Below are 143,603 nucleotides of genomic sequence, written 5' to 3' on the forward strand. Positions count from 1 at the left end.
GATTCCTAGGACCTCCGCACCCTCAACAGCTGTTAGTGTTACCACTGTCTTGTATTTAGACCATGACAATAGATGTGTAGTGTCATCTCATGGAGATCTAATTCGCATTTCCAATGGCTGATGGTGTTGAATATCTTCTCACAAACTTTTGCAAGGAAACTAACCTTGGTATCACATTCTCACCTAATAGGTGGAGGGTTAAAAATTAGGACAATAATTTTTCATTATAATATAATAATATTTACTGTATTGAAGTATTTGGGTGAGTTCTAGAGATGAACCCACTGGATGATTCTCCAAGAAACACTAGGAGCTGGGGAGGTGCTCAGCGGGTAAAGTGCTGGCTATGCAAGCGCAAGGATCTACGTTTAAATCCTCAGAACCCTCAGAAGAGCCAGGTGCAGCTGCGCATGCTGATAATTGCAGGGCTGGGGATCAGGGACACAAGGATCCTCGGGGCTCATGAACAAGCCAGCCAATCAGAAACTGAGCTTCAGGTTCAGAGAGAGTCAAAGGACCTGAGTAAGGAAAGACATGCTGACGTCACCCTTGGCCTCCACATGCACCTACACAGACAGGCAGAGGGGGCTGAAGAGGTATAAGTTGTAACTAGTTTGGGGATGGTGGACACACCTATTATCCCAGCCTTAACAAGAGGATCGTGAGTAACCTGGGGGGGGGGTGGTCCTATAAGAAACATTAACCATTTTTATTCTGTAGAGAAAGGTAAGAAAAAAATCTAACAGAATCCCACCCCACTACTGTTGAGAATCCTCTCCCTATACCTCACTGTGTTCTCACTACAATATAGAGAGACTATCATGCTTAATATTACAGGGTGGCCACAAAGACGAGACAGGTGAGACTTGGAAGGAATTAACACTGGTGGGTGCTCAGTTCTCTATTCCCTGGCATTTAGCCTATCAGAGGCTCCGAGTAATCCTTAGCCTCTGTATTAGTTACTTTTCAAAAGACCTGACAGGAGCAGCTAATGCAAGGAAGCACTTACTTTGGCTCATGCTTCAGGGGACAAGGGCCATCTTGGCAGAAAGGGTGTGGCACTGGGTGGCTGAGTTTGCGTGACAGGTGAGTGTGTAGCAAACCAAGAAATGGTGAACTCGGACCAGAAGCGGGTCAGGCTATCAGCACACCTCTCATCCCAAAGGTTCCATCCACAACCTCCCAGGACACCACCAGCTGGGGAGCAAGTGTTCAAACACACAAGCCATTTTCACACCCGAACTATAACTTTGTCCGGCTGACATTTTCTGCCTCTCCAGCCATCCCCCTCCAGTCACCAGAACCTCCGCTGGGACAGAGCGTGGGACCTCGGGGAGGACTGTTCCTTCAAGAATGGCTGTTCCATCGGGGTGGCCCACTGTTCCCGGAGAAGAAACAAAGGGCTTGCCTGTGAAGCAGCGTGAGATCACATTTATCCGAGAAGCTTCCAAATGAAAACTAGCATTTGTACTTATTGCATTTCACCTCCAAATTTGATTACTTTTCTCTCCTGCTGCAAATCTGCCTTCCTTTCTGCCAGCTTATTATTAAAGCCAGGACGGAATTGGTAGAGTGATACGTAAAATTTCCATCTTGGCTTTGACATCCCAGGAAGTTACGAACCAATTACAGCTGCTGAGCCGAGGGCTCTGATGGATCACAGAGCACAGCAAGGGACGTAAGAGGCCAGGACCTGGAGGGAGGGAGACAGTGAGTTAAGAAACAAAGACCAATTAAATAAGACCATCCATTTTAATCTGCATGTTCTGCTTTATACTCACTGTAAACAGAAATGTGACTGGGTCCTGTTCATTGGCGTGAGTGTGGTGTGGGAGTCTTGAAGGCAATGCCGACCTTTAAAATGGTTTCAGAAGCTGAAAATTCTGAAATTTGAAATGTCCCAGGAAAGAAACAAACAAGATGATGACCTGATCTAGTGTCAGAAGTTCTCTTGTAGATGTCAACAAAAAGCCACCGACACATACTTGGGGGTTGTGGATCTAGTAATACCAGTTCCAGCTCTGGGAGCACGCACGTCTATGGTTGAGGCCTCATGTCACCCGTCAGGAGGGACCTGAGCTTGACCAAGTGTGAGGAACTTCGTCATGCCTTCACCTCCTCATCAGGCAACAAGCATAACAGCCTGCCTGTGCTAACTAAAGACAGAAGAAATACATAATGTCAAGATGCCAAGCTTGGGACCCAGCCAGGAGTTCAGTGGTGTTTGGACAGGGACCCCCCCAGTTGTATAGATGACCCAAGATACCTAGTTCAAATAGACTCAAATTAATCATGCCTGCCTTCCCGGAGAGGGCTTAGCTTCCAAAACAGTTGGATTTTACTTTCCCTGGTGGGCTTGCTGGTGTTCCTCTCCTATAGGCAAATGAGCGATGGAATTCAATACCATGGACAGCAAGGGTCCTGCCTGCGGGATTACTGACTGACGCATATGGGTGCCTTCCCTGACCACTGCCGCACCTGGTTCAAAGACACCCTACAAGCTGTAAATGTGATTTACTGCCAGGTCACAGTCCTATAGCTCTCACTCCCATCATAGAGACCCTTTAATTCCTAGTTCTTATCTCATTTCTTTGGTTTGGGGCAGGACTTCCTCATCTTCTCCTTTGAGGTCTGCTCGGTCTGTAGGTGAGATGGGGAAGGAGTGAGGCCATGAATGGAGAACTAACACAATTTCTGAGAGCAGCCGTGTTGGATGAGGCAAAGAGACACGGAGAATGCCTAGCACATTCAACGGCCAGGAAAGTCAGGACCAGAAAGAAGCAACTTGCAGCGAGGGATCAGTGTGGTTCAAGAATAAATAAGAGCGTGAGCAGGGAGGGGACACAGCACATCCTCCTCCTCCTCCCTGGGACAAGAGGCATGCAGGAGGAGGTAGGTCACTTCAAAAGATCTGAGCCAAACCACCAGCATGCTCATCTAGGAAATAGGAGTAAGAAATAGAGCAAGGCTCAGATTAGTGGGTGAGGAGGAGTGTGTCCAAAAAGGTAAATATTTGTTTACCTCCCTCCTACTCCCCTACATCAATATCGCCTGGGATCTGGGGAGTGGAATTCTAGCGAAGGTAGCTGTGATGAGCACCAGGGGTTTCCCAGGAGAGAGGAAAGCCTCTGGGCGTTCTCTGCTCCATTCTTCCCTTTCTCTACAACAATGGCTGGGAAACTGTATATGCCTAGGAGAGATCTCTAAGGAGACACAGGATGTACCTGGGAGAGTCTCAAAAGATGTGTTAGCTGGGGTGGGGGGGCGGGAGGTCGGGTCTTGGCCTTCAGTCCAAAATAAAGCAGAAGGTCCTGATGAGGAGCAGAAGGAGAGAGAACATGAGAAAGAAAGTCAGGACCATGAGGGAACCTCCAGCTGGCAACAGATGGGGAAGGTGACTGAGCCCCACATTGGAGCACTGGACTGAGCTCCCAAGGTCCTGATGAGGAGCAGAAGGAGCGAGAACATGAGGGAGAAAGTCAGGAACGAGAGGGGTGCGTTCACTCATGGAGACGGTGGGACAGAACTCATGGGAGATCACCAACTCCAGTTGGAATGGGACTGATGGATCATGCGACCAAACCCGTCTCTCTGAATGTGGCCAACAGCGGGGGCTGACTGAGAAGCAAAGGACAATGGCTCTGGGCTCTGATTCTTCTGCATGGACGGGCTCTGTGGGAGCCTTCTCAGCTTGGTCGATCACCTTCCTGGACCAGGGGGGAGTTGGGAGGACCCTGGTCTTAGCATAGAGTGGGGAACCCTGATGGCTCCTTGGCCTTGAGAGGGAGGGAGGGGAGGTATGGGTGGAGGGGAGGGGAGGGAAGGGGGAGAAGGAGGGGAGGGAAGGGGAGGAGGAGGGGAGGGAGGGGGAGGAGGAGGGAAGGAGATGGAAATTTTTAAATATAAAAAAAAATAAACCATGAGGAAAAAAAATAAAGCAGAAAGCAATAGGCAATAGCTAGGCAGAGCATACCTCTGCTTGGTAGCGATCAACACCTGCTAATTCGTTTGCCACGTTTGACTCCTAGGAACACCTGCTCCTCTGGTCCCTGTGCATCTGATGTTGTCCTTGAAACCAGAATACCAGCTTCCCAGGGAGGAGGCGGCAACAAAAGCAGCTGGCAGAAGTCCCAACTGACCCTCCCTCCCCCTCCCAGCTTGATACCTTTGCTGGAGAAGGCCAGTGCATAGGCTGCTTCCTCCTTCCCTCCACACCTGATGTTCTATGTGGCTTGTGTTCTGAGCGATCAGACTGGGGCTTCAGACCAGAGGAAGGAATTGCTGCTTAATTCTCTGATTCTTTACACTGCTGCTTCTAAATCTAGACTAAGTCATACTGCAAAAGGTTTCCTAATTGTCCCTCTATTTCTGTTTCTCAAAGTGTGGCCTGGGACAAGCAGCCTCTGAGATCTTCCTTGAAATGCCAGCTGTTAGACTCCACCCCCACCCTACTGAAACTGAACTGGTTTTAGGGCCAGTCTCTGAGCAAACCATTGTGAACTGAAGATTCATGAAAAAAGCCATATCTGTGTGAAAGAGTCTCCAGACTGATCGACTGATCAGAACATAATGAGTTTAAAGACTGGGGAGCTGGCTCAGCAAAGTACTTACCATGCAAGCGTGAGGACCTGAGATCACTACCCAGAACCAACATTAAAAGTCAGATGTGATGGCATGCACTTGTAATCCAGGGACTGGGAAGTCATACCAGCCTAGTCCAATTGATGAGCCCCAATGTCTAATAAGAGCCTATCTCAAAAAATTAAATAAATAAAATAAAGTGGTCAACTCCTGAAGACTGACACCAAGGCTTACCTTTGACACCCACACCCACACCCCACAATAACACCCACGCCCACAACTCACAGTAACAGGCTTGTCCTAACTTAGTAATTATGGAAAGTCTGGATGCTGGATGCTATAAATCAAGAAACAAAATTATCTTGGGCTATCTTTGATTTTCTGAAATGCCACTTATCACTTATTCACATTTTCTCAGAAAGTTCTGAGAATTTCAGACAATGTGTTTTGATCATAGTTACCCTCCCCTAACTCCTCCAAAATCCACTCATCCCCTCCTTTAACAGCCCAACTCTATGTCCTCTTTTTCTTATTTTTTAAGACTCATCAAGTCCAATTTGTGCTGCCCACATATTGCCAGGCCACTGGGATGTGGTTGACCTATTAAAGAAAACTGACCATTAAAGAACTGACCATTAAGAACTGACATTTAAAAACTGGCCATTAAAGAAAACTGACTCTCACCCTCCCAACAAATATCAAAACCCAACAGATCCTCAGGTGGGACTCTATGCTGGATCCTGTTTATGTTTTGCATATGTAACCACAACCACCGTGAGTTCATATGTGCAGCTGCCCTGTTGTGTCTGGAAAAAGTGTTTCTCTCCGTATAGTCATTCACAGGTTCCGGCTCTTATGTTCTTCAGAAATGATCCCTAAACATTGGTGGAAGGGGGTGGTGGTGCTACAAGTGTCCCATTTAGAGCTGGACACTCAACAGTCTCTTATTTGCAGTACCTTTTGCCAGCTGTGACTCTGTGTTACTCACTCTACGGTAAAACGATGATTTCCTGATGAGGGTCTAGAAATGGGCAGAAGGCTGAGTAGTCGGGATTTGGTTTAGCACTATGTCCATATTAGTCAGGGTTCTCTAAAGGAACAGAACTGATAGAATAGATGGATAAGTAGGTAGATAGATAGATAGATAGATAGATAGATAGATAGATAGATAGATAGATAGATAGATAGATAGATAGGGATTTTTTTATATTGGCTTACAGGATGTGGTTCAACAATAGCCATCTCACATTAGAAAAGCCAAGAATCCAGTTGCTGTTCAGCCTATGAGACTGAATGTCTCAGCAGTTCCCATCTGATGCTGGAGGCCTTGAGGATTCTTAAAGAGCTGCTGCTGGTCTTCAGTCTATGCTGGAATCCTGAGGAAGCTGGTGAAGAAAAATGCAGAAATAGGGTAGATGAACTTGCCAGCAAGAGTAAGGACAAGTGGGCATGAAGGAAACAGTCCTTCTTCCACGTCCTCTTATCTAGGCTGCACCAGAAGGTGTGGTTCAAACTGAGGGTAGGCCTTCCTGCTTCAAATGATCTAATCAAGAAAATCCCTCCCAGGAATTTCCAGTAGCTTGGATGAGTTGAGTCCAGCTGCAGTCAAGTTTGCCACCAAGATTATCCATCATAGTCCATTTAGTAGAACAGTCATGGTAGGAGCTTCCCTAGGACTTAGGAGATGTCTAGCCACATGGTTTTGGCCCTGATAACAGCTCTAAGCATGAATTCCATCGTGGAAGTCTTAAACCCAACCGGAAAGTGGTTGATCAATCCCATAACATAAGTGCCATTATTGCACCAGTGGACAAGTCTTTGCAGACCAGTCATTGCTGTTGCTCATGGGTTCACAGTTGAGCATGGTTAATGATTAATTTCTCCACGAGTAGCATGCATAGCCCCTTCCAGCACTATGAAAGCTGATGAGCAGGAATAAAGCTTCCAGGCCAACTTGATTTCTCCATGTTCCATCATTCAAGTATGTGATACCTTAAGGATGGGTCTTCTACACACACACACACACACACACACACACACACACACACACACACACACTATAGGATGATTCCACTTTAAATATAGATATTGATATGGAAGCTTCTTGTAATGGCTACTCTTGGCTATCAAATTAACTACATCTGGAATTAACTAAAACCCAAGGCACTGGGCACACCTGTGAGGGATTTTTCTTGATCAAATAATTTGAGACAGAAGATTCATCTTAAATTGGTGTGACACCTTTTGGTAGCAGCTTATATAAAGGACATGAAGAAGAAAGTACTTTCTCTTTTTCTGTTTGCCCTCACTCTCATGAGCAAGTTTTCTTCACTGTTATTATTAGATCCTACTTCTTTAGGATTCCAGCATATACTGGACACCAGCAGATACATCTAGTTTTGTTGCTGTTAGAATAGTTGGACTATGACTTATACATCACTCTAATAAATCCTGTTTCTATATATAAAGTGATTCATCCTATAAGTTCTGTTTCTCTAGAGAACCCTGGCTAATACACTTCTATAGTAGTAGATTTCCATAAGATTTTTTAAAGATTTATTTATTTATTATGTATACAACATTCTGCCTTGATGTATGCCTGCATGCCAGAGGAGGGCACCAGATCTTAGTACAGATGGTTGTGAGCCACCATGTGGTTGCTGGGAATTGAACTCAGGACCTCTGGAAGAGCAGCCAGTGCTCTTAACCTCTGAGCCATCTCTCCAGCCCTCCATAAGATTTTTTGAAAGATCTTTTTGTAAGGTTTTTCTTTGGGCCACCATCTCACATACACACACACACAAAAAAAAAAATAATAATAATGTGGAGACTTATTATTGATTATGAAAACTTGGCCACAGCTTAGGCTTGTTCCTAGCTAGTTCTTATAACTTAAATTAACCCATATTTTTAATCTACATTTTTTTATTTGACTCAGTTATCTTTACTCTGAAGTCCCCATTCTGCTTCCTCTGCATGTGGCTGGCAACAACCTTTTCTTCTTTCCATAACTCTCTGTCCCCAGAAGTTCCACCTAACCTCTTCCTGCCTAGCTAATGGCCATCTAGCTCCTTATTAAATCAATCACAATGACACATCTTCACATAATGTAAAGGAATATTCCATAACATTTTCCCCTTTTTGTCGAAATAAAAAGGAAAGGTTTTAATACATAATAAAACTATAAATAATAAGAATATTTTTTAGGTAAGGATTAAATTTACAATGTCCAGTCCATTTGCATTTGGCAAATTTAAAGAAATACTTTTTATCTATACTATGGCAAATTTAGAGAAAACTTATTATCTATTCTACCTCAGTCCAAAGTTCTGTATCTAAACCATTTTCATCATAACATGTATTACCATCCTAAAAATATCTTTTGAGATCTTAAAACATCTTTTCAGATAAACTTAAGCTTTTATGTTCTCCAACCTTATAAACTTTACATCACTTACATAAGTTTATTTTCTGAATGTGGTAACAAGGGAAACTAGCTCAGTCAGTGGAGTATGAAACTCTTAATCTCAGGGTTGTGGGTTCAAGTCCCACTCTGGATGCCATTTGCAGGCAGATTTTTCTTTTGGGCAGCCAGATCACAAAAAACAACAAGGAGATTTATTATTAATTATGAAAGCCCGGCCTTAGCTTAGGTTTGTCTCTACTAGCTCCTATAACTTAAATTAACCCGTATTTTTAGATCTATGTTCTTCCACATGCTCATTACCTCATCTCCATTTTTTCCATTCTGCTTCTTCTGCATCTGGTTGGCAACTCCACCTTTCTTCTTCCCAGAGCTCTCTCTGTCCAGAAGTCTCCCTATATCCCTGCCTAGCTATTGGCCATTCAGCTTTTTATCAAACCAATCACAGTGGCATATCTTTATAGAGTATAATCAAATATTTCATATTTATTATTAGTTATTCCTCCCTTTATTCCTTCCTCTGTCCTGCCCTCCAACCTTCCACCTCAAGCCTTTCTCTTCCATTTTTACCCTTTACCTCTTTTTTATTCATATAACTTTATTGATTCTTTGAGAATTTCATATCATGAACCCCAATCCCACTCATTTCCCTGTCCCTCTATATCTGCTCTTCACCCATGTAGTGTCTCCCACAAAGGAAAACTGCAAAACAAATGATAAAAAATAAAAAATTAATTAATTAATTAAAACCACAAATAAGAATATTAATATAAAAGCAAACAAAAAACCCTCATTTTGTTCCTCTGTCTTTTCCGCCTCTCCATCACTTCTTCATTCATCTTGGTGGCACTGGAAGCTGCTGTGTATCCTGCAGTTGACCCTCTGTCCCCGTAGCTTTACTTGCAAATGTTCATTGTTTACTGTGTCTGGTAGGTTCAAGGTCTCTGGCTTCTGGTTCACCATCAAATACTGGATCCTCATGGAAACTCCCTCAGATAACTATATCTATATCAGATATAGTTTCCCCTAGTTGTAGAGAAGATCCTGTGGCTATAGTTCTGCAGGCCAGTTCCTTCACACATTCAAGTAGGTCACAAATGGGGTAGATGTTGGGAAGTTCCCACTCAAGTTCTGGATATGTGTCTAGGTGGTAGCTGGGTTGTTTTGACTGGGCCACTGGGACCACCGCTGTTAGGTGAGGGGTAGAACTAGCTCTCTCACATCTTTAGTAGAAGGTGAAACCAACTTTCCCAAGGGAGGGGGGCTCTCCTATTAAGGCCAGCTTTCCCCTGCCCCATCATTGGGTCCATTATCCCAGGACCATAAGGAGTTAGGTCAGCTTTTTGATGAGGAGGGGGCAGCTCTTCCAGGCCAGTGAGACAGGGCAGTTCTGTGAGGCCCTCATACTATAACACATGGTTTAACACATGGTTCACATGGGCCCCTGTAGTAACACAGACAATGAACATCAACTCAGACCCCAGCTGTGGCAGGACCACAGACCCAGACATGGTCATTGGCAACAGCCCAGGGCCTGATGTCATCATGATTCCGGGTGGCAGCCCAGACCCCGAGCATCCACATCGCTTTGGTGGTAACAAGAGCCATGGACATTAACACAGACCTTGGTTGCAGTAGGGCCAGGAACCCTTAGACACGGCTCTTGGTTGTAACTCAAGCCCTGATGTCTCCATGACCCTGGGTGTAGCAGCTCAGGCCACTCAGATTGGGATGGCCCTTGCAGTGGCATGGCCCTTGGGCTCTAATGTGACCTCATGCAGTGGCCCAGTCCCTGGCATCCTTACTGCCTTTGGTGGTAACAGGAGCCACGGACATCAACACAGACCATGATGGCAGCAGGGTCATGGACCCAGACATGGCCCTTGGCAGAAGCCTAGGACCAGACATCAGCCCCAGGTGGTAAACAGGCCTTCCACATCAGCCCGTTCCTGCCATCTTCAGATCTGCCCCTCTCCACAGGACACCAACCTCTCTGCCTCTCTCTCCTATGCCCACCATGCATTTGCTCACCATAATGGCACCTGACTGCCCATCATCCCTGCCTAGGGCAAATGGCTCTGGGTGTGTCTGCATTTTCACCTGCTTGGTTCTTACCTTACTGAGCAGGCTCATGGTTTCTTCTCCCCACCCAGCGCAAAACCCTCATTTTACCTCTTTCTACCACTGCGTTCTATCTCCTCTTTCTTGAAAGCCCTGGCTCCTCTGTCCCCTGACTAATTTCCTGAGCTCCATAGGAATCCCAAACAAAACACAGGTATCTAAAGATTCAAAATTAGCATCTCCAAATGAGGAGAACATGTGATGTTTGTCTTTCTGGGTTTGGGTAACCTTACTCAGAATAATCGTTTCCAGCTCCATCCACTTACATGTGAATTGCCTAATTTCACTTTCTAAACAGCTGAATGATGCTCCATTGTGTAAATGTACCACGTTGTCATTACCCATTCATCAGTTGGTTGACTTATTTGCATTTCCTGGCTGTTGTGAACACAGCAGCAATGAGCATGGATGAGTCATATCTCTGTTGTAGGATACAGAGTCCTTTGGGTGTGGCCCAAGAGTGCTGTAACTAGACCACGTGGTGGTCTTTCTGGTGTTCTGAGGAACCTGCACACTGATGTCCATAGTGGCCTCACCGGTCTACATTCCCACTAAGAGCTAATAAGTCTTCCACTTTTGCCACCATGGGAGAACAAGCATTTGCTGTCTTTTGGGTTTGTTTTTGTTTATCTTAGCCATTTGAGTGGAGTGAGATGAAATCCCAAAACAATTTTAATTTGCATTTCCCTGATGGCCAAGGATGTTGATCATTTTAACAGTGTTGCTCGTCATTTGTATTACACTTTTGGAGAACTCCCTGTTTAGTTCCATGCCCCAGTTTTTAAATATGTTTTTTTTTTTTTGTTTTCTTGATGCTTACTTTTCCTTTTGGCTATCAGATAAAAAAAAGAAAAAACCCTTTCAGTGTATTCATTTAGCAAACCTCTAGCTTCCACCATCGCCAAAGTAAGAATGTCTTCAGATGGTATCTAAGACCCATGGAGAAATCTCTCTGCTTGGCTGTGACTTACCTGTCTGATACCCCAACCAAGGGCTTCTGGTAAATGCATTGATGTATAACTTTATTTTCTTCTGTGACTAGGGAAACTGCATGTAATCTCCCATAGCAGAATAGGTCAGTAGGGCAAAGTGAATCCATTTCCTGGGCCATAGTCACTCACATGTGGCTCAAAATAAACCCTCGTCTTCCCTTCAGAGCAAGCACTGTGCTTGCAAGGACATCCTCTGCAGGTGATCTGGAAGCACACTACAACATGAGAACATCTTTCTACAGGGGTGACAGAAGGAGAAGAGCTAGGCCACTATTCCAATTGGTCACCCTGGCTGGTAGTCTCCACTCTAAAGCAGTGTTCCCAACCTTCCTAATGCTGTGACCCTTTAACACAGTTCCTCATGTTGTGGTAATCCCCAAACATAAAATTATTTTCATTGCTACTTCATAACTGCAATTTTGCTACTGTTGTTAATTGTAATGTAAATATCTTATATGCAGATGGTCTTAGGCAGGCCCTGTAAAAGAGTTGTTCTACCCCCTCCAAGAGCCGCAACCCGTTGGTTGAGAACCACTGCCCAGGAAACTTGCCCAATTTGGTCACTCTATCTGGCAGGGTCCTAGATGACGACCATATTTTTCCTACAACAGAAAATGTATATCTGAACAATCTTTCACGTGCATCTTCATCCACGCACACAAGGATTTCTCCAAGCACGCTCTTAGAAATAGAATCACTAGAGTGGATAACCTACGCAGTGAGATGTTAATACACAGGCAGAATGGACTTGCTGAAGGGCGCATTCCCAGCCTAGATGAGAGCCGTGCCCCACCCCGCCAGCTTCTCTAGCACAAACCAAGTCTTCTCAGTGTTCTCATTTGCTCTTCCAATCTGAAAGATGGAGATGATGCTGTGTGTTGATTTGCATTGTTTTCAGCGGGGCACCGAGCACCTTTTCTTATGGATATCAGCTATTTTGGCGCTACTGCTTTCTGGTTATCTCAGCTTGCAACAATCAAGGTGCCTGACTCGGAAATTCTGAAAAGAGAGAAAGGGGGGCAGAAAACACTGGGCCCTTTCCCTCCTGTGAAATGCAATCTATCTAGGGGCACAGAGGTTTGAGTGTCACATGTAGGGTGAGAGGTTTGCACGGGGTAACGGCATTACAGAACAGGGGACATAGACTGCTACAACTGTGGAAGTCCAGACAATGCCTAGTGAGGTGTCACTGCACTGAATGATTTGCTCATGCTGGGGCTCCCAAACCACTGACTCCCAGCCCAGCCTTCGCTCTTCGTATCAGGCACCTGTCCTGTGAGGACAGAGATGCTGAGTTTGGGTAGTCGCTGCCTCAGTCTCTCCCAGCTAGAGAAGAAGCTCCCGTGCTTGTGGCCTTCTGCACACAGCCTTGTCATTGATCCTGGAAGAGGTGGCACCTAGATTTGGACCAAATGTGTTATCACAAGGTTGAGGAGGGAGCAGAGCCAACACTGCGGCAGCCACAGGTTCCTAATTCACAGGAAATGGAAATTTATCTAATAATAAACCTCCACACACAAACCTGACTCACCCACACATCCACACACCTCAGACTAAATGCTTTAGTGTCCACTCATCCCATGACAATGGCTTTTCCAGGGCAATCTACTTTCAACTACCATGGATTTTGGAGCGGGCAGACTAAACTCTGTCTCATTACCTTTGAGTCTTATTAGCTTGGAAAATAGATCTTTTTGACCAGTATTCTTCCGCCCCCCCCCACCCCGTGTGTGTGTGTGTGTGTGTGTGTGTGTGTGTGTGTGTAAATGCATATGAGTGTGAGTGTACAGATACACACACCATGTTGAAGCCAGAGGAGGGTGATGGATATCTTATATCACTCTTATTCCCTCCAGACAGGGTTTCCCACTGAACTGGAAGCTGCCTGGTTTGCCTAGACCAGCTGGCCAGCAAGCATCCAGGTTCTGTCTCTACCGCAGACTGCTGGGGTTATAGTCATTTTCAGCCACACCTGGTTTCTTTACAGAAATTCTGGGATTTAGGCTCAGTGCTCATGGGTACAGTGCACAGTGCACAGTGGGTACTCTTGCCCACTGAACCGCCTCCCAGTCCCATTCTTATAAATGGAGCCAGTACCACCGCAGATCAGTCAGGACATGTCAAGAACATAACAAAGGACAGCAAAGAAGGCTGATTACTTTTCCTCTCATGAGGGGAAGAGTCAGAACCTAGACAGAATGGCACAATTACTACGAGAAACAGAATTCCATCCACTTCCAGGCTGTGGACTATCACCACGGCATCCAGTGGAAGCCAAAGCATACTACATGCTCCTTCCCACCAGCCCCTGGCCCTAGCCCAAGGCTGAATGTACTGAGGCAGAATCCCATGTTCTGTGTGATAGTGGCCGTGTCTACCTACAGTGTGAAAATTCACACAGACTTTGTAGTGACTGGCTCTACTGGTGTTACTGTGGCCCTTCTGGTCTCTCCTGTCCCTTAGGACATAGAGACTAAGGACTTTACACAGACTTACTCCAAGAGGGCATCTGAAGAGCAGATCTTTTGCTCTATGAATCATAAGTCCCTCACAACATTAAAAGTTGCTTCCTGATGGTGTGAGGTCTCTGTGAGTCGGGATACAAAGCAGATGGACTACCAGTTAAAAGTGCTTGGCCGTCATTGTGAATTCAGGAGCCTCCAGATAGGGCTATTCACAAGCCCAGTTTTGGCCCCCAAAACTGAACACCTTTGCCCGGTTTTGGCCTCTTGCCTTTAGAGATCCCCAGGAGCTCAGCTGTGGGATGCTCAGGGAGGTTCCCAGGCCCAGTACCAATCCTCTCTCAGCCCACCTCTGCTTAACTGAGAAGAATAAAAGATGCCTGCCAAGTGCCTGCTTTACTCCCAACCCTACAAATATCCAACCCAAAGGAGAGCCTGTCTAATTTATTCTGAGATGATTTAAATTAAAAAAAAATTCTGCAGCTTTTGAGCTGCAGAGAGAAATGAGAGGTGTGAATGACTCCGTAGAAGATGATAAATCCACGGCTCAGGAGAGGGAGGATATCAAAGGGGGCTTGAATTCTGGCTACTCAGCTGGCTGGATAGCCATTAAACAGGCAAGGACCGGAAGAGAGATCTCCGAGGTCAAGTGACAAGGAAGGAATGCTCTTGTTTGCATTGCTCTTGTTTGTGCTTTTCTGTGTTGAAGTGAACGAGAATTCTGGAGGAAGAAGAGCTGCTAGCAATGAAACCACAATATGATGACACGGAGCTCCGTGATAGGCTGGTGAGCTCTCACCAATAAGCCTGATGACCCGAGTTTGATCCTTGGAAGCCACATGATGGAAGGGAGACAACTGACTGCTACGAGTTGTTTTCTGACCCAGCCCCCCCCCCACACACACACACAGAGAGAGAGAGAGAGAGAGAGAGAGAGAGAGGAGAGAGAGAGAGGAGAGAGAGAGAGAGAGACCACTACACCAGTGACTACTCGCCCAATGAGACTGTGGAGTAATTCCACAGCTTTCATGATATGGACTGATCACCTCAGGAAGGTATCAGCCCTGACAGACCTGTGTGGCCCCTTAACCTCACCCACAGTGCCACAACTATAGCTCTGCTCCATCCCACCCCACCCCAAAATGTAAAGGTCTTATGGGCTCCTGAGGCTCCAGGTTGACCATTCTGCAAGCTGGTACGTGGGATCTCTCCCAGGACAAGTGATCCAGGGATGATCCACCTGTCTTTGTCCTCTGGAAATCCCACTTGCTTTGTTCTCTGAAGCAGCAGGTCACAAATAGCCAGATTCCAGATATCTACAGGCTGTTGGTGGCAGATGAGGTTTTATTCGTTTAGTCTTGAGTTTTGTGCACAGTGATAGATATGGATCTATTGTCATTCTTCTACATGTTGATATTCAGTTATGACAGTACCATTTGTTAAATATCCTGTCTTTTTTCCATTTTATATTTTTTGTTTCTTTGTCAAAAATCAGGCGTTCATAGATGTGTGGATTAATATCTGGGTCTCTGATTTGGTTCCATTGGTCCTCCTGTTTGTTCTTATGCCAATACCAGGCTGTTTTCAGTACCATAGCCTGTAGTAGAGTTTGAAGTCAGGGATTGTGATGCCTCCAGAAGTTCTTTTATTGTACAGGATTGTTTTGGCTATCCTGGGTATTTTGCTTTTTCATATGAAGTTGAGTACCGTTCTTTCGAGGTCTGTGAAGAATTTTGCTGGGATTTTGATGGGCATTGCATTGAATCTGTAGGTTGTTTTTGGTAAGATTGCCATTTTTACTATGTTAATTCTACCTACTCAAGACCATGGGAGATCTTTCCATTTTCTGGTGTCTTCTTCAATTTCTTTCTTCAAAGATTTAAAGTTCTTGCCATACAAGTCTTTCACTTGTTTGGTTAGAGTTACTCCGAGATATTATATGCTATTTGTGGCTATTGTGAAGGGTGATATTTTTCTAATTTCTTTCTCAGTCCATTTATCATCTGTGTAAAGGAGGGATACTGATTTTTTTGAGTTAATATTGTATTCCTGCTATGTTACTGAAAGTGTTTATGAGTTGTAGAAGTTCCTTGATGGAATTTTTGGGATCACTTATGTAAACTATCATATCATCAGCAAATAGTGATAGTTTGACTTCTTCTTTTCTGATTTGTATCACCTTGATCTCCTTTTGTTGTCTTATTGCTCTAGTTAGGACCTCAAGAACTATATTGAATAGATATGGAGAGAGTGGATAATCGTGTCTTGTTCCTGATTTCAGTGGGATCACTGTGAGTTTCTCTCCATTTAGTTTGATGTTGGTTGTTGGCTTGTTGTATATTGCCTTTATTATGTTTAGGTATGTTCCTTGTATCCCTGCTCTCTCCAAGACCTTTATCATGAAGGATGTTGTATTTTGTTGAAAGCTTTTTCAGCATCTAATGAGATGATCACGTGGTTTTTCTTTTCAGTTTGTTTATATTGTGGATTATGTTGACAGATTTTTATATGTTGAACCATCCCTGCATCTCTGGGATGAAGCCAACTTGATCATGGTGGGTGATAGTTCTGCTATGTTCTTGGATTTGATTTGCCAGTATTTTATTTAGTATTTTTGCATCAATGCTCATGAGTGAGATTGATCTGTAATTTTCTTTCTTAGTAATGTCTTTATGTTGTTTGGGTATCAAGGGTAATTGTAGCCTCATAAAAAGAATTTGGCAATGTTCCTTCTGTTTCTATTATGTGGAACAATTTGAAGAGTATTGGTATTCATTCTTCTTCGGATTCTGAGCTGAAACCTTCTGGTCCTGGGCTTTTTTGGTTGGGAGATTTTGATGACTGTTTCTATTTCTTTAGCAGTTATAGATCTATTTAATTTGCTTATCTGGTCTTGATTTAATTTTGGTAAGTGATATTTATCCAGAAAGTTGTCCATTTCCTTTAAGTTTTCCAATTTTGTGGAGTACAGGTTTTCAAAATATGACCTGATGATCCTCTGGATTTCTTCCGTGTCTGTTATGTCCCCCTTTTCATTTCTGATTTTGTTAATTTAAATAATCCATCTTTTGGTTAGTTTGGATAAAGGTTTGTCTATTTTGCTGATTTTCTGAAACAACCAGCTCTTTGTTTCATTGATTCTTTGTATTGTTTTCTTTGGTTCTATTTTGTTGATTTCAGCTCTCACTTTGATTATTTCCTGCCGTCTAGTTCTCTTGGGTGAGTCTGCTTCTTTTTGTTCTAAAGTTTTCAAATGTTCTTTTAATTCACTAGTGTGAGATTTTTTCAGCTTCTTTATGTAGGCATTTAGTGCTATGGACTTTCCTCTTAACACTGCTTTCATTGTGTCCTATAAATTTGGGTATGTTGTGTGGTCATTTTCATTGAATTTTAGGAAGTCTTTAATTTTTCCCTTTATTTCTTCCTTGACCCATTGATGAGTCAGGTGAATATTGTTTAATTTCCATGTATTTCTGGGCTTTCTGGAATTAGTATTGCTGTTGAATTCTAATTTTATGCCATGGTGATCCAATAATATACATGGGGTTAATCCAATTTTTTGTATCTGTTGAGGTCTGTTTTGTTACATAGTATGTGGTAAATTTTTTTAAGAAGGTTCCATGAGACGCTAAGAAAAAGATATATTCTTTTATGTTTGGATGGAATATTCTATAGATGTCTGTTAAATACATTTGAGTCATAACATCTGTTAGTTTTTTTATTTCTCTGTTAATTTTTTGTCTGACTGACCTGTCCTTTGGTGAGAGTGGAGTGTTTAAGTCTCCCACTATTAGTGTGAGGGGTTTATTGTGTGATTTAAGCTTTAGAAGTATATCTTTTACACATGAGGGTCCCCTTGTATTTGGGGCATAGATGTTCAGTATTGAAATGTCCTCTTGATGAAATTTTCCTGTGATTAATATGAAATATCCTTCTTTGTCTCTTTTTATTGATTTTAGTTTGAAGTCTATTTTGGTAGATATCAGGATAGCTACACCGGCTTGTTTCTTGGGTCCATTTGATTGGAATTTTTTTTCCAGCCCTTTACTCTGAGGCGATGTCTGTCTTTGAGGTTGAAGTATGTTTCTTGTATGCAGCAGAAGGATGGATTCTGTTTTTGTATCCAATCTGTTAGTCTGTGTTTTTTATGGATGAGTTGAGTCCACTTATATTAAGGAATATTAATGACCAGTGATTACTATCTCTTGTTAATTTAGTTTTCATTGTTGGCGATGTTATTTTGTGTGTTTTTCCTTTCTTTGGGATTTACTACTATGAGATCATCAGTTTTCTGTATTTTTGTTGATGTAGCCAAGTTCCTGGGTTGGGGTTTTCCTCTTAATACTTTGTGTAGGGCTGGGTTTGTGGCTAGGTATTGGTTAAATCTGGTTTTGTCATGGAATATCTTGTTTTGTTCTTCTATGGTGATTGAAAGTTTTGCTGGGTATAGTAGTCTGGGCTGGCATCCGTGGTGTCTTAATGTCTGTATAAAGCTTGACCAGGACCTTCTGGCTTTCATTGTTTCCATTAAGAAGTCAGGTGTAATTCTGATAGGTCTGCCTTTATATGTTACTTGGCCTTTTTCCTTTGCAGCTCTTAATATTCTTTCTTTATTCTGTATGCTTTGTGTTTTGATTATTATGTGGTGAGAGGATTTTTTTGTTTGATCCAGTCAATTGGTGTTCTGTAAGCTTCTTGTATCTTCATAGGCATATCTTTCTTTAGGTTAGGAAAATTTTCTTATATGATTTTTGTTAAATATATTTTCTGTGCTTTTGAGTTGAACTCCTTCTTCTATACCTATTATTCTCAGGATTGGTCTTTTCGTGGTGTCCCATATTTACTGGATATTTTGTGCTAAACTTTTGTTAGATTTAATGTTTTCTTTGACTGATGATGTTGAAGGAGAGAGGGCTTGCTTTTCATCCCAGCTACCCAGCTATCTTACACAGGAAATAACCATGCAGAAACTGTATTAATTAAATCACTGCCTGGCCCATTATCTCTATCCTCTTATTGGCTAACTCTCACATCTTGATTTAACCCATTTCTATTAGTCTGTATATCACCACGAGGTTGTGGCTTACCGGGAAAAATTCAGCATGTCTGATTCTGGTGGTTCTATGGTGGTTCTCTGACTCTTGCTTTCTTCCTCCCAGAATTCAATTCTGTCTCCTCCGCCTACCTAAGTTCTGCCCTCTCAACTAGGCCAAGGCAGTTTCTTTATTCATTATCCAATGAAAGCAACACAAACAGAAGGACCTCCTACACCATGATGAGTCTATTTGCTCTATTGTATCTTCAGCACTTGAGATTCTTTCTTTCATCTCTTGTATTCTGCTGTTCATGCTTGCATTTGTGGTTCCTAATCATTTTCTCATGATTTCTGTTTCTATAATTCCCTCAAGCTTCTGTTTTCTTTATTATCTCTATTTCAGTTTTCAAGTCTTGAATAGTTTCTTTCATATGTATGATTGCTTTTTCTTGGTTTTCTTTAAGGGATTTGCTGATGTCTTCCAATCTTTATTTGTCTTTTCCTCCATTTCCTTGAGGGAATTTTTCATTTCCTCTTTAAGGGCCTCAAACATTCTCCAAAAGTTATTTTTTAGGTCATTTTATTCTGTTTCATCTATATTTGGCTGTTCAAGTCTTGCTCTTGTAGGGTCACTAGTTTTTACTGGTGTCATGTTGTTTTTTTTTTTCGTGGTGTTGCATGTGATCTTACCTTGTCTACCCATCTTTTCCTCTGATAGGTGTAGTTGGGGCTGTCTATGACTCTGGTGACCAATCTTCTACGTGCCAGTGGATCCAAGGCTCAGATGGCCACTCCTTGTGATGCAGCCAGAGCCACAGTTCCAATCACCCCATTGGTCACTCCGTGTTTCTGGAGGTCACTCAGCACTCCCAGGGTTTTCTCTGTTCCTGTGGAGTTTGCTGTCTCAGGCCTGCTCCGTAAATGTCCATAGTCTAGATCCACTCTTGCAGAGGTCCCTGGCTTGGTGTTGGTCCCACAAAGATCTCTGGTTGTGGTGTACTCCCTCAGAGGTCCCAGACTTATGCCCAGACCAGCAGAGTTCCTGGCTCAGGCCTAGTTCCTCGGAGGTCCCAGACTCACACCCAGACCTGCAAAGGTCCTGGCTCATGTGTGGCCACTCAGATTTTTATTAGACCAATCAGGTGCCTTAGACAGGCAAGACAACACATCTTTATATAGTTAAACAATTGCAGCTTAAACAAATGTAACACATCTTTGCCTAGTTAATATAATATTCCACAATACTAAGTAGTATTTCAAAAATGGTGAAAATTCTTTATTCTCTTAACCCAAATGATGAGTATTTAAGTAGATGGACTTACTCTAATTTGAAGATTATACAATGTACAAAAACATCACATGGCACTTATAATAAACATGCACAATCACTATAGGCCAATTAAAAAGATAACTAAATAGAACATTTTAAAACAACATGGTTGAGCGGATAATAATGGTGCACACCTGTAATCCCAGCACTTGGGAGGCAGAGGCAGGCAGATCTTTGTGAGTTCGAGGCCAACTTGATCTACAGAGCTAGTTTCAGGACAGCCAGGGCCACACGTAGAAACCCTGTCTCAAAAAAAAAAATGGTTTAAAAAAAAACCTAGTGATGTGTACTTTTAATCCCCATGCTGTAAAAGCAGAGACAGGAGGACCCCTGGGGCTCACTGCCAGCCAGTGTAGCTACTTGGTGAGCACCAAAACAATGAGGGACCCTGTGTCAAAATAACAAGCTTGGCTCTGCCCTCTACATTCATTCCCACATGCAAGAACATGTCCCCACATAGACGTGTGCATATGTGAAAGCACACATTCATACGCATGCTCCACCAGATGACAGGTTGGGAAGTTTCTAAGAAAGGCAGCTGTCCCGAGTTCAAAAGTGTTTTATAGGTTAGCGTGTCTGTGGGGAACCCCCAAGGCCTCAGTCTAGCACCCCATTGGTCAGGCTGAGATCTCACCTTTACCTAAAACAAGGACTCACTTTTCTAGAGGCAGACTCCCATGAAACTGAAGCTGGTGCTTCCGTCATGGCTCTGAACTATCCACTGACAGTGAGGAACACAATTGCTTAGTCAGTTTGTCCTTGCTATCAGGCAAGTCATGTGAGAGGCCACATGATGATACGTTTGCTGATGAAAAACAAAACAGAACAAAATGAGTTGGAGTAACTCCAAATATGGTGTCCGTGATGAGCTCCACCAATGTCAGGGCTCTGACTTTACACTCAGCTGCTGATGTTATTGAGGATTGGAGAGGAAAAGATGCTCCAGACAAAACCCACTGTCATTCTACTGAAAGAACTTCAACCTCAACTCTAAACTTCTTGGCTCATTCTAGAGACAGTCCAAAGCCCTACTCTAAAGCAAGGCACCCTCCTCCCTCTATTACGCCTTGCTCTGGTGAAGGTATGGAGGTTATAACCGTTATCTTTGTCACTGGGCAGGGCTTAGATAGCCTAAGAGACAAACATCTGGACATGTTTGTAAGATGAGAAGGTACACTTGTCCCAGGGGCTGGGTGCCTGGACTGAATCAAAAGAAGAAAGCTGAGTACCAGTACTCAAGCCTGCTCCTGACTATACTCGATGTAGCCAGCTGACTCAGGTTCCCAACAAGGTCCAAGAGCTTAACACCTGAATGATCCTAGGAGAGCCAGGAAGTGTGTCACCTGGCTCTGTCCAGGATGGTTCTACTCATGGACCACAGCCGTCATGGTGAACCAGTACCAACAAGCCTATGTGTCTGAACGCAAAGGACTTTATAAACCTTTGACCATGACCATGAAGATCAGGCAGCAAGAGTGGGGTACTGTGGCTGTCACCAAAAGCACCACGCTTTAGTCTCAGCACTTGGGCCTCCCTTGAGAGGACACTTTTCCTCTGCTCATAGTCCTGTGTTCTGTGTCGGGGTTAATCTCACCCGCGGATCAAGGATCAGCACACAATTGTGCTCTGTCGATCCAAACAGTCCATCTTGCTAGCCACCAACACTGGGAGGAGAATGTACACATTACCTTTGCTGGTCTGGCTAGAGTCACAGGGAAGAGGAGCAACTTCTTGACTACCACCATGGACAGGATGTCATAGATGCATGGTGCCTCTAAGACCCTGGGACTGCTGCAGAGGGAGAGTTCTCTTGAGAGTGAGGCCAACACAGGAAAGCGAGTCAAAGGTGAAGGAGACAAATTCCTGGGCATAGAATTTCAGCTCCTCCATCTAGCCACATCCTGCAGTAGATCCATCCAGCCTAGACTTTTCTATTACATAAACTTCATGATTCTCATCTTGCTCAAGCCAGACTGAGTTGGGTTCTCTGATCCTTGAAACTCCAAAGACCTGCTTACAGTGCAGCTCTGTCCAGACCCTCCCCCGTGACACTTCCCATTCCGTGTCTGCTTGGCTGGTTTTGTTTTTAAGGCAGGATCTTGCTATAGCCAGGCAGGTTCAAAATCACAATCTTCCTACCTCAGCCTCTTGGGGCCGAGATTACAGGTGTGCCACTCCTCATGGCTACATCACCGTCCCAGGTCGCAGAAGGGACACTCCTTAAATAGAAAAGAAGATATAAGAGGAAGTAAGGAAAAAGGAACCCGAGTTGGCACCTGCACATCCCCAGAGTCATGGGCAGGGGTCCTGGCTACAGGAACTTAGCAACAGATGATATCTTTATCCCTGAGCCCCATGTGTGACTAAGGCGCCCCAGCAGGTATTTAAGCAGTTGCAGCAAAGCAATGCCTTTCCCCCAAAGAGTCTGAAGTTATTTGCAAAGCCTCAAAGCTGTGCCAGCAGGGGGATTTTATTAGACATATTTACTCTGTAATCCAGCATCTCACAAGACATTCTGAAGTTTCATTTAAGCTTCTTTTCCCTCCCAGGCAGAATTCTCATGGTGGCTCTTAGACATAAAAAGATAAAACAGAGAATAAATAAATAACACCCCCAATTCCCTGTCACTACTGCCCTAACAAGCTTAGCAAACAGGCTCCTGTCTGAGCTCCAGCTCACCCTCTTCATCTAGCTGATGAACACACGTGCCTCCCGCCTCCTTCCTCCTGGCTGGGCTGAGCCTTCTTGGGACTGAGAGTCTCCATCCACCGCAGTCAAACCTTTAGAGCATCATGGTCCCAGGTCTTCAGTTCAGGGCAAAAGTGTACTCCTATGTTCCCATATTTTTGGACCCTTATAATTGTTCCTTACCTGACTGCAGCTTAAATGGCTCGTGGCATATCCAATCACAATAGAACCTTTCGTTGTTTGCTTTCCTAACTCTCTCAGTTCTAATTAAACACTGCTTTTCATTGAGTTGGTTACACAGTGATGCTTTGTGGCTGTCACTGAGGGTCTCCCGTAAGCAAACACAGGTACTTTGAGCTCATGAATGCTGTGGCTGGGTCCTATCCAGAAGACAGTGTTTCAGTCTGGTCCTCCCAACCTCTTGTTCCTACCATCTTCCTACTTCCCCTTCTGCAATGGTTCCTAGGCCTTGGTGCGTGTGTTAGGTGTCGCATTTGTAGTTGAGCACTCCACTGATACTCTACTCTCTGCGCTTCCATCAGTTATAAGTTTCTGCACTAGTCGTCATCCATGGCACAAAAAGACCTCTCTGATGAGGTCTGGGAGCTACACTAGTTTGTGGGTATAGATTCAGAAGGTGGTTTGACATTATGTCTGTTTAGCCTGTGAGCTCACCAATCATTTGTCTTGGCCAGATTAATAGTAGCAGGCATGCATTTCCTCCTGGGCAGTAGGTCTCAAATCCAACCAAAAAGCAGTTTGTTATCCCCTTAACACATGTGCTGCTATTGCACCTGCGGACATATCTCCCCATGCTGGTCATTACTGTAAGTCACAGGGTTCATAGCTGAGTAAGGCTGTGGATGGCTTCTCCCCCAGCGGTCCCAGGTTAAGGCCTCTACATTCCAGTGGATGGCCCTGGACAGACCCACGTCCATGAGGATATGGACGGAACAAAGTGGACTCAGTGGGTTATTTTGTTTCTTAGAGAGGACACAAAGTTGTGAAGATGTGTGGAGGGGGTGAAAGAAGAGGAGAAAAAGAAGAAGGAATAGGAGGAGGAAGAAAAGGAGAGGGAGGAGGGGGGGAAGGAGGAAGAGAACCTTTCCTTTTGGAGATGGAGTTGGTAAGGGCAAAACATAGAATGAGCCTCAGCTCTTTCCTAATGGCTGGTTCCTCTAAAAGCCAAAATCGTGAAAGAGGAGGGCATTTACACCAGCATTCTGGAAGGGCCCGGCTTTACAGCATCAGAAGAAAAAGCTGAGCCAAGTGCTATCTTTGACAGAAGCAGAGAGAGAGAGAGAGAGAGAGAGAGAGAGAGAGAGAGAGAGAGAGAGAGAGAGAGAGAGAGAGAAGAGAGAGAGGAGAGAGAGAGAAGAGAGAGAGAGGAGAGAGGGGAGAGAGAGAGAGAGAGAGGGGAGAAGAGAGAGCACAGTGAATGACCAGGGTGTCACTGCCCCCAGTCAGCTTGAAAATACTCTAAGATTCTGGGGATGCCTTTGGCTTTGTGAATTTGGCAACAATCCAGGAGATATTCTTGGGAGAAGGAGAGGGAATAGAAGGGAGAAAGGATTACAGCATCAATTGGGTTGGGCAAGGTCATGTGGTTCACCCACAGGCCAGATGAGCAGGAAGCACCCTCCGACAAGCCCCCTGCAGATCTTCCACCTTGAACCGGTTCCATCGTCTACATTTCTCACAGAAAAGTCGTTGTTTTTCCGTTAGCCTTCACATTGGAGAGCCTCGTTTGATTCTAATATTTATGTATTCACCACAGTTTCGAGGCACACATATTTTATGCCTTGAGGGTTGTGTCAAGCCACCCACTAGAAGACAATTTACCCCGCCCTGTTCTCCTGTCTTATATGGAATCTCTGTGCTCTCTCCCCCACTTCAGGGGAGTTAAACTTTCCAGAGACGCATCTATTTTACTTTATTGATTTAAAGTTCTGCTTCTTGATTTGATTAATCAATCCTGCTGGCTTTTTGCTTCATGATTAATGTGCAACTCTTATCTGCATTAATTGCCTCCTCCCTCTGTACTTTTATCCTGCTGTTCATTTTCTACTTATTCTGACTTCTTAATTCAATTATTTTCCATTTAAACAAGTAAGTATGTTTATTTTAGTAGCAACACCTTTAGAGTATAGATTTTAACTATCACACGTTTTATATAGGGTCCCATTGTCTTGAATATCTAAATTGTCTACCATAGAAGTATTGATTTCCACTTTAATAAAAAGCATATTTTATGTAATTTAATTTCCAAGCAGCTATCATCTGTTTTTAGCCATGCTCTTGCTATTTAATGTAATCCGAAGTAACATTTATACATTCTTTTTCTGGACCTTTTTTTATTTTTGAGATTATAATATAATTATAACATTTCTCCCTTTGCTTTCCTCCCTCCAAGCCCTCACACAAACCCCTCCTTGCTTTCTTTCACATTTATGACCTATTTTTCATTCATTGTCATGGTATACGTATGTATGTATCCTAAAAAGAACCTGCTCAGTCTCTGTGTTACTCATATGTATGTTTTCAGGGTCGACCATTTAGCACCAGATTAACCAACTGGTGTGCTCTTCCCTGAGGAAGACTGCCTCCTCACTCCCAGCATTTCTTAGTTTCCTGTGGTTCTTTATATTGGGTTGAGCAGGCTTCCCCGCATCCTCAGGGCACATCTATTGTCCTTGTTCAGATCATGTTTGGGCAGTTACATTGGTGACTGGGTGTAGCTTCTGACATTGTTAGGAGACACAGTCTCACAGCAAACTCCCTGATTCGCTGTCTCTTAAAATCTTCCCACCTCCTCCCTCTTCCGCATTGCTCCCTGGGCCTTAGGAGCAGGAGTTAGTTGTTTTGCAGGTGTAGCCATTGGAACTGGGCATTTGTAACAATTCTTCATGGGAGGATTGTTATGGATTTCTGTGTAAATGGTACAGACACTGAATTAGTCAGAATAGGGAAGCAAAGCTTAAACAACACCCAACTTAAAAAATGACAGTGGCTTAAATAACAAAGAATCTTTCAGCTATTTACCCTGACTTGTTGAGCTTCTAAACCAATACCAAAAGTGTCGACTCCCAGATCCTTGTAAGAAGAAAAACTAAACTCATGTTTGCACAAAGCAGTGTGACTGGGCCTCTCATTTTCATCTGAAAGCATGTCTGCCAGATAAAAGAACTCAGTGTGTAAACAAGAAATACAGTTCCCATCTTCAGTGGATAACAATGCTTTGAAGGTATGTTGTGGGTGAGTGAAAGGGATACCAAATACACACCTGTAACCACAGAGCAGACAGTCGATGCTTCCAGCTACCACTGATGTATTAAAAACAGGAAACAAGGTTCCTAAAATGTAACAGTTGTTGAACTGAGCGACTGGCAAATAATAATCCACTGCACTTTCTATTTATATGTGAAATTTTCTATAAAATACATCATTCATTCTCTTTACAAAACATAGTTTTCCAGTAAACATTTTATCAAAGCTGTATCCATACCAACACTATTTTAGCCACCTTTCTGCATTACTATTGGTTCGTTACTGCTTTTTAAAACACCTTTTAACAATTGAGGTCTATAATTTACCTACTTAAAAGTGTACAGTTTGTTACGGTTTCTGGTGCAGTCAAAAAGTCGTGAAGATGCCTCTTGTCTTAGGCATGGTTTCCATTGCTGTGATGAAGCACCATGACCAAAACAATGTAGACAGGAGAGGGTTTATTCTGCTCACACTTCCACATTGCTGTTCAGCACCAAAGGATATCAGGACAGGAACTCAAACAGGGCAGGAACCTGGAAGCAGGAGCTGATGCAGAGGCCATAGAGGAGTGTTACTTACTGGCTTGCTCCTCATGGCTTGCTCAGCTTGCTTTCTTATGGAACTCAGGACCACCATCTCAGGGATGGCACCACCCACCAAGGGCTGGACTCTTCCTCATTGATCACTAATTGAGAAAATGCCCTACGGGCTTGCCTACAGCCCTATCTTATAGAAGCATTTCCTCAGCTGAGGCTCCCTCCTCTCTGATGACTCCAGCTTGTGTCAAGTTGACATAAAACTGTTCCCTTGTCAACTTGACACACAAACACATCACTATTAAGTCACAACCCTTCCTTTCTTGTTCATCCCCAAGATGACACATCAATGTCAGTATTAGAAAACATTTTACAAACTTAAAAAGACCCACAGTCTTTACAAATTCAAACACTTTAAAATTCAGTCCTTTTAAAATTCAAAGTCTCTTTTAAAACCTAAACTCTCTTTTAAAATTCAGTCTCTCAACTGTGGGATCCTGTAAAATAAAAAATAAATAAAGTAAATACACCCTTACTTTAAGAGGGAAGAATCAGAGCACAGTCACAATCTGAACAAAGCAAAACCGAACTCCAACAGTGTAAATAACCCAATGTCCAATACCTGGGATCCACTCACCATCTTCTGGGCTCCTCCCAGGGGGCTTGGGTCACTTGTCTGGCTCCGCCCTCTGTAGCGCACACAGTTTGTCTTCTGGACTCCGCTGGCTCCACTCCATTGCTGCTGCTGTTCTTGGCGGTCATCCCACAACACTGGCATCTCCGAAACACTAGGGTCTTCTGCGGTAGCTGGGCTGCCCTTTCCCTAATAGTCTCCTATGCTCTCTTCATGGTGCCAAGCCTCAACTCCTCTACATGACCCCTGCAATCCCGGGTCGTCAACTGCCTCTGAGGCTGCACCTTCATGACTGGGCTTTCCTGGCCTCTCATAGTGCCAAGCCTCAGCTATTCTTCATGACCCCACCATGCCTTCAAAACTAATACCACCTGGGTGAGTCAGACACTACCAAGTTTGGTTGCCAACTCAAGGTTCAACCTTGGTTGCCTCTGGGACACAATTTCTGTATGCTGGCTCTCGGAAAACACTTTCCAGAAGATTTCACATCAGTGATGCTGGCTTTGTAATCTCTGATAATTCTTGGTTCCATCATCAATTGTCACAGTAACTCAAAGGCTTCATTCTCTTTCTTCATTCAGTCTCTTGTTCATCGCTACCGACTCTTCAGCCCCAGCTGGCTAGGACTGTCACTCTGTCGAATCTACACTGAAAGCAGCAAACAGCCACGATACAGTCTTGAAATTTCCCTCTGAAACCTTCACAAGCCAAGCTTCCATCTTCTGCATTGCTCATCTTCCAAGCTCCTACAGAACATCCCACTGAGCTCTCAACACGCAATGGCTTTTCTAGCCCGAAGTCCCAAAGTCCTTCCCCAACTCTAGTGCTCAGCTGGTTCAATGGTGTATTTAGAACTTAGAGCATTCTACACAGGATGTCCACACAGAACTGACGGTTTTCACAAAAATAAAGTCAAGAGAGGTCAATGCCAATCACCAAAAAAAAAGGTCTTTATTAGCAGTCCCTCACGTCAATGGACTGTGAGTCCAAAAGAGAACAGATGCCATGTGTCAGACCATGTTTGTTTAACTGACTTCAGTCCCAGAAAAATGAGGGACATATGTCCTTTGGACTACAGCCTATTCTCCCTGTCAGTCTCTGAAAAAAGCCTTTCTTGCTCTATTCATAATGCCCTGTACAGTTAGCTACCTGGAAGAACAGGTGGACATTCTCTACAGCTCTCTAGAATATCCGTCCATGCTTGAAAGTTCAGAGCACGTCCCTCTGGCTGCTCTGCCCTTCACGGGTTTAACAGGGAGTAGGTGTAGCCTTGTTGGAAGAAGTGTGTCACTGGGGGAGAGCTTTGGGGTTTCAAATGTCCAACCCAGGCTCAGTGGGTATCTCTCTTCCTGCTGCCTTTGGATCTGAATGTAGAACTCTCAGCTCCTTCTCCAGCACTACATCTGCCTGCATGCAGCCATGTTCCCCACCATGATGGTAACAGGCTAAACCTCTGAATTATAAGCCAGCAACAATTAAATGCTTTTCTTTATAAGAAAGCGATCATGCTGTGGTCATGGTGTCTCTTCACAGCAATAGAAACCCTAAGACATGTTTTGTTGGGGGACTCCTTTCACCAAACCTTTGGCCAGTATCCTCTCAAGGCTCTGTCTCAGTGGGCTGCTGGCTCCCTAACAATGAATGCTCTTCCAGTTGATGCCTAGTAAGTCTAAGTGTGGCTCTGTCTCTTGCTTAGAGCTTTCCCTTTCATTTCCGCTAGAACAGTTCAATGAGCTGCTGGAGGGGAAGTATCAGTCATGTGGACAAAAGCCATCATGTGGCCTCTGAGAACTTTCCTCCAGTTATTTCTTTGCAGTTCCATCAGGACAGAAAGTCAAAAATAAGAATCAAAATGATGTTAGAGATTTTCCCCATTACATGGAGAACAGATACTGAGAGCTGGTTCTCTCTCTCTCTCTCTCTCTCTCTCTCTCTCTCTCTCTCTCTCTCTCTCTCTCTCTCTCTCTCAAATAAACCTAAACAAGGTAGAAAAATACAACTATTTCTCTGCTAATCATGTGGGTCAAGGTGGTTACTCGATTAGTATCTTTCTCTCCACTTGACTGTAAGCTACAATCCTAGTTAGTTCTGACTGTCGACTTGACACAACCTACAGTCACCTGAGAAAGGAGTCTCAACTGAGGGATTGCCCAGATTAGTCTGACTTGTGAGTGTATCCTGATTGCTAGTTGATGTAGGGGGCCTAGCCCACCGTGGGCAGCACCATTCCCTGGGCTGGTGGTCATGGACTATAAAGAAAACTAGCTAAACAAGAAGCGAGCCACCAAGCAGCATTCCTCAGTGGTTTCTACTTCAAGTTTCTACCCGACTTCCCTCAGTGAGGCACTACGAACTGGATCAAGTTGAAGCCAAATAAACTTTGCCCTCTTCCTGCTTTTGGTCCAAGTGCTTTATCAAATCAACAGAAAGGAAACTAGAAAAGCTCCGTAAAGGCAAAGAACGCACCTGCTCTGCCATGTCCTCCTGTCCTTTACCATAGCCTTGGTGTCCAGCATACAGCGGGTAGTCCATAAATACCTGTGGAATGAACGAGAAACTCTGGGAAATACTGGTTGCCAGGTGGCATCTACAATGAAATGAAGGGTTTATTGGCACTGAAGTTCTGCGTTCTGTCCACAAGAGCTTTGCCTGGCAGGGTTGCAGATCCTTAACTCCTAACACGGAAAGCGAAGGGGCCAAGGACTCACCTTCTGTGTCTCCATCCTGGTGACACACTGAGAGCTGGAGCCAGCAGGGAAAAAAACTCACGGGTACCCTAGAGTCAACAGAATATGCAAAGCCACGGCTATAGGAAACGCCTTAAGTCAGAGGGGCCTGATACTTACGGTTCGGATCTGAAATGTCTCCACAGCCTTCATTTGAATGCTTGATCCACAGGGAACGGTGTCCGGCCTCTGTCCCCAGACCACATGCAGCCCCGGAGAGCAATGAATACAGCCCAACATGGAATTATCAATCGTAAAGATTTGTCTGTGATTTGTTTTATTTTATTTTATTTGTAATTCAATTGCATGATTCTTAAGCATGACGTTCGGAGACGACAGCATCCTATTACAACGTCCACAGGTTGAACACCCCGACTAGCAGGACCGTGTGTGGCTTTTAGGAGGTGGGGGAAATAGGTCACCATGAGAAGACTTGTCATGGTTCTATCAACCTCTGGCTCCTATTCCGCATGAGGTACCTTTCACCACATGCTCCCACACTGTGAGCTCCTCCATGCTCCCCTCGTTATGGGCAGACACCCCTCTGAAACCGTGAGCCAAAACAAACTATTCTTCCGTTCAGTCGTTTCTGTCTGGCGATTTGGTCACAGTGGAGTGAAAGTGACTAGCGCAGGACTTAAGAGATATTTGACAGTGGAGGTGAAAGGGCAGGAGGGCTGACCTGGTTACAGAATCAGCAAACACCTTAACAGAACCGAAGATCCAATGGGTAGCAACATTTCTCCTATCCATCCCTTCCTCTTCCTCCTGTCATCCCCCACCTCCTTTCCCCTCCTCTTCCTATAATTCTGGAAGGTGAGGAAATCAGTGTCGAATGAAGCATAGACAAGACAGGGCACAGGCTGTACTACAAGATAGCGGGTGACATGGTACCTTAAAGAATTAGCTTTTAGCTTTCCTCCCCTGTCCAGAGCTCACTACCCGCCCACCCCTGACAGGCACCTTCCATTGCTGCCCTAGGCAGCTTCTCCAGGTAGCAAGAACTGGGGAAGAGAGGAGGTGGAGGGTAAACTGCGTCCCTCTTAACGATGCAATTTGGAAGCTGCACAGAGAACTTCCTCTTACATCAGACTGGTGACCCTACTGACCTGAGACAAGGAACTGGGGCTTTGGCTGGGTAAAGAAGAATGAAAGGTGGAAGAGGAGGTCGTTAATCCAGAGAAATCAATGTGCTCCCTCCTGCCTCTTTCACACTTTCACAGGCCAGAGGACGAAGCAGGATGGCCCACCCTGCCCTTCTGCACAGACCCTCTGGATCCAACGTCACTGCCCTCCAGCCCACATTACTGTCCTCCACGCCCTCTGTGAGTACCTCTGACTCAATCATCACCTCCTCATGTGCTTAATGGGACTGCGTTCCAAAATTAAAGAGTGCTGCCATCAGAGAGAAGCAGGGATTTTTCAGCCTAACCTGCTCACTGGAACCACAGCATCATCCAGGCTTCACTTAAGGCCAATTTGATTAGAGTCTCCACATTAAGTTCTGTGATTTAAAATTTGTATTTATTTTTATTTGTGTGTGTGTGCACCTGCTTGTCTATATGCACACCACACACACGCAGGAGCCCTTGGAAGCCAGAAGAGGGCGCTGGATCCCCGAGGACTGGACTTACAGGACTGTGAGCCACTGACGTGGTGGCTGGGTCTTCTGCAAGCTCAGCAAGTGCTCATACCTGTGGACCTTCTTCTACAGCCCTAAGGGTCTGTCAGTTTGCATCCCCAAGAGGGAAATCTAATGTGTCAGAGGAAAGAGACCTGGGGAATTCATGTTAAAAAAAATACAACCAAATTTCCACCAAGGACATAAAAGAGTTGGTCCTTTCTACTTCATGAGGGAGTGCCTTGCTTCTCACTGGTGGAACGAGAGCTGATCATCTTATAAACTTTGTATTGTATGTACTATGTTCATCCTTGATAAGGGAGGGGTGGGAAGGCTTTGTGTTTCTGGGTATGTCTTTGGAAGAGGAGTGTGTGTGTGTGTGTGTGTGTGTGTGTGTGTGTGTGTGTAAAATCCAGATGTAAGGTGTCTTCAATCTATCTCCACCTTATTTTCCAAGACAGTACCCTCGCTGAACCTGGAACTCCTCCATTCAGCTAGACCGGCTTGCCAGTTAAGCCCCCAGTTCCCACCTGTAGTGTCTCCCAGCGCCACGATTGCAGGCACATGCCTATATTCGTACTGTGCTCCATACTGTGCTTTTGTTTTTATGTGAGTGTGGTGTCCTCATGCTCGCAGGGCAAGACTTTGCTACCTGATCCATCTTCCTAGCCAGATGCTGTAGACTTCCTCCCCAAACCTTTCCCAAGTCAACAAAACCCTAATTCTCTTCTCAAAGCTTCAGCCTTAGGACTTTTCAAAACAGCAGTAAGCTAAGTTTCTGTGCTTTATGTTCCTTCTTTGACCTTTCCTTTTAGATAAAGACCAATGGCAGTAGCTAATCCAATGAATACATTTGTCTTGGTGTTCTACATAATGAAACAGAGCCACAAACCTGATAAAAAAAATTTTTTTGCTCCAGGTCACAAAATGATATGGCTGAGGTTTGAACACAGAACGCCAGGCTTCAGGCTCCATGACTCCTGCCTCCATGCCTGAGCATTCCTAAGGCAAGAATGGGGAGATTCCTTCAAATTCTATATGAGTTTCGAAGAAGAGGAGGGTGCGAAACTGCATTATTTGGGACAATGGTTTGTGGGGACTCTAAAGACACTGACAAGTGTGGACTTGACATCCAAAGGTCTGAGCTTAGCTCCACCCAGTTCTACCTGTTTCCCCAGGTGAGTCTACTCTGGAGCCTCCAAAACATCTCTGTGCTAGGTGATGTCTGAGAAGGGGCTTCCTTACTCCTTCTTTGTACCCAGACAGCTCGGCAAACACGAGCCACCTATCTGCGACCACAAAGGTTCTGGCTCTCACCTGGCCGGCAGACAGACAGGTCTTGGTACACAGGCGGAGACTCTGCCCTCAGCCCAAAGGGCGAGGTTAGCTGCCGAGGCCCATTAACCCTGACGCAAGGGCCCAGGAAGGCCTGTTTAGGGGACGCAAGGGTAGCTGTTAAGTAGGAAGCGCTGTGGGCTTCACCCTTTTGTTGTTCCCTCTAGGCACTGCCACTCTGACAAGCTTTGTCGGACACAGGGGCATTAATTTTTTATGTTGTTCTACTACAGACACAGCGATTAGACTGGGCTATGATGAAGGAAATTCGGGTGCAATTGGAAGTCCGGAGATGCGGGGCTCCGGGTCACATCACGCTCCACCTCAGCCTCTTGTCCCCACGACAGGGCTGGCTGCTGCTTTACATGCGTTCCTGTGGCTCCAGAGAGCCAGAGGTGACTGCTGAGGAGAGGGAATACAATATTCTCCGCCGGTAACAGGAAAGTTGATTAAGAAAAATTCACTCCCTCTATCTGGTTGCTGATCTCCTGTTTATCTTCATTTGAACCATCCTGGGTAGATGTGTTTTAATTGCAAGCCACTTCCATTCTTTTTCCGGAAGCAGGCAGGGCATACATTATAAAATAAATAAATGATTAAGAAACATCTAATTATTGTTATTAGTTTCTTACTTGGAGGGACTTCCAAGCTGTTGCTTATTAAAGTCATTCATCAAGGAGCCACCGTGCCCTTTCCAGAGGCACTGCTCCCAGGACCAACATGGGACTGGCTGTCTCATGCTGCACGTGGGCCTTAATAAACATGGGCAATATTGATGGCTGTGAATTCCTCCCTCGGCCTAAGCTCCAGCATGATGGATTGATGCTTCCCAAACATGGAGACTATTTCTCCGGCCATTCATCAACCCCACCACAAATACAGGTGTCAGCCTGAGCCGACGTCAGACTCTAACCACCTCCCCCGAGCAGAGGGAAGGAAGCCTGCATTTCCCACCCAGGGACCTCATCAATTTTTCATGCACTGCAGTCCCTTGACTGGTTAAATATTTATAACAATGTCATTATTTACCAAACAAGCTACCCGGCTGTGTCAGAGCCCCCCCAGAGAAAAACTCCGGAGTATAGAGAAGGGCCCTCCTCTGAAGAAGCTGCAGGGCAAGGGTGGTTGGCAGCAGGCAGGTCTCTCTGCCTTCCTCTTTCTTAGTGTGTGTCCTGGGGAATCTTTTGACAGGTGACTGCAGAGCGGAGGTTAGCCCCACACTGGAGACCACAGCACTACGAAACTAAGGAGAGAACATTGAGTCAGGGTTGTTCCTACCAGGGACCCACCTGGCTGCTGGGGCTGCCACGCTGACCTTACTTGTCCCCTTCAGTCACTCCTTCGCATGACAGCACAGTCAAGAGAGGAGCTGTTTGAGCCTTCCTGGCCATGGAAGAAGAAAAGCCTGAAGACAGCGAAGAACCTCAGTCATTCAGCAAGGCTCTCCTGAGTCTGGAGGGGACAGGAACTGGAAGGACGTGATGTGGCTGCCTCCGAAGAAAAACACCCCCTCCAGCTGCATTTCGTGATGAATCCCGTGCCCTCAGGGGGAATGCCAGACGCTTCCTCCACCTTGCTTGCTGTTCTGTTCTAGGTGCTAGACCCAATGGCTCTGGCAATGGTCAAATAACCTTTCACAGGGGCCATCTAAGACCATCCTGCATATCAAATGTCTACATTACAATTCACAACAATATTAAAATTACAGTTATGAAATAGCAACAAAGATGGCTTTATGGTGGGGGGTCACCACAACGTGAGGAACGGTATTAAAGCGTTGCTGCATTAGGAAAGTGGAGAACCAATGAGCTAGACCCGGATCTGTTCAGTGGGAAGGGAGGGAGGGTTCTTAGGAAGCAGTTGGGGAGGGAAAGCTGTGATCAGTATATATTGTGTGAAAAAACGGGTCTTTTTATCCAAGAGAAAAAGAACCGTGAGAAGCCTGGCTGAACTACTTTTCTCACCCGGGTGTTGTCACATTTCCAGAACCATGGCAGTCACTAAGGACAGATTTGAAAACAAAGCCACTAGGAAGAGCAGAGAGGAAAATAAATCCCTCCGTCTGTGATGACACAGGTGAGGGAGGATGCTTCCTGGTACCCACCATGCCTCTGGACTTTGAATGAAGAGAGGTTTTGTTTTGTTTCTTTTATTGAAAACACATTTTTTATACACTATTTTCCCCACCGTTAACTCCTCCCAGTTCTTCCTTCCCTCCCCTCCCATCCAGGTCCACACCCTTTCTGTCTCTCCAAATAATAATAATAATAATAATAATAATAATAATAATAATATACAATAAGATAAATTTTAAAGAAGACAAATCAGAATAGGACAAAACAACCAAACAAGGGGGAAAAAAGACCCAAAGAAATAGCACAAGAAACACATAAAGATGAAGAAATACACATGCTTTGCACCAACAGGAGTCCCTTAAAAACATAAACATGAAGCCATAAAAAAATTGCAAAGGGGGGGGGCTGGAGAGATGGCTCAACGGTTAAGAGCATCGCCTGCTCTTCCAAAGGTCCTGAGTTCAATTCCCAGCAACCACATGGTGGCTCACAACCATCTGTAATGAGGTCTGGTGCCCTCTTCTGGCCTGCGGGCATACATAAAGACAGAATGTTGTATACAAAATAAATAAACAAATAAATATTTAAAAAACATTGCAAAGGAACTGTAAGGTGTGAAAAAATCCCTAGTCTAACATTATGAAACAGAGAACCTCCAAAGATGCTGCTGAGTTCACTTTGTGCTGGCCATCTACTGCTGGGCACCGAGTCTGCCCTTAAGAGAGATTTGTTTCTCCAGTGAGACCAGATTCCTTTGGAGAAAACTAATTTTTCTTTTTCTTTTCTTTCTTGTTATTTTATTTTTGTTTTTTCAAGACAAGGTTTCTCTGTGTAGTTCTGACTGTCCTAGAATTCACTCTGTAGAGTAGGCTGGCCTTGAACTCAGAGATATGCCTGACTCTGTCTCCTGAGTGCCTGGATTAAAGGTACACGCCTCCATTGCCTGGCTGGAAAAAGGAAAAAAAAACCCTAACTTTTCATTTGTGAGTGGTTATTAATTGGAGATAGTTTCCTGGTTAGGGGTGGGGACGTGTGTCCACTTCTCCTTCATCTCTAGGACCCCATCTGGTGCAGACCTGTGCACACCCATGCATGCTGCCTCAGACTGTGAGTGTGTGTGTGTGTGTGTGTGTGTGTGTGTGTGTGTGTGTGTACCAGCCCCATTGTGTCTATAGGGCCTTGATTCCTTAGTATCCTCCATTCCCTCTGGCTCTTCCCACCTCCTCTTCTGTGAAGTTCCCTGAGCCCTGAGGGAAGGGATTTGATGGAGACCTCCCTTTACTGCTAAGTGTTTGAAGAGAGGTTTTTATGCTTGCCCTTACCCTTTGGATTGCCATGGTAATATTAAAGCTTCATAGGCAAGACCCACATGATGGACGGTGGGTCCAAGATCTGAGGAGAAATGGGATGTTTGCAATGGCCAAGATATAACATGCTGATGAAGGAGTGGCTGACCATTTCATTAACGGTGAGCATTACTAAGTGGTCATGGTCACGATAAATGCCATGTTATGACTTCAGAAGCACCAAGCAAAGCATTCTGTTTCTATGGGATTCTCCCTGCAAAATGCAGAACCTTAGTCAGCTCATGAGATGATAGGAGACAAACCCTAGTTTGAAGGAGATCCTGTAAAAGTGGCTCAAACACTTCAAATGTCAAGGTCAAGAAAGGCTGAGGAACCACAAGACAACTAGATATGACATTGTATCAGAGATAGATTCCTAGATAGCAAAAACTAAGAAAAGCAAACATGCAGGTATGTTGTGGAATATTACTGTAGCTGGGCAAAGATGTGTTACATTTGTTTATGCTGCAGAATATTGCTTTAACTGTGTAAAAATGTGTTACATTTATTCCTGCTGACTTTGTTAATGGTGTAAAGATGTGTTACATTTGTTTAACAATGTAAGGGTGCGTGTTTAATTATGTGAAGATGGGTTGCTGTTTCCACCTTGTCTGCCTAAGGCACCTGATTGGTCTAATAAAAAGCCCAAATGGCCAATAGCTAGGCAGGAGAGGGATGGGTGGAGCTAGCGGGCAGAGAGAATAAGTAGGAGTTGAAATCTAGGCTCTTGAGCAAGAAGAAGACATGGAGAAAGAGAGGGACACACCAGGGTCAGAAGCCAGGCAGTCACCAGTCAGCTAGGAGAAGCAGTGAAAGTAAAATATACAGAAGGAAACACAGGGGAAAAGCCCTGAGGGAAAATGTAGACGACAGTAAATAGATTTAAAACCTCTGCAATGGTTAGGAGGGGACAGACAAACAAAAGATGCATTTTCTGTGGTTATGACATTTCACTGTTAAAGTCAGTGGTCAAATCAACAATTTCCAAGCCCACAAAGTCCTCTAAAATAAAATGCAGTGATGAGCTGAAAAACCCTGCAGATTAGTGGTTTGGTGGCCCAAGGATTTAGAGATTCCTTTTGAGATGAGGAAGAATTTGCCCTGTAAACATCAGAGAAAGAAATTTCCTAGCAGAGAAAGCATCAAGAATTGAGCCCCAGGCTCTTTTCCATCTTCCTCTCGGAGAGGCAGCTTCGCTTCTGCCTCTCTCCCCACTTCTCTGCTTCTCCCCCCTCTCTCCCTCTCTCTCCCCGCCCTCCCTCTCTCTCTCTCTCTCTCTCTCTCTCTCTCTCTCTCTCTCTCTCTCTCTCTCTCTCTCTCTCTCTCTCTCCCTCTCTCATTTAATAACTGTTTAGCTTTATGCCTATAAAAAAAAGAATTGAGCCCCAGAAGCAAAAAGCAAATTCTATCAGGACTGACAAAAGGTGATTCTAGCATCTGAATCTTGGTGCTCCTCCTATCTGCCCCACCCCCTCATAGTAAAGTCTAGTTCTACATGCAGTGGTATTAAGGGGTGGGGCCTTCAGGGGTTGACCATCCCATGACGGGAGGGTCCTTATTAATGAGATCTAGTGTTGTTAGATTATTTTGTAACTAATGCATTTAAGAAAATTGTCCTTATAAAAAGTGACTAGCTTAGCTGGCCAGTGGTGGCACATGCCTTTAATCCCAGCACTCAGGAGGTAGAGGCAGGTGGATTTCTTTGGGTCTGAGAACAGCCTGGTCTACAGAGCAAGTTTTAGTACAGAGGGCTACATGGAGAAAGCCTGTCTCAAAAAAAAAAAAATCAAAACAAGAGGGGGGGGAGTGACATAGCTTCTTTACCCTTTCCACCACAAGAGGACAGGCGACAGGTATTACATACTGGTGTGGGCAGTCCTTCTGTCTATGTGTTGTTTTTACTGGTCAATGGGTAAATCTGTTTTGGCCAGTGGCTTAGCAGAAATAGAACTAGGTGGGAAAACTAAACTAAATGCTGGCAAAAAGAAGGCCGAGTCAGGGAGACACCACGGAGCCGCCAGAAGAGAAAGATGCAAGCTGCCAGTTGGAACTTTGCCGGCAGGCCACGAACCTCATGGTAAAAATATATATTAGAAATGGGTTAACCAAAAGATAAAAGGGCTAGTTAGCAATATGCTTACGTGATTGGCCAAGCAGTGATTTAAATAATATAATTTCTGTGTGATTATTTTGTGAGTCTGTGTGGCCGGGAATGAAAAAGCTGCCTTAAACAACAACCTACAAACAGGTTCCTACCACTGCATCTGCTGATGTCTTGATCTTCCCAACATCCAGAACTAGAAGTGAGATATTTCCAGTGTTTATAAATTACTCAGCTTAAAGCATTTTGTTATAGCATCAGGGATGGACTGAGCCAGATGGGGCTGAGTGAGTGGATGGAGATAGAAGCACAGGAACATGGGCTAGAGACCACGGCAACTGGAATACAGGTTCATCGGTGGAGACAGAGGATAGACATAGCACACACCTAGGGAAGAGGAGCTGGATGGAGCCCACACAGAGCTTAGCTGTAAGGAGTAGATTTCAAGGAAGAGCAGCATCAAGGATTGTCAGGATGGGGAACGTTATTTATAGAGGCAGAAAGGTCTAGTAGTGTGTGTGGCATTTTGGTATAGACAGCCATACTTTTAAAATAACTTACGTGGACTCTCATTTCCTCAGGAAGCTGGTCCCGAGTAAAATCAACTATTAGCATTTTCTATGTCTCCTAGAGAGGTGACTAGAAGTCCACTAAGGAAAGGTTTACTTTGTGGTGAGGTTTCTGGCTTGCTTACGGACACACTTGGCAGTACTCAGTATGTTCTTGCTGAATAACCAGAGGAAGGAAAGTTCAGTCTACGGTCAACGGCTTGGAAGTAAATGGAGTCTTTTAAAAGTCAGTTTAGCTCCCATTGTCCAGCCCAGGAATGGGGTAAGTTTTCCCTGGAGGGAAATATCAACACTGGCCAGAGCCTCTGTGGTATTTTCTTACACACCGCTTAGCATCAAATTAAAAAATGTCTCAGTGAGTAAAGTTCTGGCCACCAAGCCTGAGGAACTGCAAGAACACACAGCTGAAACCTGTCCTGACCTCAAACATGTAGGATCATGTCCCTGCCGCCACAAAATAAATATGATGTAATATAAGAAAAACATTAAAGGATGCCGAGAAGTGGAACGAAGGTTGTAACAGAAGAAAATGCACATGTGACTAGATACTAGTGCCACAGACATAAGCTTTCATAACTATGGCGCCTATGAAAGCCGACAGCCGAGTGGGGAACAGCACCAGACACCTAGCCTCCATAAATAACCCATGGAAATTCTAAAACTGAAAAAAAGTAATCACCTAAATTAAATTGAAAATATAATAAGATATGTTTAACAGCAAATTGGACATAGCTAGAAGTTGACAGGTTTTGCAAATGAAATAGAGGATGCTCGGTTTAACTTTAGTTTCAGAAAAACAAGAGAAGCTGGGAATAAATATGCCCCATTCAAAACTTGAGACATCCTAAGATGTAGCCAGTATGTATGTGAAACTACTTTTTAATAGGGTGCTCCTTCTTTTACCTGGAAAAATCAAACCCAGCTGAAGAAGACTCATTTTGCTGGAAATGTCCAGAATAAAAAATGAAGATTTAAAAAGAATGAAAAAATTCCCAAGAAGAAAACAAGTCAGATTCTTGTTACGGGAATAAAAGACAAGGAACCCACAACTTTGTCCATCAGAAGGAAGCTGGTAGAAAATGAACCCTTTCAAAGAATCCAGGAAGAAGCACCCTGCCCCATATTGTCCAAGCAGTAAGACTGCTCACAGACTCACCAATGAAAGAAGCCCATGGTATGGACATCGAAGAACTTAATCTCCAACCCAGAGTTCCATTCTCAGTGACAATCCTCTTCAAAACTGAAGGATGTAGCTTAGCTGTAGAGTGTTTGTCTCACACTGGAAAAGTTGGAAGTCCCACCCCCTACACATGGGGAGGGGACTGGAACCAAACAATACACAATCCAAATTGCTGATAAACCAGGCAGAGGGAGAAAGAGGACAGTAGATAAGCATGCAGAAAAGTGGCCACATCTGGTGTGCTGGAAAGAGAGGAAGGTAAGTCGTACTCTGGAGAGGATGGGCAGGATGGGAGAGGAGAGGTGAGGCCCAGCTCAGACAGTGCCCTGTGTGGCAATAAGGAGAGGGCTGGGGTAAGCAGAGATGGTTCTGTTGAGGACAAACAGGGCTGTAGCAGAATTGGTTTACATGTTGTCTTAGTGTGCCTATTGCCGTGATAAAACATCATGACCAAAGCAACGTGGGGAGTTAAGAGTTTATTTCATTTTACAGGTCTAGGGAAATCATCGTAGAAACTCAAAGCAGGAACCTGGAAGCAAAAGCTGATGTAGAGACCATGGAGGGGTGTTGCTTACTGGCTTGCTCCCATGGCTTGCTCATCCTGCTTTCTTATAGAGCCCAAGACCATCATCAGCCCAGGGATGGCACCACCCACAATGGGCTTGACCCTAGGGAACCAATTATTAAGAAAATGCTCTGCAGACTTATACCTACAGGTCAATATGGTAAAAGTATTTTCTTTCTTTTTTTAAAGATTTATTTATTATGTATACAGTGTTCTGCCCATATGTCTACCTGCAGGTCAGAAGAGGGCACCAGATCTCATTATAGATGGTTGTGAGCCTCCATATGGTTGTTGGGAATTGAACTCAGAACCTCTGGAAGAGTAGCCAGTGCTCTTAACCGCTGAGCCATCTCTCCAGTCTCGGAAGTATTTTCTCAATCGAGATTTTCTATTCCAAAATGAAACCTGTGTTGACATAAAATTTAGCCAGAACATGTCAGTAATCAGGATATGTACCAACTAAACTTCTTCCTTCTTTTTATTTTATTTTATTGGTGCTGGGGGTAGAACCTAGGGCCTTGAGCATGTTAGTCGCACACTCTTCCATTGAGCTACATCCCTAATCTCCAGACTGAAGTATTTACTTCCCAGAATAAAAATTTTATCTGTTTCTCTTTCTTTCTTCTTCTTTTCTTAACTATAGAAGAACGTTTTCAATTAGAAAATAGAAGATTATTGGTGCTGTTTGATCCTTCGTCATGCCTAACGCAGATACTCCCTCAGTCAAAAAGGTTAGCAGTCTTTTAATGAAAAAACATACATGGATCAATAAACACAAATGATTTCTTCCTTAAAAATATAAAGACATTTCTAATCAAATAAGAACTGAGAGAATGCACCATTAACACAAACTTAAAACACTAGCAGGAATTCTTCAGGCAAAGGGAAACCAATCACAGCGTGAACTATAGAAAGGTTGGAAGAGCAATGAAAGTATCCTGGTGAATCTAAGCGAGCAGTGACTATGTAACATTAACACGGTTAGACGTACACGGAATTAGAATGCATGAGAACAGCAAAGGGTCAGGAAGGGCAAGAGGATGAAAGCGCTCTGAAGCCCTGAGCACTAACATGACGTTTCTCGGGCTCTCATAAATCCAGGCGGCAATGCTGAAAGCCAGCACACACCTGTCACCTGCGGTGATATTTCATTTGTATTTTAATAAATATAGCTTGTCTGAAGATCAGAGAGTAAAACAGCCCCACTGGTCAGCCCCACAGACCAGGCAGTGGTGACACACACCTTTAATCCCAGCAGCCACACTAGTTGTCATAGAAACCAGGCAGTAGTGGTGCATGCCTTTAAACCCAGCCCTAGAGAGGAATATAAGATGGGAGGAGACAGCTCTCACACAGTCTCATTCTGAGGATTCCTGGAGGCAGGATCGCCATTTCGGACTGAGGTAGAGATAAGAGCCAGCGGCTGGCTGTTTTACTTTTCTGACCTTCAGGCTGAACCCCAATTTCTGTCTCTGGGTTTTTATTTTTTTATTTTTTATTTTTTAAATATTTATTTATTATGTATACAATATTCTGTCTGCCTGTATGCCTGCAGGCCAGAAGAGGGCACCAGACGTCATTACAGATGGTTGTGAGCCACCATGTGGTTGCTGGGAATTGAACTCAGGACCTTTGGAAGAGCAGGCAATGCTCTTAACCGCTGAGCCATCTCTCCAGCCCCTCTGGGTTTTTATTAATCGTGCTACAGTCACCTCAGCACTCTGAGTTGCAGTGGCGAGCGGGAAGTCAGCACTACCTTTAAGAAAGAAATGGCAGCTAAAGTCAAACGAGGAGGTAGGTTTTAAGTATGAGGCCAGTTTGGGGCAGAGTAAGAACAAGGTTCAATTGAACCATCTACGGTGCAAACCAGAGGACATGTTTGTATCCACAACATGCAAGTGAAAACCCATGCGGGGTGGAGCATATCTGGAACCACAGCATTGAAAAGCCAGAAAGATCTAGGGAGAGATCCCTAGAGCTTGGTGGCCAGCTAATCTAGCCAAACCAGTAAGAGACAGTCTCAAAAATCAAAGTGGAGAGCAACTGAGAAGGAAACCCGATGTCAACCAACCTCTGGTCCCCCTCATGCAAGCACACACATCCATCCACATGCACATGTACACTGACACATGAACACACACACACACACACACACAAAGGGTTGGTGTTTGAAAAGAATAAGGAAGAGAGACAGATATAAAGCAGGGGGTATAGAAGAAGGATGGTAGGTGAGCAAGTCACATATAAAAACTAAACAGTTAAAAAAGCGGGTGACACAAATATCAAAGAAATATAAGATAATAGATAAAACCAAATACTTATATAACACCCCATTAACTAAATACCTCCCCATGTAGACACCACAATCTACATTCCACAGGGGAAGATTCCCAGGCACAGAGAAGTTGAGTAACTTGTCCTGACTGTCTAACCCTTAAGTCACAGTCACAGGGCCCAAGCCCAGCAGCCAGCGTTCCCTGTACAGAGCCTCCCTACCCTCCTGCACCTCCACCACTCTAGGTCACCCAGTTCCTGCAGCAAGCTCCTAACTTACTTCTCAGGTACCACATTGTTGTCATGGTGACTGTGCAAAGGCACAAACTGGGTCTCATATCTTCCCCCAAATTGAATTGTTCCTGATTGTCATTTACTTTGGTACAAATGTAGGTCATATGAGGGTCCTTTTAGATGGTCACTCCTCCCTTCTTTCACGGCTTCTTGTCCTACATGCCAGGAAGGGCCTCCTGGGGCTTCAAGAAAGTAGTTTCCCTTAGCTGGAATGACAGCTATCCTGCAAAGCCTCCAGGGTTAGCCCCTCCTCTCACTATGGTCACAATGGCAACCACTCACTGAATCTTTTCTCTATGTCCAGTACAGCCGGGCAGGCTTAAAGAGCACCATTCCCCTTTAACCTTCTTAACTCCACCCCTAGACAAGAAAGTTGACTCAGACAAATCAGTTAGCCCAGCAGTTCAGGGAAGCATCACCATGTGCCCTCCTTTAAGAGGAAAAAGAGAGAGCAAATGGAAAAGGCCACCTCTCTGCATCTCCTTCAAACAGGCATGGCACTAGCTGATTGAATGCATGCAGAACTTAAGGTAGGGAGGAGGTAGACTGTAGCACAGACTGCAAGCTTGGAGAGGGTGGTCCAGGAGTGCTCTGAAGCAAGGTCATATTAGAGAGATGACGTAAGGGTAAGGAAGTGGACCTTCTGCGTGCCTCAAAGCTAGTGGGCAGAATGCCTTGAGGGAGTGCTGAAATGTCACATTCACTACTTTGACCCTGTGACTATATCCTAGTGTTGGACTACAGAAACAGTGCTACAAGAGACTTGGCCTCTGCCTTGGGATGATATAAGTGTCATTGTCCTTCATGGGACCTTGTATGAACCAGAGGCTGGCAAAGCACATCTGCATTTGGTATACCACAATGTCTTGAGGTCTACTCTAGGAGGCAGTCCGAGTCCTTGGAACTGGAAACTGGATCTGAGTCTCTGGGTTCTTCATAAACAAAGGGGAGACCTAGGAAATGCCACATGCCTGGTCTTGATGTGGGATTCCCCTCTGTATGCTATAACCATTGGTTAATAAACTGTCTTGGGCCTGTGCAGGTAGCAGAGGTAGGCAGGGAAAATTAAACTAAATGTTGGAAGAAGGAAGGAAGGCAGAGTTTAAGAGAAGCCATGTAGCCCTGCTGGAGCCAGACAGAACTTTAGCCGGTAAGCCACAGCCATGTAGCAATACACAGATGAATAGAAACGGGTTAAATTAATAAGTAAGAGTTAGCCAATAAGAAGCTAGAGCTAATGGGCCAGGCAGTGATTTAACTAATAGTTTCTGTGTGATTATTTTGGGGGTCTGGGCAAATGAACATGCAGCTAAGTGGCCTGCTGTTACATGGTCTTAATTACATACTGAAGTCTTGTATTACCAGCTCAGTTGCTCTTGGAGAGGACGAGTTCAATTTCCAGTACCCACATGGTGGCTCACAACCATCTGTAACTCCAGTTCCAGGAGGAATCTTCCTATCTGAGTGGGCATCAGGCATGCACATGGTGCACAAACATACATGTAGGCAAAACATTCATACACACAAAATAATAAATTCAAATTCAAAAAAGAAAAATGGAGCTGTTTAAACCAGAAGAGCAAGCCAAATTAATGATACAGCCCTGAAAACCATAAGTAGCAGGGGGATGTCCACTGGACTACACATGCAGAATCTGTCAGAGAGGGGCTCCCTGTTCTCCCTGTGTAGTGCATGCTGACAAGGAGAGGAGAAACGTGATAGTGACCAAGACCTCAAGAGACTCCCTATCCAACAGATCAAAGTCCTGGAAACCCACATGGAGATGCCAAAAAAGGGGAGAGCCAAACCCAAAGAGGCAAAAACCAAACATCTACTGCAGTCCTGGGGCCCATCTGGGGAAGGGGCACTGGCCTGGGGTGACATGTTTTCAACCACTTTCTGCTGGCTTAGACCTCAAGTCTTTCATGGGGGCTTTAATACAAAGGAGAAATGGAACATGTCAAGGGGCTTTTGCCACACCTGTGCTTTCTTCAGGAAGACTTCAGAGCTAAAATGTTTTGCAGACATGGAGCATCAAGTATTTGAAAATAATCCTCCAAATTCACTGGCAACAAAGTGGCCTTTAAATATTTCTGTAAATATTAAATTTATGTATTTTATGATATGTGAACATGTGCATGCATAATTGAACCTCTTTAGTAAATAATGTGCTGTGCTAAGCTAAAGGAAAACTTTACCACTCCAAATTAGAGGAGGAAGTGCCGTTTCAGATGATCCAGACTGGCCTACCCAGCTCTGCCACGATGCTGTGCTTCCACGGTACTCACTTCTCTAGGAGAAATGGCTGGCTGGAATATTTACACGATGAGCAAGGCCAGCTCAGAGATGCCAGTCTCAACTTATCTCAGGCACTTCCACCCTCACACATTAAAATCTGGTAAGCTGGACTTACACTGGAAAATACTGAGCTCTGTTGCCCCCAAGTGGTCATAAGCGATACAACACCACACTAGAGCATTGTCTTTGTAGGCAAGATAGCTAGAAAATAAAACAAAAAACTCAGAAGATGGTTAAAAGCCAGGTTCTGAGAGGCTGGAGAGATGCTCAGTGATTAAGAGCACTTGCTGTTCTTCCAGAGGACGTGGGTTCAGTTCCCAGCAGCCACACAATAGATCAGTAATTAGAAACTCTAAACTCCAGGGGATCCAAGAGTCATCTCTAGCCTCCCCTGGGCACTAGGCTCAGGCACAAATGGTGCACTTACACAAATGCAAGCAAAACACTCATACACATAAAAAATAAAGCAGATACTATGTGTATAAGAGGCGAGAAAAGGCTAAGGAAAGAATACTTTTTATGTTACAATTTCCTCTTATCACCAAAGAGGGGCAATGAAGAAAATCTGTTGGAAGTGAGGCAGAACGCGAGCTCTTTCTATGTAGCTCAGGGCATCTAGTCTCTCGTACCTCTCATTGTATCACTCATGTAACTGCTGACAGGGAACAAGTATGATGTGATCTTCCACAGCTATTGCATGGGGAGTCGGCCAGTCTGTGTGGTAGTATCCTGAAACTTGACGTTTTTACCTGAAATGCTGCAACTTTAAAGCATTGTTATACAAAATCAATGCAGTACAAATACTAGTCAACATTTAAAAAAAAAACTGGTTCGGCAAGGGGGAGAAAAAAGGAGTATGTCTTGAAGAAGGCATCATGTAGTAAATTTATTAAGTTTTGTTACATTTCCAGTTTTCTCTTAATTCCAATTGTATACTATATAACCAACTGCTGTCTCGGAAATAAAATGTTTTAAACATAAAAATATAAATTCTGCTTCTTAAAAGTGCATACACCTTGAATAATAAAATATACAAATAAATAACAGAAGGCAGTGACATACCTCATGCACTTGGCCTAAAATAATTTAAAATGTAGGATACACTTTCTTCCAGCCTGCAGGAAAGATACTCTGCCATCCTTTTACTGAAGAATTTATACAGAGCTCACTACTGGCTCATGAATGACACCAAAGCATTTTGTGTACAGTGATATGACATGCAGCTTTTAAGACAACTAGAGAAATCAAACGCCGCTGTAAATACACAAGAGAATCAAGAAACCATTTTGGTAATGAGGCCCAAATTCAATTTTAACCAGTGGTGAGAGGCACAGTCGGTGAGCAGACCTACACAGAACATAAATGCCTACAGGAAAGACAGACACTACCGCAGGCACAGAAGCACAGTCCCCCAGTCTGGAATAGCACCTAGGGAAGTTCATGCTGCGTGTTCACAGCAGCAGAGAGCTCGACTCTGGGAGGCCGTGTGCCAAAGCTGTTCCAGCTCTGATTTTTTCCGATACCCTTACTCCTTAAAATATGAGCCACGTCAGATAAACGGTTTCCTTCTCCTTTTTGTAGGCAGCCTGATGTTCAATGGGATGAGGCCACACAGCACAGTATATTATTTCGAAGATGGTATAGTGCACCTGGCTCACCACAGATTAAAACCAAACTTCATGTGCCTCTGTAGGTAACATATACTGCCAAATTCCTGGATAGGTATTGGTTTAATTACATGAAAAAATAGCAATGAGAGCGTCAAAATAATTTCAACAGAATGTTTCACATTTGTTTTTAAATTTAAAAGGACTCCTAGAGCTACATTCTGAGTAGGAAAGACCTGGAGTGGAGTGCAATCAGAGCAAGGGGCCTGTGTAGCCTGTGGTTTGCAACTGTGCTGCCAAAAGCAGAGCAGGGTCTGCACGGCTAGACAGCTAGCTTTCTACCGTCTTCTGCCACATTTTCTAACATGGAGTGACTTCCCTTCCTGCATGGGTCTCAGCCCCACAGCAGAATCTGAACAGAGGCTCTGGGAATGAATTCGGACCCCTTGGAGCACTCTGCTTGCCACCAGGAAGTAAGAACAATCCCCAGACTGGCAAGTAACATACCACCCATAAAATGCCTCACAGGTCCAAATCAGGCCTTGAAGTCAGAAAGCTCTTGTCCCCTGAATTCAGGCAGGGGATTGACAGCTTCTTTTAATTTTCTTGTCCAATGCAACTGGAATTCCTCCTGAGTACTTTGTATGGCAGTGATGATTCTCGCCATAAATTGTTGGCAAAAAGATGGTGTACCACATCCTTCTCGATTCTGACTGCAATAAGGAGAGAAAGTCACCCAGCATCAAAAGCCTGGGAGAGGCCCGGGCCTTCCAAGTCCCTTGATGATCCTAGTGACCTAGGGTGAATCATCCAGAAGAGGCCTCGGGACAGTGTATGTATGAGATTCAAAGACATCTTTCACATATGCTATGAGCCTCTGCCCCATCCCTGCCCCATGGAAAACAATGGTTTTAAATGAATGTGAGACGGATCTAGACCTGAATCCATTGTTTAACACTACCATACATTCCACATCCCTAATCTTACTGAGACCAGTGGGTGGGAAGTCCCAGAGTCTTCCTAAACACCTCCGAGTCTCTACAAAAGCATTTAAAAATTGTTAGCACTATATGAAGCCATATCTCTCCTTGTGATGAAGGACACCAGAAGATATAAAAAATTAAAATCTATAGAAAATGGCAGGTTATTTCTTAGAACAAAATACTTTAGGAAAGTCTTCAGGCTAAATACAATATATACACCAGTGTATGTTCAACATATCCAATCCACTCCTGCTTGCAAAATACTATTTTACACACAATCTCACCAATGATATAAAAAAAAAAGACTGGCAGAGAAAGAGATGCAAAGCAACCTAAAATTCACACTCAGGCTCACCTACACTGATGATGAAGCCACGCTTTAAAAATTACAAATTCAAAAAATAGAGCTCCAGGATCTGAGTTGTCTTTTTCTTTTTTAAAACTCAACGTTTAGTGTAGTTTCTCTGTATGCTTTTCAATCGGTTGCTTGCATAGGTAGTGTGAGCATGCTTTCTGGGTTAGATGAGGGCATGCAAAACTGCTGTCTCTACTTGAGGGTAAAAATGATCGGTCATGCTCAAAAGGCAGCTAGGAAGAAGAATTTGGGGTCTGATCACAAGGCAGCACGGGACTCCGAGCACTGACTGAAACCAAAGCATGATGTCCCAACTGAAGGTGCAGCCAGCTGGATAGCAATGAGCTCTTTATAAAAGTCAAGCAGGAGCAGCCTGCATACTAGCAGCTAAGTTGTCTTTATGGTAGGCACTGGTTTGTCAGCAAATTTTTCCCTTCTCAACTCCAAAAATCTAAGTATCAATGCACCTCCAAACCGTGTTTTATTGAAACTGTGCTTATGATTTTCATCCTAGCTCAAAAATCCAAACCAAAACACTAATTACCTTTGTATTCAATGACAATCTACACAGGAAACTGTAACTTCAGCTATTAGTAATCTATCAAAATGAGATGTGATGCCTCGTGTCCATCCACTTAAAGAGGGTTTATTTGAAATGAGCTTTGTTCACAACTCTTTAATCCATATCCCTTAACCTGCCACTACTGCTCCCTTAACACACCACTCCTACTTACTAGTTAGAAGGGTGGCAGTGCATCCCACCCTCAACAATCTCCATAGCCATCTCATAGAAACAGGGGGTTGATTCTACTGTAAAGTGACCAGGTACTAGACTTTAACCACTATACAGTACAGACAGCTCAGTCTGATCCTGTGGCCAGAAGACCACAGTGTCTCCAGAGATAAACAAGGACACTTTTGGTTTCTAGACAAAAACTCAAGGAACCTCAGGTCTGACCCAACAATAATCTGTTTGGGTGTTTCTGATGAAGACCATCACTCCATGGCAGGCCCTGTTTGCTTTGATGTCTCCCAGGACCCCTCAACTATAGCATATTGCTGAAGCTTTCTGTTTGCCTCTGCAAAGCAGGCCCAAATGAATTAAATGTGGCACAGCACAGATATACCACATTGCTCTATTGATTGGATATGGCACTACTCACTCTCAGGCATAAGAAGAAATAAATGAGGTTGGCTAGGGTTGTAAGGGACATGAGTGAGCATCATCATGAAGGCAAGGAGGAAGGCTGGCTTAAGGGATGGTGTAGCCTCGTGCGCAAGGTGTTCTACAGGAAAAGAGCAAGGATAAGGGGGGGGGCTTATATAACATCCCCCCCAAATTACCAATGCATCACTGTTGGTTAGTGCTGTGTTCCTGCGGGGAATGACTGCCCTAACCAGGGTCAGTGGGTTGCCAAACAGAAACTCAGGTCTACCATCTGAGCAGGTGATTTTTGACCCCAAAGCACACATATGTTCACTATATCCAAATCACTGGGAAAAGACTGCAATGACTTAACCCTGCCACAGAACTGAATGAACCAAGCAGCAACGCTCTCAATAAGCTCTTTCACTTCAGACAACACTGTCAGAGCAGCCTTTTCTGGGTCTTAAACACACCCCAGCAGGAAGGAATTAGATTGCATTGTTTCCCAACCTCACTATGAAGCATCGCAGCTTCATAGCCTAGACAATAATGTTTTTTCTATTAAATATGAAATAAGGACTAAACTCCATATACAGACATCTTTTCAATTTTATTACATTATAGAAACTGTCTTTCTTGATCCCATGGAAAAGTAGAGACTTGTAGAGGATTTTTCTGTTTTGTTTGTTTAAGAAAACATGATACATGTGGGAGGGAGGATCCATTCCTACTGCATTCAAGAATAAAACTATATAGTACTGTGAAAATTAAACTAGCTTCTAGTCATCTTAATTACGGCAAAACAGCTTGTTATTAAAATCCTTTGTCTTATCACACTCTAATTCTAAGATCATTTCAGAGGCTCAAATCACACAAATGCTCAATTCCTGATACTGATGGCCTCACATTTGATGCTTTTTTAGAAAATAAAACAAGATTGGTGACTAAACACTGCTGGGGCTGACCTTGTGCCACTGAACGATGACACGAAAAGGCAGCTGTCACCTCAGTCACACAAAGGCAGGCCAGAAAGCCTGGAGGCTTTCGGAAGCCACAAGGGGCGGGGGGAGGAGGGACAGAAGCAGCCAGTACAGGACTGAGTGCAATGGGCACTGCTCACACACACTGGATTGCGTGGAGCACTGTGGTAACGGGCACAAAGCTGAACACCTAAGCCTCAAATACCACAAGGGCTGAAAATCCCAGTCACCCTGAACCTGCAAGCTACCAGCTAATGTCCATATTAGCAGCAAAATAAACTTAAGTAACTAGTGGAAAGTACTTCCCAGGAGGTATTCTTAACATAAAGAACAAAAGGACAGTGCAGAAATCAAACTGCATGCACATATGCACCACGGCCACTTCACAGAAATACTGAAAAAGGAGTTCATGTGGACCTGGGAACCATGAGCTTTAGTATGTAATTACACATAAACTCAACATGCTATATATTTAATGACAAAGTGACAAATGCTATAGAAGAAGAGGAGGAGGAGGAGGAGGAATAGGATGAGGAAGAAGAGGAGGAGGAGAAAAGAGGACACTAAAAAACTGGGCTGGAAAGTATTTCCAAGTGATTTCCACAAGGCTTGGAAAACTATGTTTTACCTGTGAGAATCCAGTGAGGTTTGAGGTCCCCCTTTTCATCTATAATAACGCAATTGGCAACTACATGCCAGAGGGAACATATGCCAGACTCTGCTTGAGTTCTGGGTCTGAGGTTAACTCTTCAGGACAGAGCAGACATAAAAGAGCTATAGAGAAGCAGTCACAAGGAAGACAGGTACGATCCAAAGTGCATGTGCAATGCTTTGTCTCACAACACATCACCACACCACCAGTGGCTCTTGGTAGGAGGCGACTTCTTTCTTTTCTGAGCAGCAAGACAAGGCAGTAAGCATGCACACAAGGGGAGTAGGAGATCCTCAAACTTCTAACAGAAAAAAGCAACATCAGGGGAGGAGAATCATAAACTCAGGCTTCCAGCTTGGAATAAATTTTTTTCTGGGAATCTTTCAAAAGCATTAACTATTCAGCTACAGTTCAAAATTCCAATGGCCTTAGTCAGCAAATTTAGAATGAAAAAATATTAGTGACTAGCTTTCTGACTATCCAAAAATTGCCAAATCTTAGAACATATCCAAGGAGTCAAGACAGGCTAGTGTATGCATATAAATGCAGATATGAAGGTAGCAATAGATTTTCTGTCTACCTCTGAAACCTCTACCTGTGGCAGTAGGAGAAAGGATAGTCATCTTCCTCCCCATGTAATCTTCCTCTTGAACCCATTTATTAGTAATGTACATCCATCCTAGACTAGCTGAGTATATATACCTGAGAAACATTAGTGTTAAGATATTGCCCTTACAAAGACTGGTAGATGGGGCCAAAGTGCAGAAAGCAAGTTTTCCCTCAGTTTATGTTGTTGTTAGCGTCACAGTTTTTGTTTTGTGTGTTTTCTAAGCTCCTGATGGCACTCAACAATCTACATGAAGATAAATTCTGCTCAGATGAAACCCAAGTCAAACAATTCATCTGTCTACACACTGATAGCTTAATTGGTTCACAGGTTTCCAAACCCTAGTGTCCAACCAAAATCATTAGTGTTCTCTAGAAAGAAATAGGTACAGTTGCTAAAGGGACTATCCAGATTATTTTCTACAGTTATTCCAGTTAGCTTGGTATCACTGCTTTGCCTATGGCTGTTATTTGGTTCAATGGCAGAATAAGGCGACGCTTTTAACAATTTGAATTCCACACACACACTCATATTCTCTCACACAGTCAGGCACATGACCCCAAAGGAAAAAAAAACCACACAAAATAAAAGCATAGAGGGCTTTGGTGGGAAGGGAGTTCTAAATAAATAAACATCTGTACAGATAAAACACCCGGATTGTAGAAGATCACTGGGGTTTTTGAGAAGGCCGTGCAGAGGTTTGCATGCTAGAAGACAGCTTTTTGGAGCCTTTCTCGGTGGCCAGCCTGCTACTGGGAGACAAGGGAACTCCGGAATCTAGCTGGGAAGACTTGGATCTTCGAGCAGATAGCAAGGAATGTTTAGCAGAAGCAGGGTCCTTTGAGACAAGCTGTTCTTTTCCAACTGCATTTGTGTTTGGCTGCTGTGAGCCTGGGGACTGATGGCCTTTCTCTGCCTTGTCATCTGTGGTGTTCTTACTGACAGACTTAACAGAGCTCCCACCAGCCTTTTTGGACAGCAAGGTTGTCTTGCCAAGATCAGTAGACCGCCGGGTTTCTTTCTGTCTCAAGGCTGACTTAAAGAAGGACAGTCCCTTGTCCTCAGACTTGCTGTCCCTCTTCAACCCAGAGCGCACACTTGTGCTAGGTGAGCGCAGGCTGGCCATGGAAGAGCTCCGAACATGTTTGCCATCAACTCTGTTGTCTCCTGATCTGGCCTGATTCACCCGAGGGGAGCTAGGTTTGGAGGTGGAGGTGGAAGTGACACTGGCTCTGTCAGAACCTAAGCTTTGTCTGGAACCCTCTCTACTCAAGCTCCGGTCAGAAGTCCTGCTCTTCCCAGAAGGTAAGGAGCCCCTGGTGGCAGGGCCTGGGGCTTTTTTGGCAGATATGGAAGAAGAAGAGTAAGTGAAGGCAGAAGCAGACTTTTGCTTCTGTGGTGAAGGAGATGACAAGGATTCCTGGGACCTGGGGGACGATTCTTTTTTGGGTTGGGTAGAGGCAGGGGATGAATGCCTTCCACTGGCCCTGGAAGAATCTGCTTTGCTCCGACAGCGGGCAGTTTTCAAGGAAACCTTCACAGGAACAGGTGAAGAAGGGGATGGACTTGAAAGAGAAGATTCCTGGCTGGCCAAGGCTGGCCTCCCCTTCCGCACGCTCTTCTCTGGCTCAGAAGTGCCTTTGGAACTAGGGGATCTCTTGGTTGTGCTCTCTGGCTTCTTTGTGAGGGAGTCTGGGTGGCTTGGAGGTTTCACCTCTTTGACTGGAGAGCTGTCAACAGAATCACTCTGATCCACATAAGCAATCTGGTTATTATTATCAAAAGGATCAGAAATGGGGGGCAAGCAATCCCCTTGTGCTAGACTTTTGCTTGGTGTGTCTGCAACACTGGAGTTCAATTTTCGAGAGTCTGACTCATCTTTGAACACACCTTCCATGACAGCCAATGGGGCCCGGCCCACAGCCTTGTGCTCTCGTCTATTGTGACTGTCACTTGGTTCCTGGTGACTACCAGAAAGGTTCCGTAGACTACCAAAGCAAGATATGGACACTTTGTCATCACCTGCCTCCCCAATTCTTTCAAGGGTGGAGGCAGACCCATGGATCGGGGAGTCCCCTGAGAAGCGGGAAGGAGAACTGGAGCGCATCTGTAGCTTGGCAGACAGGGACCAAGAAGGCCGCATGCAATTTTCATTGACGGCCAAGGGGCTGGTGACAGAAGATCTGGATGACAGGCTTTGACGCTGCACACTTCTCACAAATGGTCGAGTAGAAAAGCCTCCTGCACAGCAGAGAAAATTCTGTCAGACTAAACCATCAAAAATTCTTAGTAACACCTTAAGACACTAAAGGCAGAGCAAGGGCAAACCTGGGGGAATGACAGGACCATGACCTTTAATGCTGGCCTGTCTGCTAGAGTCAAGGATAACTGTGTGCTTTCAACCCTTCGAAGACCAGTTTCCTTATCCACAAAAGAGGGTCATGCTAACTCTCAAGTCAGCAAAATGTTCTCCATCTACTTCATCCTACATCAGGGTCAGTACGCTTTCTGGAAAGACTCCGTCAGTCTGTTTGGCTGTACAGGCAACTGCTCAGCTCTGTGACCTTACCATAAAATCAGCCACAGGTGGCACACAATCAAACATGGATGATTATGTTCCAAAAACTATGGAAAAAGCAGCCATTCACATGAGGCCTCTGGCTATAATCTGATGACTGTTGGTCTAATTAAAGAATTAAATAAAATCTAAGAAGTCTGTGTCCAGCAAGGATCCGGGCACTCCCAGATCTTCACTAAACATGAGCTTCTAACCCAGCTCCTTCATCTTTCTGAAGGATGCCTGGAAATCACAGAATGAATTCTTTGACCAAAATGACACACGAACCCCTAACCCCATTGCATGTCCTGTGGAAGTAAGTCTGTAACAGGAAGAACTAGAGCCTTGGACATTATACATACTACCTTCGATGACTGGTAGACTAATATTTCCAACAGCTTAAACCTTTCCAAGACGATACCAAGCTGAATTCTGCATGCCTCTGTTACCACAGCTATGGCCTTCGTGACTTCTAAGAGTCAGGTTCTGTTCTATGTGACCACTGAGCAAGACTAAATGATGATGATGCTTAAGAAGATAATGATTTCACCAACCAGATTGCTTACAAATAGATTAAGGTAAGGTACTTCTGGGTTTATTGTTAAAACAACAGCAAATTCTAAATTTATAGGACTATGGTGAAAATAATGTCCACCTAAATAGGAATAGGCTCACTAGTCAGCTTTTCCTAAAATACTAGGAAAGAGAAAGGGCTTAGCAATAATAGTCCAATATATTCCAGCTCACAAGGAAAAGAAGTAAAATGCCAAAGGGGGGTAGAGCCAGAGCCAGGTCACGGCTCTCCTAGTTTGATTTCTTTCCAACTACCTCCCATTTTGGCTTCATTTCATTTTCTCAGAATTACCCATAGCCCCTAGAAGCAGATTAAAGCAACTGAAATGCTGGCAGCAAGTGAGTCTCTTTGGAAGATGAGTCACTGTCTTCATTATGGATGCTGAGCTCACTCTCTCCCACTTCCAGCTCTTAGTACTTTGGCTGCCCAGTCCATCCCATACCACATGGGGTTCCTGATAGTACTAAGGGCTATCCTGTCAATACTCAAGCATAAGTGAAAGGTACCAAGAAAAAACCAAATACACAAAATGCATTTCAATATTTAATCAGATTCCCTCCAGTATTGATATTGTGACTATGTTTAGAGTAGAGGTCAAGCTGACCCAATGATGTCCTCATTAGCTAAGAACAGGAGCTCTACATGAGGCAGTCCCAGGCAAGGTAGAACATCTTTGAGACCTAATAACCATCCTGCAAATTTGAACAAAAAGTGTTTATCTGTACATTGGAATCAGAAGTAGAAAATAATGAAGGAGAAATCCCTGAGTTATAGAGAAGCCACACTCAGTTATGTACCCCTACTCTTTTGAGTTCTACAGTCTGCTTGTAAAAAGACTTTGTTCCTAAGCCTGCAGAAACTGTGCTTTCTGTGTTTATGAGTTGCCATTTTGGAAATCTGACACCAAGACCCACACCCACCATCGTCTTCACTCCTTTCCCCTGTCATCTCCACAGACTCAGAGAGTGAAGCCAAGGAGGTGCGTCTGGAGGAGGCTGCAGAGGTCACGCTGGCTTGCTTGCTCCCTGGGAGCCGGCTCACCCAGTGCTCACACAGAGAAGAACTTGTAGAACCTGCAGAAAAGAAGATGGATCCTAAGGTCAGCCAGGGTCCTGCACTGCACACATCCTGTCAAGCTGCTGTCAGAGATTTGTATCCTCATTCCAAAGTTAAGAAAAACTCCCAGAACTAAGTATCCCTAGCAAAAATGAAGAAACTCCAGGCAATTCCTACATAGGAGGGTTGTAGAAACAAACTGCAAATATAGAATGTTTTCAAAAGCAACACTTAATCCTGGCAAGGGAATAGTAAAACAGACACACACAGCACAAGCTCTGAGCACTGGCAGTGCTACTGAACCACCCAGAGAAAGGGCAGTAATACAGACATTGTTTTTCTTAGCTTCAATGTCTTTTGGACATTTTAAAGCCATTTTATAATACTAATGATACATGCATGCACCAGCATGCACCCACAAAGTAGGGGCTATGACTCTGCTGTATGTTCATCAGTACTATCAATTCCAGGGTTACCTTTAAATAGATGTTAGGGTAATAGTGATCTTATTGACTACATGAAGCAGTTCTGTCTTCAACAGACCTAAAGTGACTATCGTTTTTTAGCACATCTCAGATTTTGGAATGGCCCAAAAGTCAAGTGAGCAGCCTACCCACTGAGAAGGCCTCACCTCCTTGCTTTGAACATAACCCTTTACAGGTCTGGAAAGGGACACTGATCACCACTCCCTACCTCTCCTCCTATTGATGTATTACCACATTTCAAGCTATTTTCTTAAAGCCACAGCCTGCAGCAAGAAGCATGCACCTTCCTCTCATCTGATTATCTATGGCTGCATTCATATTGTGTGGGGGACTCATTTCTACATTTATTAACATAATAGGCTGCATCTTATCAGCAAAACCAAGCCCTCAATCAGTTAACAGCAGTCAATCCTTCCCCCTAACAGAACAGATTAATTTTATGGAAGAAAAAGAACTTTTTCTTTCTAATGGTCTTTACAGTTTATAGAATACTTTCACATACCTTCACCAATGGTAAGGAACCAGTAACCCCACTGGGCAGGTGTTAGCAGATAGGACATGTTCCAAGACAACCCAAACCTCCAGGCATTTAACCAACAAGTAGGTTATAAGTAGTTTGTCTAGGCTCTGTCCCACCTCTATGTGAACTCTGCTGGTCCATGATAGTTCAGCATCCACCCCAACTTCCTTGGTTGAAATCCTATTAGTTCCCAGATTAAGTGGAAATGTGAAAATTAATCTCATCAAGCTTTCAGTAATGAAGCCTTCTGAGACATCCTTTGGCCCAAGAATTACAAACTCCTGCTCTGGGAAAACGAAAACAACAACAACAACAACGAAAACCAGGTTACCTGCCACAGAGCTATTAGCTGACCACGATGGGATGGCTGTCCGCCTCTGGTAGAAAAGTATGTAAGCTGTCTGTGTGCACACCTCATCTTCTGACAGCTGCTGCACATCACTGTCATCGAAGCAGTACCAGAGACCGTCCACGGAGTTCTTACAGTACGCTGCCAAAAAGAGCCCACCGTCAGCACCAACAAGGCCGCACACTACCCACTCTACCCACATACTTTATATTTACATATGTCCTTTATATTTCACTTACATAATTAATTCAATAGCATTTTAAACTGCCCAAAGTAATAGAAAGAGGTTAACAAAAACATAAATCCGAATTTCATATCACACCTAGGCAGAATGTTCCAAGAAATTCTTAAGTATTCCAATTTCATAACTATTTCATCTCAGAAAACTCATTATACTTCTAAGTATAAGTAGGTCTCAACCAGGGACAATTTTCCTGCTAGAGCCACTTAGCAATGACTAGAACACTTTGATTGTCACAACTGGGTGAGTCAGGAGGTTGGGGTCAACAAGTATCTAGTGGATAGAGACTGGGCATGTCCACAATGCATAGGCAGCATTCTGCAACACAGAATATTCACTCAGTCTCACAGGGTAAAGAACTTTGATTTTTGTTGTTGTATCACTTTAGCGCTTACTAATGACATAAAGTAATATGAATAGCCATCAACTAATATTTAAGATTTATCATAATCTAAACGTCTCATTTAATTACGAGATTTATCATTACTACAAATTTACACAGGCTCAGAAAGACTACTTATGGGGCTGGGGACATAGCTCAGCTGGTAAAGCGCTTATCAGGCAAGAATAAGAGCCTGAGTTCAAGCCCCACCACCCAGTCAAGCCATATCAAGTCCTAAGCTCCGGAAACCCTGTCTTTAAAAACAAGCAAACAGAAAACAGCAACAAACAAACAAACAAATACAAAGTAGGTGCACCTACTGGTACCCCTGGCCTCTACACATACTCCACAAATACAACCATATTATCCTACACACAAAGACTGCCTAGCACATAGCTGTGCAGTCGGCAGAGGGAGAATATATGGCATTTGGGTTTATCTAATCCTTTGGCTTGTGCTCAAAGTCCTACTGTATCCTACCCTTTTCCTTCAGGGGAAGCCTAAATGATCTACAGATATTCCTTAGCAAACCTGAGAACACAGAACTCAAGAATACATACATGGAGCCTTCTCCCCAGTTTCAACTCTAAGCCTGAGATAGAAATAAAGAACATTTAAGTACCATCAAGAAAAAAAATAGGAGCCAACAAGAGCCAATAAAAACATAAGAGTCCGGGACTGGGAGTGTAGTTCAGTATTAGAGTATGTGCCTAGTGTGCCCAAGAACATGGGTTCAATCACAAGCACCAAACCTATGCCAAAATCTTGAGGTCATGAAGCCAAAGTCATACCATTAGGCTGAATCAAGGGATCTTATAAAGCTTGGTCCAAAAAAGCAAATTATTATCACATTTCTCAAAATACTAAACACGGATGAGTGCTAGAATATTCAGTAAATGCTGACACCAACTTAGGATGGCCTTCAAGGTCAGGGCATATACAATCCTGGTAGGTACCACAAGTGATTAGGCCAGTTCACTTTTGCAAGTATAGAACCACAGAGATAAAAGGGACCCAGGTGAGGAATTGTTCCTAACGAGAAAGGTCCTAAAAGAGAAACAAAGCCTCAAAGTGTGGGAGGGAGATCAGTTCCAAACCAGAGAGTGAAATGGAGACACTCACAACAAATGGAGTCATAGCAACAGCACCGGCTGGGCCAATGGTGTCAGGCCAGGCTAATTCACACATGGCCCATCTGGAGAGGAGGCTGCTATTCTGGAGAGGCGAGTGGGAGCTGAACTGCACAGGGGCCACACCCACCAAGAGAAAGAATAACCTTGCTCTAGTGCAGGCTGTTTTCGGCTGTGGCATGGAAAGGCCACATAGTAACTTACTAAAAAGCAAAGTATTTATTTATAAATCTACTTGCTTTTCTCCCTAGCACTGCCTTCCAAAGTGCTACTCAAGCTGTGGCACGGCATGGCATTTGTCCACAAAAGGAGGCACCAAAACAAAGATAAGCATTCAAAAACATCTAGCAATATGATACTGCTGTAACATTTGCATTTTTACAAAACTGACTTATGAAGGGTTGGAAATGCTAAAATAGAAAATATCAAGGCCTTTATCACAGACAGTTTGAGAGGCTCTGTTCTAGAATCCTTGCACAAGTTAGCTATATACACAACATGCAATTACAGCAAGAATCATCAAAGACATTCTAGTGAAAACTTAAAAACAGAGTATCGCCAGCTTAAAAAAAATCTGCTAGGCCCATATGATGGAAAGATAGAACCAACTCACTCACACATGTATCCTCTGACATCTGCATGCACTGCCATAGCCCAACACAAATAAGCAAATAAATGTAATTTAAAAAAATACGTAAAGCCAAGGGTTGACTGTAACTGTCAACATTTAGAGATAAAACAAGCAATGGTTTGCCTAAAGAACAGGAAAGGAAGAGAGATGACTTCTCATGGCACATGGTGGGAACCCTACTGCTAGGAAGGCAGAGTCAGGCAGATACCTGGGGATCAATGGACAGCCCAGGTCAGTAAGGGACTGTCTCAAAACAAGGTAGACAAAGACTGAGGAACAATACCCAAGGCTGTCCTCTGGCCGTCAAACACAAACCCAAATATACACATAGAACAGAAAAGAGGAAATAATATAGTGGCTCTCAACATGTGGGTCAGAATCCCCCTGCATGTCAAATGACTTTTTCACAGGGGTCACCTAAGACCATCAGAAAGTACAGATATTTACATTACAATTCGCAACAGTAGCAAAATTACAGCTATGAAGTATTACAAAAATGAGGAACTGTGTTAAAGGGTTGCAGCATTAGGAAGGTTGAGAAGCACTGATTAAAGTATGTGAGCACCTCCTAGGTGAGGGGCAATGAGCAGACAAACCCACTTCTGCTGTGCTTCATGGGCCCAGATAAAGTGATCTGGCCAAGTTCTAAGATGGGTCAACGATCTCATCCAAGCTCATTTTACTAAGTCACACTGCTTCTAAGGGTTTTCAAGTAGTTTCCAAAGTCTGTCCTAAATAAAGAACAACATAATATTCTGAAATCTAGCACTGTCCTATTTTCTCTAACAATTCCTTGCCTAGATTGTATAAAGTCCCTATTTTGCAAAATGACTTCCTACCAAAGTGTAAATATTAACCAGAAATGTGGGCAAAGAGGTTAATATAGTGAGTAGTTAGTAGATTTCAATTACTTCTATGTCCCTTTCCACCCTAAGAGTAAAGAATATTTAATCTCATGACTCAGCATCCAAGAACAAAGACATTACTAGTAATGCTAGAAAAGCAAATATGCAACTAGAAATGCAATCATCACACAGTGACCTCTATAAAAATACACAAAACAACAAACACTGCATTGCCATCTAAATAGTGTTTTTAAAAAGTGCAAGGTAAAACATACTTAAGCTACTAATGTCTTCTGTGAAGTGAGAGCACCTTGGGAGCCCCTTTTCTCCTTGCAAATACTTTCCAGACGAGCAGAAGCCAAACTGTTCTTATGAACACACCCAGAGGCTGGGTCGTTCCTCTCAAAAACAGCTGTTGTTGGCAGAGTTAAACTTAAAGGGTTTCAAGAATGAGCGATTATAGCTAGTCATCTTCCTAGCCTCCTAAGCTGAAAGAGAGCATGCAAAGTTGGGAAGGCTAAACAACACTATCACCTTGCCAGTACACAGGGAACTGGTTGCTAACTGCTATGAGAAGAATCTACAAGGAGAGTCATCAACATTAGATTAAACATTTTAAAAAGAAAATAATATATGTTTAGTAATGGAAATGGTTACTAGTCAAGTCACTTAATAGAGCTACATTCTGAGAAGCTCAATGTTGACAACTGTCATCAGACACTAATACAACTACAAAAGCTAAGATGCTACCACATCATTAAACAATATCATCTTTACAGGACTACTGTAAAGATGTGGCTCTCATCCTGAGCCCATACAGTAGTGTTGCACAAACAGGTTACCAATCTCAGACAGCTTCTCCTCCTGGGTTCATCTCCACTACCACTTACTACACACATGGCAGTATCGTTAAATTTGATTTTTATCTGCATCTCTGCCTACTTGTTTCTACTCCTAAAAGATACACAGTGGGATTTAGTCATCCGTGATGTGATAAGAGTCTATTAAAAGCTAATTACAAAGTGTTTAATATTTGTGAGTGAAACAGACCAATATATAGTCACATCAGTATAAAACAGTAAATGTATCGAGGAATTACTATTGATGAACCTTAAAGACATTATGCTCAATAAAATAAAGCAGTTAAAATAAAGAACTAACAATACTGTGTGGTCCTATGTACAAGAGGCACCTAAAGTAATAAGTTCATCAAGTCAAGAGTATGGGACTGTCAGAGGCTGGAGGAGGGAAAGCATGGGAATTATTGTTTAATGAGTTTCTGTTTGAGAAGATGAAAAAGTTCTGGAAATGGATAGTGATGTGGCTATACAACAATGTGTTCTCAATGCCACCAACCTGGACACTTAACACTGACTAAAATGCTAAGTTTAATTATGTATATTTTAACCATGATTTTTTTAAATGTTAATGTTTATCTCGCTATGCCTGACAAGCCCATTTCACAAAAGCATTCTTTCCACCTCTCTCTAGAATTTTTATGCTGAACAGAGTTGCTTTTATAATGCAAAAGTAAATTTACCCTTAAAAGAATAAAGACATCATGAAAGTGGCTCATGACCATTCTAAGTTAGGGAGATGCTAGAGCCTCAAAAGCATCACATAGCTATAATGGGGAGGCACGCTGGGTAAACAAGAGTGGCTCCTCAGCTGTCTCGTGCAAACATTCTCCCATCAGGTCTGCTCAGAGTTGGCAAAAGGCACACTGAAAGAGAAAGGGAGGTTCAAAGCTACAAGCAAACAGCCTGAAGGAAGCGTCAGCACAGACACGCAGCCTCTCGCACTGCAGACCTGTGTAGTGCCCCCCTTGCATGGTGCCATGATGATTGCACACAGCATACAGGTCATAGATGTAGTCCTCAGGGTCCCTCCCGAGTCCATAGGGCCGTCTCCATGGGGACCAATGAGATGGCAAGCTCCAGCTGCTCTGGCTTCTCTTAACCACATGAGGTGTCATGTCCAGGCCAGTCAAGGGGAACTTGACCATGTTCTGAAGTTTCATGCGCCTGTCTCCTTCCTGTTGCAAGAAGAAAGACAAGTTCTGATGACATTTTAATGCAAGCAGATAGAAGCTCAGTTTAGCATGAAATGTGAGCCCTGTCAGTTAAATCTCTTTGGATCACCTATTTGATTTCCCCAAGACACATAATAGGGAAATAGACTGCCAGTGTTAACTGTGTACGGGAACAAGCTTTAGTACCACTTAAAGTAGAACCAATGAGGATCAGCATGTTGGGGAAAATGAACCTCTGGATTTTCACTGCTTTATCTGCCAAAGCTTTTGGGGGTGGGGGAGAGGCAAGCTTAGGAGAAAAGAGACCATTTGAGGTGATTCACCCTGAAACTTCTGTCAGATCCAGAATATAAATAGAGTTTAACTACATAAAGGGCAAAACCCAAAACCTAGCAGAGAAGAAGTATTCAATAAGCAGTGATCTGTTCCTCCCTACTTCTCCAACATTTACTTGGCTGAACTTAGCTATTTAACCAACAATCTTGAAGAATCTGTATTTTCCATTAAACCCTTTGGAATATCCTTGAAACCTAAAAATCTGTTGAATGAATATCATTGCATGTTTTCTATGTCCAAGAGAACATTTAACAAACTAATCAGATATGGATGTGAACATTTCAAGGATTTATAATGGCTCTATTAAAGGAAAATATATGCTCATAGGAGAAAAGCTCCTGAATGGGGGCCAGGATGAAGCACAGGGCCTTACTGTAGTAACGAGGGGCAGCACTTAGGCTTGCCAGAAGGAAGTGATGTCACCAGAACTGAGAGTGAAGAACTGTGAGCAGTGTGTACAACACGTTAGGAAGGGCGGTTACAGAGGCTAAGAAATCAATTAAAGGACTGCAACTGCAGCCGCCTGAGCAATAATAGAAAGTCATTTAGTGGGAGGGGACAGCAAACAGGAGGAGATACGCAAGGAATCCATGGAAAAGCCAAGTCAATCTGCACAAGTGGCTACCTAGATTAGATGATAAGAAGGAACGTCAAAGACGACACTTCTGTTTTGAGTCTGGGATTCTGGAAGGAAAAGTGAAGGAAATCTGTTAGCATTAGGGGAAGAAGACAGAGAAGGCTGGACTGGAAGTTTCAATCAATTTCCCACCTACAGAGCCCAAGATGGATGTCCAAGGCAAGTGCCATGTTTCAATATCACAGAAGCCCAGCTCTGAAATTTAGAAAGTTTTGGGAATCTGGACTAGTCCCCTAAGTTCCACCCTGGTGCTTAGAAACACCCAGGCCTGGGGACTAGGTGCGTCAGCCTTGCTCCATCTTAAGTCCGCGCATTTCTTCATCCCTATTGCAAAACTCTATCCTACGTCAGCAGCAGCCTTCTTGATGCCCGCAACACTTGCAACTTTTCATCTGCTACCCACCCAACAGTGAAAGGATCACTTCAAAACACACATTTGGCAATTGCTGCTTCTGTTCAAAGCTCTTCACTAAAATCTGCCTACAAGGATATGCTTGAACAACTGCTCTCTATCTGCCTTTCTCTTCCATCTTAGCTCCCATCATCCATCTTCAGCCTCATCAGGCCCCAGGCTCAGCATAAACTGCTTATTCTGTCACATGAAGGTGCAGTCCTGCTTCTCCTTCTCATCTAGCAAACAGCTGCTCACTTTTCAGGCACAAACTCTTGAGTTCAGGCCACAAAGGCTCACTACAGTTCACATCTCATCAGATTCTCTTACAATGGGGTTGTCTAGGACATTCTTCACCTCAAAAGGTAGACAGGCTTTCTGGGAAAAGTGACTCACAAAGTAGTAGAACAAAAAGCAGATATTTGTATCTATTACCCCCCCACACACTATATAACAGCTCCATGAAGCAGGGCAATACTGTTTATTACATTAGGTAGAAATAGGAATTCTACCTCTCTCACACAGGATCTCTTCTCAATCATAAAGTAAACACACTAAAATTTCAGGACAGCAAACCCCCAAGAATAAAGTAAAACACGTACATAAACTATGTGAACAAAATATTCAGGACTTAAAGGATCACAGGATAGTCAAATTTTGCTTTAGAAAATATAACTATGGATAGGGTCAGTCAAACATGTGGAGACATTCAGACAGCAGCAGTGGGGCATCTAACAGGGCCACCAAAGAGCCCACACAAACCACCAACAGGAGTCAAGAGAAATAAGGTCATGCTAGCTTTCCCCAGAGACAGGATTTTCTCACCTGGCGGAATCTCTTGAGGTGTATAATAAGCACATCAGGCAGAGTCCACAGGCTTAATGTGATGCTCCCCTGTTGCAGCTGCTTGCAGTGTGGGCATCGCCATGCGTCATCTGGAGCAAGCTGGAAACAAGGAGCAGGACTTCCATTAGGCACCACATAATAAAGTCTTTGTCATGGAAGACAGCTGAACTACTTTCTTGCCCAGGGCCTGGTATCACTCAGCATCGCTCTGGAAGCTGCACAGGAGGACAGCCAATGGGATAACACAATCACAAGTAGCACCTGGCCAGTGTGGACAAATCCAGATGAGTGCTCAACCTCCCACTCTCAAAGAATGGCTAAATGCTCTTGTTTCAGAAGCACCACAAGTCCAGCATGCTCCCAAATGCAACTTATCATCTTTAGATCAATATGGACTTTCTTGGTCTAGAACATCATACCCGAGCATATTCTACTACTGCCAACCAAGGTGGAACATAGCGGGCTATCCCAAGCCCCAAGCACTTCCCATTTTCTTCTTCTTTTTACCCCACTGGGTGTCCCTCCATTTCTGAATTTGACTCTTCTCTACACTAACTTGCATAAACACACCACTCCAAGTTCTTACTCACTCTCACCAACACTTCATGTATCCCAACCATTCTCTCCTCCAGAAGCACTGAACTGTTCCAAACAATCCTCCCCATATACTCTCAATGAGCTTTTCCAAACATCAGTCCAATATTCTATATCCAAATACAGCATCTCTAAATGGGCGAGTAGGGACATGTCAACTTAGAAGTATCAAATACATGAAAAATCCAGCTAGAGAGGCAACATCCAGCCTAGGTCCACACATGAAATGAGGTAAGGAAAGCTCTGGGATCGGAAAATAATCCCCACCATAATGTAAGAGAAAGAGCCAAAGTTAGAAAATTGGGGAAAATGTTTTAAGAGAAATAACCAACCTCAGAAGCCACCAGGATGCAGCGCCCCCCACCCCCACAAACAACAACAACAACAAAATATGGAGCCCAGATGCATTCCCTTTAGGTAAAGCAAGAAAAAGTGGTGAGAACGTGGTCATTAGTGCCATGCACCATGAGGTGATCAAATGACGCCTGAGCAGAGGCCACTGAGAACCTCAGAGACCCAGTATTCCTAATTCAAATCAGATAAACAAGAAGAGGCTTTGGGGGGACAAGAAGGCTACCAACAGAAAATCTGGGTAGAATAGAGGAGAAACCAGTCTGGTAACTTAAAAGGGAAGTACAACTGAAAAGCTCAGTTTTCATGATTACGTTTACAGAAAAGATTGGCAGACAGAAGGCGGAAGTCTGGGTAAATAGGAATGATCAGAAAGCCAGATGAAAGGAGCCCAGGCTATCATCTAGCAAGTCTACATCTCATGCGGCATATTAATACTCCACTTATTGGCTATGTAGTCTTCACACTTCTGTCAAAAGTTAAGTTTCTGTCTGTTTAAATCCCAACACATTATAAACAGATATTTTAATGAAATATAGTATTAATGTCATAGCATCTAATCATTCTGATAGTTTCTAAAACATTTCTCTGGTTTCTGTACTGACTATGAACTACTGGAAAGCTCCCAGGTCAGGCAATTACACTCTGAGTATTCCTGCCCTATCAAGTCTTCCTGGCAATGAAGGAGTTCGCTATGCAGACATACAGATTTCCTCACGGCAGAACAAGATCACTCTCTTCAGCATTCCCAACCTTTAGATTTTGTTCTTTGCATAAAATTAAGCCCAATACCTCATTCATAGGAAGTCCAAGTGCCCCCAAATAACTATCTTGATCTACACAGCAATTTTTAGACCATCTAGGACTACATTATGAAATCTTGTCCCAAAAACAAAACATCAAACAAAGCAAAAATAAAACAAAAAAAAATTGAGAAAAGTGTTCATTACTAAGGAAAATAATTTAAGACTTCCCAACTGAAATGAACAAAAAATATATTAATCATTAAAAATAAAACAATTACAAAGGCTCATTTCTACAGCACTCCAAATACTCAAAATTTTAAGTCATTCCATATTATAGTCCTAAAATGACTAACATTAAATATGTATGCCCACTTAATGTGTAGAGCCTATGGGAATGCAAACTCCTGGGGCATAGGATATGTTTTCCTGGGCAGGACTAATCTCACTGTCATCTTGAAGACCTGAATCTTACCCGTTCTTCTTTGGTGTAGAGTTGGAAACACTGGGATAAAGTGCAGGTTTGTGGCTGATGATGATGCTCCTTCTGCAGACGGACACTCTCTGCATCAGGGATATATTCATCTTCAGTGTTTATAAACAAGCTGCAATTCAGAGGATAGGCAGCTTTCAGAGATTGTCTTAAAAACAGACACAAGAACTTTTCAAAGTAGCTATGAACTCATAACCCAAAAGATCAATGCATAAGAATATAGCAATTCAACTCTTCTACATTCCAAAATATTTTTGGAAATTACTCCATCTGCAAAGTTATTTCAAGAGTTAACTTGGAGTTAGCTTTTCTCAAACTGTCCATGATTGTGCATATTTTGTTCTTAATTATGTATATGTATGTGTATCTATGTGGGTATGCACATGTGAGTGTAGGGGTCCATGGGGGCCAGAGGTGTCACTTCTCCTGAAGTCAGAACTACAGGCTATTGTTAGCTTCCTGACACAGGTGTAAGAATTGAACTTAATTCTTCTGCAAGAGCAGTATGTGCTCTTAACCAGAGGTCACACTCTCTCTCTGTCCATGCTGCTTAAATCATTCATTCTTGTCTAAGGTATCTAAGGACATGCATTTGACACAAGCTTACTAATCTACAGCTGTACAATCCTAAACACATCTGATCCTGTCTGCTATAAGCCTACAAGAGCTAATGATCCTGTGACAACAACAAAAAAATCAGAGCAAATCAACACACACAGCAATTAATGAGCATATGGCTTTTCCCTCAGCATTAAGTAAATTTTCTACAATTTTGAGCCTTGGAAAGAAGTCAGGAAAAGAAAAAAAGCACTTTAATAAAGGGTTAAGACACACATAAAATACTCATTTGATGCTAAGACTTGCATGTTACAGTTAAACTGAAAGATCTGCGCGCTGCCAAAATGGTAATTAAAAAAAACAAACTCACAAATCTTTTGTCTCCTTGTCCCATTCTACTACCAGTTTCACATGAGCGGTACCACCTGGTCCACAGGACTTTAATGCCCTAAAGAATCAGAGTAGAGCCACATATTATTTTCTAAAAGAAAGATTTCACTTAAATGTCATTATATTCTATCTAGAATATAGTAATTATAGAAAATCTTAATAGTTCTTCATCAGAAAATGAGACCAATGTAGCCTCTGACTTTGTAACTAGTTTACAAGCAGAATGGAAAATCCTTAAATTAAAACATTCAATATAGAAATAAGAGTGGAAGAAATTTAGCATCACCCCGTAAGTTTGCTTGTACACTCTCGGGTATTATTTATTATCTTTCCAACTTTTGCCCATTGTCTCATGCACACAGAGACACCATTTTTGAGACACTCATCACTAATGGCTAATATTACTAAACTTTTATCTTTTGTATGCTGTGCAATATTTTTAGATTATTTAGCTACTTTTGGGTCAATCAAATAGTGACATTTCAAACAAGACAATGCTGTTTAAAAAAATGATGGCAGGGAAAGTGAGACACTATCTCATATACCCCATGTCTCAAATTTACCATATAGCCAAGGACAGCCTTCAAATCCTGATCTTCCTGTACTGGAATTATAGGCATGCACTACCATGACTAACTTGTGTTTTTTCTTTTTTTAAAAAAGTATGTGTTGAAAAAAATCATTACAATAAAATAATGCAGCTTTTCATATTTATGTAGCCACATGTGGAGAGTCTATATACATATATCTGCTAATACAATAGATAATATAAAGATAATAGAACATCATGTATAAAATCACGGAAGTAGAAAAGTAGAACAACTAATCCCATCAGAGGAGGAGGAACAATAAATGTTTTCACAGTAAAGGCATTATGGACAGTGTCGTATGTTCAAATAATCGTCAGTACAATGAAGACAAAGGCAGGTTTGGGGTAGCTGGGAGAGGGATAGCAAAAAAGATCCGACCAAAGAGAAGTAGAGACTTCAAACTATGGGATAAAGGCTTTACCTTCTAGATCACAAGTTACCAGGTAAGGACAATGGCCAGGGCATGACCAGAACATTAGCCTGGAACACTTCAATCTTTGTGAATGAGAGTGTAATTTATTTATCATTTACATATTTATTCATCCATGCATGCATACACGTTTGTGAGCATGTGTGCATGCATGTGTATTTTCTTTTTCTTTTTTTAATCTTCCTAACATGAGTTACTTTAATTTTAAGAAAGCTCACAGAATACTTCTGTGCTAGCTAGTTTTATGACAACTTGACACAAGTTAGAGTCATTAGAGAAAAGGAAGCCTCAACCGAGAAAATGCTTCTATAAGACTGGGTTGTGGGCAAGCCTATAGGGTATTTTCTTAAACTAGTGATTGATGTGAGAGGGCCCAGTCCATTGTGGGTAGGGCCACCCTGGGTAGGTGGTACTGGCTTCTTTAAGAAAGTATGCTGAGTAAGCTATGAAGAGCAAACAAGCAAGCAGCACTCCTCCATGGCCTCTGCATCAGCTCCTGCCTCCAGCTTCCTGCCCTGCTTGAGTTCCTGTCCTGACTTTCATCAATACTAAACAGTAATGTGGAAATGTAAGCTTCGCCAGACTTGCTTTTGGTCATGGTGTTTCATCACAGCAGTAGTAACCCTGACTAGGACAGCGTTGTACCTAGTATGCGCCAAAAGTAAAACAAGTACTTAATTTGTTTTTTTTTCTGTTTATTTGTTAGTCTTTAATTATTTGTTTGTTTGTTTTACATCCTGACCACACAGTCCCCCCTCATCTCCTCCCAATCGTTCCCTCTGCCCCCTTATCCACTCCTCTGTTTCTGTTCAGAAAGGGGCAGGCCCCCATGGGTATCAGCAATGCACGGCAAATCAAGTTGCCAAGTACTTAACTTCTAAATGGTCTTAAAGAACTTAAGACGCTTACATGGAAATTATACCAGACACCAGACATTACATCACATGTTACATGAGCACCTGTGAGATTCTTGAAAATGGTTTTGTGTTTGTCTTTTACCTTTCTACTGTCGGGTGGCACAAAGGCTGCTCTTCCTGAGGCAGCAAGTAAGTTATTCCCACAACACTGACTACACGCAAACTGAATGGACACACCTATATCAAATGACAAATGAGAATTAGGCTGGACTTAGGCAAGAGCATGTTTCACAGTGGCATTTCCAAAATACATCAGATACAGCAAACAGCTCACCTTACAAAATACTCCTCCACTTTAAGTAAGTACAAGGCACTCAAATGCAACTTATTTATCAAGTATTTAAGTATCCCACTGCTTTCAGTTAACACTAATTTAATGGTTTTTTATGGATACCTTAGCACAGTAATTTCTAAAGTTTACAGATAGAAGTTCTATACCATCTTGTGCTGACCATATGCCAGCTGTACTAGACAAGCACCATGACAGGATACACAGCAGTTCAAGAGGCCTTCTGCAATACCAACTCCTTTCAGAAACTGGCAGTAAGTCCCAACAAAACCAGTTTCACTGTACTGACTGCTGCTTCTGAATAAAAAGCATGCTCTACTGGGATAGCAAAATGCTTACAAACCTGGATGCTAACAGTAGGCCTCAAGAAATACTTCATCTTCTCCAAGATCTCCTTCTGCAGAAGGTCCCATGCTACTGTCTTCTCTAGGTGCAGGACAAAAGGCAGTCCAAATCTACCACACAAACAACAGGGTCACCTTAAAATACAGCAATCCCTTATTCTTGGTCTTTTTAAATTGGATCACAGTCTAACTGGTTTTAGGACAGTTCTCAAACAACAAAACAAAACAAAAACTAATAATGGTACTATCACAGAAGACAAGGTCAGAAGAACTGCTGAGATCTCTCTGTGGCGCACAGCTAAGCAGTGAGGGGACAGAGACAGTGAACATGACCAACCATGTACATCAAAAAAGTGTCAGGAACATACAAGGCTAGAAGGTCTAAGAAGCAGGAAGCCACATCCTGGTACTGACAAGATAGGCACTATCAAGCGACACCTGAAGTCACTTCCTAACTAGGGCAGAAGTCAGCTGGGCTCTGCCAGGTTCCTATATCATATAAAATCAGAGACAATACTATAGTTCTCGGTCTTAGCTACATCTGAAGTCACCAAAGGAGCATCAAAATCTCTGTTGCTCAAGCCAGCTCCAGAGATTCTAATGAAGTCAGTCTGGAATGTGATCTAGCACTGAGGCTTTTCTGAATATACCTCAGGTAGTTCCAATACGCAGTTGAAGTTGAGGACCACTGTTCTGGCCTCAGCTTCAATTCATGCCCTAGTTGTTCAAGTCTATGTTTTGATCCCTGAATGTCTCCTCTATACACCCAGATGCAGACCACACTCCCTCAGCACAGAATACCCTCCCCACCCTCCTATGTTCTCTGCTGCCCATCTGTATGATACCCTCATTCTCCACAAACCATAGCACTAGCCACTGGGTTATAAACACTGCCTGACTTTTCATCCTCATGCGCTGACTAGGTTTACATCAACTTGATACAAGCTAGATTCTTTTTGGAAGAAGGAATGCCAATTGAGAAAATGCCCCATCATATTGGTCTGTGAAGCATTTTCTTGATTAATGACTGATGTGGGAGGGCCCAGACCATTGTGGTCTTGACCTGGTGGTCCTAGATAAATGCCATAAGAAAGCAGGCTCAGAAAACTATGGTGAACAAGTCAGTAAGCAGCATTCCTTCACAATTTCTGTTGTAAATCCTGTCTCCAGGTTCTTGCCCTGACTTCCCTCATAGATGAAGTGTAACCTTGGAGCTATATGATAAAATAGACCCTTTCCTCACCAAGTTGTTCATGGCCATGGTGTTTTACCACAGCAATAGAAACTGCTATTAAGACACTTTACTAACAGACTGATGGCTAGAAAGAAATGTACTTACCTTAGCAGCCTAAACAACCAATGCACATAATACAGAAGCTGCTGAATGAAGCAGTCACAGCATGATGACAAATCTAACTAAAAGATGAACTCTGTGAAGACTTGGGTGGATGCCAAGTGGTAAAAATTCTAAGAAAATCATTCTTAAAGGCCATCTAGTGACTTATTCACAACAGTAACACTGAAGCTATTTGCCTGAAAGTCTCCATGGATAAAACAGCTTCCTATCATAAGACAATGATTTCACTCTAAGAGCCTGGTACCACAAAGGGGATTTTATAGGTCTCAATTCCATAAAAATACTACAAGCTCCTTTCCATTTATTATCATAAACACGTCATACTCCTAATCTGCATTGGGGCCCCCTCTACATGGGACCTCTCCCCAGATATTCCCACAGCTCACTCCTTCTCCTCAGGACACATTCCTTCCAGTGAGATGCCTCCTGTGCTCTGGTTCTAATGTAGACCCAGAGCCTCTCCTTCACACACACTATTATTCTAGCCTGTGTCAGTATCTTCACCATGGTGACAACTACCTGAGGTTAAATGTGTTTACTAGGTTTTGGTTGGCCTAACTAGGATGTCAGCTTCATGAGAAAAGGGAACCTCTACATTCCCAGGGTTTAGAACAATGCCCAAACACTGTAAGTATCAACATTTTTGTTAATATCATTAATGCGTGTGACATTTTTATGTTTATGTTACCACCCAAGGAACTTATTTCAAAGTGAAATTTTAAAAGGCTCAAATAATGGCTATCCTGACTAGTAAAAACAGACAAACAAAACAAAACAAAACACCCTTTGAGTCCTTCTGAAACATATTCATCTGCTGTTCTCATTCAGGAGACGCTTCTGTGATAAAGCTACTTTGAAGATATTCTATGGTTCCCATAAATTTTTAGAGGGCATCAGAGAAATTTGAGAGATTTTTGACTCCTGTATTTCTGACTTAGAATGCTGAATGAATAATGGTGCCATTTGCCAAAACAGGAAATTTTGGAAAAGAAAGATAATGAGTTCAATTTGGGACATAAGTCTAGGGAACATGTACCATCCAAAGAGATATGTTAAGACTTTTTTTATGTTTTAAGATACAGGTTCAGATTTCTAAGAAAAGCCTAATACACACAGGACATAAGCTCTCAAAATCTAAGCAAGCTTTTTCTTTTCTTTCTTTCCTTCCTTCCTTCCTTCCTTCCTTCCTTTCTTTATTTTCCCCAAGATAGGGTTTCTTTGTGTAGCCCTAGCTGTACTGGAGCTCGCTCGGTAGACCAGGCTGACCTCAAATTCACAGAGATCCGCCTGCCTCTGCCTCCTGAGTGCTGGGATTAAAGGCATGTGCCACCACAGCCCAGCTTAAGTAAGCTTTAAAATAAGTATCTTTCAAATATTAACACACTAATTTTATATCTTTTCCCTTCCCAACACAACAAACCAAACCAACTTATACAAAGATTCCTTCTGAATAACAGAACAGAAAATTAACTGCAGCTAGGCATAATGGCACTTGGGAGCTGCTAGAGTATCAGAAGTTCACGGGTAGCCGGGGACACACGAGTCCCTATCTCAAAACCAAAACAGAACTCCCACTAAAAGTAGATTTTTTTTTCACCCCTCCTTTCAAAAGATTTTAAAGCACGTAGCCTCAAAAAAGTCAGTATTTATTGGGAAATAATCTGGTTCTTACCTTTTCCCTTGCTGCCCAGTACAGGCCCGGTTACACACAAGCAGAACAATCTTGTCGTTTGCCACTCTGGTGGGCAAGTCCACTTTCCCTTGTTTTGCTGCTGTTGATGGTGAGGAAGATAGTCTATGATGATCCAAGCCAAATTTCAAGTGGTTTAAATTGTTATTTAAGTGAATGCCTGAAACAGAATAAAAACAGTTCAACTTATCTCTTCAAGATTCTTTTCATTTATTCATCACAAAAAATAGAAATAATAAGAAACTGTCATTTTATAATTTAAACCACAATCAAAAATAGGGACAAACACTCTACTATGACATTATTCATCTAGCCATCAGGCTAGGTATCAACATTCATCGTTTCATTTGAAGTAGGCTTCCCTACCTTTAAAATTGGAAATTGGAATTTTCCACAAGTCAAAGTCAGAAAGTTCTGAAGCGCAAGTTTATTGGAATAACCCACAAATATAACTCAAAGTTGGGTCCAGTAACCAGTCATCAAATGCATTCCAAAAGCAATGTAGACACATTTAGAATCATCTATAAGGTTTCACTAGCAGTTTCTTGTCCCTGATTATCATAACAAGAGATAAAACTGCATTTACTAATCCAGAACTGTTGTGAGAACATAACTAGAACAGATCAACCCATATTAGCAAGAACACAAATGCCTGACAGACAGCACAAATCTTCAGTGTTCTACAGCAGAGCTTCCTGTTATTCAGGGCCATCCATCCAGCTATTCAATACCTATCACAAAACTCTGCAGCTAATTAATGGCAATATCTGTTAATTCCTTTACTCTTTCAAAAGGATGTCACCTAGTGAAATGTACCCTCATAAGAGGAACAGACCTTTCTGCCAACACTACCAATAATAATAACACTAGAAGAAGAAAATAGAAAAGCTTACAGAAAAGCATTCACAGCACAGTTCTGGCACTATGCTACGTAGCCAGCAACCTAATACTTGCTGTTAAGATGCAGCAGCATTATAATAATTTAAATGACAAGTACATAGCTAATATCAAAATATACTCCAGATAATTAAATATGTAAAAAAAATCACTAGAAATTAAAAATCTGAACTTTAATCAAGCTACTAAAAGAAAGAATACATTTTAGGCATAAACACCATAAAGAAATCCCAAAGGAACAAGAGTAGATATCACTTTATAATCATTTTAAACTGTGATGTGGAAAAATAAAGATAACGGAAATCAAATCTGAAACAACAAATTACCTCATTCCTGGCAAAGGTAAATGTATGAAGTGATCAGGATTTCTAGTGAGATAAAGGGATGCTGTTCAACTGCTGCAAAGATCCGCTCTTCAAATCAAAGCCCTGTGTTTCCTAACAGATGGGCCCTGGGGCCAGTGATTTAACTTCTCTAACTCACAGCTGTCATTCCCAGAGTGAGGAACATTCTCACATGTTATTACTGAGCACTCATAATGTCTTTACATCATAGTCTAACAAATGCTTGCAAGTGGTGCACCCTTCAACAGAGGCATGTTCTAGACAGAGTATGGTATAGATATGAGATTCATTAATGTACAGGAACTCAATATGATAAGATAAACCGAAAGCAATCAAGGAACAGGGACTGAACTGGGGGATGTTCCGGTTAAAAATCACTAGCTGGACTCTTGCTGCGTATTAGAAACTGCTAGGTATACAAAGATAAACCATCACATGGCCAGCACTCCAAAGAATGCCAGTATAGTGAGAGACAGAGGAAACATAGTTTCCATATACGCATGCCTGGTGAGCAGAAGCAGTAACTGGAGCTCTGTAATCCAGAGAATTAGCCCACATGTCCTTTGCAGGCCCATCTACTTCAGGTCTTGGTGCCAGCTAAAAACGCTATAAGAAGCAGTGCAAACCCAAGGAAATAAGGCTGCATTGGAGGAAGCAGTCACTGGGGACACTCCGGCTGTTAATTGTCTGTCTATCTTGTTGGTATCTGACTCTGTACAAATGTATTTCTTATTTAGTTACAAAAGTAGGGACTATTCTTTCAGTTATACCTTTTTTTTCTTTTAAAAGATTAGTTTTGAGATTTCTCTCTTCTACTGTCTTTGTCTTAAATTTGTATTTTTATTTATCATTGAGCACAGAAACAAAAATCCCTGTTGCAATGAGATAGATACAGAAAAATAACAAAAGGGGAATAAAATACGGGAACAGTGATTTACTAGAGGTAATGGTGTAAAAAGAAAAAAATCCACCTGACTGAATGGGAGGAAGGGCATCGAAGGATCAAAGTGAAAATTCATGTCAGAAATAGAAGAACCCAAATAAAGAGTTGTTGCTAACATTTTAAAAAAAGAAAAAGAAACCAGTCTTGCTCTCTGAGTAACTTGGGGAAGGATGTCTTTATAATGTGCTTAAAAATTTTCAAGAGTTATCGCTTCTCGGCCTTTTGGCTAAGATCAAGTGTAGTATCTGTTCTTATCAGTTTAATATCTGATACGTCCTCTATAGAAAACAAGATATTCCAGGACAAAAACAGATTTAAACAATACGCAGCCACAAATCCAGCCTTGCAGAAAGTAATAGAAGGAAAATCACAAACCAAGGAGTCCAACAATGCCCACAATAACTCAGGCATCTAGCAACCCTTCACCAGCACAACTAGAAGAAGGGAAACACACAAACTCTACTACTAAAAATGACTGAAGTTAACAACCACTGGTCATTAATATCACTTAATATCAATGGACTCAATTCACCTATAAAAAGGCACAGGCTAAGAGACTGGATATGAAAACAGAATCCAACATTTTGCTGTTTACAAGAAACACACCTCAACCACAAAGACAGACACCTACTCAGAGTAAAGGGTTGGGAAAAGGTTTATCAAGCAAATGGCCCTAAGAAACAAGCGGGTGTGGCCATACTAATTTCCAACAAAGTTGACTTCAAACTAAAATCAATCAGAAGAGATGGAAAGGGACACTTTATACTCATAACAGGAAAAATCCATCAGAATGAAGTCTCAATCCTGAATATCTATGCCCCTAATATAAAAGCTCCCACTTATGTAAAAGAAACACTTCTAGAACTCAAGGCAGCCATCAAACCACACACACTAATAGTTGGAGACTTCAACACTCCTCTCTCACCAATGGACAGGTCAATCAGACAGAAACCTAACAGAGAATTGAGAGACTTAATGGAGGTAATGAACCAAATGGACTTAACAGACATCTATAGAACATTCCACCCAAATAGGAAAGAATATACCTTCTTCTCTGCGGCTCATGGAACCTTTTCGAAAATTGACCATATACTTGGTAACAAAGCAAACTTCCACAGTTACAAAAAAATATTAGTAACCACCTGTGTCTTATCGGATCACCATGGATTAAAATTAGAATTCAACAACAATGCTACCCCCAGAAAGCCCACAAACTCATGGAAACTGAACAGTCAACTACTGACCCACACCTGGGTCAAGGAAGAAATAAAGAAAGAAATTAAAGTCTTTCTTGAATTTAATGAAAACAAAGACACAACATACTCAAACCTATGGGACACAATGAAAGCAGTGCTAAGAGGAAAGTTCATAGCACTAAGTGCCCACTTAAAGAAAACGGAGAAAGCGCTCATTGGTGACTTAACAGCACACCTGAAAGCTCTGGAAAAAAAAGAAGCAGACTCACCTAGGAGAAGTAGAAGACTAGAAATAATCAAATTGAGGGCAGAAATCAACAAAATAGAAACACAGAAAACAATCCAAAGAATCAATGAAACAAGAAGCTGGTTCTTGGAGAAAATCAACAAGATTGACAAACCCTTAGCCAAACTAATCAAACGGCAAAGGGAGAACACGCAAATTAATAAGATCAGAAATGAAAAGGGGGACATAACCACAGACACAGAGGAAATTCAGAGAATCATTAGATCTTACTACAAAAGCCTGTATGCCACAAAATTGGAAAATGTAAAAGAAATGGACAGTTTTTTAGATAAATACCATATACCAAAGTTAAACCAGGACCAGGTAAATGCTCTAAATCGTCCTGTTAGTCGCAAAGAATTAGAAACTGTTATCAGAAACCTCCCTACCAAAAAGAGCCCAGGACCAGATGGTTTCAATGCGGAATTCTACCAGAACTTCCAAGAAGACCTAATACCTATACTCCTTAAGGTATTTCATAATATAGAAACACAAGAGTCACTGCCAAATTCCTTCTATGAAGCTACAGTTACCCTGATACCTAAACCACACAAAGACTCAACCAAGAAAGAGAATTACAGGCCAATCTCACTCATGAACATTGACGCAAAAATTCTCAATAAAATACTGGCAAACCGAATCCAAGAACACATTAGAAAAATTATCCATTACGATCAAGTAGGCTTCATCCCAGAGATGCAGGGCTGGTTCAACATACGAAAATCTATCAATGTAATCCATCATATAAATAAACTGAAGGAAAAAAACCATATGGTCATCTCATTAGATGCTGAAAAAGCATTTGACAAAATTCAGCACCCTTTTATGATAAAGGTCTTGGAGAGATTAGGGATACAAGGGTCATTCCTAAATATAATAAAAGCTATTTACAGCAAGCCGACAGCTAACATCAAATTAAACGGAGAGAAACTCAAGGCTATCCCACTAAATTCAGGAACACGACAAGGCTGTCCACTCTCTCCTTATCTCTTCAATATAGTGCTTGAAGTTCTAGCAATAGCAATAAGACAACATAAGGGAATCAAGGGGATTCAATTTGGAAAGGAAGAAGTTAAACTTTCATTATTTGCAGATGATATGATAGTATACATAAGCGACCCCAAAAACTCCACCAAAGAACTCCTACAGCTGATAAACTCCTTCAGTAACATGGCAGGTTACAAGATCAACTCCAAAAAATCAGTCGCCCTTTTATACACAAAGGATAAGGAAGCAGAGAGGGAAATCAGAGAAGTATCACCTTTCACAATAGCCACAAATAGCATAAGATATCTGGGAGTATCTCTAACCAAGGAAGTGAAGGATTTATTTGACAAGAACTTTAAGTCTTTGAAGAAAGAAATTGAAGAGGATACCAGAAAATGGAAGGATCTCCCCTGCTCGTGGATTGGGAGGATCAACATAGTAAAAATGGCAATTCTACCAAAAGCAATCTATAGATTCAATGCAATCCCAATCAAGGTCCCATTAAAATTCTTCACAGAGATTGAGAGGACAATAATCAACTTTATATGGAAAAACAAGAAACCCAGGATAGCCAAAAAAATCTTATACAATAAAGGTTCTTCTGGAGGCATTACCATCCCTGACTTCAAACTCTATTACAAAGCTACAGTATTGAAAACAGCTTGGTATTGGCATAAAAACAGAGAAGTTGACCAATGGAATCGTATAGAAGACCCGGATCTTAAACCACAAACCTATGAACACCTGATTTTTGATAAAGGAGCCAAAAGTACACAATGGAAGAAAGAGGGCATCTTCAACAAATGGTGCTGGCATAACTGGATGTCAACCTGTAGAAGAATGAAAGTAGATCCATATCTATCACCATGCACAAAACTCAAGTCCAAATGGATTAAAGACCTCAATATTAATTTGAACACATTGAGCTTGATAGAGGAGAAAGTGGGAAGTACTCTACAACAAATGGGCACAGGGAACCGTTTCCTACGCATAACCCCAGCTGCACAGACTTTAAGGGCAACATTGAATAAATGGGACCTCCTGAAGTTGAGCAGCTTCTGTAAAGCAAAGGACATTGTCACTAAGACACAAAGGCAGCCTACTGACTGGGAAAAGATCTTCACCAACCCTGCAACTGACAAAGGTCTGATCTCTAAAATATATAAGGAACTCAAGAGACTAGACGGTAAAATGCCAATTAACCCAATTAAAAAATGGGGCGCTGAACTGAACAGAGAATTCTCAACAGAAGAAGTTCGAATGGCCAAAAGACACTTAAGGTCATGCTCAACCTCCCTAGCTATCAGGGAAATGCAAATCAAAACAACTTTGAGATATCATCTTACACCTGTCAGATTGGCTAAAATCCAAAACACCAATAATAACCTTTGCTGGAGAGGTTGTGGGGTAAGGGGTACACTCATCCATTGCTGGTGGGAATGCAAACTTGTGCAACCACTTTGGAAAGCAGTGTGGCGGTTTCTCAGGAAATTCGGGATCAACCTACCCCAGGACCCAGCAATTCCACTATTGGGAATCTACCCAAGAGATGCCCAATCATACAACAAAAGCATATGCTAATCTATGTTCATAGCAGCATTATTTGTAATAGCCAGATCCTGGAAACAACCTAGATGCCCTTCAGTGGAAGAATGGATGAAGAAACTGTGGAATATATACATGCTAGAATACTACTCAGCGGTAAAAAACAATGACATCTTGAATTTTGCAGGCAAATGGATGGAAATAGAAAACACTATTCTGAGTGAGGTAACCCAGACCCAAAAAGATGAACATGGGATGTACTCACTCATAATCGGTTTCTAGCCATAATTAAAGAACATCGAGCCTATAAATTTGGGATCCTTGAGAAGATAATAAGAAGGTGAACTCCCAAAAAAAGATATAGTAATCCTCCTGGATATTGGAAGTAGACACGATCGCCAGGCAAAATTGGGAACTTGAGGGTTGGGCAAGACTGGGCCAAGGGAAGATCGGGAGAGAAAAGTGTGAAGGGGAGAACGGGGGGAGCTCGGAGGAATGGGGTGCTTGGGATATAGGAAGGGTGGATATGGGAGCAGGGAAACATATATCTTAATTTAAGGAGCTACCTGAGGGTTGTCAAGAGACTTGACCCTAGAGGGGTTCCCAGGTTTCCAGGGAGACGCCCCCAGTTAGTTCCTTGGGCAGCTGAGGAGAGGGAGCCTGAAAAGGCCAGTTCCTATAGCCATACTGATGAATTTCTTGCATATCACCATAGAACCTCCACCTGACGATAGATGAAGAAAATGACAGAGCCCCACATTGGAGCACCGGACTGAGCTCCCAAGGTCCTGATGAGGAGCAGAAGGAGAGAGAACATGAGAAAGAAAGTCAGGACCGTGAGGGAACCTCCATCTGGCGACAGATGGGGAAGGTGACTGAGCCCCACATTGGAGCACTGGACTGAGCTCCCAAGGTCCTGATGAGGAGCAGAAGGAGCGAGAACATGAGGGAGAAAGTCAGGAACGAGAGGGGTGCGTTCACTCATGGAGACGGTGGGACAGAACTAATGGGAGATCACCAACTCCAGTTGGAATGGGACTGATGGATCATGCGACCAAACCCGTCTCTCTGAATGTGGCCAACAGCGGGGGCTGACTGAGAAGCAAAGGACAATGGCTCTGGGCTCTGATTCTTCTGCATGGACGGGCTCTGTGGGAGCCTTCTCAGCTTGGTCGATCACCTTCCTGGACCTGGGGGGAGTTGGGAGGACCTTGGTCTTAGCATAGAGTGGGGAACCCTGATGGCTCCTTGGCCTTGAGAGGGAGGGAGGGGAGGTATGGGTGGAGGGGAGGGGAGGGAAGGGGGAGAAGGAGGGGAGGGAAGGGGGAGGAGGAGGGGAGGGAGGGGGGAGGAGGAGGGAAGGAGATGGAAATTTTTAAATATAAAAAAAATAAACCATGAGGAAAAAAAAAATTTTTCAAGAGTAAAGAAAGAGAAACAGGACAGAGGTTAAACACTCACATACACAACTAGAGAATTCAAGAAGCTTAAAGCAAATTTGTAGAAAATAGGGAGAAGAGCTGGTGAGGTGGACCTCCAGGTAATGTAAAAGCATGTAAGAAATAATAGGCACGTGAAGGGGCAGATGTTTAATACACAGGAATCACATGTGGGGTTCAAAAGGATCACTACTAGTAATAAAAGAAATAGAGATTGTATTGAAACCAAGAAAAACAAACAAAAGAAAGTAAAAATCTAAAAACACAACAGTATGTACACTTAATCACAATTTTTAAAATTGTATACTATCATACAATACTTCAATGCCCACAATGGTCAAATCTGCAAACTCAAGTGTGTTATAGAGACATGATCATTTACCTCTTTGACTGAGAATTCCTTCAGGTCTAAATATTTCTGGAGTCTCAAAGGCAAAAATGCAATCACTTTCATGAACCGTCTCCAGGTCATCTGTGTCACTGAAGGAACGATGGAACCCATCATAGTACATTTCGGTTAGCACAATCTGAAAGACAGGGAAGATGTGAACAGTTGGGTAACTAGAAATTCAATACAAAATGATCTTCCAATCCTACCCTGACCTTCATAAGACCATCAGGTTGGTAATGCTTAGTGGGGGTTACTGGATGTCTTCTAAGACCACATTATTTGCTGGCAATGAGAGACTCAGAAGTTTAATAGCCTCTACGACTGTGTAGCAATACATTCTGAATCCAGAACTCCATGGCATTAATCCAGAGGTCCTCCAAGTTTGGAGACAGATTACACTCATTCCTCTGTTTCACAGGAGGAAAAAGGAAACAGAGACCTACCTAAGGTTTTGCATTTTTTCAGTCTCATGGAGAAGACAGACTACATCTGAATCTAAGACATTCTTTCATATCATTAAATTCTCCTCTTAAATCAAATGATCATGGCTATCTATATTGAAACACATAAGATCAATTCGAATGCCCAATGATAGCAACTAGTTAAATGCAACCCTGCTGACTAAGAAATCTACTAGCAAGGATGACCTGCATATATCGCATATATCTTCATCATGAAGCCAAAGAACAGCTAAGAGTGATGTGTAATAACTATTTTAGAAAAGATTATAGAATAATCCCAGAAAAAAATCTAAAAAATACTATATAACACAGCACTAAAGCTAGTGACCTTCTTAGCACTGATACTTAAGATACTTTTAATTTCTAAGTTATATTTTAACAAAGAAATAGAAAAACAAAAGACAGGGACGAAAACAATGGCTACATTTAAAGCTTATGCTGCATGTTCAGCAGTACTGTCCAATGCAAAAGTACTAGACTGGGCAGAGCAAGAGAAGGTTCGAGGTCTAGCCTGCCATCAACAAGCTCTGTGTTCTTGAACAGGGCCTTCTTCAACAGAATGAAGAGGCACCACTGGGCACCAACTGCCAGTGCCCCTCCCCATCACCACCTCAAGAATCCCAGCATTCAACAGATCTGAGGTGAAAAGGCTGGAGGCCTGTTTTACAAATGACCCAGAAAAAAAAAAAAAAAGAAAGAAATAAGCTCTTTGCACATTTCCTTCTAAGGAATGTTACGCTCATGCCGTTTTCTCTTGGTGAGCATAGAAGTATAATCCACCGCTCCAGAAAGCTGAGGGCTAAAGCAAACTCGTAATTATATCGCCAATTTATACCACATGTGGAAAGAGTGAGACAGCACTGAGGCTCTACAGACACAGCGACATCTGCCTTAGATACCAAGACCTCTCTTCTTTCTGCCCTCCCCTCCCTGGAGAGGAAAAAGGATCAAGCAGCAATTTAAAGTAAAGAAAATGCCAACATTTCATCACTGTGCCAGTACTCAGCCTAATAAAATAGAAGAGAAATGCTACATTAAGGCAACACTGCTTTAAGTGAGTTTGCCCAAATGGGGCCAAATGAGGCTAAAGAACAAAATACCTTTATTATTATCCAAGTGATTATATAGATGCTTGCAAAAGCTATCCAGGAAAAGCTATTTCACCAGTAAGTCATCCTTCCTTATAAATCCTAAAGAATGTTTCCCCATAATGTTTTTCCAATATAAACTGTGTGTAAAATATGTTAAGTCCCCAACAAGCCAAAATAATTTTTTTTCAATTTAAACATAACTACTTATAAAAGATGTGTTCACCTTCCCCATTCCCCAAAACGGGAAACCCAACTTTTCCCTATCTAAACAAAAGACTTTGTAAGGAAACAAAACAGAGTGGCAGGTATAACTAACTCAGATATAGAGCACTTCCTAGCAGTAGTAAGGCCCTGGGTTCAAACCCCAGTGCCACAACAGGGGCTGGAAAGCAGCACAATGAACACACACTATATACAGAACATCATACTAGCAGGATGCCCATTCTCACCACCATGACAGAGGAGGATTCCTAAGGCTCTCTGTCAAATCCCACAGTACTGTGAAAGGTTAAGTAATTACACTTTACAAAGAAAGCCACAAGGTCTTGCACAAAATAGTTTTCCTTTCATATATACGATTAATTGAAGCAGGCGAAGGTTTTCTATACCCTGTATTCTTTGAGTCTGGATTTCCCCCCATCCAGCCATTCTCCCCACAATATTAAAGTTCTAACATATTTGGCAGAAAATTGAAAGTGGAAAAAAAATCCAAATAAGCAGAAACCAACAGTATAGTGTCTCATGTATAGTTGGTCTTAGCAGATTATTACCTGATCAGTGGGGATCTTTGTCTCCATAGACACAGCTTCCCGAAGTCTGGCAACAGTCCCAGACAGAGGCACAGCCACACCAATCCGCATGCAGTGGGAACATTTCCCTTGATACACTACAGTGACATAGAGAGGCCTGTACAGATCAAAGTCAGATCTTTTCATTAGTCACTTATTTTAGCTAAAATACAGAAAAAGTGAAACAAACCTAACCTGAAATCAACACAAAAACTAAAATTAGTCCTGAGACAGCTCAGGTGCCTAGCATGCACAGCCCTGCATCCCTCCAGTATGACGTAAACCAGAAAGAGGGACATATGCCCGCCACTGAGGCACTTAGATAGAACCTAAAGACAAGACAGTGGGAGTTCAAGGCCATTCTCAGCTACACAAGTTTGAGGCCAGTCTGTGATACATGAGCCTCTATCTAAAAACAAAAGAAACTGAGCTAATGCCCCCTTTATTTAGAAGCCAAATGGGAAAAGTTATTAGACCTAACTAGAAACAAGTCAAAAGACATTTGAAAAAGCAATCTTCATAAAAATATTTTTCAAGAAATATATGCATAATTGGTTCTGTCTTTTTCTTCAAAACAGTCTAATTTCTGTAAACTCTGAAAGTCTGAAATAAGTACAAGAAGGGTCTCCAGAGAATCTAGGACTAGTGGGGGGGAAAATGGGCTTGCCTGTATCATGTACCTGCTCAGCATGTACAGTCAGACAGGCACTTAGTTTCAAGAATGTTACAAGGCTTGCGTTCATGACCATTAAGCCTATTACTTAAATACATAAAAGGCCTTCACAGGAGGCTACAGAGACAAGCCCTAGCACAGCAAACTGTTAATTTTATACATACGTTCTTACCTTGTGTGGGGTAGTGGAATTGGCAAAGAAATGCACAGGAAAGGGTCAAACGTGTTGCTCTGTTTCTGACAATGAGGACATGTCAAAGAAGATCTTTGAAAACAAAAATATGTAACACTCACATAAGGCCACACAGAACTACATCAAGCAGACAAAACAAGAGGTAACAAACATATCATTTGCTCCTACCTGTACTGGGCTTGAAAAAGTTCTTGTACAAAAGTGCTACACACAGGAAAAGATGGTCCCTCAGGCATCATATCAGTCTCTGATGGTGGCTTAAAAAAAAAAAGTACAATTCACAGGTCTAAAGTACCACTTCTTGATTGAAGTTGGGCCTAAAAATTTCACAAATACTCAACTTCCTTTATAAGCTGTATATGGACCCCAGATGCTTCTGTACACAGCACACAGCCTGCAGGTCACATGGACTCATTCCCTCACACAGACAACTGCATTTCTCTAGCCTGCTGAAAGACTGGCCAGCTCTCCTCCATAAAAAGTTCCAATCTTGGGCTAGAGAGATAGCTCAGAGGTTAAGAGCACTGACTGCTCTTGCAGAAGACCTGGGTTCAGTTCCCACATGGCAGCTCACAACCGTCTGTAACTCCAAGATCTGACACCCTCACGCAGTCATACATACAGGTAAAACACAAATGTTCATAAAGTAAAAATAAATTGCTTTAAAAAAAAAAAGTTCCAATCTTTATCTTGATGCTTAATCACAGTCTGCTTCATGTTTTATTTAACCTTTCCATGTCCCTAGCTACGAAGCATCTGCTACCACATTTAGAGAACATTATACAGGATGTTAGGGCAAGTAAAACAGTGTCTGGCCTTTAGGATGTCTCAATATGGTGACAGAGTCAACCATGTAGACACAGTTATGAAAGTACAGTGTTCAGGAACAAAAGGACCTTAAGTCAGAATAATCCACTAACTTTCTAAAACTAGAAATTTTGAAATACAGAACAGACTTGTCACACACTTCAAAAGCTCCACAGAAGTATTCTTCCTACTCTATGAACCACTTTACCTATAATATTAAGGCTGTAGATGGAAAAGCTATATATGTGAACTGCAATGTTTTTCAGTAAAACCCTTCCAGACTCAGTTCCTACGCTCAAATCCAAGTCTAACAGTAGAGGTATTCATACATTTCCTTTTCGACTGTGTACTTGTTCTATTGATCTATACAGTATATGTCTTACTAGAATAGAAAGCATCTGGTCCCCTTCATCAGACTGTGAAAACCTCAGGTACAGTTGTCTTTTACCTTATACTGGCAGCACAATAAGCAGGTAAAATATCCATGAAATGCCCACTTAGTTTTACACTCACCCACAGCTAGTCACTCTACTTAATGTAACAAGCCCTTAACAGAGGTTTGCGAGAAGACTCCCCTCTCCTTAGTCCTTTTCCCACTCTTACTAGTGTACATGCACTCACCTTCAGAGGAGGCTGGCCACTCTGCTTTACAGCATGATTGAGGTCTTCATGAACTCGATCCAAAAGCCATAGCAGAAACTCCTGGGCATCATGCTGGGAATTTCCTCGATACTGCAGAGCATTCTTTGATACAATACTCTATACAAGGAAATAAATCAGCACAAGCAGTTGTGAGTTCCTAGCTCTGAAGACAAACTATCATAAAGAGGGATACAAAATCTCAAGGGTGTCTCAAAAAGACCAGAGAAAAACAAACAAAACCAGAGAAATATCCTGATGCATGAAATTCAGTCAACAGCAAGGTACTAATGTTAACTTCTTACTTATGACATTGACCTGGCATGCTAATGACAAGGAAACTAGTGTAGACTTGAAAGGACTCATGCTACTTCTGTTGTTGTTTCTATAATTCTAAAATTATCCCAAGAATTAAGTTTAGGAATATATTTTTTATTAATAGGGCAAGTGTATAAACGCGTGTCATGGGAGTAGAACACAAGACAGTGAAAGAGTTGATGGACAGCGATGACATCTCTGGAGATGCCACTTAAGCCTTGAGGGGCAGAGGCAGGGATCAAAGTGGAGGCAGCAACATGTTTAAACACACACACAAAAAAATGATAAGGAAGTATGATGCCTTAAAAAAAAGACCAAGAAATTCAATAGACCTGAAAGAGCAAGTCTGCAAGACAGAGCAAGAGGAATGAGTAAAGACAAGACTAGCTCAGGAAGGATTTTAAAAGCAAACCTAAGATGGCAGAGGAAACCAGGAAATGGTTCTAAAGTGAACTGGCTAGGACCATGTGCTAAGAAAAGAAGCTGGATACAACTATTCCAAAGTAAAAGGAAGTATAATGACCCGTTATTAGATTGTTAGAAAAGAATTCGTGCAAAACATTTTATATATAAATGAAACAAATAAGCACTCTAACTTTGGCTATGAGTATTTCATTTACACAGTGGCAAAGCAGTTATGAAACAAAATGAGAGAAGAAACAACAAAGGTCTACAGCAACACCGTGAAGACACACAAGACAGCAAATTTGCAAGAGATTTAGAAATGTGGCAGAATCAATAGAATTTGTGATCCAATTTGTAGAGAGTTAGGTAGTAAACCTCTATCTCACCCATGTCTTCTCTGAGGGTGGCTTTTGACTATATCAAGATGAAACGCGAAAAGAGAAAGAATGATGAGCTCTTTGAAATCCACTATGGCTGACTCTCCATAGAGACTCTAAGAGGAGGACAGGGCCGACAACTGAGAACATACACTCCTAGGCTCAGTACAAGAGTTTACAGTAAAGACAGAGATGCAGAAGTCAACAGATGAGTGGCTACAATCACAAACACCACTGAAGTTGCCCAGCCATGTCACAAGACATTAAGCCAGAGGTGAAAACCCAAAAGACACATTTAGGCTTGGGAAGACATCAAAGGAGATGAATTAAAAAAAAAGAGAGCTGTGGCCGACAGCATGGAGCTCAAAGAACCAAATGAGTTTCATGAAGGAAATGACCTACCAGTATTATAAAAGGTAGAGAATGACAAAGCAAACCAAACAACTACAAATGGGGCCAGAGAGACAGTTGAGCAGTCATTTGCCATGGAAGCCTCGCAACCTGAACTTGATCTCCAAACCCACGAAAAGGTTTGTAGAAACATAGCTGTCCTCTGACTTTCACACAGGTGTCAGGATGTGTGCACACCCCCACACACATCATCTGGTGCACATACACACAGAGAGAATCACAAACTGCCCGCTATAGTTCCAATTAAGAAAAATAATAATACCAAAAGAGAAAGAAAGAGATTGTAATTTGATTGTGAAGAACTGTCACAGCTTAATGACTAATTACATGTAAATAACAAGCAAAAAATTGATTTATAAAATATCTTAAGATTCGGTTTGGGATGAAGAGTCAGAGAGACATTAGAAATAATACATGTGACACCAGCAAACAAGTGAGTGGAGTCAGGCATAGTGGCCCACATCTAATATGCAAGCACTTAGGAGTCTGGGACAAGAAGATTACTGTATGAGTTCAAGGACAGCCTGGATACAGAGACTGACATGTCTCAAAAAGTAGTGGAGGGAGGACCTGATAACAAACACAGCTAGAGAAATATAATGTGGATGTCACCCAGAAACAATATGTAGGGTGGGACAGTACAGAACTGCCTTCACTACAATACCCAACTTCTCCCATCAGAGGCCAAACTTTTTCCTTGGTCTTTATTTCTACTTTTTCCCTGGTAGTGTAGTGGTTAGGATTCAGCTCTCTAAATTTTTGCTTCTTCAGTGCCTCTGGACATCTCTATTGTGAAAGGTATTGGCTTTTAGTCTGTTCTTTCACTTACATCAAAAGAAAGCTATTGGTATGTACAGTAGAAGAATGAGATAGAATAAAACACACACACACACACACACACACACAAACTAGGACATCTTTTGTAGACCAGCTGCTGACTGAGTATGGAAGAGAAATAGGTAGCTGGTGGTACAAGGTCAGTGGAGCTAAAGAAAAAATAGAAATATCATCAAGGTTTTCTATTTCTGACTTGGGTAAGGATCAGGAATAAACCTGAAAATGAGGGACCATAGAGTTCTGAACAAGCTGAGTTTAAGGCCTGAAATTTATGCCCTGGCAATACTGAAGCATGCATGAGGCAGCCTGTATATGGTGGTTCTGTTGAACTTGTCCATACTGAGTTTCACAGTCTATGTTGATGAGGATGCCTGACCGGGTCTCTTCCTCAAGAGGGTACAAGATCTCATTACAGATGGTTGTGAGCTACCATGTGGTTGCTGGGAATTGCTGAGCCATCTCTTCAGCCCAAGTTTGAGGCCTACATCACCCCAAATGAAGTTGTTCATAGTGCTGAGGAAAGATATCTAGGTGGGTGAAATAAATCAGAAAGGCATATGGCTATCAAATGAGCACAGAGAACAACCCATGGGGTATCTAGTGAGAAGAGCAGTCAACCACCAGGCCAGAATCTTGATGAACATGAGCATAAGAAAAGGAAATAAGATTGGTCAAAGAAGTTCACACAAGCTGAACCAAAACAGAAGTTCAAGGAGATACAAGCAACAACGCAAAATATTACAGAAAAGTCAAGTAACAGACACTGGAATGCTCATCCTCTGGGATGGCAAACAAAAGGGTCACTTGCCTATTTGATCTCAGTGAAGCAAATATCTATCACAGCAGAAGAAAAGTAAGCAAACTGAAGTTTCCACAGACCATCTTTCATATCCCAGAAGCAGACTTGATTTGTGTGAGCAAGGGAAGAAACTGTGACTATCCAGAAACAGCTAATGGAAAGGAGAGATCTGAAGACAATTCTTCAGTTCAAACAGGGAGAATTAAAAAGAGAGGAATTCACCTTAACCAGGTGTTGGGAGGTGGGGGAGTCAGCCAACAGAAGCAAGTAAGCAATGGAAGTCCTAGACACCGACAGGTGAACTACAGACAGGACAAGAAAACCTTTCCACCAGTTTGCTTTGCATGTTTTACTTCATGGAAGAAACAAAAAACACTGCTAACAGGTCTTACATATCTTGGGAGAAATAACAAGTCTAAAGCATGTAGCTAGGCCATAGCAACTGCCAGAAGCACAGCGAGTTTCTGTTCAGATCACATTCTTATTTTCTTCAGCTTGTGTATCCCAGAAATAAATTAACCAAAATTACAATCTTTATTATATATCAATGGAACTTTACACACGCAGTCATTGAAATTTCAGGGTCAAGCTGGGCAATAGTGGCGCATGCCTTTAATCCCAGCATTTGGGAGGCAGAGGCAGGCGGATCTCAGTGAGTTGAAAGCCAGTCTGGTCTACAAGAGCTAGTTCCAGGACAAGCACCAAAACTACACAGTGAAACCTGGTCAAAAAAAAACCAAAAAACAAAAAGAAAAAAAAAGAAAAGAAAGAAGGAAGAAATTAATTTCAGGGTTGGGTCAACTTTTAATTCTTTATTAAGAATTGCATTGCTTGCTTATGTTTTTTTATTATTAATTTTTTTATTTGTTTATCCTTCTTACCACTCAGATCTTCAACTCATCTAGACTCACCCACCAATCATTATGTACCAAGATACTGTAATATATTATTTAGCAAGATAGTTGTCAAACAAGACTAAACAGGCAACTGAACCCATACTGGATCAACCCCACCCTCAATCACCATATCACAAACTGAAGAACTGAAGGAAAAGAAAATCCCACTGAACAAACACAAAAGTTCCTCTTCCTGCCACTTTTAGCACCTCAGCATGGTGATAACTCACCAAAGACACACAGGGTCTATTTATCTTACCTCTTCCCCAGACAAAAAGAAATACAGAATAACAGTCAATTCTTTAGTGTGTGCCTCAGAAAAACACAAGTAGAAGTCAGGACTCCTAAGTGCCACCAGCCACCACAGATGTGATTCACTGGATGAGTGAGCAGGAAAGACCCGGATGGCCAAAATCTCTAACTGGCTCAAGCCCGATAGCCCTGGCCAGCAATTTCATCATGTTCTGAGTCATATCTGGTCCTACATCATTTCTCCTTTTAAGATTCTTTTTCATTATTAAACCTTAATGTATTTGATGTACTAAACTTAGTCACTATATTTTTTAAGTTTTTTTTTGGTTTTTGTTTTTTAAGACAGGGTTTTTTCTGTAGCTTTGGTGCCTGTCCTGGAACTAGTTCTTGTAGTCCAAGCTGGCCTCGAACTCACAGAGATCCATCTGCCTCTGCCTCCCGAGTGCTAGGATTCAAGGTGTGTGCCACCCCCCAGCATTTTTTAAGTTTTAAATAGTTGATTATCACTATCATCTGCTGAATAATAGCATAAATTAAAGCATTAAAATAATAAAATACATTGCTTCTGTGAAAAATAAAACATGGGCCTTCCTAAATTCAACTTTATATATTTGCGTCTGTTTTATAGAATCTGGATATTTCTGTTTGGAAAATATTATACTGAGCCATTGGCTTAGGACCTATATATCCTACCATAATTAGACCATGATGATCCTTGCACACACTTACCAAATAAAAGCCAAAAAACATGCAAGCCTCTAAGCTTCATGATAACATTTTTTTAAAGGAGCATTGTTTTCCTTTTGAAACAAAGACAGAGCCCAGAAAAGAAAAATAGTCTACACTGGAGCTATAACCTCCAGACATGAGGTTTTATGAGACAGTTTCATAGAGCCCTACGAACAAGCAATATCTCATGCCCCAGGAAAGATACCAACTGGTCATAAATATTCTTTACCTGACCCCAAGACAAAGACAACACAGTAATGATATTGATTTCCTCTCTTGGGAAACAGGTATTACAATATTGGTCTGATATGACTGCCTGATCAGAAGTTAGGCTACTATTCTAGAGACAAAGTGGTTTATAAGATTCATCAAACCAATCACTATCTACTTTCTTTGCCAGGAGAGTAGAATTTTATTTCCCAGGGGTCTGGGGGACTAGCACAGTAAGACGGCTCAGCAGGTAAAGGTACTTGACACCAAAGCCTGATAAATCTGAGTTTGATCCCTGGAATCCACGTGATGGAAGGAAAGAACTGACTCTCACTAGATGTCCTCTGACATCCACATACACACAAAACTAGTGAAAATCACAGAAGTATCAGGACAACTGTACAGGATAAGCATTCCTAGTCCAAAATATTCCAAAATCCAAAAGTATGTGTGTATATGAACACATACATGCATTTAGTGTGCACGCCTGTGCAGGTATAAAGGCCACGAGATATCAAATGTCCTGCGATGTTCTCCCCTATATTCCCCCTGGCCCGCCGCAAGACAGGGTCTCATGGTAGCCCTGCCTGGTCTCGAAATAGCTAACTATGCAGACTACTCTAGCCTCAAACTCAGAGATCTGCCTGCCTCTGGTTCTCTAGTGCTGGGAACTAAAGGCGTTTACCATCACCATCACACCTGGCATCTTCCTTGTTCTTTTTTCAGTTTTTTCACTGAGCCTAGAACTAGGCTGGGAGCCAGCAAGTCCCAGAGATCCTTCTGTGTCTACCCCACACAGCATTAAGGAAACAGACACACACAGCTATGCCCAGCTTATATACTGAGATGCCTCTGCCCCAACCTCTACCCACTCCTTTACTCTCCTTCCTCGGAAGGATGAAGTAGGGACTCCGATGAGGGCAGAGAAAAAATATGCAGATTTTTACCATGTGAGTTCTCAAAACCATGAAGAGCAGACTTATCCTGCAGTGGTACATAACCCTGTAAACAAAGAAAAGAAGACCCAAAGCACAGGTTCCTAGCCCCGGCTGCACATCAGTCATCTGGGAAACCAGACAAAGCTTAATTGTAATTTTTTAAGTGTAATGTTTTTTTTAAATGACTCTACTTCCAAAGTGAAAAGCAGACTGCAATCAAAACTGACCAACCTGGAAAAGCTCTGATTGCAACATTTGTTTATTTGTTTTGTTTTCTGTTTTCGTTTTTTGAGACAGGGTTTTGTAGCTTTGAAGCCTATCCTGGAACTAGCTCTTGTAGACCAAGCTGGCTTCGAACTCACAGAGATCCACCTGCCTCTGCCTCCCAAGTGCTGGGATTAAAGGTGTACGCCACTGCCACCGCCACCAGCCAGCTGATTTCAACTTTTTAATCACTAAAGGTTATGAGAAGTTTGAGAGACCCCTTAATAACTGCACGATGTCACTTAAGACAATATTAAATGTCAAGATTTACTGAGTGCCTATACTGAATCTGGCTCAGGGTAATTATCTATAGGTGTTATTTCCTACAGAATTAATCCTGAGGAAAATTCCATGCTACAATATTAGTAGTCACAAATGAAAACCTTTGGTGTGATGGTGCACACTTTTAATACCACCACTTGGGAGGCAGAGGCAGATGGAAGATCTCTGGTCTACATTGTGATTTCCAAGACATCCAGGGCTATGTAGAGAGATCCTGTCTCAACAGCAAAAGTAAACTTTGAAAGAACTATGAAGTAGCTTGTCTAAGGCTAACATTACTCTTCAAGCTTATCCTAAATGAAAAGCCTTAAGACATTTCTCTCTATGACCTTGCCTTGGTAAACAAAGTACCTTGCAACAAATTGTAACCCAGTGTTTTCAATTAAGGTTCACACAGGGCTTAAGTTTTCTCACACTGAACATCAACTGTCCAGGCAGACAAAAACAGGTTTAGATATTGAATAACAGCTGTTTTCATCCAAAGGCTTCTGGAAGTTTAGTTGTTAATTTTAAATAAATCTTTGCTCATCTGTTTCCATTTTATTCTCAGGTGCATTTTTTTTCTATAGTAAGTACAGTCTTGAGGGTCAATGAGAAGGCTCAGCAGGTAAAGACACCTGTGGAAGATTGACAACCTGAGTTCAATCCCTGGAACCCACTGAAGGTGGAAGGCAAGAACTGTACCACTAAATGGACACTTAGGCACATAGGAATATATACATACATATAAAATAAAAAGGCAAAATATAACCCAAAACAAACAAATAATAATCTGGAACACAAATGCAGCTTATCTAACTGGGGAGTTATCTAAAAGGTATTCGGAATACTTAGGAAGACCAAGTGGCAGCAAGAAGACTTCTCTGCCTTAGCAGCCTAGGATGCTAGAGAGTGCAAACAAGAAACCCCTGTCTCTCACCAGCACAAGCTCTGCACCTCACACTGCTAAAGCTGCTCTGTGGATTCATCCTCACTGTCCTCTGCATACATATGGCGAAGGGAGATGACTCCCCAGGGTTAGTCAGCTCAGTTCACCACAGAACGTTTATGTATCCAATAAAGCAAAAAGTAATTCAAAAGTATCTTCTTTTCACCTTCTTGGTATTTCCAAATATACAATTCTTCCCAACTACAGAAAAGCAAAGCCTTTTTTCCTTTTCTCTTTTTAAAAAAAGGTGGGAAATTTTGGCTTAGAATTTAAAAACAAACACCCAAACCTGACACAATAAAAAGGTCATAAGGGAAGTATAACAGTCATAAACAAGTGTCAAAGAAAACTGGAAAAGTCATCTGAATATCTAAGGAACTAATATATATTGCTACCACAGAAAATTAAAAATGCTTCATTTTAAAAGCATCAAAATGTACAACTTAAGTTTACACAATTTAAAAGAACTGGTATCTCAAAAAAGTATTTAATAAAAAACAGATTTGCAAAGCCTTAAATTAAAATTTTCTGTCACAGGTTTACAAGCTATCAACTTCCCGACCTTATAACTGGGGGGCAAGATGATACTGCCATTATAAAACAACTAAAAGAGGGAAAGAAAAAATGAACTATGCCATCTATTCACTGGTTTACAGAGGGTAGAAATAAAGTTAAGTGTCTTTAGCACAGAAGGGTCAGCTTCCCAATCTGGTAGAGGGAAACCAGAAGAGAAGCCAGTCAGTATTTCTTGAAGCAGAAGCAACCTATTCTTCTTGGGAGGTTGAATAAGTGAGAAAGGCAAGGAGTGAAAGACGGCAAGGTCAAGCTTACTTAACTATCCATAAGGCCAAACATGCATGTACAACTGTCCCTCTGGAGACTGGTTCCACAACATCTGTGGATACTTAAACTACAGATGTTCAAGTAACTTATAAAATAAATGGCCTAGTACTTGCATTTAGCCAATGGACATCATCATATAAAAATTAATTTCTAGATTACTATGAGATATAATGTAGTGTAAGGGCTATATAAATAGTTGGTATACTACTGTATTGTCTGGGGAACGATTAACAGGGGAAGCTTACACGCACTGAATACAGATGCATTTTTCTTCTCCCTGGAAAACCCACAGGCTACCAGAAAATAGACTAAATTTCTTCAACAAATAAGAGGAAGAAAATATAAGCGAGAAGGAAAACTACAGACACACACACACACACACACACACACACACACACACACCACATATCCTCCTGATTTTGGAGATGCTGTTATTTGATACCTGACCTGTATTTCTAGCTAACCTTTTTAAAATAAGGAATCCAAATTATTGTAAAGATACTCTTGCTCTGAATCCTTTCTCTTCTACTACATCTTTAGAACTAAAACATCTATTAAGAGTCACAAAGAGCCGGGCGGTGGTGGCGCACGCCTTTAATCCCAGCACTCGGGAGGCAGAGGCAGATGGATCTCTGTGAGTTCGAGACCAGCCTGGTCTACAAGAGCTAGTTCCAGGACAGGCTCCAAAGCCACAGAGAAACTCTGTCTCGAAAAAAAAAAAAAAAAAGAGTCACAAAGAGATGTTATTCCTAAGCAGATCTATAAAGTTTCAATACACATCATACATTTATAATGCCATAAACCCAGGATAAACCCAATAAATCTTACGTAGCTAAGAATGCTTTTAAGTCACAGGTCACGCATCTCTCTCCACACCCGAAACCAGACCAACTTCCTCAGGCTCAGGGAGACAAAGTCTCCAAACCAGTCACAGGCTCTCTGCTCTGCTCGTTCAGTCTCACAATGTGATCTCATTAAACCAACCCAGTTTTTTCCTATCAAAGAATACTTTAGAATCTTCTCACAACCTATGTCCAGTCTGGTCCAATTTTAACCAATTCTATTTTGATTAAGTCTTGGTCATCTCCCTAAAGTATGAGGACACTAAACGGAAGAGTATATGGTTATTTGAACACCAAAGGGAAGACTGTGGAGTAAGAATAGAGTAATACCCTAATGTCAAAATACTACTATCACAAAGATACACTTACTTCTACTTTCTAGACCTGGTTGATGGCAGGACACCTGCCTACCATGAGTGATGTCCTAGCATTGACACTCGCTCTGCCAGATGGAACTCTCCTACCTCAAAACTAACCCGAGAAACTCAAATTTTCCACTTAGCAACATAAAAGAATCCTTTTTAAATTTCAGCAGAGACATTCTTTCCAACTGCTAGTAAACAGTCAATCCCATAAAACCGGGTAACAATATGACTTAAGGTAACTCCTGGCAGGAATGCCATCACTACTTAGTCTAAAGAAATAAATAAAAGATGTATGTAAAAAGGTTCATCATAACCCTAAGTCATTTAAATGTCACCAATCAGCGATTACTATGTTCATGAGTTAAAGAATGTTAGCCAGGCGGTGGTGGCGCACGCCTTTGAGTTCAAGGCCAGCCTGGTCTACAGAGCTAGTTCCAGGACAGGCTCTAGAAACTACAGGGAAACCCTGTCTCGGAAAAAAAAAAAAAAAAAAAAGAATGTTTATGACAAAACTACTCAAAATACAATATGAAACAGAAATTGCATAATGCAAAATTATATGTATAAACACAAATACATACATAAATGATTAATATCAATTATGATATAGACATGTTAGAAAGGAATTTGACACTTCTTGGCCAGTTATACAAAGTTACCATACAACCTAGCAATTCTAGTCCTAGTATATACCCGGGAGAAATAAAAACACACATCCACTCAAAAACCCGTAAACAATATGTTCCTAGCAGCACTATTTGTAAGACCCAAACTGGAAATGACCCCCAATGTCTTTCAAAGGACCAAAAGGAAAAAACAACATAAATACAGGTGAGAAGAAAAAGTGCACACCTGAAATACCAGCATTTGGGAGGCTGAGGCAGGAATGCAAGTTCTGGGCTAGGTATCCTGATTCCAGGCCAGATTAGGTTACATAAACTATCACAAAAAAAAGAAAGAAAAAAAAAGGTGGACTCTTCATATATAACTATCTTTGTTGTGCAAAGGAATAAGATACATGGCACAAAACAGTAACCTTTTAAAGCAACATGCTAAATGAAAGACAGAAAAAGGGCCACATATCACAAGTTTATGTGAAATATCCAGAACAAGTACAGCTACGGAGACAGAAAGCAGACAAGGGATTCCCAAGGGCTGCAAAGTGGGGAAGCAGAGTGACTGCGAGTTTTCAAGGTTCTAAGGGAATGCAGAATTCTGGAACTGTGGTGGTTGCAAACACCCTGAAAAATCCCAAAACCTGCTTATGTGTCTGTGTTCCTAAAATTCATAATTTAGTATGTGTACTGTACCTCAGTAAAATTACTTTTTAAACCAATATATATACTTTGTATCTAATTCAAAATAAAGGTGAAGAAGAAACAAAACTAGTCAAGGAGAGAAGCCACCTTTGTGGAGGAAAAAGCCACTAAGGGAGAGCAGGAGCTTCTAGAGCACTGGTAACTTCTTTATTTTGTACCTGAGCAAACCATCAAGCTGGACTCTAATGACCTGTGCACTTTTTGTATGTATATAATGATCTATACAAGTTTAAAAGTTACCTTGAAAAATTAAAAAAAAAACACTAAAATGTCTTCAACTATACTTTTGGGCTCTAGCTCTATGCATTTCCTATAGATTCTCTTTACCCAGATACTTAGCTAGAAGCAGATTAGAAACTGTCAAATTAAGGTGTGAAGCAGCAAGCCATGGTGTCTCCCAGGAAGAGGACACAGCAAGAGAATGCTGAGAATGAAGGGTGCTGGTGCAGAGCAGTGGGAGCAAGTACCAAAAAACAGAAATGAGACTCCAAACAAAACAGCAACCTAGAACCCTTCACCTGTATGGCCCCAAGGAATGCCCCATGTCACCGAAGAGGGACTCAACAGCTAATGTTTGTATTAAAGGACCCTAGTCAAAGACAGCACAAAGTGTCTGAAAAAGTATGTATAGCATGTGATACTTTTTTTTACAAAAAAGTTAAAAATCTTCAGGACAGTTGGTATTTAAATAATACTTGAGTCTTTATAGTTTTGCTAATATATATACATATATATAACATATATTGATAATTCAATGGCACAGGATATATCACACTGAGAATTACACACAGTGAGTTATCCAAGACCCACAATCTATGAGTCTAGTTATATAATGGTAACAAAAGAAAAACTAAGGAAACTGGGGCTCAATAGCCTGCCAAGATCTCAGCTGCTCCAGAATCTGGCAGTCAAACACATAGGTTCACAGATTTTCCAAAGGAAAGGAGTAGCTCCCAACCATAGCCTCCCTTACTCTCAACCCAGCATGGTGTCTGATGATGACTACATAACCAGGAGTATCCAGGAAAGAAACAAGCTACAACACCCCAACCAGCTTCCCAACATCAAACAGAGGAAGGGCACCTGACCCCTCCTCTTGCATGAAGATAAAAAGTACTCTCTATCATCAGGAAATGAGGCCTCTTTCCATTCTTTCTCCTACTGTTAAAATCCCCAAATTATTTATTCATAGATATTTTCCAGAAGCAATTGCTTTTAAAGGAGTTTGTCTTTTAATTACTGAGGTTTATTGTAACTTACAGGAAATAAAGACTAACACAGGGATATTTACCAAGGTATCATTGAACTGTTAAAAGGGGGCTCTTACTTTAGGGCAGATTGAAGGATAGTCTAAACTTAACGTGTCTTTATAACTACTGAGAACAAATGTACACAGGAAAGATAGACTTAGCATTAACTTCTCCCACTAGCGTGATAGCCCTCAAAAAAAGGATGAACGTCCTTCCCTTCAGATTAAAAACGGTCTTTCTCTGTCTCAGTGGTGCTCAAAGGGAAAGGACAAGACTAGTTATTATGTGGCAGGAGACTCGTGGAATGAGAAGTCTGTACAGAAAATGCTCTTTGCATAATTTATAAAGCAATTATCACTGTGCATATCTCTCTTACAATACTGTAAGAACCCCCTGTGCAAGCCAGGCGGTGGTGGCGCACGCCTTTAATCCCAGCTCTCGGGAGGCAGAGGCAGGCGGATCTCTGTGAGTTCGAGGCCAGCCTGGTCTACAAGAGCTAGTTCCAGGACAGGCTCTAAAAAAGCTGCAGAGAAACCCTGTCTCGAAAAACCAAAAAAAGAAAAAAAAAAAAAAAAAAAAGAACCCCCTGTGCAGGGCATACAGCAGGCATTTATGTGACAAACACACAGACACACAGATGTGCAACTACCCAAGTTGAAGAGACAAAATCAATACAAACCATCCACATACATCTGCTTGTACTTGAACAATGGAAGAATAAATCATAAAATTTAGAGAGAAAGGACAGAATGTAAGGATTGAAGAAAAAGTTAAAACTTTTAAACAGATCACACTTTGTGGAGCTGACTTCAAGTCATAAATTCTACTTTTCACATAATGCAACAAAAGTAAACTTTAGACAAAAGTCCCTCAAAATCAAACGCAAAACAAAACATGGTTTTAACTTTATATCCAGTCGACAACAAACTCCAAGTGATTTTCAAACACAGTGACAGAGCCAGCCCTCAAAGCATCTACGGTGTAGACATTGCAAAGTGTTTCAAATGTTCTTTGATAGCAGCAGCACTGGATTATTACTGAGATGGGTGCACAGTGTAATGAAGCAACAAGAATTCACAAGCTAGGAAGTCAATGTGGCGTAGTCTTAGAAAACTGGGAATCAATCTACGAGACTCAGCTATACCACTCTTGGACATAGATCCAAAATATACTCAATCATACCACAAGAACACCTGCTCAACTATGTTCATAGCAGCTTTATTTGTAATAGCCAGAACCTGGAAACAGCCTAGACATCATTCAACCGAAGAATGGATAAAGAAAAAGTGGTACATTTACACATGGAGTATTATTCAGCTGTTAAAAACAAGAACACCAGGAAATCTGAAGTCAAATGATGGAACTAGAAAAAAATCATTCTGAGGTAACCCAGGCCAAGAAAGAGAAGCATATTATATACTCACTCACAAGTGATATTAGCCATAAAATAAAGGATAACTAGGCTACAATCCACTAACCCAGAGAAACTGGGTAATAAGAAGAGTTCAAGGGAGAATGCCCTGATCTCCCTAGGAAGGGGAAATAGATTTCGAGAGTGAACTGTGAGCGAACGGTGATGGGAACAGGAATGATGAGGTTGCATGGAGGATGATGGAGGGGACAGTACTGAAAGACACTACTGGAAGTGGGGACATTTCCAGGTCAGGTAAAAACCTGATGCAAGGGAATCTCCCAGGAATCTACAAGGGTGACCCCAGCTAAGACTCCTAGCAATAGCAAATACATATCCTGAACTGGCCATCTCCTGTGACCAGACAAGACTTCCGGTGGAGGGGTTGGTTGGGACACCAACCCAGCCACATAACCTTCAACCCACAGTCTGTCCTGCCTATGAGATATGCTGGGGGGAGGGAGGTTAATAGTGGCCTAGAAATTGAGGGTGTAGCCAAACAATGACTGGTTTAAAACCCGTGTCAGGAGAGTAAGCCCACCCTGACAACTGCCTGAAGCACCTGTACCCATAGGCTGAATGACAGAGACCCAGAATAAAACCAAACATGACTGGAGGGGAAAATATCAATGTACCAATGTCTAATGATGTTCTGCTATACACACAGATTGGCACCTCACCCAGCTGTCATCAGAGGGGTTTCATCTAGCAACTAACAAGAACAGATACAGACCCACAACCAAGGTGGAGCTTGGGGAATCCTGAAGAAGAGGGGGAGAAAGTGTAGGAGCCAAAGGACTCAAGGACACCATAAGAAAACTCACAGAATTATCTAACCTGGGCTCACAGGGGCTCAATGAGCCTGAACCAACAGCCAGGAAGCCTGAATCGGACTGACTTAGCCCCTCTGCATATATGTTACAGTTCTGTAGCTTGTTCCTCTTGTGGGATTTCTAACGGTGGGAGCAGGAGCTGTCTCTTACTCTTATGGCTTTTTGGACTCGACTCCCCATACTGGGTCACCTAGCCCAGCCTTAATACATGGGGAGGTGCTTAGTTTTACTGCAACTTGCTATGCCATGTTTTGTTGATAATTGCAGGAAACCTGCCCTTTCCTGAACAGAAATGGTGGACTATATTGGGTGGGGGAGGGGAGATGGGGGAATGGGAGAGAGGAACTGGAAAGAAAGGAGGGAAGAGGAAAAGAGGAAATGATGAACTGAATGTAAAATTTAAAAATATCATTCTGTTGTCCAGGCTGGCCTCAAACTTAATGATCTTCCTATCCCAACCTCTCAAAGGCTGGAATTACAGGAGTAAGCCACCATGCCAAGCAAGAAAGTATTGTAATTATGTCAGTGTCATAAAATAAAACTGAACTAAGAGGGGGAAAGTCCCTTGCCACAGATCTCAGGATCTGAACCAAATTTTCATACACTTCATTCAGCCCTTTAATTGCACTCCACTGCTTTCCAACATAGAGAAGAAGGGACTGCGTCATGAAGAAACTTAGAATGCTAAGAATGCACACTGCATTCTGTATGTAACAGTAAAGGCAGTATCAATTTCTGAGATGTAATTACAAGCAAACTCTAAGAAGTCTAATCTGGCAGCATTACCAACTTGAAATTGGAAGTTAAGAAATGAGGAAGGTAGACTGACTCCTGCAGTTATATAACTAAGACATAAGGTGTCCAGAACTAAGAGCTGGAATTGTGTGCAGAAGAGCTACCAAATGCCTTTCCTCAAAACAAATCCCTTATTTTACTGTATGGCATGCCTCCCAAGCCATATCTCTTTTCTCTGCTACTCCACCATCAGCTGCAGAAATGGAAGCTTGTCAGTCAAGATTATGCAATGCCCTACCTCCATGGATCCCACAATGAAACACGAACCCTTAGGTGTAGTCTGCCTAGAACAGAGTCATTACCTGACCAGACTATGAGACTCGTTTGACAGAAAAACACTGTACACCTTTCTGGCATCTGGACTGACGTTAAGCATCATGCCAATGCACACCCAGGGCCCTTTATATATGAACCATGGGCAGCTCACTGAGGATCAAATACAAAATACAACATTCTATTCCATTTCTACTGTAACTTTAAAAATAGTTATGTATGCCTTATGTAATATGGAATATGTTTCATAATTTTACAAACTGAATCAGTATCCCTGGTGGAACCTTATCTGATCCACCAACAAAAATGTTAGGACTAAGATGACACCTGGAAATCTGCGAGGTCACGCAGAACTCCAGAACTAGAAAGAGCAACTCGGTGTTCAAGTGCAGCAGCACATCTGATGTCCAAGAACTCTTAAAACCACACAGGGTAGAAGGAATGGCTCCAACGGCCTGTTTAATCCCTGCACTCAGGTGTCTGAGTCAAAATAAAGATACTCAAGTGGCCTTAGTTGACAGCAAAGACCCGTATTATCCCCATTCATCATTTCTGTGACATGTACTGAGTACTAGTTTCAACACCAGTGAATCTCAACCTTCCTAATGCTGTGACCCTTTAATACAGTTCCTTATGTGTGGTGACCCCGACCATAAAATTATTTTCATGATCACGTCATAACTGTAATTTTGCTACTGTTATGAATTGTAATGTAAACATTTTGGAGACAGAAATTAGTCAAAGGGGTTGCAACCCATAGGTTGTGAATCACTGTTCCACACTATACCCTCCTCACACTTCCTCATTCAACGCTCACAGAAACCGTGTAGAACTGCAGCCCAGTTCTGCTCACTAGCACAGAATCCCAGTATCTAAAACAAATTTAGGACAAGAGTAACAATAAGCCCTCTTTCTCAGAGCTGTTGTGAAGATTAAAAATTGAGTGTGAAATCACTTTGTAACTAATATGGCTCAACATACACACAGTCTTTTCATGACTGTGATTCTTTAATTCTTAACACTTGTCTGCCCTGAGTCTATACATGTATGCCTTTGGGTCCAAGAAGGCCAGAAGAGGGCATCAGATCCCCTAGGACTGGAGTTGCAAATTAAATAATGTTAGAAATAAAACCAGGGGATGGGCAGGAGAGAAATAGAAGAGCAGTCAATGTTCTTAGCCCCTGAGCCATATCTTCAGTCCCATGCTCCCCCAAACCAGTTATGCCTTATTCTTAAAGATTAGAATGCAAGAGTTAAAATGTACTGATCCGAAGATAAGCAGCAACACTGCTTTCAGTAGGAGCAGATACCAATAAAGTCATTGTCTGACCAGCCCTCTGGAATCTTCTGAAGCATGAATTGTTTGTTTGTGGATGTACTGTTTGCTGCCATCTGAGCTTAACAACTGGAGGAAAGAAGCAACAGATGTTCAGCGACTGGCCAGTTCCTCTAGGCACTGCCTCAGTGCGGGCACAGAACAATGGCTTCTACACAGACAAGAAACAATCACAACACAACAAAAGACTCAAGATAACCCCATGTGCTCCCTGAAAAAAATGTCTGTTATACAGGAAAAAAAAAATATTTGAAGAACATCGAATGAACAATTAATAACAAAGCAAACAAGTTTTTTTGAGGGAAGAGGCAACAGGTGACAAATTTTACTCAATTTTTAATGACTTCTCTTCCACTACTATAAGAAAAAAGGTTTGGATTTGTTTTGTTTAGAGTATGCGGAAACTATGAGGTCATTGTTTTTCAGAGTTTTTACTATAGGAAACAGCTGTGGGGACTATACAGACAGAGAACACTGCCCCATTTAGTAGCCCCTCATTGTGACAAGGGTAAAAAGGGACAGGAAAAATCCATCAAACCATATACTATATCAAAACAGAAGTGACCCAGTCAAAGCAAAAGCCTAAAGTACACAAAGGAAGATGTATAACAATACACTGGGAACAAGTATCTATGTTACACCAACTGTTTGGTTTACGGTGTTTGTTCCATGGGCAGATCAGACTAGCCAGCTCCTTTCAACTTAAATTGATTCTTGTACACCTCTTTTTCAAGAATGCTCAGCACTCAACAAATACAGCATTAAAAATGGGTTTGTCTAGGTTTCTAAAAGTTCAAACACAACTAAACTCACCTCTCACCTCCAAAACCATTTTCCACTTTGTTTACCAAATCTTGAAAAGTGCCACCCCAAGCTACCTTGTCTCAAGAACCCTCCATATTATTTTCAACTCTTTCTCCTTCACTCTTCCCCTATAAACCTGCCAAACACTCTCAACTCTTTTTGCAGGGCATATGATGCACATGTTCAAATCAGGAAAGGAGAAAGGGGAAAGGGGAAGGGGGAAAATGGGGGAAAGGAAAAAAAGGGGAGAGGGGAAAATGGAAGAAAAAGGAGGAAGAGAAAAGGAGAAAATGAGAGAAAGGGGGGAAGGGAGAAGGGGGAAGGGAAGGAAAAAGGGGGGAAGGGGAAGGGGAAGAGGAAGGGAGGGGAAGGGAGGGGAAGAGAAGGGAAGGGGGAAGGGGAAAGAGGAAAGGGAGGAGAGAGGAGGGGAGGGGAGGGGAGGGGAGGGGAGGGGAGGGAGGGGAGGGGAGGGGAGGGGAGGGGAGGGGAGGGAAGGGAAGGGAAGGGAAGGGAAGGGAAGGGAAGGGAAGGGAAGGGAAGGGAAGGGAAGGGAAGGGAAGGGAGTAGAGCAGTGCCAGGAATGGCACTCTTCTGCACAGCAACTCATTCTCTGGCTTTATTTGCTCATAAGTCCTGTGTACTGAGACCTGCCGCTCCATCTTCTGATTTCTCCACTGCGCTCTGAAAGTTTAAAGCCTCAAGAGAGGTCTGAGACTTGGCCATCATCAGCACATCCACACTGCTAACAGTCTACTCTGCAAACTGTCCTTAGCTGTGGCTTCCTCACTCAGTGCAGATTAACAGTGTGTACATTCCAAAAACCGGGAATGGGAACTTGATGCAGAATAAGACATAATCACTGCCCACTACACAAGGAACTGGGGAAAAACAAAAACAAAAACAATGGGTTAATAAATCCAAATCCAAATACCCTGGAGTTTCTCTTATTCAAAACATAGGGGTTATCTGGTTCCAGGAAGAATGTATGAATAAATGTTTCTAATCCTGTTATCCTTTGGGGAACAGACAGTTCTTTATTACCTCAGTTTCTTCTTAGTTACTAGTTGATGCAAGCTTTCTCACTGTATCATTACTTGTTTACAATTTTATTGAAGGCTACTGCATTTGTCAATGACAAGCAAGTATTCAGTAGGTATAGTTCTCTGTCTAAAATTAATATAGATACTTAACATTAAAATTCATACAAAATAACTTTTTAACTTGAAAAAATGAAAATTTTAAAGAAGAGCATGAAAGAGAATAAGCAATATTTAATATCAATAGAACTAATGAAACAATGCAAAATTCATAAATGCATCATCAAATGCTAAAGAAGCCTCTGTCCAGAAGCAGGGTGACAGTAAGGTTGGATGAGAACAATAGCATCAGTTAGCACTTGCTGAGCACCGAATGCAGGCCTCCTGCCAGGTTCTTCTCTCATATATTCCAAAACGGGTCAGGAAGTAGATATACTGCCATCTCCACATTACAGATGAGGAAGTGAAGACCAGAGATGCAAGCCTCAAGGTCTCAATGTAAGTAGAAGAGGGGACTAGAACACAGGCCACTATTTCCCTGTCTACACTTAACCACTTACCACACTACACAAACCTTAGTGTAAATCCCACATCACACAAGGCTTACACATGCAAACTACTAAGTTACTAAAGAATGAACTATTTTGAAACATAAAAGGAAAAAGTATCAAAATCTGAGCAGACAGCATAACCAAGTAGGATTTATTCCTGCTGCGAAAGGAAGGTTCCACATACCAAAATAACAAGCAGTGTGCAATACCACACATTACAAAACAGAGGGAAGGGAGGCAGGAGCATCTCAAACTGATACAGAAAGAAACATTAAGGCTTTCAATAAATTAAGGAAGAAAATAAGTAAACAAACCAGCAGAAAAGGATACTTCTTCAAGACAGGAGCAATGTCATCCAACTCTGGGAGCCTGAAAGCAACTCCTCTAAGACCAGGAAATAAGACAAGGATACCACTTTGCAACAAAGGGGGGGGGCCTAAAAATATCAAAATTGGAAAAAAGCCGATCTCTGTTCATGAATGATGTCCCCTTTTATGCAGAAAACTATAGATACTAGGAAAATTCGCTGGAACTAATAAACTAATTAGCAAGGTTGTAGGATACAGAATCAACATGCCAACGTCAATTACATACTTTTATACACTATTAATAAACAATCCAAAAAGAAATTAACACTTCTAGTTATGCAACTGAGAGTGTAGCTCTCAATTCAGCAGCAGAAAACCTGTTTAGTATGTCGAAGATCCTAGATCCCATCCCCAAATCAAAGCTATTCCACTTACAACTGCATCATTTAGAACAAAATGTCTAGAAACAGTTTTAATCAAGGAAGCAGAAAAAGACTGCACTAAAAAGATAAAACACAGCTGAGAGAAATAAAACATGACATAAATAAATGAAATTCTTCCATTTTTGTGGACTGGAAAATTGACAGTATCATTACAATGATACTGCTACCCGACACAGTCCACAGGATGAATGCAACCCCTAACAAAAGTCTAAACTTTTTTTTTCCTCAGAAATAGAAATCCTTAAATTTGCCAGGAGGTGGTGGTGCACGCCTCTAATCCAAGCACTTGGGAGGCAGGGCTGAGTAGATCTCTGTGAGTTCAAGGTCAGCCTGATCTACAGAGCAAGTTCCAGGACAGCCAGGGTGGTACATAGAGAAATCCTGTTCCAAATTAATTAATTAATTAATTAAAATGAATAAATAAATAAATAAAGTCCTTGAGTTCATACAGAATATCAAGAGACTCTAGAAACGGAAAGAACTTGCCAAGGATAAAGGCGAAAGTATCACAACAGGTTTCCAAGCTTACGACTAAAGTGACCAAAACAGTGGGACACTGACATCAAGACAAACACAACAGAGGCAAATCAAGCTTAGTTTTTTGACAATGATGAGGAAAAGATAGTCTACCTCTACTTGTGTCTCAAATCCAGCCCCATCTTTCACCAGGCCCATCACAAACGTCAACTGACTAGTCTTCAAATTTCTACTCTGTTCACCATTTAGCACCACGAATGAGCATTTCATGTTTGAACACACTCATGCAAGAATACTTAGAAACCAGTAGCAGCTAGCCTTCGCTCAGAATGAAACCTAAGTATTTCACCTTGGCCTACAAGACCCAGTGAGACCTACCCTTTACAGCCTTGTCTGCCCCACTCTCCCGCCTCCTCCCTGTATCGCAAACAAGGCCTGTCAGACCTCCAGGTCTTTCCAATAATACAGCCTTTTGAGTCCATTTTGTTCCCAACCCATCTGGCCAAATTCATTACTCTCACTCATGTACCTTATCTTTCTCTTAGTTCTTAGGATTTACAATTTCTTATTTGTCAGTGTTCACTAGCTGATATCCACCTTCTCTCTGACAAGTTCTGAGAAGGGACTATGTTGCCTGTGCCTTCTTATTTTACCACTGCTGTATCAATGTGTTTAAACACTACATACCCAAAGCCTAGCTAGTACAGTGTTAGGAACTTCAGTTTGTAGACATGTTAACTGCTTACAGTGCAGCTTACAATCCAGTCCTCTGAACTGCTACTGAACCTTCCATTAGAATTCAAAATCGCTTCCTTATAAACAGATGAGTCCTCTGAGGGCAACAACTTTGTTCCATAACCTTTACATTAAACCCTCTATTACCAACCTCTCACCTCAGCTACTAGCTCCTTTAAACACAATAATTGAGCAGACATAGTGTGATTTAAGTCGGATGCCACGTTTTAAACATGACCCCCAAGGCTCCTGTTTTTGAAATGCAAATCCCCATTACAAATACTGAGACCTTTAAGAGGCAATTGGGCATGAGGACCCTGCCCTCAAGAATGGATAAACATCATTATCAGAGGAGTAGGTCCCTGATTAAAAAGACCAAGTTACATCCCATTCTTACCTTCTTTCCTTAACACCCCAAAACTCACAAATTCTCAGTCTCCTGCCATAGGATGATGGAAGAAGCCCTTTGCCAGGTGTGGGTCTCTCAACAGCAATTCCCAGTCTCCAGAATTTTAATAAATTTCTTTAGAAATCACCCAGTCTGTGGTATTACAATAGCAAAAAGAACCAGAACATCAGCAAACATGGAGTTCTACAATTGTCTGTGTATTTTATTCTCCAAGTAGCCTTCCTAGACAATTTCTTTCTCACTTTCTGCACCTGGTAAGACATGACACACATTAGCTCATGCATTTAAAGAGTCAGAAAGGGTTGTTTTTAAGCAAGATCTCTCAAAGTACCTAAGCCTCAGGAGCAATGGCATACATTCAAAGCTGGAAGCAGATGACCTTATTTTCTCTGTAATTCTGTACCAGTCTCAGAGGGAAAAAATGCTGCTTGTCTCAGCATGTCCACCAGGCCTGTTCAAGTGCTCTGCTGAGACCTGTCATGCCAGTGGCTGAGCTGATAAGGCCACTCCAGGCCCAAGACTCGTGTTTTGGCTCCTGCAAACTTGGAAGGAGCTGCAGAGCACTTCCATCAGCAGATCACTGCCCTTTGAGAGCATGGTTTGAAAACTGAGGCTACAAAACTTATCTATCTTAGCTGCAAGTGCCCATCTGTCTTTTTTTTTTTCACTTGTTACTAAGAGCACTGAGTACTAGAAATCAAAAGGCAATTCATAAGAACCGGAACACTTAAGCTCCTGGTAAAATTAAAGCAATATGTTGGTTTCCCCTAAAAACACTAGAACGAGTATTCAGATTTTAAAACCATTTATTTACTTTACTGTTTTATAAAGAAAGTTGCTGACACATGGGTTGAGTCTAAGTTTTACCCTTGTGAGCAAACTCGTGCACACGCATGCACAAACACCAAGCTACAAGGTAAACAGGCTAGAGACTGGGAAAGTTAGGGAAATCTGTGCTGAAAACAGACAAAATGCTTCTCCACCTCACCAATGACATCTTGGGCTAAATCATGGGGGGGAGGGAGGTGATCACACTGCAGTATACAGAATTCCCAAAATCTATCCCCAGATGCCAACAGCACCCTCGCCCCATGCGGTATAACAACCAAGTATGTCTCCAAACACAGACAAATGTACCAGGGGATTAGCGGCATGTGGCACAGAAAAAGGTAACAATGCTCTGACTGCAAACCAACATTCTAAGAGCATGAAAAGATATGTGTACCAAAAAAAAAAAAAAAAAAAAAAGATGCAGAATGAACCTAGAGAAATTTCTTGAAGTATATCAAAGTTGGGCCAGTCAATTTGTCATTCTAGCAAATGAAAACACAACTTTCACAACCATAGTCCAAACCAGAAGCAAAGTAAAATAAACAAACATATTTGACTGGCAAGTGCCTTAAGCACAAATCAATGTGGTTAGGAGGAGGTAGAAGGAGGAACTCTAACTGAAAACTTACAGAGAAATATGACTAACCTGGAAGATAAAACATGATAAAAATCACAGTCAACTCCACAGTGAATGCTTGCTCTTCTAGACTTTAAGGCAAAATCAAGAAGGCCAATTGATTCTAACCACTGCTGGCTCCAGTCAAGTGGTGGCTGCCTGGAGCCAAGAACTGAGCAGGACTCTTGAGATTCCGTGAGCTACTTGAATATGAAAAATACACAAATGATCGATGCTGGCCACAAACAGGCATCCATCTTCAACTTTCCTTATACCCAAAATAATATTCAGTAAAAAAAGGAAGGAGGAAACCAGTCCTCCACAGAGAACAACAGACAAAACGAGGGGGAAAGAGGGAAGAGGCAAAAGAAAGGAGGGAGTAAAGAGACAGAAATCCTATCACTCTCCTACTGTATCAGCTCTGGTTCCCAATGTTCAGAAGCTAAAGTCCAAATCAGCCCACAAAGCCCTTCATGATTTCTTTAAACATGCTTGTCCAAAGTGGTCTGCACCACTACAGCTAGCCATGGTGCAACCAACTACTAATGTCTCACTATTTCCTCAAAGTATTTGCAATTTCACACTAGCCCTTATCACTTCCTGGCCCAGGAAAGTGTGCCTCCTTTTCTGTGATGTCCTCTCATCAGTTCCAAAAACAGCCTTTAGATAGGCGGCAGCCCCAGCACTTGGAAGCTTGTCAGAAAAGCAGACTGTGAGGCCCCACTCCAACAAATTGGAATCGGCTTTATTACAAGATCCTCAAGTGAGCTATAAATGTGAGTCGAGTCGAGTACAAGTTCAAGTACAATATGAGCTCTCAGTGAACCTAAGTCCCTCTGGATTCAACCCCTCATTGCGAGTTTCTGACCCATGGTCAATGAGGTACTTGGGAGAGCTGTCTAAGAGGAATCTTCTATATTAAAGCAGGAAACCCAAACACCTGCTTCTAGCATTTGTGGCAGCTGACACAGGTAGTCAGTCAGTGACGTGTTAGCAGAAGCCTGATGGGGGCCCCTAAGAGAACAGTTATTTCTCTCATAACTTCCTGTCTTCCTACTAGAGCACAAGGTGCAGCAGGTGTCGCTGTCAGGCAACCATGAGGTGACAAACACGAGACTAAAATCCCAGCAACACTAAAGACAACAGAGTGGAAACAGGATGGCCTGGGTTAGCACTGGGTTAGCAATATAAATACAGTGAAGCCTCTGGAACACCACAGAACCACCAGATTACCGTGTCAGCCTGTTCAACATGTCTACTTCCCGGCACTCTCATTAGGGAATGCTCCTTCTGATCTTGAATGCATTTCCATCTGAGTAAACTCTTAGTAAACGGGAGGTGAATTAATGAATACACAGCAAACTCTACTGAAGGTTCAGAAGTCTATAGTGTTTCAAAAAACGAGGACTCCAAGAATGTGTTCAACTTTGCCAAATAAGCCTCTAAAGTCTCTATTCTTCTAGAAGTATTGACCCATTTCTGTTGGTAGCTTAATGGATGTAAAAGTGAGCACAACCTCATAAAAAGCAATGGGAACAACCTCGAAGAATATACTCAACTTTGCCAAAGTATGCCTATCAATCAGTCCTGAACATCTAGAATTACTAACCTATTTCTGCTCGCTCACAGCTTAATGGAAAAGCAACTGCAATGTTTACATGCTAAGATGCTGATATACCAAAAAACTGTAAACTTCACACTAGAATCCCGCCTTGAAAACTCCCCACTGTTGTGGCTGCTCACAGGTAACTCTAAGCAAAGGAGAAGAGTCCAATAAAAATAGCATTCTCCTAGTTTCTTACTTTGAGACCCCTAACATGAATCTTTGTTTTTCCAGTCCTTATTTCAGACTAATATTCCCATTCAAAATCTCAAGATCAAACAGCAACACACTTTTTCTTTTGAAGCAATATAAGCAAAAAAATGGTTAAAAGGAGTGGCATACAAAAGCAGTGTTGCTCCTTAGCAAAAAGGCAGGGTCTACCCAAAGCAGTCCTCGGCTACATCATCATTAGGTCCTGCGATCCAATCAGTACTTAGAGAAATGTATTTTAGAAAGAAACTTGATAGCACCAATAGAAAACCAGTACCACTTGCCATAAATAGAAAACAAATAAAAAAATCCAATAAAAGCGTAACCTTATTAAATTTAGCTCCTGTTGGGCTGACAAGATGGCTGGGCCGGGAAACATGACAACCTGAGTTCAAGCCCCAGAGCCCACAACTAGGTGGGAAAACTGACTCCACAAACTGTCCTCTGACCCCCACACAAATGTGGCACAGAAACAAAGTATTTTTTTTTAGTAAACAATGCTGTTCACCAAAGTTTTTCAACTTGAACCTTGTTTTCTTACTTAAAAAGAGGGGGGTGGGAAGGTTGATCCCAGCACACAGGAGGCTGTCGGGAAGAGCTGAAAGTCAGCCTTGGACTAAGTAGCAAGACCGTCTCAAAGAATAACGAAGGTTGGTAGAACATGAGGGTGCCAGATATAGGAAGAAAAAAAAACAGAGCTAAAAATCAAACTGAGGTGTTCTCCCAAGCACGAGAGATGAGAAAAGGAATAAAAAGAAACTGATTTTTTTTCCTTGTTCGACTCTAGCAACTCTCATACCCACGGCCCACCTCGAAGTATCCTCTCTACAGTCTCCAGTCATCTCCTTGCTCAACGTGCAGTAAGACCCCACTCCTTAGGACCGCCCAAATGACCCTCACCATCCGGACCTTGCAAACTCTGCTCTCCAAGCCTTTTTATCCTCTCTCCACGCGGACAGCTCCACCAGCAGCTGCAAACCAGGGCCACGACCACCTCCCCCATCCGTTACGTCATCAGGTTCTGCCTCCTTCAAAGTACTAGCTAACACCTAGTTGATTTTACTTAAGAATAAAAATAGAGCACTGTGTGTGTAGGGTCCTAGACACAGCTGAAGCACTTTACCTATCAGGTTGAACCCCCTAAAAGTGCCCCAACTGAGTAATTTCATAGTGTCCAATGGAGCCTGTCAACTTGCTGGGAGTAGGTACCAGGAAAACAGGGAGCAGAAACAGGTTCGGTTTGCTAGGAGAGAAGCAGCCGGATTCGAACCCTGCTGGATGCTCTCCCACCAATACCCGCTCCAAAAACTGCAGTTTACAAGAAGGCAGGGTCTTGCCCCTGGTAATATCCATCCCCAAGGCGGATGATGGGAGCTGGCGCCTGTGTTCTGGGGCGCTCGAAGACAGGCTGAATGGTGGGAGGAACGCGTTCCTTTGTCATCTGGGTTATCTTCCAGAACTCTCTGAGCATCCAGCGCAGAAATCCTCCCGGCCCCGAAGAGGAGGAGCCCGTGAAGCGCCCGCGCTCCAGAGCCACCGGGGCTCACCTTGAAGTCTCGGCTGTGCTGCGGGGTGTACTCCAGCGTCCAGAGCGCCCGCACCAGGTGCGCCAGCTGCTCGGTGACCTCGCCCTGACCGTGCGGGCCGCGACCCGCCGGCTGCTCCGGTTCAGGCGACGGCTCCGGGCGGCCCAGCCGGTACTGGCCCAGGGCCAGGTACTCGGCGAAGAGCTCGGTGTTGCTGAGGCACTGCAGCGTGGCGTTCATGAAGCACGTGTTGCCGTGGTTGCGGAGCCCCGCCACGCCGGGCACCGGCTCGGAAGCGCAGGCGGGCGGAGCGGGCGAGGCGGGCGGCGGCGGGCACGGCGGCGGCGTAGGCGCGGAGGCCGGCCCGGGCGGGAAGCAGCTGCGGAGGCCGCCGCGGTCCGGGGCGGCGCCCTCGGAGCTGAGGTGCGAGAGCGTGGACAGCGTCTTGAGGACGCGGCTCATGAAGCTGCCCACCGAGCGCGCCGACGAAGGCGACGAGGGCGCGGCCGGTCCAGGGCCCCCAGCGCCGCCGCCGCCCCCGGCGCGGCCGCTCCGGAACAGCCGCTTGCTGAACGAGCGCTTCTCCTTCCCGCCCGCCGCCACGGGCGGCCCGGGCCCGGGCGCCGTTACCTTGGACATGGCGGGAGCTGCCGACGCTCATCACCGCGCCTGTCCGCCCGGACCGCGACCCCGCCACGGCCGCCGCCTCATCCCGCCGCCCGCGCCTCACCCGGCCCGGGGGGGGCTTTGCGCCCCACACCACCTCAGAGCGCAGCGGAGAGAGCGAGCTAGAGAGCGGCGGCCGAGGGGCGCGCGTGCGCGCGCGGCCGCCCAAGGAGCGGCTCACGTGACCCGCCCGACTCGCAGCCCCGCCCCACGCCGAAGCTGCGCCGCCGCCATGTTGACTGTGGGAATAGTACTGTCCCTGCATCCTGACCCTAAGACTCTAGGCTCCGGGCGTGGTACTGCGGCGTGAAGCCCAAGACTGGCCATGTTTAGTGTGGGCAGGCGCTGGGTGGTGGATTTTAGGGGTGGGTCTCTGTCTTCGCTCATCAAATGAAAGAGATCTAGGGAAAAGTATGGAAATCACACTGCTCCTTACCAGGTAGTGAAAGAGCTCATGGACGTAACTTTGTCTTGTCCTAGGCAAGTTAACCCACCTGGCCCCCGAGAGACTGCCGCGTATCACCCGAACGCGGTCACGGAGCCTGGCGCATTCTGGTGGTTTTTCTTCCAGGATGTACATTGGGATTCCAGCAAACCAGTATTGCCAGGCTTGCCTTACTGAAAAGTTTTATTAAAAAAACAAAATCAAAACAGCCTTTAAATCCACTGAACTCTCCCATTATTCACTCACTCACTCATTCATTCATTCGTTCGTTCATTCAATAAATAGCTACTGAACACTTACTGTGTGTTCCGGATACTATAGGAAAGAAACTAACTGGGTTTCTGCTTGCCTTTCTACAATTTACACTCTCGACGGACACTCATTCATAATAACATCTATCTTTTACACGATACGTCAATCATGGAATACCTTCTGTAATCTTCAGTTCAGTGCTTTTGATATTTCAACCCAAGTTTGATTCAAAACCTTGACATTGGTACACTATTGCAGAGAAAATGACCAAAGATCCTGGCGACCAGGTCATGCTTCATGTGACTTGGGAATACAAGAACGGTTGTGGACAGTGGCAAGCTGCTAATTAACATTCCTCTAAAGGGGTGGCGGCCACTCACCTCCAGTCAGTTGTTCACGTGTGAGAATGAGGGCTCGGTGTTGCCAGATCATCTGATTTTTAGAGAGGAGCTGGGAATTCTATTTTTAAATGTTGGTTCAGTTTGAAAAAGAAAAAAAATAGTACGTGGGAGAACAGTGTGCATTAAGGCTACCTTTACTCAAAACCCACTGGCTTCTGACCTTCTCTTTGTATGTTCTCTTTGCTGAGAGTTTAGCCTGTAACCTGCTTACTGCAAAATGAAGATACTAGGAAAGAAAGCCCATGACATTTTAAAAACAGAAAGGCCACCCTATACCCATTTCAAAGTAAGTACTTTTACCCAATAGTAAGTATGATAACTTATAATGACGTTCTTGGTTTGCTCTGAACGGGCTCGAACCAGTTCCAGTTCTACCTCCTAATCAAAGCCTTAACTGTGCCTCAAGCTCCTTGCAACATCAGAAAGGAAGTCATCTGAGCATGAGAGAAGCTGAAGTCCATGGTCCTTCACCTGTGCATACACACTCGCTGCTCCTAGGGATTTGATCCTGGCTAGGAACCTTTGCCCAAGCTGATCCACCGGCTTCAGGTAGCTTTCCCTGAACGTCCTCACTTAGTTTATCTCTCCTCGTCCCTTCAATCTTGCCTTTGGTACGAACTCCTCCTGGAGGTATCATTTCTGCAGACTCTCTTAGTACTTTCTGGCCATGGCATTAACTTGACCCTATTGGAATTCAGCATATAATAAGTCACTATCTTAATTACTGTTCTGTCGCTGTGAAGAGACACCATGACTAAGGCAACTTATTTTTTTAAAAAAAGTATTTAATTGGGGGCTTGCTTACAGTTTCAGAGACTTGGTCCATGATCATCATTGTAGGAAGCATGATGGCAGGCAGGCAGGCATGAGGCTGAAGCAGTAGCTGAGAGCTTACGTCTTATCCAAAAGTTGGAGTCAGAGTGTGTGTGCAGAGAGAGAGAGAGAGAGAGAGAGAGAGAGAGAGAGAGAGAGAGAGAGAGAGAGAGAGAGAGAGAGAGAGACCCAGACAGAGTGAAAGACATAAAAGGGCCAAGCTTAACATAGGCTTTTGAAAACTCAAAGCTCACTCTCAGTGATACACCTCCTCTAACAAGAAAACATCTCCTAATTCTTACCAAAATCCAAAACAGTTCCACTATTTAGGACCCAAGCATTAAAATATATAAACTTATGGGGATCATCTTGGTTCACGCCAACACAGTCACTTTCAGTGTGCTGTAGGCTCAGTCCACAAGACCTCAGCCATCTTACTCTCTCGGGATGCTCAGTTACGATCACTTATTCTACAGAGTCTATCCAAATTACAACTGAACTCCTGGCGGGATACCTGAGAACTGCCTTTCCAAGCTCCTCCTAGAAGGAGGCATATTGGTCCTCAGGGACCCCCAAACCATCCAATCCTGGCTTGTCCAGAACAGGCTTTGCAGAGTCCCTTGTTGGACAACAAATCTGTTGTTTTTCTTTTTCTTCTTAGATTTTATCTATTTTTATGTTCATGAATGTTTTGCCTGAATGTATGTCTGTGTATCACGTATGCATAGTGTACTGGAAGGCCAGAAGAAGCCATCAGATTCCCTGAGACTGGAGTCACACACATTAGCTGCCCTGTGGGTACTGGGAATTGAATCCAGGTCCTCTGGAAAAGCAGCCAGCGCTCTTAACTACTGAGCCATCTCTCAGTCCAATATGTCCATTCTTTAAGATTTATTGGAAACAACTTTCCATGATAAATATCCCACTGTCCCTCCCTTACACTTAAGCTAGGGAAACACAAATGAGAAGCAAGAGCACAGTGGGGCATATTCTTGCCTACACTTTATTTATTTTTGCAACTATCCCTATGCTGAGACTCGGGTCAAGGAACTTGCGCACTTCATATGCTGTCAAGTCTACCTTGGAGCAGGCTTATCTGGAAAATGATGAACAGAGAACACAGTTTTATCATCTTTATCACACTGGCAACCTTAATAAGAAAGAACCCAGATGGCATCACCATTCTGGGGAGCCAGAAGGCCAGGTTTGACAAGTTAACACTATTTAACACTGGAGAGATTTGGGAGAACCTCTGTTTCTTTGAGAATCAGCTTTTCATCTCTGAAACGGATTAATGCCTATCTTCACATTTGTGTTGATATTCACATATTTGGTAATGTATTAAAATGTCACGTTCTCTGCTAAGTAGACAGGTAGGCAGCAATTTGTTTGTTTGTTTGTTTGTTTTGTTTTTTCGAGACAGGGTTTCTCTGTGTTGCTTTGGAACTAGCTTTTGTAGACCAAGCCAGCCTCGAACTCACAGAGATCCGCCTGCCTCTGCCTCCTGAGTGCTGGGATTAAAGGCGTGTGCCACCACCGCCTGGCAAATGAAAAGAAGTGTGATGATCTTAGCTGGCATATTAATGTGCTTTTGTTTGTACAAATGAGGCTGGATACAAGCTGGGCTTTTAGCTCTTCAACACTCAAACTGACTTCCAGTTTGGAAGGGACACAAAATTAGGGGAGAGAACTCAAGCTTCCATTGTGAAAAGAGAGCAGGGTTTGGAGAGACCAACTTCTTCCCGCCCTACTTCCCTACTAGCTAGAACCAGGAATAATAATAATAAAGACCAACCAGATGTGCGTCTCTGGGCTTAGACTCTGAAAGTATAGAAAGAAACAGGGTTAGCTGGAGATAATGCTTCAGATCACTAAACCCCACAGGTATGTGTTCAGCAGTGGGGCATCAGTGAGGGATAAGGCCAGGCATCGCTGCAGCCAGTGTCCTGCTGGCTACATTAGTGACAAGTTCTTACTGGTGTCTGCCTCCCTGAGTTTCTGCCCAAGCCTGTTTCTCCAGCTCTGTTTTCACTGTGAGCTAACCTGATAGGCTTCCTATAAATTCCTTTATTGCTGAAACCGACTGGTGTCAGTTTCTTTTGTCTGTAATCAAGAAAATGACCGGCAGTACCTTTTAATTAGCAGTTCTTATATTTATATTGCTGTGAGTTACCTACATGCATTCGCAGCTTTCTTTCCTTTGGTAAGTGTTGGCTGACAACAGCAATTTGCATATGAATTGTCGTTATTGATACTTCAGTTTTTTGAGACAGTGTCTCACACTGTAGCCTAGGGTAGCCTGGACTTCATGGTGATCCTCCTGTCTCAACTACCTGAGTACTGGAATTACAGACCTGTGTCACCTGCTTAGAATTGCTTCATTCTTTGTCTATGCTGTATCATTTAGCTACCTTACAACCATGTTTATAGTGTTTCCATACCACATATAATAGTTTAATATTTTATATATTCAAATGGGTCAATCTCTTCTATAAAGATAATTTTTTATCATGCTTAGACAAACAGCTTTCCCCTGCCCCAAGATCACAGGGATAGTAATGTGTACTCCATTTAGTTTTCTTATGAGGCATTCCCCTCCACTTTAATGTTAAAATTTCTGATATTTGTGTACATGTGTGCATCTCTTTCTCTCTCTCGCTGTGTGAGTGTGTGTGTGTGTGTGTGTGTGTGTGTGTGTAAAATGAGATAGGGATCTACTATGATTTAAATTACTTATGACTTTCCAAAACTCATGTTGAAGTTAGGTTTCAGCAAGGCTTTATTGGGAAGCAGGACCCAATGGGAAGGGTCTGGATTGTAGGCGCCCACACAGGGATTGAGGACTTTCTCAGGTGAGCTCCTACTTGCTCTTATGACTCTGAATTAGTTACCATGACAGCAGGTTGTTATAAAAACAAGTTCAGACTCTCCAGCTTCCTTGGATTTCTCTTCCACAACCCACTTGCTCTTCTGCTTTCTGTACCAAGTCGAAGCAAGGGAAGAGCCCCACTAGAGACTAACAACGTATCTCAGACGTTCCAGGCTTCGGCAGAGCCCAAGGCTGTGGCTTAGGCCGTGAAGACCTGGGTTCTATCCCCAGTGCCCCTAAAGCAGGGATGTGACACAGCACACACCTGCAATCCCAAAACTGGGGAGGTGGCCACAGAAGGATCAAAAGTTCAAGATCACCTTCCACTACACAGTAAGTTCAAGGGCAGACTGAGATGGATCCTGATTCAAAACAATCAAAATAAGTCTCTTTTCTTTGTAATTTACCCAGACTCAAATGTTCTGTTAAAACAACAGAAAAATTCTCAGACGAAACCTGACTTTTCCTCTATCCCACATGGCTCAGCACCATTTCAAAGAGAATGACATAATTCCCGCCATTGCTTCAAAACTCACCCTCCGTTTCACTTCAACTCTGTTTGCTTTTGGAGTCTTAGGGGAAGATGTTATATTTTGTCAACTCTATATTTCAGAGAAATATAGATTTAGAAATATTAAAATATTTGCTAGGTCATCTTCCCCTAGTATTAGCAATTTGCTTAGCCTCTCAAATAAACGTAATCCTTTGGGGCCTAAGTTATATAGATTAATTTAGGAGGAAGTCACATCATGCAGTTTTTAACTTATCCGAAATTGAAGTTTCTGTCTTTTTAAAACCATTCAGAAGGAAGAGAAGGATGCGGCTCAATGGTGGAGCAATCACCCAGGATGTGCAATGCTCTAAGCTCCTTCTTCTTTTCCTTAATATTTTTTGCAATACATATATATATATGGTGTGCATGCCTGTATACATTTTTGCTTGTACTTGGACACACATGTGTGCAATTGCACATGCTCATGCATGTGGAGACTGACGTTGAATGTTCTCTTCAGTCACTCTCCACCCTGTTCACTGAGGTAGTATCTCAGCTCATGACATGACAAGTCTAACGATCAGCTTGCTCCTGAGACCCCCCCCCCATCTCTCCCTTCCTTGCATCAGATTTAGAAATAGGCCGGCATGCCCACTCGGCATTTATGTGGGCTCCGAGGACCTTAATTCTGATCTTCAAATGTGCACAGCAAGTGCTTCGCCTCCTGAGCCATCTCCTCAGCCCAGCCCTGAGTGCAAGCCCCAGCACTTCCAAAACAATTAGTTAAAAAAAATTAGAAAGTTACTAAAGGGGCTTTTCTCCCAGAGACGAGCCTCCTAATAGGTTCCACACAATGTGAATATGTTCCTATTTGTTGCTATTATACACTGGACATTTTTGTGCTGTTTGTCAACATTTAAATAGTCACCTTCAGTGAACTTGGGTTCTTTTTCATAATTTTCAGTTGACTCTTGAGTTTTTAGGAATTCATACTAATGCATGAGATAATAATCTTGCCTTTTCTTAAATCCCATTTGTATCTTCCTCTTGTCTAATTGTCTTTCCAGAATTCTGTTTGTAACAATAAAATAAAGTAGAAAAGCGTTCATTGTTTCTGTCATTAATGGCTATGCTCCCAGCACCTCACCATTAAGCTCGGGCTGTTCTTGGGCTTGAGATATATATTATTTATTGCATTAAAATGGTATCCATTTATTCCTACTCAGAAAGGGTCATTATCAAAAATGGTCTTGAACTTCATCAAACACCTTCTGTGTGCCTACAAAAATGAGCTTGCACTCCTTCCCTCTTAGGCCTTATCTACCCATCAGAGGGCACAAACAGCAGCTACAATAGCATGCGATGTCCCCCACAGGCTCATGTGTATCTTCTAATACTTGGTCCCCAGCTGGTGGCGTTGCCTTGGTAATTTACAGAACCTTGTGGACAGGAAGCCTAGCTGGTGATGTAGGGCCCTGGGGGCCCACCATGGCAGTTACAGGTCAGCCTCATTTCTAATCTAATTTTCCACTCTTGATCTGCCAAAATAAGAAGAAGCTAACCCACAAGTTCCCCATGCAGCAGCTGGAGCCGCAGCCCAGGCACCATGCCTGCAATGACAAACTGTATCCCACAATCCCTGGGCCTCGTCCCAGCAACGAGAAAAGTAACTAACACAGGAACAGTTTAAGATGCTTTTGCTAATGTGGGCTTGGGATTCCACTGGAAGAGTGTCAGAAAGGCTTGAGAATAGGTTTGCAAATCCAAAGAAGAAAACATAGGTAGGACCCAGCTCTAGAAAATGCTGCTTAAGATGTCATTGTTGAGCAATAAAGTTGATTCCCCCCAAGACCAGTACTGTCATTAGAGTGAAGTCACACTGCTGGACTCTGCTGCCACCATAAATACCCTTGAATAACCTGTCATTGTCTTTGGACTCTTCCTGCCACAGCCTCATCACGATAGCCCAAGGGAGACATCTGTTTGGACAGTAGCGCTTAGGTCTGGTCCCTAGCAGCTGGTACTTAGAGAAGGGAGCTTCACCTCCCTGCAGCCATCACTAGAATGAGAAATGGCCCCCCACCTCCAGTGAGGCTCCCCCGAAAGGAAGATTACTCAGTGCTGGAAAAGCAAAACTGACAAACGCCTACTACATCTCATGTAGGGTGCCTTATTGATAATATTAAATACATTACTTTATCGTTTTATCATAATTTTAAGTTCATATAAGAAAGCCAGTGTAGGCTGAAGATATTTCCACAGATTGGGTGATAAAATATGCACATGCGCAGGCACACACACACACACACACACACACACACACACACACACGTGAGGGGGGCTTTTTTCATGTCTGTGAGTAACTATGGAGGGCTGTCTATCTGTCTACTGTCCTTGGCAAGTTTTACTCAGATTTGCTAGTTCTTTTTAAGCAACTGTGAAGAATTCCTATTTTCTTCACCTCTAAATCATTTACATGACATGTCTTCAACGACTCTGAGAATTTGCACAATTTATTTGATCAACCTGACAATTCTTTGAAATGCTTTCTAAATTTTTAGCCATTAATACCTTTATATTTAAATTTTCCTTCTCCTTCTAGGTTAATTTTAGTCCTTTCATTTTTTTCTAGAAAAATGTCCCAGATTTTTCAATTCATTAGTGAAATCTTACAAAGAATTATTATTATTATTATTATTATTATTATTATTATTATTATTGATGTTGTTGTTATGCCACCTCTACTGACCCAAGGCACAAGCATGGAGTTGAACACCTTCCTCCACTGGAGTTCTCCCTGCTGTCCTCAGTTCATGGGCTTCTCTTTCCAAGTCATGCCCTAAGCCTCACATTGCAGCTGAGATGGCTATTGTCCCTGTCATCCTCTGGGAGCCTTCTGACTTTTCTTTATCTCTGGACTCCAGCTTCTGCATGCTTTGCTTCCTTCTGATAGCCAAACATATCTCTCTCTTCTGAGTGTTGCCTGTTGGCTGCTAGCAAGCTAGGGGAAAGTGCGCACAGGGAGCCAAAAGATACTCGTCTTCTGGGGATTCCCAGCCAATGAATGTTGGGTGCAGGGGTGTGAAGCCATCTACATTACCTCCAGCTGAGACAAGTTCAGAGGGATGGCACATATTCCAGAGCTCTCTTCATGGTTAGGATAGAGGGACTCTTTCCAGGACCTTGCTCTAATCCCATTTGTCTTAGCTACGGTTTGTATGGCTGTGCACAGACACCAATGACCACAACAACTCTTACCAAGGAAAACATTTCATTGAGGTGACAGGTTACTGTTTAGAAGTTTAGTCCATTATCATCATGGTGGGAAGCGTGGCAGCACACAGGAAGGCATAGTGCTAGAGAGGTAGCTGAGAGTTCTACATCAGGCAGCAGTAAGAGAGAGTGACATGGTGCCAATCCCCAGTGACACACTTCCTCCAACAAGGCCATACGTACTCCATTAGAGCCACACCTCCCAATAATGCAACTCCCTTCTATGAGCCTATAGGGGTAATTTTCATTCAAAAATATCACACCCAACTTCACTTGACTTCTTTCTTGACCTTCTCCTGCTCCCTCCTTGTTAGATCTTGGATCTGGAATGACCTCCACAGAAGCACCGACCATGTGTTGGGGGTTGGCTCTCCGCTTGGCACTATTGGTAAATGGTTAAGCCTTTAAGAGGCATAACCAGGTGGAAGTGTTTATGTAAGTGGGCGCTTTCTGTTGAAGAAATCTGTAGGATTCCAGAGTCTCCACACCCCATCCCCTCTTCTAGTTACCACAAGGTGAGCAGTGAAGTTTTCTACACCATGCACTCCCTGTCTTCATGTGTTTCGCTATAAGGACCAACAGTCATGGACTGAAACTTCGTAAACTGTAAGCCCGAATAAACCTTTCATCTTTTATATTGATTAGTTCAGGTAATTTGCTACAGCACTGGAAAGTTAATATGGCCTCTTAGTAGTACCCTCTGAGAACTCTTCCTTAGCTAATCACTTGCATTAAGAATTCTCAGCTCAATGTCTGATTACAGAAAACAAGTCTACGACAAATATGATTTAATTTAGTCCTTGTAAGTGGGCATACTGGCTAACAAATTACACCAGGATGTTGTGGCATCTGGATACAATCACAGACATTAAAGAATGAAATCCTGAAGCATACATGAGAGTAATAATTCATTTGGGAGGTGCTGTGGTCTGAATGGGTTTGCACCTCCAAAATTCATGATCTGCAGTTTTTATTGCATCTTTATTGGTGTTATTATGATGGCACAACACACATGTGGAAGTCAGAGGACAACTTGTAGAAGCAGGTTCTTTCCTTGCACCATGTGGGTCTGAGGAATTGAACTCAGGTCATCAGGCTTGGTGGCGAGCACCTTTACCTACTGAGACATCTTGCCAGCCCATATTTGAAACCATAATTTCCAACGTGATGGCATTAGGAGGTGGAATCTTTGGGAGAAGATTGGATCATGGGAAATTTCCAAGAGAAACCCTTCACTCCTTCTGCCATGGGAAGATAACCTCTGTGAACCTAAGAACCGGCCCTTAGCAGGTACAAAGTCTACGAGCGCTCTGACCTTGGAATTCCCAGAATCCAGGGTTCTCAGGAATAAATGTGTGTTGTTTCACATTGTCTATAGCAGCTGAGCCAGACTAAGATGAGGAAGATAACCCACACTCATTCAGAAAGTAGTGTTCAATTTTAGTAATATTTCAATGTAGGAAAGAGAAGAAACTGTTTGTCTATCTGAGTTTTGAAGGATATATAGGAGTCTGCCAGCCAGGAAAGGCAGTGTGCAGCTGAAACGTGAGAAGCAAAAGCCAAATGGACAGAAGCTCGCAGTTGTGAATAGCATGCGGCTGATGTGCTTTGGGAGTAGATGTAGAGGAGGAACCTGGGAGCCAAACAACTCAGAAAGGTGGTGATGCAAGAGAGCAAAGTCGAGCCTAAGCAAGATGGTGTTCTTGCACCGGAGACAGAGCTGGGAGTACAAGACTGAAACCACTTGGTAAGCACGGGAGGGATGAAGGGAACCCCAAGAGGACAGCATCAGCCGGGCGGTGGTGGTGCATGACTTTAATCCCAGCACTCGGGAGGGCAGAGGCAGGTGGATCTCTGTGAGTTCAAGACTGGCCTGATCTACAAGAGGACAGCATCACTGTGTAATGACACAGGCTTGGTGTGTCAAGGAAATTCAATTTAAGGTGGTTCCAAGACAAGAATTAAGTTGGGGAGGGGGAATATGCCTTTTTTGTTAGTTAATTAATTAATCTGGAGATGGAGAACTAGCAGTGTCTCACTGTGTGGCCCAGGCTAATATCCTACTGACAATTCCTCCTGCCTCTTCCTCCCAAGTGCTAGGATAAGCAAGCACCAAACACCTGGCCATTCATTTCCTTTGGATAAGAAAATCTTTCATCGGTGCTTGTAGATTTTGTAGACTTTCTCAGCACTCACACACACCTTTCTGTGCTTTGTTGTGGTTGTTGTTGTTATTTAACATAAACGGAGTGACCCTCAAGTTCAGAATCTTCTGCAGGCTACAGTATTGGGAAACTGTGTTTCCCAATAAACACGCCTGCTGAGAACCCTTGACTCTCCTCTATCAAGAGCTGGAGCCCATAGCCCCTCCTTTTTGATACTGGGTGAGCTTTTATGGCTGCCCCAACTAATAAGTTCATGGAAGAGGTAGTGTGTGACTTCTGAAGCCAGAGCACAAAGATATCTGCATATGTTCCATTTGGCTTGGTCTCAGCGAGTTCACCCATGGGACCTGGTAGCCATACGGTAAAGGAGCCCAGACTACACTGAGAGACTCACGTGGAAAGGAGCCAAACCTAACATTCTGGCTCATCACCAGCTGCCAACCCACACTGACCCCTCCAGCCACGTGGGCAGTCAGTCCTGGAAGGGGACCCTTCAGCTCTGTCATTACATGCTGAGTAGGGCAGAGAGCCACACTCCTAGCCAAAGACTTCTTACATTGCAGGCTCATGAACATAGAGATGATCCTGTTGTTTTAGCCTCTTAAGTTTGAGAGTAACTTGAGATTTAGGGTTAGATAATATGAACAGGCATCTATATAGTTGGTAGTGGTGGTGGTAATGATGGTGGTTCTCATTTTATTTTGCCTGGCTATATGTCTGTGATCCACATCCCTTGGAGGCCAGTGGAGGGCATTGGATCCCCTGGAAATGGAGTTTATGGACACTTGTGAGCCACCATGTGGACACCGGACATGGAACCCGAGTCTTCTCGCCAGCCCACAGTGAGAGTTCTTAACCACTGAGCCACCTCTCCAACCCTTCGTTGTCGTTTTGCTATGCCAAAGATGGAACCCAGGACTTTGTGCATCCCGGGAAAGTGCTGTAAGAGATTTTAATTGCGTTCTTTCGTGTTCCTCTATCCATTTTTACTTTTGTCCTCTATTTATAGCTAGATCAGTTTGCTACTTGCTGCAGTCTTATGAAATTACCTTTTAAAATACGTTTATTCCTGTGATGTGAATTAGAGTTTATGACTCATTGCCAAAAGGGAGACAGAATAGCTTGACAATAAGACCCTGGCAGACCCTGCCTGAGTAAAGAGAGCAAGGTTCACATGGATAGCCAAAGGGACTGTGCTATCAAGGGTACCTACCCTTCAGGACATATTGGAGGTGGTACTTCACCTCATTGCTCTTTTCTTTCCCAAACCATGAGCTAGGGCTGATATGAGGAAAATCTACATCTGGAGACTCTCTTTAAAATGCCTGTTGAGGTTAGGAAAACTGAAGACAGCCTGAAAAGCCATCACAGAGTAGAGAAGACCGGGAAACAGAAGAACTCGATGCACCATATTTTCCAGAATAAAACTGAATAAAATATAAATAAAATCTAGACTTTGACTGTTTGTGTTGTGATGTTTTGCATCCCCTAGAGCAGTGATTCTCAACCTTCCTAATGTTGTGACCCTTTAATACAGTTCCTCATGTTGTGGTGACTTCCAGCCATAAAATTATTTCCATTGTTACTTTATAACTGTAATTTTACTACTGTCATGAGTCATAATGTAAATATCTGTGATTTCCAATGGTCTTAAGCAACCCCTGTGAAAGGGTTATTGGACCGCCAAAGGGTCACAACCCACAGATTGAGAACCACTGCCTTAAAGATTCCTGTGTGGGGAAATTTAGTTTTCAGTATGATAGTGCTGAGGTGGTAGAACCTTTAAGAGCCTAGTGGGAGGTCATTGGAGGTTATCTGGGCTTTATGCATTACTGCTTCTCTGGAGAGAATGGGCTGCATCTTGTATGGCTGGACTGTTTCTTTAAGAGCAGTTACCACATATAGCATGCATCCCTTCTTACTTTTCTGCTGTGCTGTGACACAGTCTGCCACCTGCCAATGCACTGCTAGAACTGTCCAAGCCATCAGAACCATGGACTAAATAAACCTCTTTTCTCTGTGCACAATCATTGACCAGCGTCATGTATTCTGTAGTAGCAACTCAAAATACAGTATAATAAATGTTATACTGATGGGAACTTCTTCACCCGTTTAACAAGTGTTCCATGGTACAATGGAATTCCAGTCACATTCTTGATGCTGTGGTGAAACACTCCAACCAAAAGCAACTTAGGGGACTGGGGGGAGACAACTCTTGGTTGTCCATTTGACTACGTTTGGAATTAACTAAAATTCAAAAGGCTGGGCCACCTGGAGGGTGTTTTTCTAGATTAAACCATTTGAAATGGGAAGATCCACTTCTAATACAGATCTTTTGAAGTGGGAAGAACCACCTTTAATATGAACCATCCCTTCTGCTGGCAGCCTATAAAGGCCATGGACGAAGGAAGCTTTCTCTCTTTGCCTGCTTGTTCCTGCCCTCAGTAACAAGTCCGTTCCTTCACTGGCATTAGAGCCTACTTCTTCAGGATTCCGGTGTATGCTGATGACCAGATGGGACATCCAGCCTCGTAGACTGAACAACCACTGGATCCTTGGACCTTCTGCTGGTAGACAGCCATTGTTGGACTATCTGGACCACAGCCTGTAAACTATTCTAATAAACCCCCTTTCCATATATGCATACATTCTTCCTATAAGGTCTGTTTCTCCAGAGAACCCTGACTAATATATGGAGGGAAGAGCTTATTTCAGTTCATCACTGAGAAAAGTCTGGGCCAGAACTCAGGCAGGACCTTGAATCATGAACCCTTCTTCCTGCCTAGTTCATGGGCTCATGCTCAGCTGGCTTCCTTATAGAGTCCAGGGCCATCTTCCCAGGAAAATGGTGCCCACCGTGGGGACAATCAAGACAATCCCCCACAGACACATCCAAAGGCCACTCTGATCTAGAGGATTCCTCATTTGAGGCTGTCTTCTCAAGTGATTTCTATGCCGTGTCAGCTTGACAGCTAAAGCCCACAAGGACATGTAGTTATGTGAGATTAAGGGAAGCTGAAAAGATAAGACAAGAACTTGCTGTGTTCTTGTTTTTACAATTCTTCAAATCTAAAATGATTCCAACATAAAAAAACCTCCATTATGATGCACTTGAATTGGCCTTGTGTTGCCTTCCCATAATCTCAACTCCTCAGGAGCTTGAGGTAGGAGGATCACAAACTCAAGGCCAGACTCTGTTACAGACGGACTTGACGCCAGCCTCGGTATCTTAGTGATACTCTGACTCGAAACTAAAAGTAAAAGAGGGCCAAGGATGTAACTTAGTGGCAGAACATATGCCTAGAAAAAAAGATACATTCAGCTGCCAGGCGGAGCGGCACACGCTTGTGATCCCAGTACTTAGGAGCAGGAGGTGCAGGAATTCTAGGGCAGCCTTAGCTATACAGCAGATCTGAGTTCAGCGCTGGCTACACCAGGCCCTGTTAAACAACAACAAAAAAGTAAGTAAAACAAAGCAGAAAGATAACATTTAACTTTTTAAAAGAAGTGTGGATTTTGAAATAACATTATCTAATAAAATAAGGCAAACAGGGTGAGGGTGGCTCATGGGGCACTCATTCCTTGAGGACTGCATGCCATCTTGGCACTTGCGAAGGTAGCTGACGTGTTGGGTCCGAGGATGCCCAGGTCTCTGAGACCACACAGGAGTGGGGATGTAGTAAGAAGTCATAGAGAACAGATTTCCTCCTGGCACTCCTGAGACCACCTCAGGAGCTGGGAATAACAGGACATACATCTGGTCCTTCTAGAGTCTTCCAAAGATCCAACAGAATTCCATCTGCCTGAGAGACACTGAAACTCCACACAAAGAGAAAACATAAAACCTCTGCCTTTTTTTCTGCAAAAAATAAGATCACTGTGAGAGTCGTTTAAGTGTTCACACTCAACAATCACTGGGGTGCTCGCTTAGGTACCTGCTCAAGATTCCAGTATGTAGCCATGAAAATACAAAGTATTCCCCATCTTGGTGATGAACAGCAGAAATAAACAAATAAGTAAATATGTATTGTTATTTTAGGTGCTGCTAAGTGTTTTGAGGAAAAACAAAATCAAGGGCCGGAGAGATGTTTCATCAGTTGAGACTGCTTGCTGTATGGTCCTGAGGACATCACAAGCCAGATACCCTGAGCACCTCTGGAACACCAGCTCCGAGAGGGAAGGGGAGACAAAGGACTGATAGGGCTTGCTGTTTCCAGTCTAGCCCCGAAAACATCAGCTCCACATTCATGGGAAGACTGCCACAGAGGGCTAGGTGGGAAAGTGACTGAGGAAGATACCTGATATCCTTTCCTGGTTTCTTTGCCTGCACACAGGCATATGCACCATTTCTAAGCTAGAATTTGATTTCCAACTTGGTAACTAAGTGTAAGAATGAGAAAAGTCACTTGCAGTTCCTGGGCTGCCCAGACGATCGAATGGATAAAGTGTTTGTGTAAGGACTTGGACTTGGATCCTCAGGGCCCACATAAAAGTGAGGTGTTACTGCACATATTTGAAACTCAAGTTTTGGGGAGCAGGGACAGGTGAGTCCTGAGAGACTGTTCCGGAAAATGGTGTGTAAAGGAAGGTGTGTGATACTTATCTCTGACCCCCACAAAAGCATACACATATGTGCACACACACGTGTACAACACACGCACAGTGTTTACATGATTTCTTGGTCAAATCTCTATTGGAACATATAGTTGACTGGACTCTAAGATTTAGTCTTAAAGCCTGACAAGAGAGCCAGAATATAGAAATTCCAGCACAGAATGGCTTAAGAAAATCACAGTATGTTTAAGGAATCACCAGATTAGACTGTTTAAGATTACAGAAGACTCTAAGAAAGATGGTTCAAGTAGGGAAAGGGGGAAACAATGTCTCTTCTCTAATTACAGGAGAAAGAAAGTAGCAGAAAATTTCAACACTGTTGAATAGTTTGGAAAGGATTGAATGCACCGACAGAAAACTACGTAAGAGGAGCTGAGCAAGAGACAAAAATGTTATTATCGTACATTGCACAGATCGGTGTGGTAGAATGTTAAAATGGTCACTTACGTCAGATGCCGCCTTAAATTGCACTGTGAAAAAGATACATCACTCTCTACACCTGCCTCCTGCAGCCCAGGCCTCACTGATGAGTACTGGTTGTATTTGAGAGAGCACTGTACCCAGAAGAAAAGCCTTTTTTCCCACATTCCCCCACATATCATAGTAATAGCCGGACCCAGTTCCAGTGACTGACAGGGAGCGCAAGTATGCAAAAAATCCTGGGGTTCTGAGAGAGCTTTTTTCCTTAAAACAGAGTTTGTTTATTTAGCCCTGGCTGCCTTGAAACTCTCTATGTAGACCAGGCTGGCCTCAGACTCACAGTGATCCACCTGCTCTGCCTCTGAGTTTTGGGATTGAAAGCATGCGCCACCACGCTCACCTAAGAGCTTTCTTTTTCTGATCTTGGTACATGCACTATGTTACCTTTTCCTCTACCCTCTTTTCTCTCCTCCTGTTCTCTTTCTCCTCTTCCTCTCCTTCTTCCTTTTCCTCTTCTTCCTCCTCTTCCTTCCCTTTTTCAGGCCTGGTAATACAACAGTCATACAATCCTGAGGATGATAACCATATGCTAAGAATGCCAGAGTCAAAGAAAACAGGAATGTAACTGGAGGTTGCTCTCCTACCCACCAGTTCCCAAATAACCACTCTGAGGCTTAATATTAATTACAAACTGTTTGGTCTATTAACTCAGGGTCATTATTAACTAGCTCTTGCAACTTAAATTAACCCATTTCTATTATTCTATATTTTACCACAAGGCTCATGGTTTGTTACCTCACATCTTGCTTCTATGGTGGCTGCTGGCATCTCCCGGAGTCTACCTTCTTTCTCCCTATATCTCTTCTTGGATTTCCCAGCTGGCTCTATTCTGCCTGGCTATTGGCCAAATCAGCTTTGTTATTAGTCAGTGGCAATAAAACATATTCATGGCATACAGAAGGGCATCCCACATCACAGGAGGGTAATTCTTCATGACATTTTTTGACAATTTGCACTGACTTCTAGGCAGTAGTAAAATGAAAATAAGACACTTTAAAATCCAATGGGAGAGTGGTTGGTTACTTCCACTACATTTGTGCCCCTATTGCACTAGAGGGAATATTTTCCCAGGCCTGTCAGTATCCCAGATCTGTCAAATAATTAGAAATAAATATGAAAAGACACATACAAGGTCTGTACTGAAAACATTGCTGAGGGAAATTAAGGAAACCTGAATAAATAGAAGATATACCATGTTCATGGTTATTATTGTAATGATGTCAATTCTAACCAATTTGATCTACAAGTTAAACACATTCTCTATAAATTTTTTTGTGGGATTAGACATCCTAATTCCTAAACTTTATTAAGACAGTTAGAAGACTCAAATAGACAGAAGAATCTTGAAAATGAGAATTTAGATACTAATGATCAAAACTTTACATAAATGGCTTTATTTGCTCCTATTCTACTTTCTTAACTTACTGTTCTTATTCAAACTTAAGATGGAAGTTTTGATCATTGACTTTCAGCTCTTGCATTCTATTTAACTTTTTATTTTTAAACAATCATACTTCAACTGGAGAAATGGTTCAACAGTTAAAGTACTTCCTGCTCTTCCAGAGGACCTGAGTTCAATCTCATGCCCTACCCCCACCCACAGGAGCCCCAGAGACCTGGGAGCAGCCTCCCCACACCCCCAACCACCCCCGGTTGGCATCTGTAACATAGGAGCCTTGGCCCCATCCCACCTGAAGAGGTGAGTATCTGGCTCCCTGACTGGAGAGCCCTGCTCTCTAGGCCATAGTCCCCAGAGGCACATCCCACACCACACCCCTACCCAGCGAAACTCTAGAAGCAGCCTCCCCAAACCCCCAACCATCCCCCATGGCATCTGTAACACTGGAGCCTTGGCCCCATCCCACCTGGAGAGGTGAATATCTGGCTTTTCAGCTAGAGGGCCCTACTTTCTAGGCCATAGTCCCCTGAGGTAGATCCTGTGCCACACCCCCACCCAGCAAAGCCCCAGAGACCTGGAAGCAGCCTTCCCAGACTCCCACCCATCCCTGATGGCATCTGTCTCCACCACAGCCTTGGCCCTGGAATGTAGCTGGAGAGGTGTCTGGGTCTCTGGCTGGAGGTCCCTACTCTTTAGGCCCTAGCCCCTGGAGGCACATCCCATGCCCTCCCCACACTAAACGAAGCCCCAGAGACCTGGGAGCAGCCTCCCCACACTCCCAATCATCTCCATGGCATCCGTGACCACTGGGCCTTTGGCCCTACCTATACCTGGAGAAGCTTCAGAGCCATACCAGGATCCACCAGTGGCATGGGCCTGCCTGCACCTGGAGGAAGAATGACCACCTAAGCCACAGGCCCCACCTGTACCAGTTGGAGAAAGAGATGGGCAGATAGCAACATAAGAACACATTCAACAACATACAGGGCAACATGGCACCACCAGAAACTGGTGGGTCTATAGCAGCAAGACCTGAACATCCCAACACAGAAAAGCAGAAGAAAACAACCTTAAAAATAACTTTATGAAGATGATAGTGACCCTTAAAGAGGAAATGAAAAGTTCCCTTAAAGAAGTGGAGGAAAAGACAAACAAAAAAATTATCAACAAATCCCTTAAAGAAAGCAAAGAAAGCCAAGAAAAAAAAAAAACAATTTAATGGGTGAAGGAAATGGTTCAAGACTTGAAAACAGAAATAGAAGCAATAAAGAAAACACAAACTGAGGGAATTCTGGAAGTGGAAAATCTAGATAAACAATCAGGAACTACAGATGCAAGCATAACCAACAAAATATAAGAGATGGGAGAGAGAATCTCAGTTGTTGAAGATTTGATAAAGGAAATAAATTCGTCTGTCAGAGGACCTGAGTTCAGTTTTCAGTATCCACATCAAGCAGCTCACAAGTATTTGTAACTCCAGCTTCCAGAGATATCACTCCCTCTTCTGGCCTCTGTGGGCACTGCACTTACATGCACACACACACACACACACACACACACACACACACAGAGAGAGAGAGAGAGAGAGAGAGAGAGAGAGAGAGAGTTTAAAAATAAATTATCACATCCACAGAAGTTTCAAAACTAGTACCCAGAGTTTCTCAAGCTTCTGCCCATCTTCTATTCACAGTAACATCTTACACAGCTGAAGCCAAATATCTAACCCAGGAAATTTTCAGCAGTCAATGCTGGTGGCCAAACAGATCTTATTTGAGCAACAGTTTTTAAAGGAATCATTTTATATTTTATTTGTAAGTGTGTGTGTGTGTGTGTGTGTGTGTGTGTGTGTGTGTGTGTGTGTAGTATGGATACCCTTAGAGGACAAACTTGTCAGATTCCCCCAAAGCTAGAGTTACATGCTAAAGTTGTGTTCTGGGAACCAAACTTGGGTCCTCTGCATGAACAGTTGCCCTCAACCACTGAGCCATCTTCCCAGCCCTGTTTTTCAGCGGTTTTAATATGCGTATTTTGTGGGTGGGTGCACTTTGTAAATATGAGTAGATTGCTATAATCATTCCATAACCGATACCTGAAGCTGTCTTCTCACCACAGAGAAATCCTCTCCTGTCTCACCCCTCCCCTTCATGACTCCACTCCTGGCTCTTACAAGCACCAGTCTGTTGTCCATCTCTGTGGTTTTTGCCAGAGGTTTGACCAGAATAGGGATCTCCAGCACCCACCTAAGTGCCAGGTGGGCAGGCATGGTGGCTGCCTAAAATCGCACAACCCAGGCAGCAGAGAGGGACAATCCCCACGGCAGACTGTCTAGCTAAGCTAGCTGAATCAGAGCTCTGGATTCAAGTGAGACACCCTGCCTCAGTATGTAAGATGGAGCACAATTGGGGAAGATACTGATGCCAGTTTCTGTCTGCCACACATGCACATGGGCATGTGCACTCAGGTGGACCTGCTGGTGGTTGTCTCACTCTTTGCTCTTTGGAAGGCCTGCCACCCAGCTCCCAAATATATCACACATGGAGTCTTATTCTTACTTCAAAGTACCTGGCTTTAGCTTGGCTTATTTCTTGCCAGCTTTTCTTAATTTAAATTATCCCATCTATCTTTTGCCTCTGAGCTTTTACCTTTCTCTATTTCTGTATACCTTTCTCTGTGTCTTGCTGTGTAGCTGGGTGGCTGGCCCCTGATGTCCCCCTCCTCCTTTTCTTGTTCCTAAATTTTTTTTCTCTCTTTTTCTCCTTCTATATATTATCTCTGCCTGCCAGACCCATCTATCCTTTCTCCTGCCTTACTATTGGCTGTTCAGCTCTTTACTAGACCAATCAGATATTTTAGACAGGCAGAGTAACACAGTTTCAAAGAGTTAAACAAATGCAACATAAAAGAATACAACACATTTTTGCATCATTAAAGAAATGTCCCACAGCATAAACAAAAGTAATTCATCTTAAAATAATATTCTACAACATGTGAGCACACACATACTACACACACATATATGTACCAAAAGTGAACGTCATATACATGGAAACATGTGCTGGTTGGATAAACTTCAGAGTTGAGTCTCACCACCACGAAGCTCATCATCTGTCTAAGAGGTCCTTGAAACATTCTCAGTTTAGTGCTATGGAAGATGCTATGAGCATCGATGTTCAAAAATTTGATTAAATATAAATGTACAATTTTCTGCCCTGGGATATGAATGCTGGGTTTTGTGTTAAGCACATATATAGTTTTATAAAAGAATGTCAAACTCTTTCCCAAGGTGTTTGTATCATGTTGTCTTGTGATCAGCATTGTGTAGTGAGTACAGTTCTCTTCATCTTTGCCTGGTGACAGTCTTTTAAAATATGCCCATCAGGCTGTAAATCTCCACTCTCCGTGGCCTTAGCATCTTCTGGGCATATTTGGACTCTTAATGTTCAGAGATAAATGTAGTCTTTTATCTTGCTTTGTTTTTCAAGACAGGTTTCTCTGTATAACAGCCCTGACTGTTCTGGAACTTGCTTTGTAGACCAGCCTGGCCAGGAACTCAGAAATCCACCTGCCTCTGTCTCTGGAATACTGGTATTAAAGGCATGTGCCACAGAGTTTGACCAGCTCCATCAGGAGACAAATAACAAGCCAAGGTCTGTATGTATCTTGTCATTTACACTACACATGTACATGCTGTGAATATCGACATGACACATGTATAGTCAGCTAGTCGACTTGCTCCACCCCCAGTGTCAACCAACCAGATCACTTGCAACCAGATCAGAGCATTTTTATCCTCCAGGGTTGGCACATCCGCAGTCTGACCCTTCCTAGTTAAGAAGGCCTGGGTCCTGCAGGCTTTGTTAGTGTGTCTCATAGCAATTACCCACTTTCCTTTTGATGAAAGTGAACCCCCAAGTCACAGTTGACTGTGTGCCTGCATCTCCCCACACCCTCCATCCCTCCCACCCTTCTCCCAAACACCCTTCTCCTTGACCTTCATCTTTTCTATCTTTCTGTCCTCTTTTCCTGTTCCCACATTCTGGTGAGCTCCTTGCTCTCCGCTCCATCCATTCACCATGGGTCCCCCCCACTTCCAACGGCACCAACACCTCTGTCTCCAGACTGGAGCGACAGCCCCACGTGGTGCACTGTGGCCTCGAGTGTACTGTACAGCTGGACCAAGTCTTTAACACTTAGGTCTGTGGAGGGTGCTTACCCAAACCATAGCAGTAGTTCTCTGACCACAAGTGACTGAAGGTGGAAATCCAAAGAAAGAAACTAGGGTGAGTCATAAATGTATAGAATAAATAAGCTTCTCCAAATAATCTAGATTTAAAAAAAGAAACGACTTCGGAAATTAGAAAATACTTTGAGATGAGTGAAAGCGAGTGCACAGCACATTGAATATAATTAGATGAAGCTCGGTTATTAGAAAAAAGAAATTTAGCACTGTGAACACCTACATTAAAGGAAAGGGCGATTGCAAATGACTCAAGGGAAGGAAGACCAGACAAGCCATGTAGGGCTCTGTGGGTCATTATAAGGAAGGCAGCTTTTGTATATGGTCTTCTCTCTCCTCACACCTGGAGGGGAAACATCTAAGAGATGAGGGACAAGTCCAGTTGGTTTAAAGGAAACTAAACCAGAGCCAGCAAGATGGCTCAGCAGCTCACAGTGTTACCACCAAGCCCGAGGACAGGAGTCTGATCCCGGCAACCCCCATGGTGGAAAAGCGAATCTTCTCCTGAGTAACTACTCCTGCTGTGGTAGTTTGAATGCAATTGGCCCCCATTAGCTCATAGGGAGTGGCACTATTAGGAGGTGTGACCTTGTAGAAAGTGTGCCGCTGAGGAGGATGGCGTTGAGGTCTCACCCAGGCTCAAACCATGCCCTGTGTCTCAGACCACTTTCTGTTGCCTGTGTGTCGATGCGGAACTCTCAGCTCCTTCTCCAGCACCGTGTCTGTCTGCACGCCACCATGTCGCACCATGATGATAATGGACTAAATCTCTGATAATAAAAGCCACCCAATTAAATGTTTGTCTTTATAACAGTTGCTGTGGTCGTGGTGTCTCTTCACAACAATAACTAAGACACTAACCTCCATATGACCTCCATATGATGACATATGACCATCATGCTGGTATGTACACAACTAGCGCACACATGAACACAAAATACTTGTTTTGAAATAAAATCAGACCATAAAATCAATACGAATTATCCTCCCCACAATGCCCATATTTGCAAATTCTTTCAATCCCTGAAATGTATTTGTAACTCTAAGCTCAGTACTGAGGTACCTGTAGAGAGATGCACGGACTAGGACATATCTGAGTAGTTCATCATACGGTCTCCTGATCAAGGTCAAATAGGGGGACATTCTTGTCATCAGCTCCCCTACTATAAGCAAATCCTCCTTTTTATAGTCTCATTTAATGACACTGTTTTACGATTTCCATCCACCTCCCCACGGGGGTATGTTCAAATGTGTGGGCACGACCACTTGAAGCTTGCAGTGCCTACCCCCATGGAAAAACTGTACTGACGTGCATCTGGGAGATAATGATGTTGCTTAACAAGAAAATAAATAAACTTTATTCGGGCATGAGTTATGCTCTTGTTAGTCTTGAGTTCAAGGTAAGCAAATCTACTGTATGTAGTCATGTATGGATTAGTTGATAGGATGTCACCCCAGACACTCTCAGAAACAAAGTTCTACCTTCACCTGGGAGACATCATTCAGTATTGGCTAATTCAATGTATGGTGACTCTCTATATCAGTCATTAAATAACATGGAGAACTAGGAAACGATTGGCCGTTTCTAGTTACAAAGGCAGCTTAACTGTGGCTGGCTTTATCCATAGTGTCTTGTTAGGCTGGCTGGAGCATGTCACCTCAGCTCCTTCCTCCTCCTCACTGAATCCGTCTTCAGATTCTGAATCGTGTTTTGTGGTGACCAGCAACCCTTTGGAGACCTCCTGCATGAAAGTTCTGATAATCTAGACCGGGCAGTGGTCGCTGTCCACGGTGCTGATTGCCTAAAGCCAGCTTCCTGCCAGAGAAGCAGCTTCCACACACACAAGAGAATCTAAGGACCCCAGTCCGGGCCTGGTGGAATGGCTCAGCAGAAAAAGGCACCTTCTGCCTGATGATCTGAGTTTGATTCCTGGGGACCACATGGCAGAAGAAGAAATCAATTGTGAAAGTTGTCATCTGACTTCCACATACATACCATGGCATGTAAGTGTCCCCACACACTAAATAAATAAGGGACAGGAGAGACACCTCAGTGATTAAGAGAACTTACTGCTCTTCCAGGGGACCTGGGTTCAAGTCCCAGAACCAGGTGGAGGCTTACAATGGGGGGATCTGTTGCTTTCTTCATCCGGCTTCAATAGGCACCAGGTTTACATGTGATGTCCAGATATACATGCAGGAGAAACATCCATATACATTAAATAAATAAATAAATCACTTTAAAAATTAAAGACCCTGACCCTGACACCCCAGTAATCAGTTTCCAAAAGAGTGAGCTGGAAGAGATAAACTTGCTCTCATCCCAGGGGCACAAGATGATGTCCTCAAGAACCAAAGGTCATTTGTCCTAGAGCAAGGAGGATCCCAGACTGGGAGCAAGCTTCTTTATCCAACAGGGTAGGATAAAGGCTTGTGTCTAAGCCTGTGTCTTCTAATCTGCCATAGATATCTTTAAGCCACTTTTGATTCTCGGGGAACTTTAGATCTTCCAGCTATTTCTTCTAAAAAAAAAAAACTTGAGACTCTGAACTTCTGTACTGACCCTAGTGGATCTTAGGGAAGGTGACCCATCTGATCAGAGAAGCCAGGGGAATGGAGCAGCTCAGTGAGATGGTTGATGTTTGTGACTGCAGAAGGAAACAGTGGGGAAACTGAGTCAGAGAGATGGCTCAGCAAGGAAAGGCACTTGCGGCCAAATCTGAAGACCAGAATCCGCATGGTGAAAGGAGAGAACCTATTTATTTTCTTTTTTAATTTTTAATTTTTTATTTGCATTGGTATTTGACCTGCATGTCTTTATGAGGGAGTCAGATCCACTGGAACTTGAGTTACAGACAGCTGTGAGCTGCCGTGTGGGTGCTGGGAATTGAACCTGGATCCTCTGGAAGAAAGCAGTAACTACTCTTAACCGCTGAGCCATCTCTCCAGCCCTGGAGAGAACCTATTTCTGAAAGCTGTTCTCTGACATTCACATGTGCACTATAATCAGCATATGCCTGCCTGCCTGCATTCACACACACACACACACACACACACACACACACACACACACACACATACACCTAAGAAATAAATAAAAATGCATAGGCTCATATATCAGAATGCTTGGTCCCCAGTTGGTAGAACTGTTTGGAAAGGATTAGGAGGTGTGGCATTTTTGGTAAAGGTGTGTTACTGGAGTGGGTTTTGAGGTTTCAAAAGCCTGTGCCATTCCCAGTTAGCTATTTCTGCCTCGTGATGGTTGTTGTCTCAAGACTCAAGATGTGCGTTCTTGGCTACTGCTCCAGCACCATGCTTTCCTGCCTGCTTCCTGCTCCCCACTATGATGGTCACGGACTCAGCTCTGAAACTGTAGCTCCAATAAACTCTTTTTTATTCTGTAAGTTCCCTTGTAAGTGTCTTATCATAGCAATTAAAAAGTAACTAAGATACCTTTTCATTGCATCCTTTAGTTTTTTAAGTTATTTATTTCTTTACTGTGTTTGTAGCCTGGAACTTGTTGTGTAGTTTAGGGTGGCCTTAGATTCATGGCGATTCTCTTCTCTCAGCCTTCTAAATGCTGTGTAGGTGTGACCCACTCTGCCTAGCTAACAGATATCCACTTTAACAAAACAAAATAACGAAGATGGGTAAAAAATCACTTGTAAACCTATATTAAGCAATAACCTCTTTTTGAACATGTATACTCCTTAATACATGATTTTTTAACACATACTTACAAGATAGGTATACAATCTACTGTTATTATGATCTATATACCATTTTACACCCCTGTTGCTTTAACTGTCCCATTCATTCTGTGAACTACACTAAGTATATTAACACAGAAAAAAAGTTTACTAAGAATAATTTATGTTGGTAAATATCTAGGGACAATAGACTGAGTGAGAAAATCACTTGGTGAGCTTAAGGGTATAGTGACCAGGAAAGCTTCCTGCTTGCCACATATGGAGAGATGAAAAACATGTCAATGCTATAATATAAGAACAGGACATGTAATGTCATTTAAAAAACAACTCACTAATTTTAAAACAGTGTATATTTAAAACTTCCAAGCTGGAGAGGTGGCTCACATGCACCACTCTTGCAGAGGACCTAGGTTTGATTTCCAGCACCCTCATCAAATGATTTACACAGCTGCCTATAACTCCAAGGGATTCAGGGCCTTCTTCTGGCTTCTGCAGGCACCTGAACTCACGTGAACATGCTCACACACAGACAGGCACACATGCACGTGCACACCACACACACACAATTCAAAAAAATAATTATTTTAAAATGAAATAGCAAAACACCCATCATATTCACATATATGCAATATATAACTAATACATATATATATATATATATATATATATATATATATATATATATATATATATATATCTTAGTTAGGGTTTCTCTTGTGAATAAACACCATGACCAAAAGCACCCTGGGGAGAAAAGAGTTTATTTCAGCTTTCATTTCCAGACGACAGTTCGTCACTGAGGGAAGTCAGGGTGAGAACTCAAACAGGGGCTTGGGGTCAGGAGCTGATGCAGAGGTCATGGAGAAGTGATGCTGACTGGTTAATCTTCGGGTTTACTTGGCTGGCTTTCTTACGTACCCAGGACCATCAATCCAGGGGCGGCACCACCCACGGTGAGTTGGACCCTCCCACATCAATCACCAACCAAGAAAACGCATCACAGGCTTGCCCACAGGCAAATTTTAGGGAAGCATTTTCTGAACTGAGAGTCTCTCTTCCCAAATAACTGTAGTTGTGCTAACAACAAACTAACCGGTACAATAATTCTACTGCTTATTTAGTGAGGGGTGTGGATTATTATGTGAATTCTCCACCATGAGCATTTATCACAAGAAATCATGGTTAGGGTATTTTAGGGGATTTTTTTCTTTAAATTGTTCCTCAATAATGCTTGACATGTTTCTGCCGACCTAAAGCATGATCTTTGGTTAGGCGGAAGAGACATTTCATGAGAAGCCAGAGGTCCGGAGTTCTGAGACTCACCCCAGCCTACTGAATCAGAGTCTACATCCCACCCCCACGCCACGCCTTTCTTTTTCTGAGACTGGATCTCAAATGTAGCACAGGCTGGTCTTAAATTCACTATGTAGCTGAGGATATCCTCAAATCTGAGCCTCTTTTCTCACCCCCACCCCCAGTTCTAGTCTTACAGGCATGCACCACCACATTCAGTGTGTGTGGTACTGGGGCTCACACCCGGAGCTTCCAGGATGTTGGACAGGCCCTCTTCCCACTGAGCTGCATCTCCAACCCCATAACCTGCATTTTAACAATGAACACATTAAAGTCTAAGTCGTTTTCATTCTTGTTAGTGCCGTCCCTTCTGTGGGGCCATGTTTTTTCCCAGCTCAAAGGGATTGTGACTCGGATCCCTGTCTTGGGTCGCTCACGGTTTCAGTGTTCTAAACTTGTCTCTAAGATTCATCTGTGTGAGTTCCTATAGAAACACGGCCGACAGACCAAAACAATGTGTGGTTTGGTTGAACAGCTAGCTCCTGCTGCCCCAAGCCAGACTCAAGAGGACACTTAGGTAGCTTCGTGCTGCAGGTCCTGACAAGATCGGAGAGGTGAGGAGTAAGAGGAATAAACCTCTGCTGGAACTGGTATAAAAGAGCTCCTATGATGTGGGCCGGGGTGAGGCCCTGGAGCTGCACAGCCATTGGCTCTGCTAAGTACCTTGGAGAAGATGGGGCTCTGACCCAGCGGGAATACAGGCTGCAGCAGAGTGGCCTCTGGGAGGCAGCAAGCACGCGCGCAGTGCCACAGCAAGACGCAGCTCAGTACGGTCTGAGGCGCAGAGCTTACTCAGGACGGGAGGTGGCGCTGCGGGGTCATGGCTTACTCTGGGCAGAGACAAGTCCGGGGGTGACCCGGGGAAAACACCTGGGCAGGTGTGGGCGGAGTCTGAAGGGGCGGGGTGTCTAGGGGCGTAGCCTAGGCCTGGCCCACGGGCGCTCCTGGTTGTGCCTCCTGGAGATGCTGGCTTTATGAAGTCGGAAGACGAGCGTCCCCAGACCCAGACACGCCACCCGCGACCCTTCCGATCCTGAGAGGTAAGTCCAGCCGCGTCGCGTCGGTCCGATTCCGGGGTTCCAAGTATCTGAGCAGCCACGGGGCGCGGTGACTTCCAAGAAGAAGATTATGCTGTCCGCGGGTGGCGGGATGCTGAGACACTTCCCGGGCGATCTGGGTCCAGCTCCAGGCTTCTCCCCAGACCCCGGCCGGGATACAAAGCTGAGCGACAGGCGCTTCTGAGCCACTGGAGGCGGGGGCGGGGGCGGGGAGTGCGTCTTGGCTCTTCTCTGCCCAGCTCACCCCACTTCCCAGCCTTGAAGAGCATGCACTTGACCGCGACTGTTCCTTTCAGCCGCCGGAAAGCTTTTCTTTGGAGGTGACTGTTGGAGAAAGAATCAAGCACTTGAAGCGGTCTGGTTGGAAGCGGCTGCTGTCACAAAGCAGACGGCTTTTGCCTCAAAACTGCGCCAGGACGCTCCCCGCCCGAGAGACAGGGCCTGCAGCGTGTCCGTGGGGTAGTGCTGTTCCATAGCCTTGAGTCCTTGCGTTTGAGTCTCAAGTTATATGCGAACAGCACCGTGGCATGGAGGGAAATGAAACTTTCCCCGGTCCCAGGCTTTAGAGCCCAAATTCTAGGATGAACAACAGAGCCTGGCAAATGTCTCACCCCTTGCCAAGCTTTATTTTCCTCACAGGAAAAGAGGCAAGGTTTGAGGGCAAGGGAGGGAAGAGAGCAGGTGTCTGGAAGAAACCAGGGACCTGGAATTTAAAAGAATTCTTTAAGTCTTTTGTACTGCCTGACCTTGGGCAAGCAACCTCTTCTCACCTCACTTTGCACGTCTGTGAGATGGGAGTAGAGATAACGCCTCATTTAGTCTGCAGTGAGAAATCAGGCGAGAAAGTCTGAATAGGAGGCCTGGGTGCTGGTTTATCAGTGACTGGCAGCTGCTACTACCGCTGCTAGTGCAGCTGTCGTCTGCAATCATTATCATTACTTAGGGAACAGCATAACTAGTGTGGGTTCCTGAGTTCAAATCCTAACTCGGACACTTTCTATTATGACTTTGGGCAAGCTATTTAGTCTATTCGTGTCTCCATTTCATTTGTATAATAGGGGAATTATGATCTTTACCTGAGAAGATTGTTGAGCACATTCAGTGAGCTAACCCTTAGGATGAGTTCTGAATGTATCAAATCAACTTCAAATTCCTCCGCGAAAGCACCAGATTGAATCAAGCCCCACAGTCAAGTGCTAGCTATAATCTTGCTTTGCCTTAGAGTTGGAATATTTATGTGAACATTCTGGAATCCCCCATCACATGACTGGCTGATCCTCTGTGGAAGAGATGAATGGGCAGAGGAACCCCCCAAAGCATCTTCATTAGAAAGACATAGTGTTAGGAGCAAGAGTGTCCAGAATTTAGCTTCTGGCAAATGTCTGGCAGAGGAGGGAATCATCTCTGGGCTGCAGTTTTATACAAATTGATCCTGGAGTTGCTCTTTACAGACAAACTGCTGACTATCCATCTTCCTTCTTTTCTTCCTTCCTTCTTTCCTTCCTTCCTTCCTTCCTCCCTCCCTCCCTCCCTCCCTCCCTCCCTCTCTTCCTTCCTTCCTTCCTTCCTTCCTTCCTTCCTTCTTTTCTTCCTTCTTCTTTGTATCCCCTGGATGGCCTAGAACTTGGTATGTAGACCAGAATACTTGTACTCTCAGAGATCCTCCTGCCTCTGCCTTTTGAGTGCTGGGATTTAAGGTGTGCCACCATCATACCCCACACCTTTTTTTAAAGGATGATAGTATTTCAAACAAAGTAAAGGCAAGTAAATTACACTGTTGGTCAAGAGATTAATGGCATAATTTTGAAAATAAGAGATAGCTTTTCTCTATCTAGAACAATTATGTAAGTCTATAGGAGACAGGTAATGGGGGCATTCTGGCCTCTGAGCATCTCACCCCTGGCCCCCATTCTCTATTTATTTTGTATTATAAGCCTTAAACCTGCTACTTTGGTAAACTTGAGAGATTCATTCCCCCAGCTTTTCCCCAATTTTAGGTCATATCTCATGGATTCAGGACAGAAGACAATTCTTTTTTTAAAAGATTTATTTATTATGTATACAGTATTCTCAGTACTTTGCCTGCAGGCCAGAAGAGGGCACCAGATCTCATTACGGATGGTTGTGAGCCACCATGTGGTTGCTGGGAATTGAACTCAGTGGTGCTCTTAGCCACTGAGCCATCTCTCCAGCCCCAAGACAATTAATTCTTTTGGTCCAGAATCCCACCTAGAGAACTTGATGATAGAAATGGAAATCATTTGTTAAGCAAAATAAGCCATTTTTAAAAAGATGTTTTTTCTCGTATACAAAGCCTAGATTTAAGTGTGTGTTTGGGGGGAATAACAAGGGGACCATGAGCAAATGGATGAAGATTTTAAGGGGGGAGGGGAGGGGTAGAGGAGGAGTAACAGGATACACATGGCATGAAAACAGAGTGGGGGGTTATTTGGGAGGAAGAAGAGGACCAGCAAGTTCAGTGGGGGAGAGAAATAGGAACAGAGTATGACTCATATGTATGAAAATGCCATAACAAAACCTACTATTTTGTACAGTCATCTCGAAAAAGAAAATAACTTCATGGGGTCAGTAAAGTCTTTGACTTGAACACAGACCCCATATGGACACAGGAGCCATTCTGTGTGTCTTGAGCAAGTCACTCCATCTATCTGATATGGCGATAACAGTA

At 42.9% G+C, this 143,603-nt stretch overlaps 1 protein-coding gene and 1 pseudogene across 1 annotated transcript; one reads left to right on the plus strand and one right to left on the minus strand.

Moving 5' to 3' along the window:
• Nucleotides 1–46,315: 46,315 nt before the first annotated feature.
• Usp31 (ubiquitin specific peptidase 31) lies at nucleotides 46,316–113,325 on the minus strand. The gene is made up of 16 exons (XM_038338320.1): nucleotides 112,708–113,325; nucleotides 86,206–86,343; nucleotides 84,946–85,034; nucleotides 84,757–84,849; nucleotides 83,894–84,029; nucleotides 81,563–81,707; nucleotides 73,526–73,703; nucleotides 70,496–70,607; nucleotides 69,946–70,040; nucleotides 67,907–67,984; nucleotides 66,961–67,090; nucleotides 64,777–64,896; nucleotides 62,365–62,590; nucleotides 57,309–57,467; nucleotides 55,837–55,989; nucleotides 46,316–54,026 (listed from the first exon to the last, which is right to left on the minus strand). Exons 1-16 carry the CDS (start codon nucleotides 113,323–113,325, stop codon nucleotides 52,453–52,455), a joined length of 4,044 nt encoding a protein of 1,347 aa, XP_038194248.1. The 3' UTR covers nucleotides 46,316–52,452.
• LOC119806159 lies at nucleotides 75,934–76,041 on the plus strand (annotated as a pseudogene).
• Nucleotides 113,326–143,603: the final 30,278 nt, after the last annotated feature.

This window comes from Arvicola amphibius, chromosome 1 (genome assembly GCF_903992535.2).
Source record: "Arvicola amphibius chromosome 1, mArvAmp1.2, whole genome shotgun sequence".
NCBI lineage: Eukaryota > Metazoa > Chordata > Mammalia > Rodentia > Cricetidae > Arvicola > Arvicola amphibius.

Excerpts from the sequence above, each read along its gene's own strand:
- Usp31 (XM_038338320.1), bottom strand. The coding sequence starts at position 113,325 with ATGTCCAAGGTAACGGCGCCCGGGCCCGGGCCGCCCGTGGCGGCGGGC. Across the intron at positions 70,608-73,525 it reads ACTGGGCAGCAAGGGAAAAG|ATTTGGACTGCCTTTTGTCC; the intron begins GTAAGAACCAGA and ends TTTGTGTGGTAG. Across the intron at positions 70,041-70,495 it reads GGCCTACTGTTAGCATCCAG|GTGTGTCCATTCAGTTTGCG; the intron begins GTTTGTAAGCAT and ends CATTTGATATAG.